This window comes from Solanum lycopersicum, chromosome 11 (assembly GCF_036512215.1).
Source record: "Solanum lycopersicum chromosome 11, SLM_r2.1".
NCBI classification, from domain to species: domain Eukaryota; kingdom Viridiplantae; phylum Streptophyta; class Magnoliopsida; order Solanales; family Solanaceae; genus Solanum; species Solanum lycopersicum.
In genome coordinates, this window is record NC_090810.1 from 57,762,133 (window position 1) to 57,906,311 (window position 144,179).

Here is a 144,179-nt window from a genome sequence, read left to right on the forward strand (position 1 = left end):
TAATTATCTATTTAACAATTTTAGAATTCATCTATCCCATTTGATACTTAAAAATAAATAAATCTTTGAGCGAAAATTTAAATTGTCATTATAAAAGTTAAATATCACCATATTAAAATTATTAAAATTAATCGGGTTAAATTAGACAAGTCAAGACCCAACTCGTCTTTAGCTCATTTAAACCCAATTACCCATTTGAGTCCAAAGTAAACTTGAGCGGGTCAAGACCCAACCCAATTTCTATTTCAACCCATTTTAAAATTTTCAATTTCAACCGCTCATGACACCCCTACTATCAATTATTAAACTCCCTTCTTCATCTATATTAAATCTCTAATTAATATCAATTATCATGATAGATTATATTTATATAGTCATGATTCAACTAAGGTCCATTTTGATTGATTTCTCATTTTACGAATCTGATTGTAGACCTAAGCACCACACTATACGTATAGATGTGAAACCCCTACTACGCTTACCATACGTGTGATTCTCGCTGTATACAGCTCGCATACAAATTAAATCCAATCTTTGAGACCCCATAACATAAGTAAGTCGTGGAGTGCATAAACCCTTTTAGAGATAGGGGCAACCTCTTGTGGTTCACTTTTAATAGTCATATTTTGCCTAATTTTTAAAATTGAATTAGATTGCATTAATGTGATATTTTAAATAAAAAAATTTAGATATTCAAAAACTATAAATAAAGTACAACAAATTGTAATTTTTTTGCAAATCAATATGATGAAAAATATAACATAAAATGTTAGTCAAAATTTCTATAATTTGAATCTAAAAAGAAATTATAACAATTAAAAATAAACAAAAAAAATTAAAAACTTATTCTAAAAATATTTTGTCATAGAGTATATATTTTGTATTTACTCAATGCAACATGATTTTTTAAAAAAATCAAATTAAAGACGTTATGGTCTCTTGTATGAGAGGTTTACCTTCAAGAAAACATACAAAAATAATATAGTATTAGATTGATTAATATTTATTAAATTTTGCTTATTTTCAATAAAGATAAATTTTATACATTTAAATCTTGAAAAAATATACATCCTAATGATATAGTAATAGTATCTAATAATGAAAATCTTTCATTTTAAAATGATAACCAGCAACTAAGCTAGCATTAATCCACTCATTATATTATCCCCCCCAAAAAAGCACACATTATCAAGAGATAATATATAGTTGACCTTTGCTCTTAGTCCTCCATAATATTTAATGGATACACAAACTTTAATTTTTAAGTGGGAGACACACATTCCCTAATCATGATGAAATTGGAAGTGGTTGATTATAATATTCTATGTTGAAAAAATGATTGTCTTATATAAATAATTGAATTAAATTAAAAAAATAAATTTATTTTTAAATTTATCTCAAAAAATCAGTTACATGTTTAAACTGTTATGACAATATATTATATATATCTTTATTATTTAAAAATAATTTTTTTACCCCTAAAATTGGCATGACAAAAAAAAAACATATTTAATAATAACTAAAGTGAAAAAATAAATTAAAATCCTCTTTTTACTAACACCCCAAACCCCACACCTTTTCTTCTTCTTCACAAGCAACATCTTTTTCTTCTTCTTTTACCTTTTTTTTAAATCATTTTTTTATATTTAGTTTTCATCCACCCCACTATACGTTCACCGAAATCCTCTTTCCGCACCTTCATTACGTCCTATTTTAATGCTTATTTGATTTCACCATTTTCATTATATTTTAGTTATTTAGTGTTCAGCTTTATTGGTGGTTGATGAAATTGATGATTAAATTTAAAAAATAAAAATTAAAATGATGAATTCGTTGGTGAGGAATGTCAAAGAAGCGGAAATTGATGGTGGAAAAGAAAAAATTAATGTTGATAATGGTGGTGGGTTTGTACTTTTTGATGGTGATGATGTAATTTTAGTGACGAATTTGTTTATGAATATCAATTTTTTTTGTGGATCTTTATAAATTTTGTGGGGGATAATAATGATAGTATGATTTCGATGATGGATTTGATTATAGGTGGTGAAATTTGTGGTGACTATTTTGATTTTCATGATAAAATATATATATATATATATATTTGGTACAAATATGACGATATTGATATTTGTTGAAGAAGAAACAATTGAATGACATGAAGAATTTTAATCAAAATTTGACATAACATCTGAACGCGGCATTAACATGACATTGATGTGGCGCAAGTGTGATGCCCATCTCGTTAAGAGAGTGATGTTACATGTCTTAGGGGTAAAAAATCACTAGTAGAGGTGAGTGATACGTCACTATATTAATTGAAGTGTGTAATCAACTTTTCGGGACAAATTATATGGTTCTTTTCTCTCAAATCTTTTGTTTCTCAAAACAGTAGTGACATACTAATTGTGTCTAATAAAGCCAAATTATTATAACAACCAGTCAGTTATATATAGTAATGATAAAGTTTCATAGCTTTACTCAGTGAAAGTGGAATAGTGGTCATAAAAGGGCACAATGTGATTCATGATTTAAAGTCATCTTTTTAAAAAAAAGAAAAAGAAGAAAAAAGAATAAAGAGAACCTTTAATTTTTCATTAGTATAACACCTTTGACCAAGTTTTTCAGAGACAAATAATATTTGATTTTTCCACATTACATTCCAATTATGTGATTTCAGAAATAAAATCCAAAGGAGGATAAAATATGTGTAGAATTTACATTTATTTTTGAAATAAAGAAAAATTTCATTATTTTGAAATAGGAAGACCGTTTATGAAAGACTTTTTTTTTATGTCACGATATTGAATATTTTTTAATCATAGGGGTTGAAGAATGGTTATTTATGAGTTTTACTCCATAATAATATGCCCTGAATTCAAACAAAGTCTAGAAAATGGCAAAATTTTGATAGATTGAAAGTTTTTTTTAACCTTTTAATGAAGCTTAGATATTGAGAATCTAGATTAATAGGTCTTAATGATAGAATCCTAATAGAGAAATATATTCTCTTTTAATGGATCTTATCTATAAGAATAAAGAATATAGATGAATCAAGCTTCATAACAAATATTGGATAATAAATAAGAGATAAAAATAAAATAAAATTTGTTAGATAAATTATTGAATCATGCATGCATCACACATGGCAGGTATAATACTATCTCTATCTATTTTTAATTGTCATAATTTTATTTTTGGAGTCAAATTATAAAAATTTTGACTAACAAATTTTATGTATTTTTCATCATATTGATATGCAAAAAGTTGTAACTAAAATTACTTTTCTAGTAGGTTTAGAATATCTAAATTTTTTGTTTAAAATGTCAAACTAATTTAATATAATCTAATTTAATTTTAAAAATTAATCAAATTAACTTTCGAAATATGACAAACAAAAATAGATGAAGAAAATATTAATAAGGCTAAAATAGTATGTAATAATATGTAATGAATTCTTTTAACCATCTTTAATAATACATATCAAATGATTTCAAATATTATTGTTATACTTTTTAAGATAATAAATATATTTTATCAACAATACTTATAAATACATCCACAATAAGATACATAGAATCACCAAGAAACATTCTTTTTCTTTACCAAAGTCTTTTCTATTTTTAAGATGAATAAACTTTTCTTATTCCAATGGCTTCTTTTATTGATCTTCACAAAAACATCATTAATTTCTTCAAAACCCCATAAAATCCCAAGACTAACACCACTTATTGAAAATATAATTCAAGATCATTCTAATACCTTTTCTTCTTCATCAAGAAATGATCTTCCAAAAGAATTTGAGACTTACTATTATAAACAAACACTCGATCATTTTAATTATGGACCAAAAAGTTATTCAACTTTTAAACAAAGGTATATAATTAATTCTAAGTATTGGGGTGGTTCCAATTCAAATTCTCCAATTTTTGCCTATCTTGGTGCTGAATCTTCTATTGATAGAGACCCTCTTGGTATTGGATTTCTCACTGATTTTGCACCTCAATTTAAGGCTCTTCTTGTTTACATGGAGGTAATTACATTCATTAATTATACTCCATCAAGTATATGTATCAATTAAAACTACCAACTCTCCTATTTTACTTTGTTTTGTCATTTTGTTTTTTTGGTAACTAAAATTTAGTTAGTGTTGACCTTAAATTTTTAGAGGTGATTTTGAAAATTTATTTTTGAATATCTGTTTTATCATTTTTTGAAAATTTGATTTTAATTTTTTTAAAGTAAAATATATGTCGAAACACTTTCAAAAATCACAAATTCAAAAATTCAAAATTTTAAGTTTCATATTTTAACTTTAAAATCTATGTCAAACAAGAGCGTCCAATGAAAAAACTCATGGAGTTGGAAACTTACACTAATTGTTTTAGCCGCGTTCATCATTAATTTGTGAAAGAGCACTCGATCAGTGAGCTATAATAGAATATGGTGAAATATTCATTGAGTCCAAATACTATCACTATAACAAAAATGATCATTAGCGGTATTTAATTCTTAATTGCTGCTAATTATATATTTTTAGCGGCAATTGTCACTCTTTATATATGTCCCTAAAGCCTTTAGCGACATTGGTTCTAATGACACTTATTTAATGTCGTTAAAGACTTTAACACTCTTTATTAGTGTCAATATTTAATGCCTCTAAAAGTTATTTTTGTTATAGTGTATGATGATATTTTCTTGCCCTCGAGATCAAATTTATTAAGATATATTGTAGATTTTGAATCTCTTTGACTTCTGTTATTATATATGCTTGCTATGTGTTATGTTAAATTTCTTGGTAAACTATTTTCCAGCATAGATATTATGGAGAATCAATACCATTTAAGACAATGGAAGAAGCTTTAAAAGATGAAGATAGTAGAGGATATTTCAATTCAGCACAAGCTATAGCTGATTATGCAGAACTTTTGTTACATATTAAACAAAAATATTCAGCAAAAAATTCTCCAATTATTGTCATTGGGGGATCCTATGGAGGAAGTAAGAAAAAAAGACACCCCCTTCTTAATTCTTTTTTTTTTAAATAAATCTTTAGGTAATTTAGAATATGTTCGGTATTGAAAAAATATTTTTCAAAAAATACTTTTAATGTTTTTCATGTTGTGTTGGTCATAACTTTTGAAGTAGGAGAAATAAATTTCTCAAATGATATACATCTAATCCTGCTAGCTCCTTAATATTTGTCTATATTATATACAAATACTTTTAGGATATTTTTATCGTTTCAATTTATTTGGTTTATTTTTATTTGACACGAAATTTATAAAAAAAATAATTCTTTTGATTTTAAACATGTCATCTGAACGTTGAATAAAGAATCGTTAAAAAAGATATGAATCATTTTTTTTAAATGTATTAAAAGTAAAAATAAATCAATCAAATTAAAATAAAAAAAATAATATATTTTATTTATATACTGAAATACAAGAAAACTAAGTAAGAAAATCTACTTATTTTATTAAAAAATATTTTTCACAAAAAAAAGAATAATTTTTCTTTCGTACCAAAACACATCCTTAAAGTTGAACTTTATCAAAATTTTTTCTCTAATTTTTTTAATTTTATTTTGCAGTGCTTGCATCTTGGTTTCGAATGAAGTATCCACATATAGCTCTTGGTGCTTTAGCTTCATCAGCTCCTATTCTTTATTTTGATAATATCACTCCACAAAATGGATATTATTCAATTGTGTCAAGGGATTTTAAAGTAAGAAATCTATTTAATTTAATTTTTTTAAACTTTCAATAAGTCCTTCAATATTTTTTTAACTAACATGTTAATTAATTTTATAATTATTTCAGGAAGCTAGTGCGAGTTGTTACCATACAATTAGAAAATCATGGGCAATAATTGATAAGATTGCTTCTGGAAAAAATGGACTCTCCTATCTCAGTCGAAAATTCAAGACTTGTTCGTAAGACTTTTAAGTTATATATATTATTAGAATATTTATGTTACTTTTTTTTAATTGTTGTAAATATTTATTTTTATTTACTTATAAATATCTTTTGGCTAATTTAATGATGCACCTACTCCATGTAAATATTTCTTACATCATTAAATAATTTTATCTATTGTATCAAGCTAAGTAATCATTATTAATATTATTATAGTATATTTTTTCTAGTTGAATTTTTTATACCATCAAAATGATCTTAATCTATTCTATTGTATCAAGCTAAGTAATCATTATTAATATTATTATAGTATATTTTTTCTAGTTGAATTTTTAATGATCTTAATCTATTCTATTGTATCAAGCTAAGTAATCATTATTAATATTATTATAGTATATTTTTTCTAGTTGAATTTTTTTATACCATCGAAATTATCTTTATCTATTGTAGCATGTAATCTGTTTTATTTTTTTGATAAAATTTTAGATTTTTAATCGATACCTATCCTTTAAGTGAACTAATAGTATAAGAACTTTCTTGCGAAAATTATATATACATGCATTGTCATTATAAGTAAGTTTTACATCATCAGGTCAATTGTATTTATTAGAGCATATACATATCTTATATTCAAAATTACAAATCTCGCTTAAGTAATTCATCTTAAATTTACTTTTAATTTGTTTTAGTGTAATTTTTTTTTGAAAATCTAATTTTTATTGCTATATTAATTTAGTCTTGATTTCTTGTTTTTTTTAAGGAAGTTAAATGATCCATTTGAGTTGAAGAATTATTTGGATACAATGTATTCAGTGGCTGCTCAGTATAACAGCCCACCAAGTTACCCAGTAACAATAGTTTGTGGTGGAATTGATGGTGCACCAAAAGGAAGTCATATTCTTGATAGAATTTTTGCTGGAATTGTTGAATTTAATGGAAATTCATCTTGTTACAACATGAACCCCATGCCTAGTGAAACAAGTTTGGGATGGAGATGGCAAGTAAGTTTTATACTAATAAACACTAATTTAATCCAGAATTTAAGTTATATATACTGATCATTGTATTTAAAAAATAGTTTACATATACTGTATCGGAATATAATTGGTAAAGTTACTACTTTATCAGATTATTAATTAATTATAAGTGATCTGACTACACAAACATTTAAGAATTTGACATAGTAATCAATTTAACGTGAATACTCACGATTTTTTCTCCATATGCTAAAGTCTTAATGGGTCAGAATTGCTTTACACCGACTGATGAGAGATAGTAGGTAGCTGATTATGAGTACCTAAGGCCTTATAAGAGTGTGGCTTAGAGTGGTCAATTAAGTCAATGGGGCAAACTTTGGATAACATGATCTAAATTTTAATAGATATAAAAATATTTGACGATTTTTTTTTATGTGTAATTTTTGATAAATAGTGTTATTTGATATTTGGTAAGAGGTAATAATAAGCACTTGATAGTATTGACGTAAAGGTTTGTAGCTTAGAGATTAATGAAATGAATGTAAACCTTAAAGATCTTATATCCCACCTGATACAATAATTATTTTTTTCTACCTATCTTAGTAATCAAAATTATTTAATATCATGCGTATTTTAATATATAAGAGATAACAAGTACTATATATTAATGTAATGAAATAATCAAAATACCAATAACTTACACATTTTATTATTTTGTAGACATGCAGTGAGATGGTGATGCCTATAGGGCGTGGGAAAAATGACACAATGTTCTTTTCAGCTCCTTTCAATTTGAATAATTTCATAAAAAATTGCAAGAAGATGTATGGTGTCTCACCTCGTCCACATTGGGTCACAACCTATTATGGAGGACAAGTACATACTTCTTTCTCATACTTAATTAATTTATTAGTAATTATCATAATGGTAATCTCTTATTTTTTTTTAATTTTCCATTCGATATATAATTATATACATGATGATGCACATGCAATCATATAATATACACATTGCGTGTGAGAGTGAGCGAGCGCATATACATATCGTGTTTGCACATGTGTTAGCTACAAAAATATATTATACACTACTATGATCAACAAATGACTTTCCTATGAAAAATTTTCGAGGTAGGTTCGTTAACAATTTACTTGTCAGAAATTATATTCCATAGACCCCCTTGAAAAATTTCACAGAAAATTCACTTATGTTTAAGGTGCGATATTTGTTTTGGGGAATGTTTTATTGATGCGGATTCATGTTGGAAAACTATGTTGCTTGGGCTACTACGTAACGACGACGAATGTGTAATGCATTATTTAAGGATATGAGATGTGAGTATAACAATATTTTTAAAAGGCATAATGCATAAATATACACTTTAACGTGGCTTCAAATCACATTTATGCCCTTCAATTTTGGGTGTGCATAAATAGCGCTTAAGTTCGTATAAAGTTGAACAAGTAGACACATGAACCTACGTGGAACAATACACGTAGAACACTATGTAGGACAAAAAATTACATGTATTGTGCCATGTATGACTCATGTGTCCACTTGTTCAACTTTATACAAGTTTAAGTGTCTATTTGTGCACACACAAAATTGAAAGACATAAATGTGATTTGAAGCCAAGTTAAAGGACACATTTATGTATTATGTCTTTTTAAAAAGTTCAAACAATATAATCGGATAACTTAATTTTAAGAATAAAATACTTTCTAAACACAACCCCTCATCCTCAACTTCAACCTCTTACAATAATCTTTCATTATGCTTATTTTGTCATATTACTTTTTCTTATACTATATTAGATTTGTGAACTTACTAAATGAGTGAATTTTGCAGGACATAAAATTAATTTTTCAAAGGTTTGCTAGCAATATTATTTTCTCTAATGGGCTAAGAGATCCTTATAGTAGTGCAGGGTATGTATATCACCCCCCCCCCACCCACACACAATTTTCTTTTTCTTTTTCTCTATTTGGTTTTATTTATTTATTCTTACATTAATTTTTTTTTTCTATTTTAGGGTTTTGCAAGACATATCTGATAGTCTACTAGCTGTCCACACACGTAACGGTATGCCAATATTTACAATTGCGAAAACGATATTTACTTCATCATCAAATTACTTATATAATATAGATAAAATATTTTCTAAGTATCTCGTGTAAATAATCAAAGTCATGATGAAATGGATAGAACCCTTCTGACCCTTAATAAAAGATTTTAGGTTCATAAAAATAATCCTAAAAGCAAGAGCTTTGTAGAAACAATATAATATAGATAAAATATTTTCTGAATATCTCGTGTAAATAATCAAAGTCATGATGAAATGTATAGGACCCTTCCGACCCTTAATGAAAGATTTTAGGTTCATAAAGATAATCCTAAGAGCAAGAGCTTTGTAGAAACAAAGCCTCACAGGTGAAACTCAATGTCAATGTTAAGTCATAATGTTGAATTAGGTCTTAGGTTTAACTCACACACCAAAAGTTAGCTCAAAGAGAGGAAGATTGTCCAAGCCTTATAAGGAGTCCACCCATCTCATTAACAACCGATGTGGGACGTTTGTCATTCTTTAATATCCCATCTCACGCCCAGTGCTTAGCATCTGGTGCGTGTGCAATTTTGATTTTGGGGCCCCCAACACAGGTGATGCAGGTCCTGTTCTGATACCATGTTAAATTAGGTCTTAGGCCTAACTCACAACCTAAAGCTAACTCAAAGGGAGTAGGATTATCCAAGCCTTATAATGAGTCCACCATCTCATTAACCACCTATGTGAGACTTTTGTTATTCTTTAACACATAAGAGCTGAAAAGTGGCTACTTTTGCAAGCTTTACCCTAGCGCTTTCCCCTTTAATATGCAAACAAGGCGTGAATCCAGATTAATCAAAATGAGTATCGAATGCCGGGTTTTCTTATAAATATACATGTCACTCTAATTTTGTTCTTTTATTTTTTTGTAGGTTCCCATTGTCTAGACATTCTTTCTAAAATGTCAAGTGATCCAGAGTGGCTAACCATGCAAAGGAACACAGAAGTTAAAATCATTGAAGGATGGATAACAAAGTATTATGCTGATCTCAAGGCCATTAAAAAAGGCAAAATGCACTGATTATATTTTCCATTAAACAATAATTAGTCCACGATTATCACTATTGTCGATCATTTGAATTACTTATTTTCAATAAAGACAAATTTTATAAATTTAAATTTTGAGAAATAAACTATCCTAATTATTTAGTAATGATTTAATCTATATTCACACTGACAAATTAACTAGCATACATTCCCTAATCACGGTGAAATTGCAAGTGGTCGAGTATATACTCGCTCTGTCTTATATTAATTGATCAAGTAAGAAGTTGAAGAAAAAGTAGAACTTATTTATTTTGGGCATTAAAATTAATAGTTTTAGTGGTCAGTTCGATTCTTTCGAAATTGTTTCTAAAAGAATATGTAATAAATATAAGATACAAGTTTATTTTATAGCAAAAATAATTAGTTATTATTTCAAGATTAATTTATTTTTCATATGGATGAAGAATTTTCTATTTTTTAAAAAAAAGATGTTTGTTATTCTTTTCTCTAAAATCTTTTGTTTCTCCTCAAAATTGCAATGGCATACTAATTGTGTCTAATAAAGCCAAATAATTATAACAACCAGTCAGTTATGTATAGTAATTATAAAGTTTCATAAAAGTCTCTTAGCTTTACTCAATGAAAATGGAATAGTGGTCATAAAAGGGCACAATGTGATTCATTATTTTGAAGACATCTTTCTTTTTTTTGTGAAAAAAAAAGAAATCTTTTTTATTTTTAGAATAAATACACTTAAACATAAGTATAACAACTTTAAACAAGTTTTTCAGAGATAAAAAATATTTTATTTTTTCCCATTAGACTCCAATCCTATGAAAATGAATACATATATATTTAGTGTGATTACATAAATCAGATTTGAAGAGGAGAAAATATATATACATAAAATCTTCGAAATAAAAGGGCTATTTTCAAAAGACTCTTTTCATCCTACGGCATTAATACCATATTTTTATAAAATAGGGGTTGAAGGATGGTTATTTATGAGTTTTACTCCATATGTCCTGAATTTAGACCAGCCTAGAAAATAGAAAAATTTGATATATATGATCTTAAAGTAGGTCTTAACGACAAAATCATAATAGAGAAAGGTATTCTCCTTTAACGGATCTTAGCTATAGAATCAACAAATTCGGATAAATCGAGCTTCAGAATAAATGTCGGATAATGAATAAGAGAATTTTTTTTTTTGTTAAAATAGGAATAAGGAACCTTAGAATTTATCTTATCCGTCGATGAAAAAATGAATACAAGAGGAGCTAAAAGCCACTTGACTATATTATTGAACCATGCAAGCATTACATGCAAGTATAATACTATATTCGTCCACTTTTAATTGTCATAGTTTCTTTTTAGGGTCAAATTATTAAAACTTTGACTAGCATTTATAATGTATTTTTCTATCATATTTATATGCAAAAAATTGCAACTAACAGTACTTCTTGTATAATTTTTGAATATCTAATTTTTTTATTTAAAAATATTAAATTAATTTAATTTGATTTATCTTTAAAAATTAATCAAATTAACTTTTGGAACATGACAAATACAAATAGATTTAGAAAATATTAATAAGGCTAAAATAGTATAATATAATAATATATAATAAATTCTTTTGACCATCTTTAATAATAGATATAAATAATGAAAATATTGTTCTTATAATTAATAATAAATATATTCTATCAACAATACTTATAAATACATCCACAATAAGATACATGAATCATCAAGAAACATTATTTTTCTTTACCAAAGTCCTTTTTATTTTTTGCAAGAACATGAATAAACTTTTCTTATTTCAATGGCTTCTTTTATTGATCTTCACAAAAACATCATTAATTTTTTCTCAACCTCATAAAATCCCAAGACTAACACCACTTATTGAAAATAAACATCAAGATCATTCTAATACCTTTTCTTCTTCAACAAATGATGATCTTCCAAAAGAATTTGAGACTTGCTACTATAAACAAACACTTGATCATTTTAATTATGGACCAAAAAGTTATTCAACTTTTAAACAAAGGTACATAATTAATTCTAAGTATTGGGGTGGTTCCAATTCAAGTTCTCCAATTTTTGCCTATCTTGGTGCTGAATCTTCTATTGATAGTGACCCTCTTGGTATTGGATTTCTCACTGATTTTGCACCTCAATTTAAGGCTCTTCTTGTTTACATGGAGGTAATTAAATTCATTAATTATATTACATCAAATATATCTATAAATTAAAACTACCAACTCTCCTATTTTACTTTGTTTTGATATGTTTACTTTTTTTTGGTAACCAAAACTTAGTCAATGTTTGACCTTAAATTTTAAGAATAGATTTTGAAAATTTATCTTTAAATATTTATTTTGATGATGAAATTTGATTAATTTTTAAAATTTTGATTTTAACTTTTTTTTAAAAGTAAAATACATATCGAAACATAATTTTAGATTTCAAAAATCACAACTTCCAAAACTCAAATTTTTGAGTTTCATGTTTCAACTTTAAAATCTACGTTAAATGAGAGCGTCGAATGGAAAAATTCATGGAGTTGGAAACTTACACTAATTGTTTTACCCACATTCATCATTAATTTGTGGAAGAGCACTCGATCAGTGAGATATAATAGAATATGATTAAAAATTCATAATTGAGTCCAAATACTGTGAATGGTATTTTCTTTGTCCTCAAGATCATTTATTAAGAATATATTGTAGATTTTGAATCTTTTTGATTTCTGACATTATATATGCTAGATATATTTTATGTTAAATTTTTTGGTAAACTATTTTCCAGCATAGGTATTATGGAGAATCAACACCATTTAAGACAATGGAAGAAGCTTTAAAAGATGAAGATAGTAGAGGATATTTCAATTCAGCACAAGCTATAGCTGATTATGCTGAACTTTTGTTACATATTAAACAAAAATATTCAGCAAAAAATTCTCCAATTATTGTCATTGGAGGATCCTATGGAGGAAGTAAGGAAAAAAAATCCCCTTCTTAATTTCCTTTTTTTTTTAATTAGGTAATTTAGAATGTGTTCGGGTGAAGGAAACATGTTTCAGAAAATATTTTTATGTTTTTCGTGTTGTGTTGGTCAGAACTTTTAAAGTAGGAGAAATATATATTTCACAAGTGATATTCCATATTGATTCTGTTATCTCCACCCTCCAACATATCTCATTTTTTCACCCCACATAACCTTACCCTCACCCCAGTCTATAATATTTATTTATATTATATACAAATATTTTTAGAATATCCTCTCTGTTTTAATTTATTTGATTTATTTTAAGTTGACACAAACTTTTAAAAAACTTTTAAATATTGTGAATAGGTCAGATAAATTAAAATAGAAGAATACATATTTTACTTATGTACTGAATACAAAAAAAAAAAAGTAAGAAAAATCACTTATTTTTTTTCAAAAGTATTTTTTCTTTCGTACCAAACACACCCTTAAATTTGAATCTTATCAAAACTTATTATTTTATTTTATTTTATTTTGCAGTGCTTGCATCTTGGTTTCGAATGAAGTATCCACATATAGCTCTTGGTGCTTTAGCTTCATCAGCTCCTATTCTTTATTTTGATAATATCACTCCACAAAATGGATATTATTCAATTGTGTCAAGGGATTTTAAAGTAAGAAATCTATTTAATTTAATTTTTTTAAACTTTCAATAAGTCCTTCAATATTTTTTTAACTAACATGTTAATTAATTTTATAATTATTTCAGGAAGCTAGTGCGAGTTGTTACCATACAATTAGAAAATCATGGGCAATAATTGATAAGATTGCTTCTGGAAAAAATGGACTCTCCTATCTCAGTCGAAAATTCAAGACTTGTTCGTAAGAGTTATATATATTATCAAATTTTCTATATTATTATCTTAAGTAAAATATTCAAACTTTGACTTTCAAAAATCATACTATCAAATTATTTTTTATCTATTTTAGCATGCCATCTATATTATTTTCATAATTATAAATTTTATATTTATAATCGATAGTTATCCTTAAAGTGAACTAATAGTATAAGAACATTCTTTGCAAAAATTATATACATGCATGCATCGTCATTTTAAGTAATTTTTGTATCTATTATATATAGCATATACATAACATGTCTTATATTCAAAGTTACAAATCTCACTTATGTAATTCATCATCAAATCATTTTTATTTGTTTAAATGTATTTCTTTTTTAAAAAATCTTATTTTTATTTCTATATTTATTTTGTCTTGATCTTTTAATTTTTTTTTTAGGAAGTTGAATGATCCATTTGAGTTGAAGGATTATTTGGATTCAATGTATTCAGAGGCTGCTCAGTATAACAGCCCACCAAGTTACCCAGTAACAATAGTTTGTGGTGGAATTGATGGTGCACCAAAAGGAAGTCATATTCTTGATAGAATTTTTGCTGGAATTGTTGCATATAAAGGAAATTCATCTTGTTACAACATGAACCCCATGCCTAGTGAAGAAGATTTGGGATGGAGATGGCAAGTAAGTTTTATACTAATAAACACTAATTTAATCAAGAAATTAAGTTATATATACTGATTGTATTTAAAATATAGTTTACATGCACTGTATCGGGATATAATATGTAAAGTTAATATTTTTATCAGATCTGACTGTGAACACCTGAAAATTTGACATAGTGGTCAATTTAACATGTGACTTTGGAGATATAGGGTATAAAATAAAAAAATATAGTAGGTGATTTTTTCTCCATATTTTAAAGTCTTGGTGGGGTCAGAATTGCGAGACACCGATGATGGGAGGTAGTATATACCTGATTATGAGTATGTAGGGCCTTTTAAAAGTGTGAATTAGAGTGATCAATTAAGTCGATAGGACAAACTTTGGATAACATGATCCAAATTTGAGTAGAAATAAAAATATTTGACATTTTTTTTATTTTGTGTAAATTTTGATGTATAGTGTTATCTAATATTTGGTGGGAGCTAATAATAGGCACCTGGTAGTATGGATCTAAGGGTCTTGTAGTCTAGAGATCAATGAAATGGATGTCAACCTTGAAAATTGAGAATTTATATTCCATAATTAGAATTATTCAATATCGTACGTAACAATATATAAGAGATAACAAGTATATATTATATAATGAAATAATCAAGATACGAATAAACTTACTCATTTTATTATTTTGTAGACATGCAGTGAGATGGTGATGCCTATAGGGCGTGGGGAAAATGACACAATGTTTTATTCAGATCCTTTCAATTTGAATAATTTCATTAAAGATTGCAAGAAGAAGTATGGTGTCTCACCTCGTTCACACTGGATAACAACTTATTATGGAGGACAAGTACATATATACTTCTTTCTCATACTTAATTTAATTTATTAATTATCATAATGATGATTTTACTTTTTCTTTAAAATTTATTTTCATTTGATATATAATTATACACATTTCTAGTTAGTAATGGAAGCAATCGTTACTATCATTGTAAAATAAAAGCATCTGGCTTTGTGGATTCACAAGGACTTGAGCCTTTTTCCATCATCCCTTTTGGTTTGAGGACGACAAGTACTTCGTCTCCATTAGAGAGCGAAGTTGTTCTTCTTCCACGAAGACAAAGTCGTCCCTTCTACTGATCGAACCCTTGATGCACATGCAATCATATAATATTCATAGTGCATGTGAGAATGAGCGAGGGCATATACATATCGTGCATGCACATGTGTTATATATATACACTTTTATACACTACTATGATCAACAAGTGACTTTTCCATGGAAATTTTTAAGGTAGGTTCGTCAGTCAGAAATGTGCTTGTCAAAAATTATATTTCACAGACCTCCCTCGAAATTTTTTTTATTGAAAATTCACTTATGTTTAAGTCGCGGTACTTATTTTGGGAAATGTTTAATTAATTTGAATTCATGTGGGAAAGCGATGCTGCTTGGGCTACTACACTAACGACGTACGTGTAGTGCATTATTTAAAAATATTATATGTGAAAATAACTATATTTTAAAAAAATTCGAACAACATAGTCTGATAAGTCTACTTGACACGAACCCGAAACATCAACTTCTTACAACAATCTTTCATTGTCCTTATTTTGTCATATTACTTTTTCTTATACTTTATTAGATTTGTGAGCTTACTAAATGAGTGAATTTGCAGGACATAAAATTAATTCTTCAAAGGTTTGCCAGCAATATTATTTTCTCTAATGGGCTAAGAGATCCTTATAGTAGTGCAGGGTACGTACACCCCACCCCCACACAATTTTTCTTTTTTATTTTATTATTTGGCTTTATTTATTTATTCTTACATTAATTTTTTTTTTTTTTTTATCTATTTTAGGGTTTTGCAAGACATATCTAATAGTCTACAAGCTGTCCACACACGTAACGGTATGCCAATGTTTACAATTATGTGAAAACAATATTTATTTCATCATCACATTAGTTATAAGATAATTAAAATAAATATTTCAATTACTCATGTAAATAGTCGAAGGTCATGATAAAACTGATAGAACCTTTTGACCTTTAATAAGAGATTTTGGATTTATAGAAATAATCCAAAGAGCAAGAGCTTCGTTGAAACAACACCTATTGGCTACTTTTGGGCATGTTTTTTTGAAAATAACTATTGTCATAGAATTTTAAAATTTTCACAGGTAAAAACTCAATAACGCTGAAAAATGGCTACTTTTGTAAGCTTTACCCAAGCGCTTTCCCCTTTAATATGCAAACAAGACGTAAATCTAGATTAATCGAAATAAGTACCACATGTCGCCGAGTGAATAACAAATAAAAAAAATATCTTGTAAATATACATGTCGAACTCTAATTTTGTTCTTTTATTTTTTTGTAGGTTCCCATTGTCTAGACATTCTTTCTAAAACGTCAAGTGATCCAGAGTGGCTAACAATGCAAAGGAACACAGAAGTTAAAATCATTGAAGGATGGATAACAAAGTATTATGCTGATCTCAAGGCCATCAAAAAAGGCAAAATGCACTAATTAAACAATAATTAGTCTATTAATTGTATTTACAACAATATAAATTACATGTTTGAAGCAAAAGTATCAAAGTTATTCTCTAAATTTACTGCATAATCATCAAGAAATATATACATGTTCCCTATCAATTAATTATTTCACGTTTGAAGCAAAACTAGCAAAGTTTTTATCCTCTAAATTTACTTTATAATCATCAAGAAATATATACATATATTATTACAGAGTTGAAGTTTTATATAATGATAATGAAGAAAACAAAAACGATCTCTAAATCTTATTTTGTGAGAGTAAACTATAATTGTCACGTATATATAAAGAGTTTTACCTACATAAATATTGACCAATTGTGTAAATGACTTGCGTTTTTTTTAGAATTCAATAATTTTGATTATGACTATGTATATATACATGCGGAAAAAGGCCTAAAATACTCTTAAAGTATTAGAAATGATACAGAACTATCTTCCATCCACCTATTGGCCCCAAAATACCCTTCTTATCCACCTATTGCTCCAACATACCTTTGTCATCCACCTTTGAGTTCAAAATTGACCACTTATTTAACAGTTTTAAATTTAAACTATTTAAATATTTTTTTTAAAATACATGATACTCAATTATTTGTTATAATTTAACTTAATATATAGTAAACCAATAACATCTTTTCATTTTAAGATTATCGATTTTGGTCAGATTTTGAACGATCCTAAAATCCCTAAATGGGCTAGTCTAACGTGGGCCTAGCCCGTATAGGTAGAAAGCCCACAATACTGACCCGTTTCCTCGTCTACTTCCTCAGTCTTCCCCATTTCTCGATTCCCTGAAACCTATTGAAGAACAAAAACACCATTGAAAATGTTGAAGCTTAAGAGATTTAGCTCAGCTGTATCACCTGCAATATTCAATTCAAGGAATAAATTTCAGCGGAAAGAGAAATTGATTTCTCTAATAGCTTTACAGAATCCATATCGATGGATTTCCAATCGCTTTCTCGATATTTACCAGGTTTGTTCAATGAATTTCTGTTACTTTTTTTTTGGAGTCTCTATATTACTCTGATAATATGAAAAAATCTGTAAATTTAGTTGCAGCTTGTTTTGCGGATTGTTATGTATGGTTTTGTAATGTATCATGTTGTATTGACATCTAAGGGCGTAGCTAATGAAATGTGTTGAGAACTATTAGTTTTTATATTTGACTGCGAAAGAAACTAGGTCATTTGTTAGATTCCCAGTGAAATTAGTTGAGGTGGTTCGGACATCACATTTATAAAAGCATATTGTACTGTATTATATTGATGAATACAATTTTAGCCAAGCGGTAGCATTCTGCAGAATGAGCTTACAATATTTGGAAATTGAAGTTGTATTTGTACATGAATTTCAGTGGAAGACTTCTGAGTGAAATTATTAGTTCACTCGAAGAAATACTACTTGAAGCATCATTTCAACTTGAACTTCTCTTTTCAAGTAGAAGTTAACATACCTAGCAAAATTATATCGAAATTATGAAATGAAAAACTATGCACCGTCTTTCAACTTTTTGGTAGATGGGAATTCATTTGCCTAATTGGTTGTGGATCATTCCTGCCTAATTGGAATTTAAAGTCTGTCTATTATTATCCCTTCTCGACTTCCCAAATATTAAAAACTATATGAGAAGTCATAAAATTTGCATTTCTTCTGATTGAATGATATATTCTTCTTTGGAGATTGCTTTCTTTCAAAGTTAAAAGAAAAACTATTATGAGACAGTAGGAGTCCAGTAGAAATTTGTATCGTATAGAGTATTGAAGATTCATTTGATTACAGCTAGGAAACAAGGAGGCAATTGAGAAAGAGCGTGCTCGGCTGTAAGTCTTCTTTTTTCCTTTCCAATTTATTGTCTTGTTAAGCTTACATCAAATGGACTCTGAAGTTTATTTTATGTATATTATGTGCTTTAGGGCAGTAAAGATGAGATGACCCGTGGTTACTTTGCTGATATAAATGAGTTGAAGGAACATGGTGGTAAGGTATAACAAAAGATCACTACCTTAACTGTTGATTTTTCAATTTTATTGACATGTTTTCTCTTTCCATTATGGAACTGGTGGAATATAGATTGCGACTGCAAATAAGATTATCATTCCAGCAATGGCGGCGGTGAAGTTTCCTGCACTGGAAGTGATTCACTCAGATGGTTCAAACGTTAAGCTTCCCATCACATCCACTGGAGATGGCGTTGAGGCAAATAAATTAGAAGCATCAAAGGCGTCGTTGATGTGTCTTTCATTCCGTGCAAGCTCACAGGTTAGAGCAACTCTAATTGATTGCTGGTTTCGGGTGAAGTAAAGGTGATCTTTGTATTTACGAGTAGCCTATCATCCAGCTTACTAATTATCTTTACTTTTTGAGCATGCCTGTCTATAAAAGAACCTCTATCAGGACAGGAAGAAACCATTTGGTCTCCCTAATTAGTTTTGTAACAATATGGTGTCTTAACAGAGGCATCATCTTGGACAGCTAGAAAGTTCAAAGGACTTTTACATTCCTCAGAGCTTAGGATATTTATCAGTGGTTTATCAAATGATGGGGCGTTATCATTGGCTGCCTTACGGCTTGTTGGTCGTTCGTTTGCATGAACTGTGAAAATTATTTAAATATCAACACTAGTGTGACTACAGTAATTTTCAGTTTCATACCTCAAGTTGATATATTACGAAATAAGCACCTATAAGTAGGTTGATAATTTCAAAGTTTTAACTTTTACCAAAGATGTGTCTATTGGCAGGATATTTTAATGTTTCCACCTAAGAAAAGGCAATGTGGGCTCATGAATGTTTTTGTAGGAATGAATGAATGGATTCGTTTAGTTCCTACGCATTTAACAAAATGGTTGAGAGTTGAGACTACGGGGGTTTTTTGATTTGCTTCTTTAAATAGCTTATAAGCTAAAAGTCATACGTTGGTCATACCCAACTTTTAGCTTTTAGCTTATTTTTGTACTTCTTTGGCTAGTAAATGCTTAAAAGCACTTTCATCTTTCCCAAACACCACAAAAATTAGAAAAGGAGCTTAAAAGACTAGCACTTAAAATAAGTCAATCCAAACACCCTCTACAACTCCATTAGCTTAACTACAATCTCATGTATGCTCAAAGGTGTATCTAGAGGGGGTTCTGTGGGTTCACGTGAAACCATGGTCTCCTCTGTAAGATCATATATAATAGTGTTATATTTTCCAAAAAATATTTAAATGTAGAAGTGTGAACCTATGTTAGAAATTTAAATCTCATATTTATCTTATTTTTTTAGTTACACTCCTCCAAGTGGTTTTTCGGAAACACTTATGGCGTTCCAATCATTTTTTTGTTTTGTTTTTTGCTTTAATCTTTCAAAAAAATTTAGTGTGTTACATTGAAAATTCCTATACAAAACAGCAGTGTAAATTTTTCTTACAATTAAATCAAATGTGTATATTAAAATTTAAAGCTAGTATTATATTTATTGGACCTATAAATTTTAAAATTTAACAGTTCAGTGTTAAGAACGTAAAGGTCAGATCGATTAAATTTATATTTTAGATGCATTTTTTCATAATAGTGCACCCATCCTTCCGAAATCCTAGATACGCCTCTGTGTATGCTTTACCTCAATATTTAATATATATGAAGTTAGTTCTTAGAATTTGAGGAATAGAAATTTCTGATTCAGCAGCTGTGGGCTTAAAATAGTTAAAAACCACCTCGTCATATGCTTATCTTAAGAATACTGCAAGTTGATTTAACACTTGGTGTATAAACAACAACTATTACAGTATATCTTCCTTTTTTCTCGTTATATTATTGAAAATTTGACCACTTTTGGCAGGCAATGATAGATTCTTGGAGCAAGCCATTTCTAGATACATTCAAAGATTCCAAAAGGGTTCAGCTCTATGAGGTATCACAGCACTATTTCTTAGATGAAAGAATGTCACTTCTTCATGCGTGTCTCTTACATATCGGACCTGTTTTAGGTCTTTATACAAATGTAGATAACCATAGCCCGAAGACTCAAGTCTCTTGTGCTTTTTGGACTTTCCTCTTATTTAAAATGTCTCTCATACTATACCCTTCCTCACTTGCGTTACTTTTTGATTGTTGGGGATTCGACGAGGATTTAATACTTCAGAGGATTTGAATTTCAAATAATTATTTTTCTCTTGGGTTTTGGATGTTCATAGAGTTGATAGTAATTGGATATATGACTCTTAATTTCACTCTCAAAGCTATGGTTCTTTTGTGTAACAGTGACATTCTCAAAATTACGACATTGTCATGAAGTGTAGTGACATTACATGAAGAAACGTGTTTCTAACTGCTATGCATTCTTCTGGCAATTCTTTAACTGTTGAAGTTGCAACAAATATAACAACTATATACCCAGTGTAATCCAACAAAGTGAGTGGGGTTTAGGGAGGGGGTAGGTGTACGCAGACCTTACCCCACCTTGGAGGTAGAGAGCCCGATAGACCTTCGGCTTGAGGAAAAACAGTTCAAAGCAACTCTGGAAAGGAAATGACTGAAATGAAGAAGCCACGGCTACCCACTATAGAAAACATGACAAAGCATTCGGAATAGTAAATACAACTAAATATATGGTAATTGAAGTACAAGAAGCGATAGATAGTAACAAATAGAGGAACAAGAAATTAAAGGAGTAATGCTATGGCTACTAGTGTGGAAGGATCAATGAGACCACGGTCTACTATCTAATTTGTGTCTTCCACAATCTCCTATCCATATGAACTGATAAAAGATAATTGGAATCTAGAGAAGCAAGTTTCAGTAGATATATAAGGCAGATGTCCTATGCTGAAGAAAGAGGTTTCTTTGATGATGCAGCTCTTCTACAGCATGCTTATAATTTCTCTATGACAAACCTTGGGGGGATATTTCACACTTCTTGAACAGAAAAAGAAGTGGTTTGGGATAAACTCTGTAAATGCCCTTTTTAAAAAGGAATATATGCATGTAAGATGTAGTGCTGTCTGTGTTTCTGGTTGTCATAATTGAGTAGTCCTTGAGTATATAAATCATTATATTGTATGCAGATCTCCTTGATAGATTCGTGGGTTTTGACACTCAGTCCTGTGAAGAAACTGCTACTTCGGATGATGAGGAAATCTAACCCTCATGAAAGCAAGGATGTCGTGCATAGACAGATTGTTTATTCGTTTGGAGACCATTACTATTTCCGGAAAGAGCTTAAAATACTGAACCTTCTGACTGGGTATGAAGTGCTAACATTAATTCTCGGTTTTCCTTATTGACTAATCAGAAGAATTGAGTTACAAGTGTTTTCCATTCTGTATGAAATTTACAGGTACATGTTCTTGGTTGACAAATTTGGTAGAATACGATGGCAAGCTTCTGGATTGGCAACAGAAGAAGAGCTGTCATCACTTCTCTCCTGTACTTCTTTTCTGCTGGATGAGGAATCGAAGTAACAAAACTCAAAACGGCTTTTGGAGCTCTTTGTTAAGTGGATTCAGGTTCCTTCAATCCTCATAAATGTTTCATGTTTCTGCTTCTTCTGTACCTTGTTCTGTTTCCGGAATTGCTGTATTTTTCCTTGAATTATATACATTTTAGGTGATTCTGGACAAGTTCCTTGAACTGAATTGGCTGTGAGCCATGAAACATAGATGTTGTAACTTGTAAGCACTTTCTTCAGGGTAGCATAGGACTAGCAATAATGGATTCCATGAAAAATCATATATTAATTTTTTGCATTTTCTTATAGAAGGATGTTAAATATTTCTCCTCCATTAGCTTTAGTTCATCGACCCTGGTTGGTTTTATTGGATGAGACTACTGTTGGTCTCTGATCATGATAAAACTGGGGAGCATAAATACTTGACCCATAGTAAGTGTTGGATCAACGATAAAGTTGGTTACAGGTACGAGCCGTGGAATTAGCCAGTAAATTGCCTTGCCAGAGGTATACACGACATACTGAGACTAAGATGAATTCACACTTACTCAACATGCTTAGTCCTAAATCCCTTAACTAAATGAGACACTTATAATTGCATCATGCTGTTTCAGTCACTATTACATGTTCGTGCCAGCAATAACAGAGAGTTTGATAAGACTCTCAGGTAAGAAAAATCTCCTGAATAAGCTCCAGTTGATTCTCTCTATAAAATCTTTTTGAGATAGGTTGTCTACGTTATACCCCTTGGATTGCGGTTGTAATTGTTCCAAGGAAAGTTCACCACTCATATTTCCCTGGCAAATACACTATGACTCTGTGTCTGTAGTCTTGATTGATAACTCTTCTGGTGTGGCTTGACAGAGTATATTAGTAAAAATAATGCATGCATTAGCTTTGGCCCGTGTATTAGTAGTGCTTTGTTTGGTACACTTTTTCATGCTTATGTATAAACACTCTATTGTGTAGTGAGGAGTGTATTACTAATACATTAAATATGTATGGGGATTTAATGCATGCATTAGCATGGTTAAAGACCCAGTTGTCCCTCAAAACCTTTTTTTTTTTTTAACTTCTTTTCCACCATATTTGTGGAGGGTATATTTATAAAATAAATATTTTTAAAAAAAAATTATGCAAATGCATGCTATTTTTAATACACCAAATCAAACCATGCATATAGAAATAATATTTGCATAATTAATACAAGCATTGTTAATATGTTGTCTTTAACATGATTATTTTTTTACGCCCTACCAAACCAACCAAGCAACCCTTAAAGCTTTTCCCAGCCCCGGACCACCGACAGTTTGAAATGAATCGTATCGTAGCAACAGTTGAAGACTTGAATTGCATATTTTGTGAAGATAGAGAGACTCATCTAAACAACATGATCAGTATAATCCCACAAAAAGTAGCTTTTGGGGAGGTGGTGTGTGTCCCCTTCCTCGGATCTCGGCACCCCTCCTCTGCACTTATTCCATCTATTTAGTCAATGACCTATCGTATAAGAATAGAGAAATTATTTTCGATAGACTATTGATTCAAGAATTTATTAAAGACTCACCTGTGTTACATGAAAACCACAACATACTAAAAATTAATTTCTAGTCCTATAGGTTCTAGAAAGATCAAACTTCAACTTCTTAATTTGTTGACCTAAATTATGTCAAAAAGAAAACGAAAAAAAATAATTATTTGAGAAAACTAAATAAGGATATAACTGATGTATCATTACATCTAACTTTCACCTAACTAAGTTTTTGAACAATCAAAGTAATCTACCAACCCTGTTGCTACACACCAACCAAATATATAGTTTATTATCTCTCACTAAAATATAATAATAGAGTAGTTTATTTATTAAGTTAAACATATAATTGAAAATAACTGTCAATTAAAATCTTATATTTTCTAAAATTACAATTATTTTTAGGATAAATTTTTGAGCTAAACTTACAGTTAATTTCTAAAATGACTGACTAATCAGGATTTTCCCTAATGAAAATCAAATATAAAAAGTTAAAATGATTAAACATATAATAGAAATTTATAACTTGTTTATTTTTACCTACTATATCTACAAACCTTAAATAACGTTTGGATTTTCAATTAAGTATTTTCTATATACATATATATACACTATTTCTGTAAACAATTTTATATATTATTAATAGGATTTCACCAGCTATAATATGGTTCTATTACGTAATATCTCATACTCGTACAGTTGTATTATTATTTATTATAAAAGGTTACCTTTGATTGATTTGAAATTATTTTTTTTTAGAATCTATGTGTACCGAGTCGAATTCAAGATTTGAATTTTATGAGTTTGAACTTTTTAAAAAAATTATATTGAATTTTGTTATATATTTATGTTATAGATTCATCACATTTATTTTTTATAATTTTATTAAATTTTTACTTATAAATTTATGCTTATGTTAAGAATCATAAATTCAATTGAACCCATAGCTATAATGTTATATCTATTTTAAATAAATACGTAGGGTTTTGGACTTTGTCAAAAACATTAAGTCAAGTTATAAATGTTACTCTATGTCTAGTTAAACAGACAAAATATTAGTGAAATCTCATACGTGGAGTTTAAGAGAATCGGGTGTACATAGATCTTACTTCTACTTCATGAAAGTAGAAAAGTTATTTTCGAAAGATCTAGCTCAGGTAAAGCATCATTGAACATATAGAAGAAAGAAAGAAAGAAAGACAATTTAAATACTAAAACATGAAAAAGGAATCGTGACAATAACAAATAATGTGATAACTAAAGCATGCCTAGTCAAACACGATTTTGTATAAATTGAAACGAAAAGACAACAAACACAATTGTTATTTTAGCCAAAAATCCAACTTGTTTTTGGAATTTTTGGTTTTCTATATGGCCTTATATCCAAAAAGACCTTTTTTTGGCAGCTATTTAATTGTAGTCAATTTCAATTGTAATTTTCATTGTCCAATTTATTTGATGTAAAGTTTTTGGACTGTCTTCTTGAAATTCAATAGGAAGCTTCCTATATACGATTAAAATCTTCAGATTCAGTACACCTATACAAAGGGAGTCGTTATAATTATAAGTTCAGTAAAATTCAATAATTTTATCTCAAATCGAATATTTTTGTTATGAAATTTGTATGAATAATTTATTCAGAATTTAGTACCTTTTTAAAAAATATAATTTAAAATTCATAAATTAAAAATTCTGATTCCGTCGCTACATCTCTTTCTTCATTCAAAGAGAGTGTCCTTGTTGAACAAACATGCAACGTTAATGGGACTTATCAAGTCATTCAGAGAAATTTTTTTCAACATTTGTCATTTTTCTCCAACTTGGAAAAGTCAAGACGGACAACACCATTCTTTTTTTAAAAAGAAAATCATTCCTTCTATTTTGAGGTTCGATTAATTTAAATTTATATCGAACGATTTCACTTTGAGAGGTAAAATCCTAACAATTTGAACCTTTTACCTTAACCGTGGAAGACAGAAAGCTCACCGAATAAACTAGCTTTTAGTCCAAAGGTTAAAGGGCATTTTTCGAAAGTCAACGAACAAAAGCAAATTCTGCCAAAAGATTTTTTTTTATCAAAAATACATATACATATCAAAAAGTGTTATTTGATAAATAAATCATGAACTCTTTAACTTTTTTACGGATTAAATTATAGTACATAACCTAATAAACGAACTATATAACATTAATTTATACTCTCTTTATTTCAGAATAAATAAATTTCTGATGAATAACACATTTTCGTATGAATTCAAAATAAAATATGTATCAATAAAGTTATTAACGGAGAACACAGAAAATTTTCAAAAATAAATTGGGACCTTCTTCATTTAAAAAATTTTATAGTATAGTTCCAATCAATATATTATTTGTTAGGTAGTATAGTTCTTTCTCAATTATTCTATGTCCCTTTTTTTTGTCATTTCTTATTGTATCTTCAATTGTCCTATGTCTCTCATTAACCCTTGTGCTATCTTCCAAATTTTCCTTTTGATTCTTTCACCCCTAAAAAGAGTACAAGACAATACAAGACTTGAGTGAAAATTCCTATTCCTTTTTGGTATTTAGTTTTTAGATTCGTATTAAAATTGAGTTAATTTGAATTTATGTAGAAATATTTTAATTTGGGAAGTAAAGTGTGCATTATCAAAGGTGATTTTGTATTAAATCAAGCCAAATTAATCTGATTTTTACTAGAAAATTTAATTTTGAAAGGTAAAGCGTACATCTTTAGAGGTGATGTTATACTCGGGTCTCAAACTTAAGATAATATGTAGACAAAAAGTGTATTCTCTTTGTCTCATATTAATTGTTCACACTACCATAAATAGTTGTTTCAAATTATTTGTTGATTACAAAATTAAAATAGAATTAATTTAATTTTCTCATTTTACCATTACAAGTAATTGTCTTTATTTTATTTTATTTGAATTTTTTGAATCTCGAAATAACCCGTAACTGTTGCAGTTTCTGTCACAGTCTCTACCCTTCATTTTGTGCGCATTGGATAACCCTCCATTGTGTAATAGCGTATAATCAATCACACTAGGCAAAGAGCCTGTTTGGCTCAGCTTAAAAGCTGGTCAAACTGACTTAAAAGCTGGTTTTTAACTTATTTAGCTGTTTGGTAATACTCAAAACAACTTATTTTAAGTTAAAAAAAAAACTTATTTTAAGCCAAAAGTTAAAAGTTGGGGTAGGGGTGCTTTTTTTTTCAGCTTATAAGCTGTTTTAAGTTGACCACATTTTTACCTTTTTGCCCTTAATATTTTTATACAATCTCCAAATTACCCACATAACCCTAACATCTCTTTCTTCTATTTTTCCCTTTTCACGTGTGGATGATAGACAATTACTATTACTAATGAATGAAAATAAAATAAATCTTAAATCTTTCAAGTGATCTATTCAAATTATATATTATTAAAATGTAAAATAAGTTGCACATATAACTTAAATAAAAATTTATATTCCTCTTATAAATAATTTGTGATAATAAAGAAATATGTAAATGATAGACAATTATTATTACCTATGGATGAAACTAAAATAAAATCTTAAATCGTTCTTTAATCTATTCAAATTATATATCTTTAAAATCTATAATAAGTTTATATTCCTCTTATAAATAATTTGTGATGAGAAAGAAATATGTGAATGATAGCAAAATATAATTATTTATGGCTATAAAATATAAATTAATTAACTTTTATTATGTTAACAACTTTTAAGGGTATTTCAGACATTTTAATTTAAAAAGCTGTTTATCAGCACTTATTTGCCAAACACATCAATAACTTTTTTTTTAACTTCAGCACTTTTATCCAAACGCATAACTGCTTATTTTAAAATTAAGTTTCAGCACTTTTAAAAGTACTTTTTTAAAGCTACTTTTATTAAGCCCGTCAAAACGGCCACAAAACCTATACAATATACACAACTTAAAAGGCATTAAAGCGAAATTGATCACGAGTTATTTATGTAGATGATTACCCTCCAAAAAAAATTAATTCCTGAAAGACTAATTATTTTTATTGAAAGTATAAACAAGTGTGTAAAATTTCAAAAAAAAAGAATATTCCTAGGGGTAAATTAGTATTATTTGTATGATTTTTAAATTTGCATGTACCAAAAAAAAGCAATTAATATGAATCAAAGGCAGTGTTGTATTATATAATAATTTATGATTGAGATTTATGGAAATTATATATTCATTATAATAATAAAAATAATAAAGTTGTCAATTATTTTTATTTTTTTAAAACTATCAAATAAAGTTATTAAGTGTACCCAAGCTAATATTTTCAAAAAAAAAATTAAGATTGACGGAAATACGTGGACTTCCAACTTTTTACCCACTAAACTTCTTCCGGATTAATTTTACACATGTTTTCTCCAAATTCTAAAGTACTATCCAAAAAAATATCAAACTTACAAAAACCATTGAGTTCTAAATAATAATTCAATTAAAGATGATAACAAAGTTTTTTTTAAAAAAAAAAACTTATTTGGAGGTTTTCAAATAATTATGAAATTATATTTACTCAGATTCTTCAAAAATGTCGAATTTCTTAAAATTAATATAATTTTAAAAATTTAATTCAAGTAAGAGGTTTGGCGGATAAAAAAGTCGGGAAGTTCACATATTCCCGTCAATCTTATTTTTTTCTTGAGAATATTATCAAGGGTACACTTAATTGCTTTATTTAATAGTTTTTTAAAAAAAATAGTTGACGACTTTATTGTTTTTATTATTAAAATGAATATATAATTTAAATGGATCTCAATCATAAATTATTATATAATACACATATAAATTTATAAGATCATTTAAACATTACTTGATCAAATTTTTTCTACTTTATAACATTTTGATTATGTCTTACGTAGGAAGAGTAGTCAAAGCTTAAGTTACCGTCGAATTCAGATCTAACTCTATATTTAAAGTTTATTTATTTTTAAAAAATTACTATTAATATATAGAAATATAAATTTTATTACAACTCATTTACTTTTTTGAAAAAATAAAATTTTAAATTCAACTCTACTATTTATAAGTCACTTCTATCATTGTACTTAGAATATATGTTGACCTATCTCAATTATGTCATCACATACGTGACTTAAATCTTTTCACCTATTAGATTTGTTTTTAAAGTAAGAAACAAACTATGCAGTTGCGTATTGAAAATGTAAAGTCGTCGTAAATTAGAATTTAGATTATAAGTTATATTGATCAATGATATAAAAATCATACAATATTAAGTCATTTAAGAGATAATTATTAATACTTTTATTCAATATTGATATTTTTTATTACTTATCTAACTTAAAATAAATATTAATTATTATAATAGATTAAGATATACTGATAATTTATCATATTGTTGATATATAGAATTTTGAATTCTAGAAAGCAACTTCTTCTATTTTCTTCTCTTTTTATTTGTTTTATTTTACTTTTCTTTGGAAGAGATGATTGATTAATCAACCTTCAGATTGGTCCATTGGTTTGAGCTTGGGACTTTCATGTTGGAGATTTTTGAAATCTCTTGCCAGCGAAAGCAAGGGGTTTGCCTTCTAGATCGAGCTCGTCGCATCAGACTTGCTTAGTGGGGGTTACCTCTCCTATGTAGTTTACGAGCTATTGCATAGAAGCGTAATTTTACCATGTGCGCACCCAAAAGGATAGTGACTGCAAGTTTCCCTCGTCGTAAAAAAAAAAAGTTTGACTAATTAATCTCTCATATAGCAATTAGCAAGGGTGAAGTAGTTTGGCCTAATAATATAATGTAAGTTGATTCGAGTATTATATATATATAGCTTCATTTAATTGTATTTTTTATTTTTGAAAAATACTTTTTGGCTGCTATAGATCTTCAATCATTTTTTAGATGGATAATAGCTCCTTTTATTTTATGTATCTCTCACAAATATGACTATTGTCACCATACATTAGCTTCTTTTTTCCCCCAAAAAGTAGATAATATAATATGAAACAAATTTTGTGTCATCAAAAGAGTTATTCTCATTGACACTTTGACTCCCAAACTTTTATTTGAGTAAAATTTCCCCTTCAAATTATCATAAACTTCACCACTTTCTTTTTGTTGGTAGATTGTTAAGTGACATCAAATATAACATAAATCTTAAGTAAAAGAATTTGTTGGAAAAAAGTATGTGGTGAACTTCTAGTTAATTTTTTTAATCTTGTATTTCTGTTTCGTATCGAAATTATTTATTTATTTTTTTTAGGTCAACACAAATAAAATCTACATAGTTTCAAATTCAATGGAACTTTTAAAGAAATTCAAAAATTAAGTTGAGTGGGTAGTCCTCTTACTCCACTAGTCCTCTTCAAAAAAGAGAGCCCTCATTTTGTAAAGCACAAAGCAAAAGTAAGTCAAGAAAAGAAAGAACATTTGGTTTTAATTAGAAATTACAAATCTTGCAAAGCTACTAAGGACATAGTAGTCACAAGAAGTAGAAAACTAGCTTATGAAGTCATAATATGTTCAAATCCGTTAAAATTTGGATTAATTATTGATTCGTCTATTTATTAATTCAATTCATTTAAATGATTAAAATTTAAACTGATATATAACTCAAATTCAATTCAACCTGTTCATTTGTCACCTTTATTGATCACCAAGAATCTTGATCCCAAAATTTTGCAAAGCTATCAAAGGGCACAATAGTCAATAGCATTTTAATCCTACTATTTCTTGAAGGACATAATCCCACAATTGCAAAAGTAATGTAAGATAATGTAGAAAAAGTATATAGAGATTTGTGGGTATTAATTTATTTTGTTTTTTCTTTGAGAAAAAGCCAAATAAAGTAGCTTGAAAAAAGTTAAAACATACAAATAATTGAGCACTTAGTTTTGTTAAAAAGCTAAGTAGTCATACAACAAGAACTCAAAATTTGAACTTTGGGTTGAAAACACTTTAAAGTACAATATGTAAAAGAGAAGTTCTTTATTATTTTTTTAATTTTTTAGTTTGAGCTACTAATATGGAATAATAATTATATTATAGTAAACTTTTTTAAGCTTTGAATTGACCATTATTTGGATCAAAGTTTAACTTCCTTAGCATGGAGGGTTGTCCCCACAATGGGACTAAATAAAAGTGAACCATATATACTAGTTAGCAACAAGAAGAAGAAACCATTTAGTCACATCTTTCATATGTTAATTAATTAATTAATATTTTTCTTTAAAAAAAACTCTAAAAAGGGGTTTAGTTCAAGCACAAGCCAAAAGATCCTTTCTTTTAATTTGTTTAAGCCAATAATAACAAATGACAGAGATTTAGTTATATTCATAAAATTACAAAGAAAGAAATAAACATGTTTTGAGTAAATAATTAAAAGAGTTTGAAGTACAATAATTTCATCAAAATATTCATAAATCCTGTATTCAAAGGGAATAACGTTATTAAACTCAAGATGAGTCATATGATTAATATTCTAGAATAGAATGACCAAAAATCAGAATAATTTAGACATAATACATATATTAAATTCTAAATTTAACTTTAAATTTTAACTTTGACCTCCAACTTTCATAATGTACAAACAGATATTTTAACTGTCCAACTTTTAAGTAAATAAACACATGAATCCTACATGCACAATACACGTAGGACACTACGTAGGATAAAAAATGACATGTAAGACACGTGTGTTTATTTGCTCAACTTTATACAAGTTTAAGTGTCTACTTGTGCACACTCAAAGTTAAAGAGTATAAATATAATTCGAAGCCAAATTAAAGGACATAATTTTATATTATGCCCACAAATTTATAACGGAGGGTATATTTCTTACTAGAAAAATTGATTACTAATATTTATCACATACATGAAGGGAAAAAAAAAAGAAAGATCTACAACTTAAAAGTGATATAAATATCATAATTAATATGTAGAAGAGTCCTCTCTAGCGTTACAAAAATATTCTTTTGAGAAATAAAAAGAAATTTTTCTTTAATTATATAACTTACAAGTTAAATAAAAATATTCAACCTTTTTCGTGAGATTTTCTTCAATATTATTAGTGGATTGGACTATTATTCGATCTATCTTTTTATTATTTGTTCTTCTCCTGTGTGTTAAAGTATTATTTTACTATCTAGTTGTGATTCTCTTTTTTCTTTTTCATTTTGTAAATTTTGGTTGGTATTATTTTTTTTTTAATGTAATATAAGAGGGTAACTTAAACAAACAATGCATTTTGATTGTCTTCTTCTTAATATAAATCTGTGAAAGATAATTATAGATTTCATGGTTGTCACTTGTCAAGCTCAATATTTCCACATTTGAGTTGTGTCATAAATAAAAAATTACTATAATTATATTTATATATTCCCTAATAAAGAAACAGCTCATGCAATATGACAATTTAGTGGAACAATAATACAATATTTCTCTCTGGAGCAACCGAAGAAAAATTAAACTTTAATTATTATTATGCTCGATGGATAGCATTTTTTTTTAATATAATGTCCTAATTAAATTGCATTGTTTTTCAACAATATCCTACAAATATATCCCGTAACATTCCATCTTTACCACCTTACTCATTTACAACAGGAAATAAATTCACTAACTTATTTTTTAAGAATATTTCGATTATCAAATATTTCGCGTTAATAATTACACCACAAAAGATGTAAGATACGTATTCATATGTTGATCATATAAACATTAGTAATTGTTTTTATCGAAGAACGAAATTTTAGAATAAATAAAAATAACTTAATTTCTTAATAAGCATTACAAAAAAAAAACATATAATAAATAACGTTACTAAAAATATATTAATACAACTCTCCAACTCTCTAGACACGAAAACAAAATTAAATACAAAAACATAATGTTACAATTTACAAATCTCTATTTTATCGAAGAGAGAAATGAAAAAAATATATATATATTTCTACTCGAGCAAACAAGAAGTCTAGTTGTTTTCAACTATATATTACTTTTATTAATTGTTTAAAAAAGTTACAAAATTATATTTATTATAATGTCTACTAATCCAAAGAATAAAGGAATAAATTTCCAGAGATAATAAGAATATCTACGATCCCAATGTAATTAAAAAATAATATAAAATTTTCCTCAGAGTATAATCTAATTAAATCCCATAAAATTAAACTTTTCCTCAACTAACGCAAGAGGAATAAAGAATTAGAATAACAAGATTAAAAAATAATAATAACTCACATGATGATTTAATTTTAATTTATTTTAAATTATATACCTTATCAGTTTAAGCCATTTATATTTTATTATATCATATTTATCTACAACACAACGTTTATTAAGAGATCACTTTATTCATAGAACTCATTTGATATAAATATTATATTTAAATACGTTGTTATTGAAGTAAGATAACGTATTAAAAATATAAAATAAAATAAAATAAAATAATAAAAAATATATATATTATATATATATATATATAGAATCATCTGGGAAACTTCTGTTATCGTTTCACTTTCTTTTTCATTTTTTCTCTCAAAAGCAGCAAAAACAGAGCACTTTTTTTTTCCCTCTATTATTCTTCTCTTTGTTCTTTATTCATACAAAAAATAAATTTAAAAAAAAAAATAAAAATCATTCTTTATAAATATAATAGATTAAAAAAAAAAAATTCCTGTTGATATGTTCTTGAACAATTTATAGATAAAATTTTAGCTGTCGGTGAGATTAATTAGGTAGAGTATGTTGTCACCGGTGGTGTTTTTGGTGTTTCTATTTGTAATTTCTCCGGCGGCGCCGGCGGCAGTGGTGGGTGACGGCGGAATGACGATGACGTTGCAGTTAGAAAGGGCTTTTCCGACGAGTCATGGAGTTGAATTGAGTCAACTGAAAGCGCGTGACCGAGTAAGACATGGACGAATCTTGCAGCAATTTCCTAATGGGGTTGTTGATTTTCCAGTTGAAGGCACTTATGATCCATTTCTTGTTGGGTATTCTTTTTAACTCTATTTTGTGTTTATTCATTTGTGTATTGCTAATAATAACGTATTCTTTTAGCTTCAATAACTGTTCTTGATGAGATTTTTATGAAATTTACAGTTTTATTTGGTGATTTGGTTGATAGTGAATACTATCTTTGTTAGAAGTTTGTGTTGGAAATTTGGTAGTTTCTCTTTTTTTGATAATTGTAGGAAAAAATACTGTATTTTTGCTATTTGTTTGGATATTATTGATGATATTATGATTTTAGCTTCAATAACTGTTCTCGACTATTTGTTTCATGAAATCTAGCTAATGAAGTATTCCCAAGTATGGAGTTTAAGAAAGCAATGAAATTTTTTATTCATGGTGAAATAAAGAAATTTAGAATGTACTAAAATGGTCTTTACTTCTGTGGTTTTCATATGGAAAGTTAGAATAGAAAGCAGCCGAAAAGAGAAAGAGATGTTGTTGTTTTTCAACGGACTAAAGAGGAAAGTAAGATAATTCATTTGAAATGGAGGGGATAATTGATTTGGCTGATAGTTAATAGTACTTTCTTTGTCAGAAGTTTATGTTGGAATTGAGTAGTTTTCTTTTTTGTTTTTTTATTAAAGAATTTTAAGGAAAAAAGAAGTGTCTTGGACTTTTTGTTTGCATATTATTGATGATAAAATGATTTTAGCTTCAAGAACTATTCTTAACGATCTGTTTCATGAAATTAGCTGATAAACTAGTTTTCTTTTGTTGATGATTTCACTAGTATTGGGTACTTCCTTTGGCAGAAGTGTATATTGGAAATTTGGTAGTTCTCTTTTTATTTATTTTTTAAGAATTGAAGGAAAACAAGAAGACTCTTGAACTGGTGGCAATGGTAATCGGTAAAGGTTGTTTCGTTGATTATTTCTTGGGTTTGTTAGTTGTATATGTATTAATACTTGCACTTCAATCCCTTTCCCTCAGTGGCTTTGGGATGGTGGCAATGGTAATTGAGTATGCACTAAGATGGATTTGTGGCTTTGGAATTCTTGTTTACGTTATCTTTCTTGGTTTTTTGTTAATTTACTGATGTAGTGGCATTCATCATTTTTTGTAGCAGTTTGATGATTAATTTACAAGTTATGTATCCATCATAGTGAATGTTAGTTGAGGATATGATTTTGTTTCAGGCTTTACTTTACAAGAGTTCAGTTGGGTTCCCCTCCAAAGGAATTCTATGTACAGATTGATACTGGAAGTGATGTGTTGTGGGTTAGTTGTGCATCTTGTAATGGTTGCCCAACATCTAGTGGACTTCAGGTTTGGATATTAAATTTTTTTTTTTTTTTTTTTGTGTGTGTGTTGGGGGGGGGGGGGGGGGGATTTTGGTTTTGAGCATACAGTTGTAATAATAGAGCGCATGATTAAATTTTGATTTTCATAGCAGATTCAGTTAGAATTCTTTGATCCATCAAGCTCATCAACAGCTCGACCGATCTCATGTTCAGACCAAAGATGTGCTCTTGGAGAACAATCTTCCGACTCTGGGTGTTCTACCCGAAATCAGTGCGGTTATACGTTCCAATATGGTGATGGCAGTGGGACATCAGGTTATTATGTAGCAGATTTAATGCATTTTGATACAATCGTGGGGAATTCTTTGACGACAAACTCGTCTGCTCCTGTTGTTTTTGGGTGAGCTATAATTCATCTTAATTGTTTGAGATATCATATGTTACTTCCGTTACGTGTAAGTATTTAACCTTATTGTCTTTTGGATTTTATGACACAGATGTAGCACATCACAGACAGGTGACCTAACTAAACCCGACAGAGCAATTGATGGGATCTTTGGATTCGGGCAGCAGGGCTTGTCGGTTATTGCACAACTTTCCTCCCAAGGAGTGACCCCGAATGTGTTTTCCCATTGCTTGAAAGGAAGTAATGGCGGGGGTGGTATCTTGGTGCTAGGTCAGATTGTGGAGCCAAATTTAGTTTACACTCCACTTGTCCCATCACAGTATGTTATCTTTTTCATGGCGAGCTTGCGTAACTTCATTTCTTTTCTTGGTGTTCGTGACTGCTTCCAGTTTTTCTTTCCGAAAATTTCTTGCAAAGCTATCTGAACTGCGCCAAATATTGGCATAGTAAAGGTATTCTTGGTAGTCCTTTAATTAAATCTCATCTAAGATGATAAAAAGAGAAGCAGCGGAAGTTACACATTTGGCTAATAAGTTCTCTTACCCGTATATCTTTATGTGAAGTTTCTTTTCTTTGATTTATATGTACAGTTATTGAATTTGAGATCTGATAGTTATTTTTAAGAAAAAATTTACTTCGGCCCAATTTGTTTGGCGGAACTACAAAAAGGTCCCTTAGTATAAAAGTACTTTTTTGTGTCTAGTGGAGTCTACGATAAGCCATGTCGGTTCTTGTTAGAGCATATCATTAAAGGCAAAATGGGGATGTAAAAATTTAAATAATTGATGCTGGGTAGTAGAAGATTTGCTTAACAATTTAGGTGGGGATATATTTGATATTTTTACGTTGTTAGTAATTTGAGCTTTGTTTTCCCTGTAATCATGCATATATCTTTTCCCAGGGAGCTGAATTATGCACTCCTCGCTCCTGATTAATTTATAATCGTTGTTACTATATGGACTTTTGAAACTGATCGAGCTTCCAATGAAATGTGATCAGACGGTATATTTAATGTATAACCTCTGCTAATAGAGCTTTGATTTTCCCATTCTTTGGCCCAAAGTAAATATGCACAACCTGAATTGTGTACTTATTCCTTGTGGTTGGTTATAAACATGAATTGGACCGACCATTTGTCAGCTGCCTCTGTTTTTTCACAAATATCCTGACTTACGTGTCCACTTTTTTTCTCTTTCACCAGGCCACATTACAACTTGAATCTTGAGACTATTGCTCTCAATGGGCAGACATTGGCCATTAGTCCACAAGTATTTGAAACATCAAGCAACAGGGGAACCATAGTTGATTCCGGAACAACTCTGGCTTATCTTGCTGAAGAAGCTTATGAAGTTTTTGTTAATGCTGTAAGTTATATTACTCAACGTATCTTATGATTTGTTTGCATTTGAGATTTAGATTATTCACGGTGTACTTGAATCCATTTCAGCAGTATCAACTATATCATTGTGAATGCTTCTTATAAACTCGTAATCTTTTGTTCGTGCAGGTCAGTCAGGCTGTTTCACAGAATGTGCGCCCTCTTGTTGCCAGGGGAAACCAGTGTTATCTAACCACCTCCAGGTTTACTATAAAAATTGAACTTTGGGGCTTCCAGTCTCATTTTCTCCTGATGGTTTAGTTTGGTTTGTACTGAAATTTTGACTAGTACTTTTTTCTTTTGTGCAGCGTTGGTGATATATTTCCCATGGTGAGTTTGAACTTTGCCGGTGGTGCAACAATGGTATTAAGGGGTGACGACTACCTTATACAGCAAAACTCCATTGTAAGTCAAATTTTCTTCAAAGTCGTTAATAAGAGTATTTTTTAAGCATGTTGACCTGCTCAAAGCTTTACTTCCAATTATTGTTTGGCTATTCATTATGAAGCATGAGATATTCGTCATATGTCGCTACCTATTACTTTGTCACGTATTCTATTCCAATATGTTCACCAATCACATGTAATTCTTTTAGTGCCCCCAATCTAGTTGTAAAAAGTAATCTATCACATCAAAATAGTTTTCACTCAGTACAGTTTATGCTTTTGTAGGGTGGTGCTGCTGTCTGGTGCATGGGCTTTCAGAAAATTCCGGGTCAAGGATTGACAATTTTAGGAGGTAATCCCGTGCATCTGATCTCATTTATAAGTCCCTCGTTTCGTGTTTCTCATGATACCGTCTCTTTCATTGATTTCCACTTGCTGAGATAAATTGGTTAAGTCAGATTCGTTTACGTCCTGTAATTCTAAAGGACTATCACAGAAAAAATTTAAGCACCAGAAGAATCTATGCATAAATGTTAACGAGTTTACCTGATTCATGCCCATTATTGGTTTCACCTCCAGGATCTCTTTTTTACCGTCTACTGGTTTTGCCAGTACATTATTTGATCATTTCATGATTCATAATTCATAATTCCTATTCGATATTTCACGTTTTACAAACAAAGCATTTGCTTTTAAGGATTGTGCCATTTTAGATGGACACATTCTCCTTCTCTTCGTTTTTGTTGATTCATATGTTTATATTTGTGCAGACCTTGTTCTAAAAGACAAGATTATAGTTTACGATCTGGCTGGACAACGGATTGGATGGGCCAACTACGATTGTAAGTAATTTAACTCCATTCAATCTTTGACCAAACTTTATAGATCACATCAATACTACATACAATATAACTTTAGTCAGTTGTCGAGTAAAGCTAAGACACGTTCCATTGTCCAATGTATTTAAATATCAGGTTCGCAAGCTGTTAATGTTTCTGCTACCACGAGCAGAGGGAAAACTGAGTATGTCAATGCAGGACAGATTGGTAACAGTTCACCACGTAACGACCCTTACACGCTGCTATTAAGCGTCATTCTAACTTTCGTGTTGCAAGCATTAGCCTTCGGCACTTACTCATTCTTGTAACAGTTTGGTATTGTGGAAGTCAACTGTTAAATTCTTTCTCATTTTTGTATAGCCCGCTGTCCTACTATAGTTATTTATTTTACCGCGGTCGATAAAGATTTAGATTTCTTTTATAGTAGTAGCCCTAGTTCTGTTGTTTGTTCAGACAGTGTCCTAGTTCCACAAATAGTATACTCATGTAGTGGTTAAATTTCTTGTAAAGTAGATTTCAACACATGTATTACAATACCATTTGATTTTGAATGAAAATTTTGTTAAATATTTCTTCAGCCAACTGTTTTTGGCCAATGTCAAAGTATTTGTCTTTTATCACCAAGGGATATATTTTGAAGTTCTTTGAAATTAACCTGGACACACACTTACAATTTAAATATAGAAGAAAATAAACGCTCTGGAGTCTGGTGTAGTGATGCATGAGCTGATTATATAACATCGTTTTTCAACTCAAAAATCAAATGACAAAATGCTTTACAATAAATAGATGATAGATGGATTCACGGTATACAATCAATAGATTAAATTGTCAAGGTCTTCCTTTGTCTTTTCTAAGTTATACAACCACTTTTTTCTCTTCTAATTTTCAAAATAAAAGAAATCCATAGTTATCGATAGCTAAACGAGCCTTTGACAATATCATTAGTTTACTCTGCAGCAAAATAATGTGGCCGTTCATCTGTCAGTTCAGCTGATCTTCAGTTACACCGTGCATACACATAGTAATCTACTTGTCGCCATAGATACTATTTCGTTCACGAGCTATACTTATAAAGATCTAATCAGTGAACCTGATCTTCTTTGGTGCAGCCTGAATTGCACCCACCTGCAAATCACATTGTAAATGTTAAAAATCACTTTTATGCTTCTCTTTAAGAGTAATTTCAGAAGTGTTGCAACTGTCTTGCTCTTTTTCATCTGCTAGACGAATAACAGAGGCCTCGTTTCTACATTTTTGACCGGAAGAGTCCTCATGCAAAGTTTTATTGTAAAACATAGAGAGTTGTTCATGTACTAAGTAACATGTCTGGAAACCTATTCTTTTAAATAATGGCCGTGTCCAACTTGTCCGCAAGCCGATTATTCATCAGGTACTGCTATCTCTCACATGTCTAAAATGCTCTTTTTGGTTCTGACAAATGTGGCTATCTAAGAACAGATTTGTCAACCATAATGCCTTTTTTGCAGTGTTGTATGTTTCTCATGGAACTTGTTTTTTTTCCTCGAGTTTATACAAGAAAATCCCTCAATTTGATGGATTCTGTCATCTAAATCTAGTACTAAATTCGGATGTTCTGTAATTTTCTGATAGCCTAGGAAATTATCTGCATATGCATGTAACAACCTTGTGTTGATCTTCCTTCTAATTGACATGTTAGGTACTTATTTCCTTCCTTAATACCATGCTCAAAAACAGTAGTCATTTCTTATGTTATGGAAATCCTATCCAAGTAATTGTCAAATTAGCAAACAGGTAGTTCCTAGACCAGTTTAGTAAACATGCATAAATAAGTAGAATTTGCAGCACAAGATAATAATGTGAAATGTAATAAAGAACATTTGCTATTACCATTTCTGGGCACTCGTAATCAATCCCAGCTGCCTCGATCCTCTTTCGCCTCTTTTTGTCACGTTTTAGAATTTCTCCAACCAACTTATTATGCTCTTCCAATGTTCTTTCCTGGATAATTATCATCACTCCATAAGTTTCACATTTAAACCAGTTCAAAAAACATGTATGTCAAACTTTGCACCATTATGGAAAAGCGATAGAGAGTTCATATATAACTAAAAGCAATGTCTCTCAGTTTTTTGCATATCATGTAAATATCTGAATCACACACATACAAGATCAAACACTACCTTGTCCTGACGCTTCCTTTCAATTTTAACCCAGTCCAACGGTTTGTACCAGCGGTTCACACCTTTCCACCTAGAACCAAATATACAAATTAGAGCTGTACCTAAAAAGAGGAGGAAAAAAGACGATAACTTAAAGACACCACTTACATATGCATCAGACTATTCGATACCAAACTCACTCATAATCATAATGCACAAAAATTTTGCAAGAAAAATGACATAAATTTAGTATAGAACATTATATGTAACATAATGGTAAATTCCATAGAGCAGAACTGGCATTGTGGAACCACACGTCAGTGGGATTATTCAGAAAGGAGAACTCTCTAGACCCTAGTTTAGAAATACATCCCTGTTTACACTTGAACCAGCCACAATATTGCTGATTGTCATCAGGTTGCTTCTGAAGGTGGAATATCTCAGGTTAGTCTTTTCCATTGATAATTTTCAAGCATTTCAACCCCGTAGTACTCGTATCCATCTCTTGGTAAAAGTTATATATCACTTGGAATCTTAGACCAAGAGCATTTGGTTAAGTCGTTAAGAAAAGATTATTTTCCATCAATTCAACCCACCACTTCAGCAAGCTGATAGTCTTTTGCAAGGCATTACCGTCTCTAAGCAAGGAGTAGGAAGGGGAGCAGATTCAATTTAATACGAAGTGACAGTATTCCAGACTAGTAGTACCTTACTATTGTATCAGCCCCCTACCCACCCAACCCCAAAAAAAAGGGAGGGGGGAACGAGAAGAAAAGAGCTTTAAAGTACTTTTAAAAGCAACCCAAGAAATATGAAATTTTAAAATGAATATCATTTGGCTTAAAAAATGGAACCCTTACAATCTGGGATGAACATGCTCAGGAGGAATAAGACGAACTTGCAACAAGTGCTCAAATAATAGATAGTTATGCATGGTATCCGCAACCACTTTAGCAACCTGCAATTGTCCAAAAACCCAAGATAAAGATCAATGGGAAGAAAATGACCAAATGGATTCTCTAAATATGGGTGCGTAAACTAAATTACTCAGGAATAGGAACAACCTCAGGGGACTCAAATTCTATGAAGCCAAAATGCTTTGATTTTCCCGTCTGTCATGAGGAAAAGACACAAGAAAAAAAAGGAAATAAGAGAAGAATCAAAAGATTACCACATAGAGAGACAATTAAGTAAAGTAAAAGTGTATTATGGACTTAGAAAATTGAAGAATATATCCAACACGAATCCCTTTACTGCAGAGGCCATATTGTTGAAAATTATGGATAGTGTTCTTGTCACGCCTAAACTATAAGAATTTCTGTGTAATTTCCAACAATTGGACCACAATTTAAATACTTTGAAGAGATATATATCACAATCTTAACGTGGAACTTAACAAGTCCAGAGCATCTGTTAACTTCACCAATGATAGACTAAAACATCCCATAAGGAATGGAAGAGATATATCTATTCTATTTTTTAAAGAAGAATAAATCTGGTGAAGGCGTGCTTTTTATTGGAAAATGTGACAGGAAATAGGGAACATCAATATTCACATGCAGAATCATAATGTAGTTAAGCTCCACCACATGTCACATTCTAAATTCTAAAGTCACTGCAGCTATCCGTTTTTAAATACTATGACTAATCATAGATGATAAAAAAATTGTCATCACTTTTAGGTACTTGAGCGAGCCCATTCCAACCAGCTTGGGTCTTTCTAAGTCTTAAGTTGTCAGATTATAAGTTGTGCGGATTCTTCACTTTCAATGACACACCCTTGTCGGGTTCTCCAAAAATACACTACTTTTGGAGAATATGGCACGCACCCATTGACATTTGAAGAGTCCGAGCAACATAGGTCAGATTGCGACAACAAGCATATGATGAAAGTAGGTCAAGAAGACAAAACTAGACAAAGATGTCAAAGTAAACTGATTAATTAAAGATAAGGAATCAGTAGGAGTATTCACCTTTTTATTCCTTGCAAGTCTAAGCCTCTTAATTGTACCAAATTGCTTAAAGAAACCTAAAGACAACATCAGCAGAAAATGGCACAACGAAAGTTATTTAACTTTGTAGTGTTACAAAGTGATGCAAAAGCTAAAAAGTTGTAGAAAGGGGATGTAAAAACTCAATGTGAGAAATGCAAACCTTCCATTTCATTCTCATAAAATCCATGTGGAATCCTTCCAATATACAATATTGTCGCTTTACTTTCCCGTACTTCAGTATCCGGGAGTTTTCTTGCCGGCCCACCTTCCAATGGCTATTACATAAAAGGAAAACAAGTCAGAAAAAGCAGGCCATCAGAGAAAAAAAAGTCATCTTCTTTCTTCTTTTCTTATACAACAGAGCTGCTGATTGACTACAGTAAAGATACCATAGTTTACTAAAGAAGATAAAGGAACCACACGCAATGTAGTTTTTATATGATCCAAACAACTCATACTCTTCTATGTGGAGAACAATTGAGCATGACTTGATACCCATTGCCTGAACTTCACATACCAACATTGCCACATCTATTAAAGCATGACCCATGCTCAGTGACACTTAAAACCAGCTACTCCCTTTGTTCCAATTAATGTGACATAGCTTGACTCGAAATGGAGTCTAAGAAAGAACGAAAGATTTTTTAATTTTATAGTTTTTAACTTTTAAACATGCTATGACATTTGTGGGGCTATATGTCTTTTGATACTTGTGGTCTTAAAAACATGCCGTAGCATTTGTTGCTTTCCTTCTAAAAAAATGGCATAACATTTGTGAGGCTATAGAAGCTTCTCATTAGGGAAGTTCATATTTAATTTATTTTGATATATAGAATATGTCATCTTTTTGTATGAACTAATAAAGAAATAGTGTCAACATAACTTGGAACTGAGGGAATACTAATTTTGAATTAATGTATGCTGAAATGTTTTAATTATCTATTTCTTTTCAAAAGTAAGATATACATTATTCTAAAGATGTTTCAGTTATCTATTTAGTTTTCCATTATTATATCCAAATGTTTTTTAATCAGGAATCTCTCGTGAGAGTTTCAAACTAAAATTTACATGATATCACTCTCGTAAAGAACTAAAATATTTCAAGTACTACATAATATCTTCTTTTTGAAAAAATAATGGTGTCCATGCCAGCTCGTGCCAAGTACTCCGCCTTATATGCAACTACATCTTTTTGTTTTAGATCATGAAGCACTATTAGAGAACCAGGAAACTATTTTTCTTTTACAAATGTTCTAAAGTCAACAATTCTATCTCAATTGTAAGATGAAGATTTTACATGCTTTACCAGGATATTATATGCATATAGGCTACTTCTATTAGAACTGACCTATAAGTAATTAAGAATGGTGGCTAGTTCCATCAAATGTCTGGGAAACTATTAGCCAACAAAACAGTTACTCCATTTTTTCCTTTAAGTTCCCTTTCCAGTCCTACATAGCAAACATCTTCTAACGATCTCCCAACAACCAAATAGATAGAGTTTCCAACCATCACAACACACATTGAGTCATTTCAAACATATATACCAAAAAGACAAACTAACATGTAATATGAAAGAAACTAAAAACAACAACAACAAATCCAGTATAATCCCACAGGTGAGGTCGTGAGAAGGTAGAGTGCATGCAGACCATACCCCTACCTTGAGAAGGTAGAGAGGCGGTTTCCTAGACCCTTTGGCTCAAAGAGGGAAAGATATAAACTAAAAACATGAAGGGAAAAATTGTTCTAAACGGTTCTCTCATTCTAAGAACTTCTTGAGCATTGAGGAGCTTTACTAACTTTAATATACCAGAAACATACCAGAAAGTCAGCAGCTTTATCTTTAGAAACCGAAGAAGCTGAGAATTCGTTAGCACCCTTCTTCAACTTCTTAGTTATGCTTTTCTTCCTCCCTTTGGCACCCATCTCTGTCAAAACAATCTTGGTAGACACAAAAGAAAACTCATTACTTACACAGGAAGTATGACATGTTGACCATTTTAGACTCATTTTATCACATGGGTAGCAAGTAAAAATGCAAATCACAGAATGACAAAAGAGCCACTATTATTTGGATAGGTAGCCAGGAAAATGCAAATTCTGCCTATATAGAAAAATCCTAGTCTGCCTAAAATTTTCATTAGAAATACAACCAATCACAAATATGGACCTATTTATCGAATGGATAGCGATTAGAAATGTGAATTCACATGTAAAATCTTAAACTTAGAAAAAAGAGCCACTATTTCCTGGAGTCGAGGGTGTATCAGAAACCAACTCTATATCTCCCAAGGTATGGGTAAGGTTTGTGTACGTCTCTACCTGCCTAACCCCAACTTTTGTTGGTTGAAAAAAGAGCCACTATTAGGTAGCCAGAAAATTGCAAATCATACCTAGATAAAAATCCTTGATCAACCTAAAGAGATTCATGAGTTAAATTAGAAATCCTACGATCACAAATTTAGAACTATTGATCAAATGGACAGCCAGTACAACTTCAAATTAATATGTAGAACTCTCAAACTTTAACTTCGATATAACAAAGTCTGGACACCACTCAAACTCTTCCCCACTCTGTCTCCTGGACACCCCACACTGACGTTACACTAAATTTTGGAAGTATCAAGATGATCATTTTGTAACAAAACTACAGTGTTCAACTGCCACAGTAAAGTCAGATTGAGATGTATAGACGTGCATACTAAAGATGTAGTGTTTGCATGACAATTGAAACCGACTTTGAGTGTCTTTTTATGTATTCTGACTTCAAATAAACATGTAAAAATCATAAACAACCATGAAAAACAGCCAAAATTATTCACATTGGTAACGAAAAGAATAGCATCAATTTAACTAATTTTAAAAACACAGCTAAATTTGCTCTGTTCATTGCAATTATAGATAAGTATAGATGAAACTAATTACCAGAATTCACGAAGCTGAAGAAGGAGCTGCCGGCCGCCGGAAAAAGATATAGAGGAGGAGTAAAGCGGAGAGTGGCGGTCACAGGAATATAGGCTAACCTATGTTTGTCGAGTTTTGTGTGAACTAGAAAAAGTGTATATGGGCTTTTTGAATTTAAATTCTATTGGGCTTATGAATGTGATATTGGATCCAGATTCGTAAAACGGGTTTAAACGACGAGCAAACACAAACGTGAGAGCAAGAAATTACGCAAGTAATGAACGACCACAAAGGAGGAGGGAGGCAAAGGGTTAAGTTTGGGCGGGACATAGTGGGTTAAGACAATAATTGGGTCAAGACTCAATCCAATCCAAATTTGCTTTAGGTTAAAAAGAGATGGGCCAAAATGGGTTAGGTAATACTAAGTTATATAGCGGGTCAAGATTGAACTCAACCTAATTTTTACTAGACTTAATTGTGTTATTTGTTCTTTTAAACTATTTTTCATACCTTATAAAAATATTTTTTTTCTTTACTATGGCTATATATAACATATCAAATTGAAAAATAAGTCTCTTATAAAAATTCTGACAAGATCTCTTATGAGTCAATTCAGGTCAGATTCGAACCAAGTTTTCAATGAGTTGAAATATGTTGGGTTGAGCTAATGAATGAGTCGGTCAACAACTCACCCAAACTTAAAAAGGTTGACGGATTTGTTGAATCCATCCCATTGTTTTAGTCAACTTTAGTTATTCAATTGGTACAAGCAATTGTTAAAAATGAATAGTCATTGGAGTTGAAAAGAAAAGATTTGGTAGTTGGCAAATTGGTAAGATTTGCAACCATTTTTGACTTTGCTATGTTTACATATGTCATTAGTGACATAGGTATGGTTTTATCCTTCTATAAATAGAGCATTCTTGCTCATTTGTAGAACACACCAAGTTAGAGAGAAAACTATTTTGAGATCAAAGTGAAATATTTCATAGACTATACAAGAAAATAGTCTGTGAAGAAAAATAGAGTGTGAGCGATATTTTAGTAAGACGGAAACCAAAAGAGTGTTGTTCCTTTTGAGTGTGTAGTACTCACTTTGAGTATTGTATTCGTGACTACACAGTGTAAAATTCCTTACTATAGTAATATCAATTGCTCCTCTTAGTCCGTGGTTTTTTCCCTTACTCAGAAGGATTTCCACGTAAAATTCTTGGTGTCGTTATTTTCCCATTTTATTTCCATTACTTTTACCATATATATTTTTGTGTTTGTCCGCGTTTTCCCAACAGGATTGGGCGGGTTAAGTTTAGTTTACCCCCCTAGCAAAAACCATGCTTTCAAACACATAACCCAATTCTGCTTGTATTTTATACAAAGAGAGTAAAAATGTTAAAGAAACGATGTAATTACATTAAGTCAAATAGTTTAATGAAATAAGACCTTTTGTTATTATCTAACTATGAATAAGATATAATAATATTTAAATATAAATCAAGTCAAACATTATATTTAAACTAATAGGTAACAATCATCCACAAGTTCAGACATATGGTTAAAGTCTGATTGTTTTAATATGCTTGAATTTGCTAGCTGCAATTGTATGTACAGAAGAATTTGCTGCAAGTATAACTGTATAACCCAAGTATATCAAGCCAACTAAAATTAAAATGAATGATTATGAATTTCAATTTTCGTGATCTAACATGTAAAAAATAATTTAATATAAGTATCCAAGAAAAATCAAACCCTCATTGAGGAGATCGACGTTTACGCAAATTTCAATTTTATGGCTAGATCAAGAGCCTATTTTGTTATTAAATTCTTAATAAATATTTCTTATATTTTTAAATAACTCTTTAATATAAATACAAGATCTTCACAAAAATTATTAGCTTTTTAAAAAATCACGCTTTATATCCTAAATCCGCCCAAACACTCATTTGTTATCTTAAAATATATGTACTCCAACAGTCCAACTAATATGAGTGCTATATTTGACTTTCACCTAAATTAATTAGAAACACCCTACACCAATAGAAGGATTATATCAATTGTCAACTTTATCTGTTCTTATTACTCATAGTCAACCCTATTAAAAATATCAAAGTCAACACAAGAATCTGCCAAATGTCAAATTAATTGTTTTTGCAAAGTATCAAATATAAAAAACGAAATACAATGAATCGTTAGTTAGATCAGAATATGTAATGGATGAGATAAATAAAAAAAAATTATCACATAGACGAAATAGTTATGTTTACTTCTTTATTAATATTTTCTGCCACGAAATATGAATTTTTATATATATATATATATATAAAAAAAAAAAAATAGTGTGTTACATAAATGAGTCAGCCTTGTGGTTAGTCTTGTAGCCCCAATTTAATTGCAAAATATCTTATAACTGAATTGTAATAAAACTATATATGTCAGCTCATCACCAACTAAACATTAACCAGACAATTAGTTAACGAATTATTTTTTCTGTCCCTATTTAGTTGTTCATTTTAAAAGTGACATACATATTAAGGCAACAATTATTATCACAGGTTAGTTACAGTTTTATCCTCAACTTAAAAGATTATGCAACTCCCTAATTATAATAAATGTATTTTCTGGTTTCAAAAAGCATGCATTACAATTTAGTAGTACTACAATTTTTGTAGAATTAAATAAGGGCATATTATGGAAAAAAAAATTATTGTTCTTTCTTGATTTGTTAAAATGGACAAGTAAGTAGATACAAATATAAAAAAAAATATAAACAAATAAATAGGAACAGAAAGAATAATAACTAACTAATGAAACCAACGACAAGTAATTAATGTACTAGATTCATTGTGTGATATAGTCAACTAATGGACCAAGTTCATTATGTGATGTACTTGAACATAAAATTTAATAGAATATTAGTTTCTTCTATTTAAATTGTAATTTACCTATCATATTTAGGGGAGACCTATATATAAAGATATACTTTTGGCATATAAACAAATTAAGAGATGAGATGGAATTTGTTGAACCAGTGGTGATTATAGAAAGTCAAAATTAAATTGAGCACTCGTGTACCAACATCAGGCAAATTTTTATGAAATTATTATTGAAAATATAGTCTCACCTAAGAAAAAATCCTACCTACTTTGGAGAAAAATATGGCAATATAATACAAGCAAAAGGGTCTGAAAAATATTTAAATTTTAGTCAAAACTATTGTTATCATACTAAATTTTATGGAAGACTTTTTTACCCTTTTACTATTTAATTATGTATTTTAAAGGTATATATGTGTAGACGTGGACATATTATTATGTATAATAATGCAATATCATAATGTCCACGTGAACACATATATACCTTTAAAATACACTATTAAATAAGTGTAGTACTATGGAAAATTAAAAATTGAAAAGCTTTCCTATGTTTAAAGCACTAAAGTTGTCCTCAACTAATTTGGTTATTCGTTTGACAATCAAAAAGTGAAATTTGTTACGAATAAAGAAATAAAATTGTGAATTTGTTCAATCGAAATTGTTCGTATCATATAAAAGATCATTTATTTGGTAAAAGTTTAATGTGGAAGTGACGCTCTTCAACACCGATTTTTATTCCATGCCTAAGACTAAGAGTGTGTTTGGTATGAAGGAAAACATTTTCTGGAAAATGTTTTCCAATTTTCTCATGTTTGGTTAGGACAAAAGTTTTGGAAAATATTTTCCAAATCAACTCATTTTCCTCAAAATTTAGAAAAATGACTTCCCTTCAAAAACTAAGGAAAACATTTTCCATGGCTCTCCTCCAATTTCAAATTACTTTTTTTTTGGGAAAAACATCAATTTAAATAAATATTTTTAATTTCAAAATTTTATTTTTTCATCTGATCCTTGATCCTTGACCCTAGCCCCACCGACCAGCCCCCCCCCCCAAACCCCAACCCTCCCCAAAAAATTAATTTTGTTTTTTAAAAATATTTTCAACTTCAATTTTTTATTTTTAAACTCCTACCCCTCCCCCCCCCCCCTCCCGGCCAGCCCCTACCAGCCCCCACCCACCCCAATCCCCCAAAAAAATTAATTTTGTTTTTTAAAAATACTATCAACTTCAAATTTTTATTTTTTCACTCCACCCACCCCCACCCAAAAAAATAATAATTTTGATTTTGAAAAATATATTCAATGTCATAAATTATTTTTTACTCTAGTAAAAATAAAAGATGTCTCTCAAAAATATTTTTCATTCATAATCAAACACTAAAAATCATTTCCAGAAAATATTTTCTACTCACCAACCAAACATAAGAAAATAAGTCTAAAATCTACTTGTATTCCAGGAAAACATTTTCCATGAAAAACATTTTCCTCCATACCAAACACACCCTAAATGTTGAAGTTAGTATGGATAATATGATTTGGGGGATCCAACATCAGAAAATTAAGAAAATAGATGTACTATGTTTCGATATACTTTAACAAAGATATATACTAATTGAATCCTAAAAACTAATTAAAAAAATACGATTGTCCAAACATTACAATGAGACAATGTTATCACAGTCCAATATGAGACTCTTTAACAATTACTAAAAATTAATATTGTGAACTGTGGAGTAGTAAATGTCCATCTTTAATAACATATCTTATTTTGAATCCTAATTTGTATAATCATTTTTATATAGAGTATTTTATTGTCAAATCCCCAAAAATTTAAATAATCAAGGCCTTAAAATAAATACTAGACATCCAACGAATGAAAAAGAGAGCGTTCGGGAAAATAATTCGTAATAGTGAAAGTTATGCAACAGAAGAGTACTATACCAGGCACTTTTATTTTTTCTTCAACTTCATATAGAAATTCAATTTGACAAAAGAAGATTTTATATATATATATATATCAAAAGACCATAAATTCACATAGTTTTTGTTTTTTATTATAAATTTATTTTCTACTGTATCGATTTAACCATTTTTATAGGTTTTTTGTGTCCAAGTTTTATTCAAATAATTCAAAACATAAAATGAAAATGACAACAAAATATTTAAAGTAAGTTGAACGTAAAAATGTTGGAATATGTGGCGACTATATGATACAATAATTTATTTTTTGTCAATCGTATTTAGAACTCTCATATTTTGTGATTATTTTTAATTTTTAATTTTAAAAGAAGGTTCAAAAGAAAATCCAAATAAAAATTATCCTCCATACATGTGCATGGTGATTTTTCAATAAAACTTTGTCAATCAATACGATAATAAATTAATAATAGATAAAATTATCTAGTATTATTTATGTTGGTATATTTATATTATACGAGTAAAATTTTATTTAAAAAAATTGAGTCAATATGAATATGTTTTAATTTGTATATCATTTTGTTTTTAGCCAATCATTAATGATTGCATCGAAAAGGCTATCTACATTGCACAATCTCGTGAAACAGTCCTTTTTAATGTAACACGATTTGCTGTGCATTAATTACTTTTCCTTTTTTTTTGTGATTCGTCATGTAAACAACTTATTGATAATAACTTAATTAACATATGCTTATAGGCACTATATAAAATGGTGATTGTATATCACAAAAAATTTTAAGTTGGCAAAAGACAAATAATTGCAATATAATTCAATTAAAAATACTATTTTATGATGAAAGTCGAACATATTGTTGTCACCTTAAATTAAAAATTTATGACCAGTTAATCACTTGGACTCAAGCTAATTAGTAGTTGATGAGTTTGAACATGCCATTAACCAACACATCCAATCTTTCATTATTCTTTTGTTCCTAATTAGTTAACAATTATATGCCAATTTTTTTTAATCTAAAGGAAAAACACGTATTGATTAAACAATCAATAGGAGAATAGGAATTCATAATATATTTCTATAAATACCTAAGTATGCCCTCACCACTAATTCAAACGAAATAGAAAATTTTTTGTTCTCTACTTCCCAATTTCTTTTCCACTTAACAAAAAAAAAAGGAAAAACATCATGAAGATTAAAATAGAAAGTTCAAGAATTATTAAGCCTTTCTATGAACACACCCCTCCTTCTACAACAAGCCACATTCCTCTTAGTGTTTTTGATAAGGTCACATATGAGGCTCAAATTGCTATCATATATGCCTACCACCCACCCACCCCACCAAATATCGCGATTGAATTAGGTCTTCGAAAAGCCTTAGTTGTTTATCGAGAGTGGGGTGGAAGATTAGGTGAAGATGAACATGGAAATCGAGTGATTCTCCTCAATGATGAGGGTGTTAGATTTGTCGAGGCATCGGCTAGTAGCACTCTAGATCAAGCAATGCCTTTCAAGCCTTCGCCTTCTTTGCTTAGCCTACATCCTAGCTTGAAGGATGTCAAAGAATTGGTGCAAGTCCAATTAACTAGGTTCACTTGTGGCTCCTTAGTGGTTGGTTTTACCGCGCACCACACGGTAGCAGACGGTCATTCAACTAGCAACTTCTTGGTTGCATGGGGCCAAGCTTGTCGAGGCCTCAAAGTCAATCCTCTTCCTTTGCATGATCGTAGTATTTTCACCCCACGAAATTCTCCTCTTTTCGAGTATCAACATAAAGGGGTTGAATATATGTCTAAGTCTAAAAAAGAACATTCACTCAATGAAGTTCATCATATATCTGAAGATGTGGTTGTACACAAAGTTCATTTCACAGTTCAATTTCTCGCAAATCTTAAAGCAAAGGCTTCTTCAATGAATGGAAATAACAAGCCTTATAGCACCTTTGAAAGTCTCCTTGCCCATTTATGGAGAGTCATAACCAAAGCCCGCGGGCTAAGTGGATTTGAGTCAACCCAAATAAGAATCTCAGTCAATGGTAGAACCAGGTTGAACCCAAAAGTACCCAACGAGTACTTTGGCAACTTAGTCCTATGGGCATTCCCAACAACAAAAGTGAAAGAACTATTACGAGAACCTCTGCCACACGCAACAAAACTTATTCATGACGCTATTGCAAAAGTAAACAACAACTATTTCAGATCATTTATTGACTTTGCTAACACCAAAGCTAAAGAAGAAGATCTTGTCCCCACCGCGGACATGAACAAGTACATACTTTGCCCAAATATCGAGGTGGATAGTTGGTTAAGGTTCCCATTCTACGACCTAGATTTTGGTACGGGTTGCCCGTACATGTTCATGCCTTCGTATTTTCCTACCGAAGGCATGATGTTTCTTATACCTTCTTTCGTGGGAGACGGAAGTATCGATGTCTTCGTTCCTTTATTCGAAGACAAGTTGCCACTCTTCAAGAAAATTTGTTATTCCTTGGACTTGCTTGAAGATTAAAAGCTTCAAATTATTAAAATTTTTCTCACTTTATAAGAAAAAAAATCTTTAGTTTTATTTATTCATCAATAAATGTCAATTTTGTCACACAAATTAAATGAGTCTTTTTAGCGGAAAAATTCCATACTTGTAACAATTTTTGTATGAAGATGAGATGTCAATTAAAATAAGATGTATTATTTACGTATATAATAGTTCATACACTATTGATCTTAAAAGAAAATTGAAATTATTTATGAACTTTGTCACTAATTTATCGACTCGTACATAACAAACTCCTTTAGTGATTTAACGTTAGTTCATCACTAAATAAGATTAACGATAAATTTTATCGTACAACTACATAATTTATCTAAAAAAATTTCCTAGTAACGTTTTTCTTTATTGCTTCTCTCTTCTTTTTTTTTATAGATGATAATAATATTATTTCTTTCCTTTTTTATTTCCAAAATGTTACTGTCTATCGTTGGGATCTCAATAATTTGTTTTGTCAATATTTAGAAGTAGAGGGTTAGCACGTATTCATATAAATAGAATTTAATAATGCATGTGTGTGTATCTAATAATTTGTTTAGTTAATATGTAGAGATTATTACTTGACTTTTTAATATTTGCCAATTGCCAGCACGTCAATGTTATGTGGCAAACTCTATAAGCAAAAATAAAAATCAATATGTATTCAAGTATGTATTAGCCAGACTAATACAAGTATTAGCCAGACTAATGAGTATTTCGAAAATTAGATGTTTATATTAAAAAGGAAGAATTAGTTCATGAATAATTACTTCTCACTCTTTCAAATTCTACCGATAAAATTCAAAATAATATTGGGAGTTTCATTATTTAAATATTTTTTTTAGCAAGGCGAAAGTCTTTATGATAAAAATGTTATATTACTATTTAAAATTATGTACAATTTAATTATCCCAAAAAATATATTCACATATTTTTTCTCATTAATCTAAACACCTTCCAACTCAATTAATAACAATTTTATTAGACCTAACTTGTTTGACTGAATTATATATAATTCTTGCACATGCTTAAGTTCAGACTATGCAAATGAAATGTTTAACAACACAAAGAAGTCATTTGAATATTTAATATATACTTCCATACAATGAATTTCAGACAACCTTAATTAGTTGTGATTAAGCACTAATATCCAACTCATCAGCTACCAACTAATTTTGGTCCACTATTTTAACTTCTTTTTTTTTTTTTATAATTATTATTATTATTATAACAATTATTATTATTATTAGATAAGGTAAGTAACATGATTTTTTTTTCTCCAAAGGTTCCCTCGAGGAGCTTCATTAGATAAGTCAAAGAAGCATGGAGGGTGTGAAACCTGACCACCGCATTACAACACTAGGAGTGAGGGACATCATTGATTTCCACCTGGTGTTTGGAGTCCACATTGGAGCTCCGACTAAACTTAAATCGCGCACGCCCATTTAGGGATGGCGCTCCCACAATAAAATTTTCTCCATACTCGAGACTCGTACCTGAGACCTCTGGTTAAGGATTAAACACTCCCATCAGTGCACCACAATCCATGTTGATATATTTGAAGTATTGAGCAAACAAGTGCTTCTCGATAAAAGCATATATCTTCTTGAAATTGAAAAGAAAAAAATTATTTTAAACACTTCAGAATTTTGATCAAACACAAATTGTTGTCTACTGATGCGAAAAATATTTTTTAAATTGAACAGTCAAACAAAACGGGCTACCATCCAAAAGTTTTTATTATTATTATTATTATTATTAACAACCCCTTCTGATAAAACCTATTTTTCAAAAAAAATAAAAAATTAAGAAGTTCGGCCAAGTTATTACTAGTTCCAAACGTTTTTCCTGTAATGATAATTATTTTTCCTCGATACTAATCCAATATATCATCATAAATATGAGATGCATAGATAGAATAATTATGGTTATAAATTTATCTATTTTGAATTGGGCTATCAAGAATGTTACTAATACAAACTATGAAAAACCTAAGTGGCAAATAGTGTGGACTCATTTCTAATTTTATTGTCTTAATTGGCCAAAAACTAATTTCATTTTAGAGTCTAGTAAAAACATGTATGGATTTTGATGGACAAATAAATTTCTTTCATTTTTAATTAAATATTTTGAATTTGTATCCCAAATATAATAAATAATGTGTCACAATCCATATTCATAATACATATATATGATATAATTTTATCTTTCGAACTACACCACAATAAATGAATAACAAATTAAGCATATGTACCTTGCGAACTTGAGTTACATATGTCTAGTAAAACTACTCTTCATCCCCTCCCCCCTCCCCCCCTTCCTCCATTTCATTATGTGCACCTCATATTCAACTTGCTAGCCTATAAGTCTGTCAGTCTTACTTGATCTGTCTTCATCAACTTTATTTTTATTACGAGTGTTATACGATATAAATGTAAATTAATCAAAACATCAAATTAAATATTTAATACTAACGGAAGAAAAGTCTAATTGTGTAAATAAAAGTTGGCCACAAAATTTGGATAGGTATTCTCTATTTGATTTGATGCAAGATCTTTGAAAGTAATAATTTCATTAGTTTGCTTTTGAAAAACTTGTTGGTTTGCAAATTAGTTCGTTTTGTTTCATTATATATTAAACTTCTTTGACGATAGCAAAGGACAAATTCAATGCGTTGTATGTGGATTTATGGAAATTCAATAGCTATTCTAATTCTACAATTATGTTAAATATCTATAAATATTTTGATGTGAACTATTTTGTTATTATAAATTAACTTGAGATTGTTAAAAAAATTAATAAACTTTTAATTCTGAATCCCAGTCGACGAGTATTAATGGCACTATTCTAACATTTTCTAACAAGTCAACAAATTTGATTCCATTTTTCCCATCACAATTGAACAATTATTATTGTTAATTGTTATATATACGACTTATAAGTCAACATAACTCTAAAAGCTATTATCTGCCTATATATATATACATACACACATATATATATATAGATTTAAAAATGAACACCTATTACTTATTAGATTGAAAATTAGTCAAATCTCCTCACCTAATAATTGGTTAAACCTCCACGTGCATGAGTCAAATGGCATCTCAAAAAAAATAATTAGCATAATAATTCATTATCATTATTATATGTCTTGAAAGTTTATAATACGATCACTCATTAAACATAAAGTCGATGAGTAGGTAAAATTTCAAATTATTTATTAGTTGTATGGAAAAAAAAATTGTCTAATAATACAAGTTAGAAAAATATTGATGTCTTTGACAAAATGTCGGTGCCTTGCAATGACAAAAAAATGTGGCAGCCACTAATAGACACATTTGGATTTTTTTGGGTCTATTGTCCACCAAGAAATGAAATTATTCACTGTAATAATTTATTTTATTTTTATACTAAAATTTAAACTTTGACTATAATGATTTCTAAAAATTATATTAAATTAAGATAATATCGTTATTTTTGTTGAAATTTGAATTCTGGTCAAATGGTCCATTTTAATTTATTGAATATTGGAACGTTGTATCCTTAAGCGCATAAAACATGACTAAAATTTGATTAGTTTTTCAAAATATAAATTAATTTCAAATAAAAGCCGTAAAAGTGGCTATTTGGGATTTTCTCCCATAAATTTATCATTGAAAACATGAAACTAAACCTAATAACTCTAAAAATTAATGACCTTAAACTTTTGAATCTCGTTTACCTCATAATAAAACTTTCAAAATCAAAAATCAAAACTTGTTAAACTTAAAGTATTTACATAAAACAAATATGGTCAAAAGCTTAAGATAATTGTAATTCCAAGGCCCATTTTTGTAAATAACAAGATGTGTTGGTTCAATATAGAAAAAAGCCCAACCACACATATTTGGAGCTCCATGGGTATATTTAGTCTTAACACATTTATGAGGTGTTATGTTATCATTATGAGCCCTAATTCATCTCTATTCGTGAAATGACATTTTACTTACGGTAAAACACTTTCTATTAAAGACTTATAAATTTTTAAAATTTGAATTCAAAACTTTTGAGTAAAAATGAAGTACTATTCAACACAATTTTTTGTGAAATTTATATTATACACTTTTATCTCGTGCTAATATAACAATTTCAAGTTTAAAACTTTAAGATATTATTTGGATAACATGACTATTTTAAGATAGTTGTCCTATGTATTATATTCTCTAACATCTATAACACAACCTTGTTTCTAATTCTTTTTATGAATGTACTTATTTGATAAAATAAGTCATTTTTTAGCATTTTTAAAAAATTAACGTTTAATTAGTAAATGAAAAATATTTTTCGAATTAGATCACTTTCATCTTCTTAACTCCTTCAAGCTATGCAATGAGCAATCAACACACTTTTAGCAAGATCCCTTGAGGAAGACCTCCCATTGTTCAATTTCTTAATTGTTAAAAAAAGTAATGTCCACCAAGAAAGATGTTTACATAACAGCTGAAAATTTTGTTTTTCATACTCCACCAAGTAATAAAAGCTCCACAATACCATGAAAATTAAAGGAAAGAAAAAAATATATTGAGAAATAGCATATGGCCCATGACATGATTTTTTATAAAACTATGTAACAACCTTTTCTCATTTTGGTTCCGATTTGGTGTTAGATATCCGTATTGAAATTTGGCTGTTCTGGAATTGTATTGCGTAAGATTCCGTTCGGGAGAGAATATACAATTATCGTGTCCTCATTTTTTGTCCAAGAAACGGATTAGTATTTACATATATTTTTTTCTTCATTATTGTCTATTTATAGTGGATATCCAAATCAACTTGCGCATAACTTATCTATTTTGTTAGATATTTATAAACAAATATCAAATACATCTTGAATGGATGGAGAAATTATCTAACAATTTTTTTTTAATCTTTATCATAATTTAAACTTTGTTTTTTAATATTTTACATCTATTATTACCATCTAGATCGTACCCTTATTTTGTACTTTTACTTTAGACATTCTAAAAATAAACACGATAAACTACCATAGAGGTTATTATAGTCCATCTAAGAAGCAATATTCTCTCATATGAGCCTAGCTTGCACAATTAAACAAGTCATTAGGTCGAAGACTTATTCTTATCGACATGAAATTTACTTAAATAAACAATTATGTCTTTTTTAAATAGTCAACATTTGTATTATCGTTTGTCTATCAATATTTTAAAAATATGAGAGTTTTGTAAAGTTTATTTAACACCGAGGAAATTGTTCTAGAATTTGCACAAGGTTATATGTGAAACGAATTTAATATTATTTAGAAAATCTAATGACATTATTCGCTTTGGATTTAGGCTTATACATCTTACTCAAAGTTAAGACCTATTTTCTTATGTTCCTAACGTTTTCTCTAATATCCATAAATACAATATTTACCTCACTGTTTAAACGTGTTTTAAATATTAATTCAAAAAGTCCACACAAAAAATAAAGTTATACAATATTAATATTCTTTTTATGTCCATGTAAATAGAATATTTAATAGATATAGATATTTTTAAATTATAATATATCAAATATCATAATATCTCATAATTATAATTTCCAAAACTTAGATTTTAATATGATATTCAAGGGCCACAGCGGAGGACTGATGTCGTTTTCGTCAGTATTCATTTGCCTTTATTTTCCCGGTAACACAAACCAAAATTTTTTTTTAAAAATAATTATTTTCATCCAAAAGCGAGGGAAAAATAAATAAAAATTACTAAAATATTAATTTTTAATTTTAATTTTAATTTTCTCCAATAATAAACAACAACAAACGTTCCTCTCCAGTTTCTTCCCTCGAATTAAATTATATAAAAAATTCATCCTAATTTTTTCCCTCTCTTCTCCAGAATCTTCTTCTTCTGCTACTTCTACGGCTAGGGTTTTGATTTTTTCGTTGTAGCTCGCCGGTATCGATTAGTCGGAGTACGGTGGTTGTTGGATCTGCCGATGGCGGAAGAGGAGGAGAGGAACGGCGGTGAGCGGAGTGAGACGAGTGACTACACATCGGAGGATGAAGGTACTGAAGATTACAGGCGTGGAGGTTATCACGCTGTTCGAATCGGAGATACATTCAAACAAGGACGATATGTAGTGCAGAGTAAGCTTGGTTGGGGACATTTCTCTACTGTTTGGCTCGCTTGGGATACGCAAAAATCTGTGAGCATTTCTACACTATCTGCTTACATTTTTCGTGGTATTAATTGCTCTGCAATAGCTGTCGTGTTTGCTTGTTTTGTTTAGCAACTTACTGTTTACTGTTAACAGATTTAGTTTTTGGACTTGTGATTTTGGTGTTTGAGTTTTTCTATGTTTGCGCGTGTGTTGTGTGTGTGAGAGAAGATACTTTGATATAGTAATTCGATATAGTAATTGTTGTCTGTTTGTAATTTCTATATACTTCTATGCTGCAATTGTTGTATTATTTGTTCGTTTTGTTTACTAGTATAACAATTTTTGCATCTTTGGACTTGTGATGTGTGAGAGAGAGGAGATACTTTGATGCAGTACTTGTTATCTGTTCACAGTTACAATATATTTATAAATGCTGCTATTGTTGTATTATTTGTTCATTCATTTAGCAACTTATTGTTTACTAGTGTAACAATTTTTGCATTTTTGGACTTGTGAGTTTGGTGTTTTAGTTTGACTTTGTTTGCCTGCATGTGTATGAAGACGAGATACTTCGATATATTACTCGTTATCTGTTCTCATTTTTGATACAACTGTGATGCTAAACTTGTTGTACTAGTATTTATTGTTCAGTTTAGCTATTTATGGTTTATTTTAGCAGCTTCCACATTTGTGAGTATTTCTTTTTTTTGAAATTGGTAACTGTTTCTATTGCTTTAAATCAGTACATGGGTTGTACTGCAAATCATATCTATATAATGAACTCTAAAGGCACTGTCCTATCCCTATAATGAGTAGATCTGATGACACCAACAACACAAAGTTAGAATATAATTCAGTTTTACTTGCTGCATATTACTCTCCCGATTCTCGGAAACTCTAAATTTCTCTCCTTCTAGATAGCACACCAAATTGTAGCAGGAAGGAAAGAATGTTTCTCCAGTTGCTTCTGTTCTTTGCTTGTAATTCTGCTTCTTTTCAACTGTATAAGGCCTTTGCCATTCTACCTGGCATGACCCATGAGATGTTTTTGAGCCTTAGGAATAGACTCCACAATTGGCCAATGACCTTGCACTGGATGAACAAGTAATTGACTGTTTCTGCAGTTTCCCCGCCGGAAAAACATCTAGAGCAAAGTGTAATCCCCCTCTTCATCAAATTCTCCTGTATCAACACAACTTCCTTAGCCAGTAACCACACAAACCAACCACTTTGTGTGGGATCTTGGCCTTCCAAATGTGTTTCCAGACCATTTGCGTACCTGCATAATTGGTTGGTTCAACTTCCTATCTTTTGCACTTACTTTAAAAGTTCTTTCACAGTTCCGTAACCACTGCAATCTGTCCTGCCTGTCTCCAAGACACTAAATTGTTCAATGACGCTAAAGAATTATGTTACTCTTGGAATTTCCCAATCATTGAGGTGCCTTCTAAAATATAATATTCCACCCATGAGGTGTCCTTAGTTCAGCTAATGTACTTTGTTGTTGAAGTACCAGAGTGTAGAGTGTGTATATCTGGGAGAAGTGTCTCTAGATTTCTTGCATCATGCCAATCCTACTTCCAAAATCTAGTTTTGGCGCCATCTACCACTTTAGTCTTGGTGTTTGGTTTTGAATTCATCCCATAGTGATTGTACGGATTTGCATAAACTAACACCATCGGGTGTGGTAACTTTCTTCGTCATCTAATTGTCACTTTCTTCATATTTTGCTTTTATGTTTGAGCCCTATAAATTCTGATTATCGTCGGAATACCTCTAAAGCCACGTCATTGTCAAAGCGTTATTTTGATTCTTTAGGTTCTTCATTCCTAAGCCACATTGTTTTGGATGGCAAAAGGCGACAAGGGCTTGCCTTGCCACGAGGCGAGGCACTCACCTTTTTGAATTAAGGCGCAAATTAATACGAAAAATTTATAATTTTAATTGCATGTATAAATATCCAAAATCTTAATAGCAATAACATATATTAGCAAATATTTCATTTCAAAAACTAATCGTAGATACTAAAAGTCTAGAACTTGAATGTCTCAAGAATTCCCAAGACAATTGACAAGCAATACTAGAACTCTAAACGTTTATTCTTCTTTAAGATTATCCAAATCTTGAAGATCAACATCCTCTTGATCATGATTATATTGCTCCTCGTCTTCTTCATTAATTAGTGTCTTCATCAATTAGTGTTTGGGTCCTACTTGAACTTCTAGATGCAATTTGTACTCCTTTGCCCTTGTCAAGTTCTCTTAATCTTAAGAAATTTCCCTAAGATGATAGATACTCTCGTTAGCTCCAATTGCATAGCAACACTACCCCAAGTAAGATCAGCTTCCTCATATATTGGTTCATCTTCTTTGTCTTCGGAGCATCCAACTAAACATTCATCTGACTCATCAATATTATCCAGGAGAATTGGATCAATGGTGTCACAAGCATTATAACGACTTTTCAATGTTCTATTGTACTTAATGTACACTAGATCATTGAGACGCGATGGTGCAAGCCTAGGAATGAATCTGCGCATAAGTTACAAATATTAACTAATAGATACTAATAATAATATAATATGAAAATAGGATATAAAATATTTTTCTTACGTGTTTAAACGCACTCCATGTTCGCTTACATACGGATGAGCTACAAGTTAAACTTAATACTTTCATGGCAAACTTTTGCAAATTTGGTGTTTGACTACCAAATAGTGACCACCATTCAACTTTTAAAAAATAAATTTTAAGGTTAATGAGTATAAATAAGTCAAATAATTTAGGTAAATCTATAGTATAAGGTATAAACTGTAAAGAGCTAAGTAAACTCACTTACCCGGTGACCTTGTGTCTCCGGCTCTTCGAGCCTGACCACAACCAAATAGTCCATTGCCATTTTGTACTTGAGAATCTTAGCTACTAGTAAATCTTGTATTGCTATATCGGGATTCATCTTCTCAAGACATGCATGATAATCTTGTATTGTTGGACAATCATTTATTAACATTGAGAAGCTGACCGAAGATATGCAGAACTGATGCATCGTCTCCATTTGAGACCAAATCCCATCTTCTCTAGCATACCCATATCCCAGTTGACATGGTCATATGTTTCTCAATATCTAATTTGCATAAAATGCCTGTTTATTTCAAACTTGACCGGGAATCTATAGCTTCAGTAGGTATTAGAACAACATCCATGATCTGCCTCCCCTTAATAAAAGCTAACTGTTGTGAGTTATAACAAGTTTGGACATCACTCTTTTTAGCATTTCGATGAGCACTTCTGTGAGAATTTTAAAGATGCTGCCCATCAAACTGAAAGGTCTAAAGTCTCTTAGTTCTTTAGCACCTTTTTGGAATCAGGGCTGTGAAGATAGCATTGAAACGTTTTTTGAACCTCCCTTGGTCATAGAAATGCTGAAAAGTCTTCATACTCTTGACCACTTCCCGACATTTGATGTAGAACCCCAATTTAAAGCCATCTGGTCTTGGTGCTTTATCCACTGCACATTGCTTTAAACTTCTCGTAAACTCCTCATCAAAATTTCTTTCTAGGTAATCCATTATCCCTTCTTTTGCTCCACTGGCCTCCAAACATGCCATTTTGACCCATCTATCCCCCACAAAGCTGCCTTACAAGTTACAACTCAGTGATATCCCCCTGTAATCTGGTTTCTTGTAGACAAATGATGTCAGCTTTCCAGTCCCCCATAATGTTCTTGATAACCTTCCTCTTTCCAGACCCATGTGAGTATTTCTAAACTTACATGTTCACATTTTTTATATACTTATTATGCTGCAATTACTGTAGTATTTGCTTGTTTTATTTAGCAACTCATAGTTTCTTGCAACAATTTTTGCATCTTGAACTTGTGATTTTGTTTTCTTCTGTTTTTTTTTTTGTGTGTGTGTGTGAGAGAGAGAGAGAGAGAGAGGAAATACTTCGATAACTTGCTATCTGTTTGACATAGATGTGATGCTGCAGTTGTTGTACTAGTATTTATTGTTCAGCTGAACAATTAATGGTTTATGGTAACAACTTGCACATCTGTGAGTATTTCTAAACTATCTGTTCGCGTCTTGTATATACTTAATATGCTGCAGATGTTCTAGTGCTTCTTTGTGTTATTTTTCAAAGTATACTAGTATAACATTTTTTTTGTATATGGACTTGCGTATGTATTGTTTGAGTTTTTCTCTGCTTGTGTGTGAGAGAGAGAGGAGATACTTCGATATAGTACTTGTTATCTATTAGCATTTTATACGTATCTATTACGCTGCATTTGTTCTTTTTATTTTGTAATATATTGTTTGCTAGTATAATAATATTTTTGTATATGGACTTTCGTATATAGTGTTTTTGACTTTTTCTCTGTCCACTTGTGTGAGAGAGGTGATACTTCGATATAGTACTTGTTATCTGTTTGCATTTTCTATATACTTATTATGCTGCATTTGTTCATTTTACTTAGTAACCTAATGGTTACTAGTATAACAATCTTTTTTGTATATGGACTTGTGTATATAGAGTTTGAGTTTTTCTCTGTATGCGAGTGTGTGTGAGAGAGGGAGAGATACTTTGATATAGTACCTATTATCCGTTCACATATTCTATTTACTTATTATGCTGCATTTGTTCTAGTATTGTTATTTTATTTAGCAATGAATTGTTTAATAGTATAACAAATGTTTGAGTTTCCTCTGTCTGCTTGTGTGTGAAAGAGGAGATACATTGATTTAGTACTTGTTATCTGTTCTCATTTTTGACGGAGATGTGATGCTACAGTTATTCTAGTTATTATTGTTTGGTGTAGCAACTTATGGTTTATTGTAGTGTTTACTGTTTGGTGTAGCAATTATTGTAGTGTTTATTGTGCACTAGTGTTTACGGTTCTTATGAATTTTCTGTGGTTTTTGCATAAAATTCTCTGACATGTGGATTGCCTTAGCTAATTGTTGGTTATGTCTTGTGAGGGATAGAGGTTTGTTGCTCTAAAAGTTCAAAAGAGTGCTCAACATTATACAGAAGCGGCTATGGATGAGATTACCATATTAAAGCAGATTGCAGAGGGAGATCCAGATGATAAGAAGTGTGTGGTGAAGTTATTGGATCACTTTAAGCATTCCGGGCCCAATGGCCAGCATGTTTGTATGGTATTCGAATACTTGGGAGATAATCTTTTGACTCTAATTAAGTACTCAGACTATCGAGGGCTATCAATTCACAAGGTTAAAGAAATTTGCTTCCATATCTTAGTGGGTTTGGATTATTTACATCGTGAGCTTTCTATTATTCACACAGACTTGAAGCCAGAAAATATTTTGCTCTTATCAATGATTGATCAAAGTAAAGATCCAACAAAGTCAGACGCTCCCCTTATTCTTCCTTCGAGTAAAAGTAAATTTCTCTCTGAATCTGGGGCTTCCAAGGAAGTAAAGGTTTATAATGGTGACCTGACTAAGAACCAGAAAAAGAAAATTCGGAAAAAGGCTAAGCGAGCAGCTCAAAGATGTATGGACAAGGAAGCTTCTGAGGAAACTGAACAAGATAATGAGGCCAGTAGTCCTGAAAAGTCCAATTCTGATGAGAAACCTAATAAAGACTCATCTGAGGGAAAGACTAATGCTAAAGCAAGTGAAAATGGCTCAACAACAGATGGAACAAGGGATGGACAGCAGAGAACTCAAAGATCTAAAAGAGGCAGTCGATCCATGAGGCAGAAACTATTGACTGATGTGGACCTTAGGTGCAAATTAGTTGACTTTGGCAATGCATGCTGGACGTATAAACAATTCACAAGTGATATCCAGACAAGACAGTATAGATGTCCTGAGGTTATCCTAGGATCTAAATATTCTACTTCAGCTGATCTTTGGTCCTTTGCTTGCATTTGCTTTGAGCTTGCCACTGGTGATGTTCTTTTTGATCCACACAGTGGTGACAATTATGACAGGGATGAGGTATAGCAACTCTACTTTCAATATTTTAACCACTTAGATGCAAGCATGTGTAGATCGTTATTTTAGGAGTTAAATTATTATTTGATTTCATTATTTTCTAAATTAATGAATTAAGTTCAAGGAAAGGAAAGGAAAGGAATCGTTTGACAAGATATATGTTCCATTCTGTGTTTGGGTTTTGTACACTTGATGTGTACATGTGATACCTATTTCTGGGTGCTCAACTGCTCATTCTTCTAAAACATTGATTTTAAAAACAATACCTCTTCAATGGGATATAACTTCAGCTGTGGTGAAGGGGATGGCATTTATCCCTGATGATACCACTGGAACAGAAGTAAAGAGACAATGACTTGATTTGATCTGCCAACTTGTGTGGTGTCAAAATCAATCATCCGATCAATCCAGTCTTGCCAGGGCAAACTGGAAGCGCATGTAAGCCTTAAAGTGAGGCTCAACATAGACTTGGTGTTTCAGTGGCTTAGGCGAAATGCTTTTGCGAAACTGCTAAGAGGATGAGGTGTTTATCTTACCTAAAACATTGCAACCAGCTATTTTCAAATTAGATTGTTTTACAAGGTTATCTTGAGAAAAAGCAATAGTGAAAGACAGAATAGTTAGCAAAATGATATATTAATTGTTAATTATACTTTTTGGATATATATATTGCTTATTAGGTACTATAGAATATTAGAAATTTACAAAAGAAAGCTAGACATTTGATTTGAATTAGAAACTTAGTTGCAAATTTGCAGATGATACATAAATTTAATATGGTATTTGAACATTACTGATGTATTCATTGCAGTTAGTCAATTCATCCAGCCATATAATTCTTGTTTTTGTGTAAGCATATTTCTTTCTATTTAAACCTCATGTTTTAATTATGCTTGTACTTAAAAAGCATTTGTGTCTTTGCGCTTTACACCTTTGACAATACTGAATCAGACAATTATTGAGTCCCAATCCCAAACTAGTTGGATCAGCAATATAACCTTTTTTTGGTTTGTGCAATTTGTCAATAGCTTGGGATTGAGGTGTGGTTGTTGCTCTATTTGTAAGTAGGTGTCTTTCAAAGCCTTCACCCCCAAAAAGAGAGTGTTTGTCTTTTGAGTCTAAGAGGGGGTTTCTATGTTATCCCTAACTCAGACCTAAAGTAAGAGTAACGACAACAAAAACTTATTCAACAAGTTGGGCACTGCCTATATGGATCATTTGTTTATAACCTGTTTGATTCTTAGCCTATCTCATCCGTTTGTAGCTCCTTCAATTGCCATAGTGTTGCACCTATGAGTTGGTGCATTTGGAGGTATAGGTAGGATATGATGAAACTATCTTATGTGATTTCCCTAGTTTTATACGTTGTGTGTGCTACTTATAGCTTGTATTCAATATTGTAGATGTCATATCAGTTTTAATATCAACATTTCTATGACACTCATCTTGGGAACTTCATGCTCCTGCATATTTACTTGTATTTCTCTTTAACCAAAATGTTGTAAATGTCCTCAACTTTAAATAAACATAGAAGAGTTAAAGTTGGGAAAATGAAACCTAAAATGGAGAATATGGAATGCATTTGTGGTTTCAAATTATTACTTCAGTACTCCTATGAATATGCAAATTGTGTCTTATCTCTCTGAAATATGTTCTTCCTATGCTTCCTAGATGTCATTACTGTATATTATTGACCCTATCATAGTTCTGAGGCTTGCCTGAATAGATTGTTGGGAGTACCAGCTAAGCTATTAGTCTTCGGGGATCTTTTAATTGATCAGTTCGTTGAGTTTGTGGATGGTGAAGCAGTCACTTTCTTAGTGAATCACAGTATACTTTCATCTGTTTTAGATTAATGCCAACATTTACATGTCACTCTCATGGCATTGAGTCTTGTTACTGACATTCACATGATTGCATATAAGTTAGTACAAGACCAGTTCTTTTTTAGTTTTTGGCAGGTTTTGTTCATTAAGATATTTTAAATAATTTTGTAGTTTAATGCCTTCAATAGCGGGTTCAGTTCAATGATATTTTCTTTGTTGCCCTTTCTGCGCAGGATCACTTGGCCCTTATGATGGAGCTTCTTGGAATGATGCCACGCAAGGTGATTTTTGGTTTCTGGTTAATGTCTTTCTTGTTGAATTAAAAAAAAGGAAAAGAGAAGTAGGAGAGTGAATCTTGTCATTCAAAGAGGAGAAGTGATCTTAAGTTTGTGTGCAGATTGCCTTAGGTGGGCGTTATTCACGAGAGCTCTTCAACCGAAGTGGAGACTTGAGACATATCAGACGATTGCGGTTCTGGCCTATGAATAAAGTGCTTAGGGAAAAGTATGAGTTCAGTGAACAAGATGCTCATGAACTGGCTGATTTCTTAGTTCCAATACTTGATTTTGTGCCTGAGAAAAGACCTACTGCAGCTCAATGTCTCAATCATCCATGGATTGCTGAACGCCTTCGGGATCTTTCTCCTTCTAAAACTAATTCTACATTCCAAGCAACTGAAAATGGTGTCTCAGAGAAGAAGAGGGAGAAAGATGAGAGGGAGGCAATGGAAGCTGGAGTAGGCAACATTGTGATTGATGGAACCGCAAAGCTAGTCAAAGTTTCTCAATCCGTAAACCTAGCAAAAGAGAGTTGATTGAATCAGGTTGTGGTCTTTTTCCCATTTTGATCTAACCATTATTTGAGCTTATGAAAGTTTGCAAGTTAGACCATGGGGTACTTCTGGTTCCCTGTATTTCGTTTGCCTCTTCATTCTTGATCACTATTGTATCTTTGTCGAAGCATTAGAAGATTTTGAGTACAACCTGTATCAGTGAGTACCACAATTTTCTTTGCGGAAGTTGGATATCCTGTCCTTTATTTTTGCCTTGTTGACGAAGTTTTGTATCTTTCATTGCTTGTATTAATAGAAAGTTGGCCGTGTGTTTTTGTTGATTTATGTTCATACTATGTTAGTGGGCAGATTTCTCTGGTTGATCCAGCTGATGGTCTTTTTTCAGGTGAAAGCAGCGCTGTTACAATTCAAAAACAACTGCGGTAACTGGCAGCACAAGTATCTCATTACCTATGAGACGTTCGACTTACTGGTTGTGCAGTAGCAAGAATTCTTCTTGCTGATTGAATTTTCCAGTTACATTCCATTGCCGCATATTTCTGTTATATAAATTGTTACTGCCCTGCATGATCATATTTCGGGAGAACTAGACGAGTGTTATAGGCCACGTATATAACGTAAAGATAAATTTATATCAAAAGGGGTAATTATATCAAATATCATTATTGTCAACACTTGGCTAGGAAAGAGGAAATGATATGAGAAGTCTTCTCAAATGGCACACTTGTTCAACTTACTCGCCACTAGCATATACTGTGTTCAAAGCCAGCAACATGCACAATGACATTTCACACGTAAGGCATGAAGAGGGTGGTTTACATAGCCTCAAACAAAGCTAGAGATTCTCTTTTTGATATATTCTCAGCTCATATATAAGCTTTTACGGACGCAATATCTTCGCTGTCTGAATGTCTTGGCAACGTGTGGTGGGAGATTATGCTAGACTACATAACAAGCTGGTAAAAGAGAGTGATGGCTACTCCTAATTGGCACCCATGGTATATAACTTGAGGAAGATTAGATTGTCGCCTTCTCTCTCATTCTACGGATCTTGACTGGGGACATATTGCATACCTAATTTTGTTGTTTTCGCCATTATATTGGCAGTGTCTGCGAAGCATCATATTGATGCACAATGATCCTACTATCCAGACATGCTGCAGAATATGCTAGTATATGCGGCATCTTTTTGGGCACCCACTGCAGTTGAAAGCTCAATCTTGGTTAAAGATTTACATCACCTGCAGATAAAACAAACAATTCCAAGCTCAGGTCGGTTAAGTTGCCAGCTGAGGTGAATCTAGGGTACGACATATGGGTCCACCGAATCCAACAACTTTTGGTCAGATATATATAAGTCAACTACATAAAATTTTTTATCGTGAATTCAGTTATTAGTGTATATTAAAGTCAAGGTCACCTTTTAGTTCATCACCTTTTATCCATATTTCCACTTACAAGTACTTACGAGTCCAAGAGAATCATTATTTCATGTGCACTGCAAGGAGGAGAGTGTGTACCGACTTCTTTGTCACAATTTATATAACATACTTTCATTCTTAGTTGGTTCTAGAATAATTTCACATTTTTATATTTTTATATTAAGGTCTTTTTTCTTAAACTTGTGCGAAGTCAAACAACGTCACATAAATTAGGACAGTGGGATTACTAATTATTAGAGAGGAGGCGCTATACCTGATTGTGGAATCAGGCGTTGTTTACAGTATTTTCCTCGTTCTGAGATACCAGTACATGAGATAAAAGGCCAGAACAGCCCCAACAATTATTCCTGCTGTTGTAAGCCAGAATGCAAACTGCATTTAATTAGACAAGTATATGATGAGAAGACAAAATTCTGGAAATATTTTCCCAAAGATGAGGAGATATTGATAACGAGCTCTCGAGATCTAAGAAACATACCACATGTTCCTCTAGATAGGATCTTAAGTTCATGCCAAATATACCTGTACAGAAGCCAAAGTAGGTGTGTTATAACATGTATTAGTATACATGCGTACCAATTTGAATATTTGAACATTATCCCCTTTTATACAGATGAACTATTTGCAGCACTGTAATAGAAAAAGAAAACCATCTTTTGTATTTTATAATTCAATTGCAACACATTCTCTACTTTCTGGCTCTCCAAAGATTTGTACTAAATAAGGTTCTAGATTGTCAAGATGAAATGCTAAGAAATAAGATGGATGTTGAATGTGTGGTCATACAAAATCAGATTAAAAATGAACATATTCGCCGAAAGATGCATGCATCAAGTGGTGCCAAAATTTTTATGGGAGTTTAGAATTTCTACATCATTAATTAGTCTTTACTTGGAAGCATTTAATACAAATCGACATAGGAGAATATGCATGAAATTTTTTAAAAACTATACATGACCAGGTAATGATAACGTTATAACACAAAGTAATAAAATATTATACGAGCACACATTTAGGATGAAATGAGAGAAGGTCTGATCATGTCCTACATCAACCTACAGATGCACCGATTTGTAGGTGTGAAACTAAAGGTTAAAGATTTTGCCTCAGAAAAGGTACAAACCCCTCATTACGAATGACATTTTCGTTCAAACCATGAGTGGTTTTTAACCCAAGGAAAATTCTAACGACACTTAGAAGCAGGAATGGAACCTGAAAGGGATGAAACCTGATTACTCAGATAGCAATAACTGACAACCTCGTATGTTTATAATTTTTTTTCTCAGGTCAATACAAGGACTGATCAGGGAGACTTGAATTACGAAGTTGGACACATGCATCACAAAAAATGTCTGAGCAGACAAAACTAAGTGGCAACAACTGATTCTCATGAAGAGATATCAAAGAAGAAAATACTGGATATGTTTAGCTTGTTTTCTGTTTATATTAGTTGTACAAATACCTGCTACCAGAGCACCAACAGCAACACAAAATGTTCCAACCTGTAGAATCAACTCAAATCTGCTCACCTCAAGCCTTCGAGAACTGAAAAGGACAAGCAAAAAATTTACATTAAAATCAAGTCTGCCCACTTATGATATTTCATAATTATGCATCAGTAGACCACAAAGGAGTCAAAACACGACCAAATCAAGTACACATTCACCAATTGAAAAATCTGATAATCTTGTTTGAGTTGCAAGCTTTTAACTGATCTGTCAATCATCATCGACAACCTTAGTAGATATTTCATTGATTTCTTGTATGCATTCATATCCAGAAATCTTAGAAGTTTTAGCTAAAGAATCTTGCTTTTCTACAGTAAAAGCGTGTCTAAATATTGTTTAGTCAAGGTACAGCACAACTTATCACACCAAAACTTGAAAGAAAAAGGTTATCAAATGTACAGTATGGAATTTATGGTTACATGCTTTCATCTACTTATCTCTTACTCTGTTCTTTAAATACTTTTTTCATCTTTTGTGGGATTATCAGTTTCTTACACAGTTATTCTTCTTATCAAGACAAAGTACACATTCACTCATTGAAATTTCAGTACAAGTTCTCGTTTGTGAAGTCATATATAGAAGTTTTTAATGCCCTAGTTTTTTCTTTGGTTGATGTCTCATCCTCACAACTAAAACAAACGGCTCACTGATCAAGAACGCTAGCAGAATCTGTTAGCAGGCCATCGATACTTCTGCCTGACACTAAATTTATCTGCAGAAAGAAACCAGCTTATAACGTGTCTTTCCAGTGTGTTTCTAAAAGCATGAGAACTGTTTCAGAAAGTTCAGGGGATGAAATTAAATAGAAGAGTTCTCCAAATAAACGAGAGCAACTTAGACCAATTTTCCCTACATATGCACTGTTATCGCTTTTCAACTTTACATCACCCAGTTCACCAACACAAGGATAAAGAGCTAAGAGAAAAGTAATAAGACATGTACAAACCTCAAGTTTACAGCAATTGAGTCTTCCATTTCTTTTGCAGAATCAAGGAGCCTTTCAGCTTGACCATGGCAAGATTCACATCTGCAGTTGGATGAACAAATGGAAACCTGTTTCAGTAACTTACCAAACTAATATTTAGTACAGACAAATCAGGAAAGGATGGCTCAAGATTTTCTATATGATCATAAAAAAATGCTTTATTGTGGACCAAAAATTTGATTATTTGCTTTTAAATTTTTTATTGTTTGGACCACTATGCTCTAACTGTCATATAATTTGCCATGAATATAAAATTCAAAATATAGGAAGTGTGAGTGGTATGTATAAGAAAAAAGTGGATTACTTAAAGATTACCTTCAATGCACTTCAAGGATAGCGTATGCAGTTTCTCTCCAGGTTCTTATCTATCACTATTCACTGTCTCTTGTACTGCGGTTATCACACTATTTTGTTGTAATTACTGTTCTTTCTTCAGAATGCTTTCCTATGATTTCTTCACTTCGTTATTTATGTTTCCGATCTTCTTTGATACGCTTTTCTTTGAGGCGAGGATCTATAGGAAACAATATCTCTACCTCTCAAGATAAGGGGTAAGGTTTACGTACACTCTACCCTCCTCAAACACTGTTTGTGAGACTACACTAGATATGTTGGTGGTGTATTCTATTATAAGAATATAATCATAACTCCTACTCAGTTATACACTTGCATAATCAATCGAGTCACAGAGTTGATACTTCGTGTCTAATAAGGACCAATTTATCTTATTTTTCCAATTTCTTTTCTTCTTCACATTTGTAGATATTATCTATTGGTCTGACCTAGTTTATGGAGTTTAAGTTAATTTTGACATATTTATATTATAATGATAGTGAAGAAAATATTAGTGCAGTGGTTAAAAAGTTAGTTATGCACTCTAGAGAGCAAGGGTTTTAGAATAATTAGAAGTGAAGGCAAAAGATATGTACTTTAGGTTTAGCTCCCATAAGAAAAATGAGTTGAAGTGGAACTAAAGGGATTGTAGTGCCTAAATGCAAAAAATCAAGATATCTAGGTTCAGTGTGCAGGAGAAAAGCATAATAGGAAAGCTGTAACACATGATTAAACTAGAATGATCATACTGAAGGTGCCACAATATTGGCATATGCAACTATAAGATGCCTACCAAAGTAAAAGCGAGTTCTGTAAAACAATATGAGATTAACAAAGTTATGTGGAGTTGAGTGGAAGGTCAGTAAAGCCCAACATATCAACAAGATGAGGTTATGTAGAAGAGAATGTCAGGATGGAGAAAAATATAAGTGATCACATTCGAGGAGAAGTGAAGGGGATTCCTGGTGTAACTGGTACAGTTGTTGCCATATGTTTGAGCTGTGGAAACAGTCTCTAGTAGAAATGTAGTGTAAGACTGCGTACAATAACCTTTAAGGTCTGCACGTAGTGGGGGCGTAAGTGCACCGGGTTGCCCTTTACATTAGATGAAAAGTACAAGTAGTAAACCCAGAGGATAAATTGGGAGGTTGCCAAGGATGATTTGGCCATGTCCTACATAGACCTTCAAATAGATCAATTTGTAGAGTGTAAAAATGTGAAATGTAGACCTAAAATCACAGGGAGAAACGTTGACCTAAAAGACCTACGCCCTCACGACTGATGGAAACTATAGCAAAGAATAGGACACATCAGAAACAAAGAGCCATTCAAATCATATCAACTAGATGAGGTTAAGACATAGTCATGTTGGTATACTTTAACATTTTTTGGGGTGTTTGGTAAGAGCCTTTTTTAATGTGTTAGGTTCAAAATTTGAAGTTAATGAATGTGAATTCAAGAAAGTTGTAAAAATGCATATTAAAGAAATGTGACAAACAGTTTGGGATGTTTCAAAACAGAAAGAATGTCATATGAATTGGGATGGAGGAAGAATCATTCAAAAGTTTGTGCCAATATTTCATTATAAGAGCCAGGTAGTATATAGCAAATGAGAAAACCTTACCTCGAATGTGAAATAGGCCCTTCCATACACCAAAAAAGTTATCAAGACATGTTCAGAGATAGAAAACTGCAGTTCACTTTTCAAGATTTAATGTGTACTATTGCTCAATAAAATTACGGTGTCCTTTAAATTTTGTTATTGGCTCCTTGTTCTGCAGAGCTTCATTTGAATCTGACAGCCCAACCAGTGCATGTTGCTTGATTATGTGATTGCAGAGTAAACACAGAAACTAAGTATGCAACAAGTAATGAGGTATACTATCTACACTAAGGGATTTGAAATAGCACCAATACACAACCTCTGAAGATAATTCTCCAAAAGCATTTCAATTTCTTCCTCTTCTTCTGCAAAATAGAAAGACATATAAGCAAGTGTAAGAAGCATCATTGATCTGGTATAGTATGCAAGAATCAGTATGGGAATATTATAAGCACACCTTCTGCAATGTCCTTATCTAGGGGCACCGAGCACTCTATCTCATCGTTTTCTTTCTTAAGTACACAATTTCTCCCAATTATACAGATTTGACGTATTTCATGAGTATCCTCTAGAATATCAAGTAGCATTTGCTTAAGAGCCCCTGCCCTGGAACCCAATTCCACCTGTCACAAGCAAGAGAAGGGAAGTCATAATAGAATGTACCAAGACTAATTTTATAAGGTACAGCTGAATGGTAATCGTACTAGTTTCTGTTTACTGATGCGAAGTTCCTCCAATATGTCTGCAGTTAATCGGTTGGGCAAAACCTCAAGTAGTGCTTGGACCTGCACCAAGCGAGGCGGAGTATTTCTAAATTGAAAGTAACCATACCATGTAAGGCGGAAAGAGAGATACTTAATTCTAAGGGACCACTCTAGAAAGTAGGCCAGCATGTTACATTAAGAGAGAATAAGATCTGTTTAACATATTACAAGCTCGGGACAATCCTCTAAAATGTTTTTTTTAAATACTATATTAGAACAGAAGTAATGGACAGAAAATTTGAAGGGAAGTGATAAAATTCCTTGCATTTTCATCCCCTTTCACCAAGTTAACATTGTTTACTGGGAGAAGTCACTTGCTTCCAACATATAGTCAATTGGTGGAAGAAGGAATGGGCGGGAAAGGGAACAATTCATATAAAGAAGAAGAAAAACAAACATTACTTATGTACTCACTATGTTCCATACTCACACGTGGTTCTAAATCCCACAGCCTATGTTCCAATCTTTGTATCCGTGAATGCAATGCTGCTTCAACCACCTGAAATTTTCAGAAAAGAAGTCCTTTTACAAACTCCAACCATATACTACAGTTGACCCTTCAGCTCCATTCAGGATTTCCTTCTATGTGTTGTGATTCTTGTTTCTAATCAGTTACATAACATGAATAGGCGTCCACTTTAGAACCTATATTACTAAGCCTACACTATCACTACGTCTAAAATGGTTAAAGCTATCATGCTTTAAGTCATTCAAATTTGATATCAAGAATCACATCAAGTTCCTTCTACATCAGCAAGTGAAGAACATAAACCTACTTTTCAATTTGATTTAATATATCAAGCCTAACCTGGATAACATTACAGAATTGATGCATATAAACAATTATTGTCTGCAATTCCTTAGGGATCATTGTGTTGCCATTTTAATTGAAGTAGTGGCCTTCAAGCAAAGTAATGAAACTATTATAAAGACAGAGACTACAGATCAAATTGCGGGGATAATTTCCAATTCTTTTCAATACGTAAAGCTGCATATTGGACTGACTAACCTCCAAAACAAATGGCATAGATGGTCCTCCATTTGTGCTTGTAGGATTTAGCCGTGGTAACAATGAATCGATGAAAGCCTTTCCTCCTAGACTATAAGCAGACCAGTTATATTGTTAAGTTCACTGCTAGATCTGACCAAAAATGATTAGAATATCTAATATGAAATATTACCGATTATAATTAAATATAAGGACTCGCTCTTGCATTACTATGGCTCGTAAAGAACCTAGATTCAATAGAATTGCATGCTCACGGACCTGGAAGAAGATTTGTAAATGAAGTCCATCAAAAACAGCTAGTAGAGGAGTTAAATGATTAATTTGAGCAAGCAGTTAATCTAAAACTCTTTAGCACAAATTATGATAGAGAATATCTTAAATTAAAAGCTAAGGTGGAACTGCACAACTTGGCTAATCTTCAACAGTATCTCTATGAAATCTGAGTAACAAACAGTTACTTATACCTCAACAGTCATGGTAATAAGCAATAAAAACTTCCAACTATGTTGTTTTTAGATTCGTAAAGAGTAATAAAAGAGAAAAAACGCCAAGGATAAGGAAAAGATGTTCTTCAGTAGCAAAACAAACAAGGATGAATCAGCAAAATAGAAAAAGAATTTCTTTTCTATCAGTGCCTTCCAAAGATGAGCCTTGTGTGCATGAGCCAACGGCCATCACTTTGCCTAAACATGAGTTCATTAAGAGACATCTTGCCATGAAGTGTATGCCAAATTTTACCAAGAGAAATTACAAAAAAAGCATTGGGGTACTCAATGAGCTTGTTCTATGAATTAGGAAATACCAAAATTTAATCTGAAATAACATTCATAAGTTGCATGTAGCAGAGTTCTTATACTGAAAATAGATTGTTCATTTAAAATTGTTGCTTCAACCATGTTTAGAAGGTTATCTCAATATAAGTCAGAACAAGTAAATAAAAGTGTTCTTTTTATGGAAAAAATACATAGTTGATAGCAATTGAAATACCAATAAAGCAGGCATTGAATTTGTCAACCATAATGACGGATCAACACTCCTGATATCTCGAGGACGTAATCCTGTTTTCAGCATATTAGTGAAACCAGTAAGTGACATGAGAAAAAGGCTTTAATATAGGGATTTCAGATCAGTTAACTGGGTTATAGTATCTTCAAAAATAAAATTTAGAAAGACTCCTAGTATGATCGAGGTTAAAACATAGAAGCAAATGCTTTTGAGTATTAATGATTTGAGATAATAATAGAATGAAAAGTAACTAGAGATTTTTATCTGATTAATTTTTTAGAGAACACAAAATGCACCAGGTAATTGGTATAAGTAAACATTAGAGCTGAATGTTTGTACACAATTATTGATAGATGGAGTTACTCTCAAGTACAGAACTTTTTTGTGAGTTCATAGTCAGTTACATCATATAATCTCCACTTTATAGGTAACAGAGGTAACACATTTTGAGATAAAAGAAGTGAAAAGACTCACCACTGGACTTCAGCAAGTGCCTTCTGTTTATTTTCCTTTTTGCTACCGTCCCACACGTCTTTACCTCCACTACCTTAAGAAAAGAACCGACGTATTGTCAATAACTTTTCCATCTTAATTCACTTTGAGGGAGGATGGGAATTTTCCAAATGTTGATACAAATTAACCATTGAAGTAATTAACCAGCTCAACATTTATGATTGTCTATTATGAAGAGACGCATCACATATTAATTGTGAGATAACCATCAAGAAGTTCTCCCAGCATGTTTTCTTCTTGTTATGAAGGGAATGTAAAATATTTGTACTTACAAGCAGAACACAATGTCGGGATCTTTCTGGTGCGCTATCTAACATAATCAGGAAGTTGAAATTAAGAGGGAGGAGTCGCTCTGTGAGTAACAGATGCAGCTTCATCAATATCTTTAAATTCAATACTTCAATCGACTGTTGACAGTCTGGAAACTTTTTTTTTTGTTCATTAAGAATATTAAACCGCAATCCGATAAGTTGCATTCTACCCTCCTTTCATCTTTCACTGACATAGTTTTGACTACTGTAAAGACACCCAAAGTTGACCAGAAGTCTCTTCTGCCTCTTGATTTTCTATGTTAGTCCTATAGGATTCATTTTGTATTGCAGATTAAATATAATACATCACAACCATAAGCAAATATGAATGCCTATATAAGAAGCTGAAAGATTTCAAAACATCTTCTTTTAAGGAATTCGTCATTCCCAATTTCCCTTGTTTTACCTACATAATCATATTGCAAACTCCTCCAAGAACAAGTTACAATTCCATACGTTTATGTTTCAGCATTTCTCACAGTGCAGATTAAACATTATTGTGGCCACCAGAATAACTTATCTAAACTAAAAATGATGCATCAAGTAGATTTGACGAGTGTAAGTTTTCCGGTAGCTTTTGCTCAAATCATGTATATATGCTAAAATATTCACTAAGTATCTATAAATATTTGAACGCGAACTAGTTATTCTTGTATATTAACTTGAAGTTATTGTTGGAATTCATGAACTTCAAACTCCGTATCTGGCTCTGCAGTACAACTAATCAGTCAATCTACTCAATTTCTGTATATTAAACCAAGTTTCACGCTATAAGCAAAATTTAGACTAGAAAATAACGCGCAACGAAAATTGTGAAGCTGAATAAAGGATCAATAAAGTTAAGCACCTCATAAACAGGTTCACGGATTCCAAGGGACAACGAATCGCCACCGGAGGCAGAAGCACTCCTCTGCGAACTAACAGAGTCTCCATGAGTTACAACCTTATCATCATCTCCCCGAACCTCATCACCTTCATCATTATCATCATCTCCACCGTCCTTCATCAACGCTTCCATCTCAGTCGATTTCGCAACACACTCAACTACTCTCACCTTCCGAGCTCTCAGAGAAATCGCGTGATTCTTACGCGAGAACGGAAACTCCATCTTCGACCGGAAAATCGCGTATCCTCCTGTAATCAAAAATCGAAACTCCGGCGATCGAACCGGTAACTGAAGTAAATACAGAGCATTTGCCGCCATTGCAGAGAAAGCTGCCGGAGATCACGATAAGAGTTGAGAGATCTCGAGAATCTTCTAGATATTTCCCCAATTCATATGGATAATGTGAGGGTTATAATGGTGTTTATATAGGTGTATGTGATTGTGTATGTAAAAAAGAGGATGAAGCTGGTGGTTGTTATTTGAAGAAGAAAACATGTGAATGGTTTGGTTGTGGGAGGGAAAGTGAAAGAAGAAAATAATTTTTTTATGGTGAAGATTGATGCCACCTCAACCTATAATATCCAACGACCTTAGCATGACTCTTTTTTTTTTAAAAAAAATAATTACAGATATATTGCTTTTTAGTTTATTTATTATCATCGTCTCCTATAAGTTTATAATTCTCTAAAAATTTCTCATTTTGCTCTTTAGTTAAAGTCATTAATGTATTCGACTCTCCATTAATGTATCCGATCTTCTTTTCAATGTATCAGCGCATGTATCCGATCCTCTTTTTCATGTATCAACACTTTGATTTTTCGGCCATTAATATATTATGACCCTCCATTAATGTACCCGACCTCTTTTTAATGTATCAATATCCGGCCCTCGTTTTACAGCGCTTTGATTTTTTGGTCATTAATGTATCCGACCCTCTTTTTAATGTATCAATGCTTATATTATTGTATTCATTTGGAGATTTCTGTAATTATTAACTTTTAAGGGATAAATTATAATTTTTTTCTTAAAAATATGTGATTTCTGTAATTTATCTTTTTTTAAAAAAAAATAGTCTTACCCTCTATTTTATAATGATAAAATTTATTTCGATTCATATCCCGCTTAAGTAAGAGAACATCAATAAATAAGTGTTTAAGCAAATACAATAAAAAATAAGGCATATTGAAAAACGATGGAGAAGATCATATTAATAATAAATAATATGATAATAAAAGCAAAAGAAAATAACAAATAATGCCTTAAGTCGAAGAAAAGAGATAGTAAAAGGAACTACACGAAAGCTCAACTATTTACTCACTTTGAATCCTTATTCTCAACATTCATAATTTACATTTGATTTAATTAATCAACTACTTAAAAACACATTAATTAATCATAGTAGAAGAAAGTATATATGAAAACAAAAGAGTTTGTGTAAAACATATCTGATGATATGACCTCTTTGAAACTTCCAATTATATATATCGTGAAATTACGCTATATAAAAATTATACGAATTATGTTATATAAATTTCAAATTATATAGATTTGAAATTTCGCTAAAGTAATTACAATTGAATATTAATCGCGAGAGATTATAGTTATAATAATTGATTAACTAAAATATATTTGCATAATCACATAATTATTTTCCCGAAAACTAACTCATTTGTGTAGATTTTACTTTTAGAAGGTCAGTTTGGGCCAAAGTAATGGATTTACTTTAGGTTATGTACATACTTAGCCCATCATGATCTTATGTCATGTCCAATCCCATTAAAAACTGGATGAATTGAGTGGATCTAGATAAAGAATCCAGTTAAGAGAATCTTAGGGAAACTAAACAAATATCCAATAATAGTAAAATAATTACAAATGTATATTCTTTTATATTCATACCTCACGGAATAATTACATTATATATCTCTCAATTAGGGGTATGCAAAAATCGAACTGATCAATAAATCGAATCGATAAAATGTTATTGGGTTATTGTTATTGGGTTATTGGGTTTTTAATGGGTTTAGAAAAAATAATTACTGAGTTATTGGGTCGGTTTCGGTTTTTCCTATTGGGTTATTGGGTAAACCAATAACCAAATAAGACTATAATTATTTACTACTTTACCTTTCCTCAATATTAAATATACATAATTTAATACATAAATAGATTCAATATTAGCTTTTCAGGCTATGTGATTTTTTGGTTAGGAAATTGGTGAAAACTTTGTTGATTATCTGGTGGATCAAACAACTGTTCAAGATTGTCTCATTGAAATATTTTATTTTAGTTTTAGTTCTAGTTCGTAATTGTAGGCGATAGCTTTAACAAGTTTGTGAATGTTAGTAATTTGATCAACATTCAATGTTTTCTATTATGTTTTGGCGGTAAGTTGGTAACATGTAATTATAACATACGTACTATTATATAGTATTTGATCGACATTTTCTTATTGGGTTAACCGAAACCGAAATCGAACCGATAACATCAAAAACCGATAAACCAATAAATCGATAAAAAAATTTCTTATTGATTTGTCATTGGGTTAGCATATTTTAAAACCGAAAATCGATAAACTGAACCGATTATATGTAAAACCGAACTGAACCAACCGATGCACATCCCTACTCTAAACTAGTTTCGCTTAATTGATACTAAATCAATATCATCTATTCTATTGATATCATTAAGGCTGACATACTTAATTGATATTAAATCAGTATATATACTATATTGGTATTGTTTTAAGATTTCTTGTTCATAAATTACTCATTAGTCAATGATACTATAAGAGTATACATATACTTATACATTATCATTGGCTAATGAATAATTTCTAAACAAGAAAACCTTCACGATACCATAAAAATATATAGATACTTTTATGAATCAGTATCATATATGTATTGATATCATTAAAACTGATAATTTCACTTAATCGATATTAAATCAATATCATATACTGTATTAGAACCATTAAGGCTGATAAACTTATTTGATACTAAACAATGTATACTGTGTTGGTATCATTAAGGCTGATATACTGTATTGGTATGTTTTAAGGTTTCTTGTTCCGAAATTACTCATTAGTCAATGATACTATAAGAGTATGTAACTGTGTTGGTATCATTAAGGCTGATATACTGTATTGGTATGTTTTAAGGTTTCTTGTTCCGAAATTACTCATTAGTCAATGATACTATAAGAGTATATATATACTCAAAAGTATCATTAACTAACGAATAATTTATGAACAAAAATACCTTAACGATACCATAAAAATATATAGATACTTTTATAGTATTATTGACTAATGAGTAATTTCTGAAAAAGAAATCTCAATGATATTATTACAGTGTATATATATATACTTTAGTATTAGTTAAGCGAAAATTATCAATTTTAATGATATCAATAAAATTTATAATACTAATTTAGTATCAATTAAGAGTAAATTATCGACCTTTTGAGAGGATGAATTGTAATTTTTTTACGGATTAAAATAAATTAATTCTAACTTAATTTATTTGGATCAAAATAAATCAAATAATGAAGCTAGATAAAGCAATCCAATCAGCATGCATGATGCAAATTGAAGCACTGTGCGATACATGTGAAAACAAGATGATATTTCTCATATCCAAAAATATATTGATATTTTAGGACGCATGAAAATAAAAATTCACTGACTTCTAAAAAATAAAGTATCTTCCATTTTTCGAGAATAATTGAATGAATAGCATTAAAATGCGCACTTCATCCAAGAGTTGAAATTTTAAAATTCAGGATGATATTTTTCTATTATTTTATTTTTTTAATTATTTTTATTCTTTTAAATTGAATATATTTTAATTTAAAAAATATCAATTTATTTAAATAAAATACTATAGAATTTTTAGATATCTAGCAAAACTTTGATCATTTAGCATTATTCAAAATTATAAGATCAACATGAGGCACGTAATAAGGGGCATGCATGTGAGCCATCCGAAGTTTTCGTGGTAGTAATTTTAAAAGAGTAATGTTAAATGACAAGAAATTTGATAAAAAATTTAAAAATTATACTTTTATGTGTTTTAAAAAAGTGACCTGATTTGATTTGGTACAAAATTTAAAAAAATAAAGAAATTTTTTTAATTTTGTGGTTTCAAGTTAAAATTATGTGAAATATGTAAAAAAAAATAATTTAATTTTGTGGATTTAAATATATCACGTGATAATCTAAAATTAAAATATCATTACAAAAATGTGTCGTTCTTTTTTAAACAGACTAAAAATAAAATAAAATAATTTATTTTTGAAATGAAGAGAGTTACTACAAAAAGAAGTAACCTTTATTAGAAAGTGTTTTACTTTTAATGTAAAATTTCTTACTAAATATAACTATAATCGGATTTTAATTTAGATATGAGATATCGAACAAAACAAAAAAAAAAATACATGGGGTGCTACAATACACGTGGTGTGCTAAGGACACGTTTTGAAAGTAAACAAATAAAAGATGAATTGTCAAAAATATCAGTCCTTCCATTCAATTTTGTTCGTTGACACACATTTCGAAAAACATTAAATAAAAGAATAAATTTTTATTGATCAAATTCATAAACAGATTCGTAAATTTGTTGAATTTTTCTCTTTAGTTATTTTAACAATGCTGTTTTTCTATTAAATTATTAAATCACTCATAATTTTTACTTTTTAACACAATTTGCTAATTTTGATCGGATACTCTATTGTAATTGCGTTCAATTGTGTTCGTATTGTAATGATTTTGATTGAAGTGATGAAGATAAACTATCTATTAGTTTCATTTAGTTTGTAATGTGTTCAAATGATTTGAATTAAAACACCATTATTTTCAAATATTTTTATTTTATCAATTAGACTAATAAACTCTGAAACAATATATATATCATCTATCAATACCCCTCACAAAATCTTGTTTCATATTAGCCAACGATATTTTTTTAAAAAACAAATTATGAGTAATTTAGTGATTCAATAGACAAATAACATGATTAATATACATAAAAAAGAAATCCAACAAATCTAAAAATCTGTTTATATATTTAACAATTTTTATTATATAAAACTCTTCTAACCATCAACTAAAGTTGCTCCAAATCACGAATACAGATCCAATAATTTCATATAATAAAAGCTCATCAACTTCCATAAAATTACAATGTTCTTCAAATCATAGCAATGACAGTCAGATCAACGTAATTAAGATTGTGACATTTTACCTGTAATAATACCAAATTTAAACGATTCAAGAAAATGATATTATCTTCGCAAAATAACTTTTTAATGGTAATAAATAACATCAAATTTAAACAGTTCAAGAAAATAATATGATCTTCACGAAATAACTTTTTAAATATGTAATAATATCAAATTTAAACTTAATTTAAGATATTGATATTGATCTCCGTGAAATTGAAGTATTTTGAAATTTGAATAGAAATTAAAGAGTTATGTGACCATTTTCTATAAATATATATTTAAATAAAATAATACAAATAGTGACCATGGCACTTAACAATTAATAATAACTTAAAATACATCAGAAAATATTTGATAAAATTAAAAATAACGTAAATATATCAAAAAAACAAAAACAGGTTTGCCACATACTTTTTTTTTTTTTTTAAAAAAAAAGTATTTCTCTATATCTCCACCTACCAAATTCATTAGAGCAAAACACTTTGCACACTACAAATAAGAGTACCTTAGAGCCAACCAAAAATTCAAAAAACATCTAAAAATTTGCCCAACATATTAAATACTAACTTGTCTTCCAAAAATGGCAGCAGCAACAACAAACCATGTTGAACAACAACACGACGTCGTTGTAGTTGTAGTTCCTCTTCCTGCACAAGGCCATCTCCACGCAGCCATCGAACTCTCCCACCGCATCTCCTCCGCCAACATCCCTGTTTACTACGTCAGCACCGCCGCTCACGTCCGTCAAGCTCAGTCGCGTGCTGTCGGCTGGGATCCACTGAACACCACAAATCTCAATTTCATTGATTTTCCGGTAACATTCGAGGTACCTCCTCCTAATCCAGATGCATCCATCAAATTCCCTTCTCAACTTGTTCCTGCTTTCAATTCTTCATTGCAACTCCGTGAACCAGTTACAGATCTGGTAAATAAATTGGCTTCAACATCGAGAAGAGTTGTTGTGATTCATGATTTTCTCACTTCATGGGTTGTTCAAGATGTACCAAAAATACCCAATGCAGAGTGTTACTGTTTACACACTGTTTCTGCTTTTCTTGTGTTTTCTTATATCTGGGATGCTGCTAGACCACCTGTACCTCCTGAAGCTGAAGCTGTACTTAAACAACTTCCGTCTCTCGATGGTTGTAATTCTCCTGAACTCGAAGAATTTGCTAAGAAGCAAATAGCTGCAAGAGTTCCTGGCGTTGGAAATATTTTCAGTACATCTCGAGTTATCGAAGGATTGTATATTGATCTAATGGATAGAATGATGGGAGCTTCAGGTTTTAAGCATTGGGCTCTTGGTCCATTCAATCCTGTAAATCTGGAATTTGAGAAAAAGGAAAACCGCCATTATTCACTTGAGTGGCTTGATAAACAACCAGCTAGCTCGGTGATTTTCGTTTCCTTTGGATCAACGACTTCGTTATCCGAAGATGAAATCAGAGAGCTAGCTATTGGGCTGGAAGCAAGTCAACAGAGATTTATCTGGGTTCTGAGGGACGCAGATAAAGGAGATATATTCTCCGGTGAAGTTCGAAAATGTCAATTGCCTGAAGGATATGAGAAGAGGGTATCGGAAAGAGGACTTGTAATGAGAGATTGGGCACCACAATTGGAAATTTTAGGTCACCCGTCTACGGGTGGATTCATGAGTCATTGCGGGTGGAATTCTTGTATGGAGAGTATTACAATGGGAGTTCCAATCGCGGCATGGCCAATGCATTCTGATCAGCCTAGAAATGCGTTGTTCATAACTGAAGGACTGAAAACGGGGATATGGGTGAGAAAATGGGAGCAACGAAACGAAGTGATCCCAGCAGAGACTGTTGAGAAAGTTGTACGAACGTTAATCGCCTCTCCGGAGGGAGCGGAGATGAAACGAAATGCTACAGCGATCAAGGAAGCAGTGAAATTATCGGTAATGGAGGGTGGGGTAACGCAGCAGGAAATGAAATCTTTTGTTGCCCACATTACTAGATAGATTTTTTTTCCCGTTTAATATTGGTGATGTTCGTGCTAGTTTATGCGCACTTTAACCTTTGATCCTGTGTCGAAATAAATATTTTGAATAACTCTATCAATCTATCGAGTATGCTTGCCCTTTTTAAACTCGAGTGATTGCTTAATGTCGTGGATGCAATCTTTTTTTTTATTATATCGATTTCAAATTAATGATAAAATTGTCTCTATCTAGCTTATAAGCGAAAGGTAGTCATTAATGTTGATTATCAATATAGGCTACTTACACTACACCCTCTTGAAATGTGGTACTTTCTTGAATTTGCATGAACATGAAATGCATCATACACTAATAAGGCTTTTGAGAAATGATATAATAGTAAGAATAGAGATTAGAAATATATCAATCAAAACATATGGGAAGAAGTGAGCAAGGAGGATATTTTACGACTTCTTTTTTGCCATTACCTTCACAAAGGGTTCATCCGAATCTCTTTCGGCGAAAAATTATATTATTTCAGCATGATTAAAATAAGTTTATATGAATATACAATAGATACTGAATCCATTTCGGCTATTTATTTTTACAGATTTTGAACCCCCTTATTAAAATTCTAATTCAACCTCTGCATTGATTCATTAATCAATTTTGCTAAAAATTCACGAGTTAATAAACATATATATATATATATATATTTATTTAATATTCTAATACAAATATAATCTATAAAAAACTACTAATGTTTGACACGAATTCTCACTTAGCTCCGCTTTGGGTGGGGCATGGGGTGTGGGGAGATGGAGGGGCTGGGATTTGGTGGGGGGCTATATACGTGAGAGTAAAAATATCTAATTTTGAAGGCATGAAACACATTTCTAAATTAAAAAATAAAACAAAAAAGGTTTGTCCGCCTCCCAACCCCCCACTTTAAAACATTAGTTAAAATATTTTAGATAAAATTGTCTCATTTTCAGAAAAATAAATAAATCATGTTTTGATTATTTTACTTTTCTTTGTAAACGATCTATAAAAATATGAATTTGTGTGTGTATGTATATACAAATCTATTAACTATTTTTGTTTTGCCGAAGTGTTAGAGGAATAACAATAATAAGTGAGTACGTGTATTAAATGGAGTAAGGTACTGTTTGGAAAAAATTATTCTGGTTTTGTAAAATATTTAGCAATGCCATAAAGAAATAGACTAACTATGTAAGTAACAAATATCTTTTACTAAAATCATTATAAATATTAAGCATCATTAGTCATAGTTACAAATTTATTGTCCACAAAAAAATACTCACCTTTTTCTTAATAATTCTACAGAAATTAAATTGATGTGGACATTAGGAATATGTAATACAGTACTGAATGTCAGTTTTTATCATATATGTGAATTTTGAGGACTTCCTTTTTCAAGAAAGCAGTTGTTTCGCGGTCTTCAAAATATATAATTATTTCTTCTTTCTCAATTTGAATGTATAACATAAAATTATTTTTGTTATATAAGTAAGTTTTGTGTCTATCACTCAATTTCTCACATTGACTTCAATATTTTTATCTGAAAAGACTTTAATAATTATGTCATCCATTTCAGCTAAACTTCTATTTAGCTTAACAAACTGTCATTTCTTTCAAATTTTTCTTTACGAAGACTTTGTTATTAGTTTTGAGCTTGTTAATCATATCCATTAACAATGCTTGTATTTTTCTTTACTATAAAGGTCGGACAGAATAACTGGAACAAGTAGTGACCAAGATAGCACCAATATCAATATTCAACAACATATCTTATTTGTCATAATTTCATAGATTTTTGGAAAATACGAATGTAGTTATAATAATAATAATAATAATAATAATAATAATAAAATTAATTTATATATTGATATTAACAATACATGATCATACTAGACACTGTCCTAGAAAATTATTTTAGCTATGTGAAATATTTCTCCTGATTTAAATAAGATATCATGAGGTGAAGTTGTTTGATTCTTACATGTGAAGTCTATGTGCTGAGTATCATCCTTTATTAAAATATGTGAAGGTCTATAACCAACTTGTCAACTGAAATACTTTGGGATCAAGTAACCAATTAGGACCGAAAATAAGCAGATGTAAATGCGGAATCTAGCAAAGCAAACCTCGAAAGATCACGAGTAAGAAGACAACGAGAAATATACCAAAAGACACAAAGATTTAACGTGGTTCGGTCAATCGACCTACATCCACAAAGGAGATGAGCAATTCACTATAAATATGAGAGTACAAAATACAGAAAGAAACAACCTCAACCAATTCACTAAGAATACATGGGAGGTTCACACAAGTGATAACGTATCAAGCTTGTGACCCATAAATTCTCCCTCTAACAAAAACTCTCAAAGCCCTTAAGACTACATTGTGAATGCTGATTAAGTTAGAAGGAACATGCCTCTATTTTATAGAGTCCTAAACCTTTTCCTACCAAAAAAAGGATTAGTCAATTCAAAACCTTTTCCTAAAAGGAAAACCTATTTATGGTAAGAAATCGGGGCAAATAAAACCCAACAACCAATTCATTTAAAACAAATATATATAATTTTTATGACAAAAAAAATTCATATTCACTATTATTTTGGATGTGCATAAGATAAAATCTCAATTTATGCTAGCTTGCAAATAAAATAGGAGAGATCACTCGCATCAGGCAAATTTGATATGACGAGCTCGATCTAAACAACTTCCTTACTTTTAAAGGTAAGAATTCAAACTTAAAACCTCTAACACGAAAATTCCAAGTCCAAACCATCGATTATTTCAACGGAGAGTAGGCAAATTGCTTTTCTTTTAACTTTTTTGTTTGGCTATTTATATGCCAATTACTTGGTTATTACCATTACTACAACATGAGGATAACTTGAACATAAAAAATTAGCAACTTGAGCACCAAGAATACTAATTTGGACAAGAAAAATTGAATCACATGGGCATCCATTTGACTTCAATTATTTTCAGTAAGTTAATGAATTTAATATTATAATATAACTATAATAATAATAAAATTATTTCATAAATTAGATATGTATTTCCAAATTGAGCTAACCAAGAAGCAACTAAAAATTTTGCCCAAACATTTCTTACTCATCCCTCCCAAAAAATGGCATCAACAACAAACCATGTAAATCAACAACACGACGTTGTTGTAGTTATAGTTCCTCTTCCTGCACAAGGCCATCTCCACGCAGCCCTCGAACTCTCCCGCCGCCTCTCCTCCGCCAACATCCCCGTTTACTACGTCAGCACCACCGCTCACGTCCGGCAAGCTCACTCCCGTGCTGCCGGATGGGACCCATTAAACACCCCAAATCTCAATTTCATTGATTTTCCTGTTACATTCAATGCCCCTCCTACGAACCCAGATGCATCCATCAAGTTCCCTTCACAACTAGTCCCTGCTTTCAACTCTTCAATGCAACTACGTACCCCAATTACAGATCTAGTAAATAAATTGGGTTCAATATCGAGGAGAGTGATAGTTATTCATGATTTTCTCACGTCTTGGGTGGTTCAAGATGTACCCAAAATATCCAATACAGAGTGTTACTGTTTACACACTGTTTCTGCTTATCTTATGTTTACATATACTTGGGAGGCTGCTAGACCACCTGTACCTCCTGAAGCTGAAGTTGTACTCAAACAACTTCCGTCTCAAGATGGGTGTACTTCTCCTGAAGTCATTGAATTTGCTATGAAGCAAATAAATGTACTTCAGGATGCTGGAAATATTTACAGTACGTCTCGAGCAATCGATGGAATGTACCTTGATTTGACAGAGAAAATGAGTGTTCCTAAGGATTTTAAGAACTGGGCTCTTGGTCCATTCAATCCTGTAGATCTGAATATTGATAAGAAGGATCGTCATTATTCAGTTGAGTGGTTAGATAAACAACCAGCTAGCTCGGTGATTTTCGTGTCCTTTGGATCAACGACTTCGTTAACCGAGGATGAAATCAGAGAGCTAGCTATTGGGCTGGAAGCAAGTCAACAGAGATTTATCTGGGTCCTGAGGGACGCAGATAAAGGAGATATATTCTCCGGTGAAGTTCGAAAATATCAATTGCCTGAAGGATATGAGAAGAGGGTATCGGAAAGAGGACTTGTAATGAGAGATTGGGCACCACAATTGGAAATTCTAGGACACCCGTCTACGGGTGGGTTCATGAGTCATTGTGGGTGGAATTCTTGTATAGAGAGTATTTCAATGGGAGTGCCAATAGCGGCCTGGCCAATGCATTCTGATCAACCTAGAAATGCTTTGTTCATAACTGAAGGACTGAAAATTGGTATATCAGTGAGAGAATGGGAGCGAAGAAAGGAAGTGGTGCCTGCAGAAACTGTTGAAAAAGTTGTGAGAACGTTAATGGCGTCTCCGGAGGGAGAGGAGATGAAACGGAAAGCTATGGAGCTCAAGGAAGCAGTGAAGTTGGCAGTGATGGAGGGTGGAGTAACTCACAAGGAAATGGAATCTTTTGTTGCCCACATCACTAGATAGAGATTTTTTCCGTCAAATAGTGGTGGTGTCCGTGCATACTTAAAATCTTTTGTCATGTATGAAATAAGTATCGAATAACTATATTCGAATAAATGTTGAATTTGTGTTTGGATAATTCATTTCTACCAAATAAATTCGTCATTAATATTGGTGTCATGCCTCTTGGAATGCGGCACTTTTTTTGAAACCCATGTAATGCGGGATGCTTCATTATGAAGGTAGGTTTTGGACAACTGAATGTAACAGTTGTTTCTGTTTGACTTATACATCATGTTGAAGCTCAAAGTTGAGATAAACCACCATTAATGGTGGCTGCAACTGAATGTAGAGATGAGGATGGAGAGAACCATTTCTCAGATTGAAAGAGAGGAAAAAAGTGTGATGAACTACATGTAGTAGTCATACTTATACAATTGAAAATTGAAGGAAAAAATAACTAACACCAACAGAAAGCTAACTAACTAAACAAAGCTGTTAACTATAACGGAAAGCTAACTAACTACAACTAACTTCTTCATAATCTTATCTCTTATCAACTTCAACACCCCCCCTCAAGTTGGAGGTGTAGTAAACACAGCCAACTTGTTCATCATAGCAGAATGTTTGATCCCTGTGAGAGCCTTTGTGAGTATATCTGCCAATTGATCGACTGTGCTAATGTGATGTAATGAAATTAGACCTTCATGAAGTTTGGACCTCACAAAATGACAGTCAACTTCTATGTGTTTGGTTCGCTCGTGAAAAACTGGATTCTTGGCTATATACAGTGCAGCCTGACTATCACAATATATTGGAAAAGGACCAGTAGGAGGAACAGTCAATTCAGTGAACAATCTATGCAACCAAACTAATTCTCCAACCACTTTTCGCAATGATCTGTACTCAGCTTCTGCAGAGGATAATGAAATGGTTTCCTGCTTCTTAGATTTCCAACTAATTGGACTATTCCCCAGCAGAACAATGTAACCACTAACAGACTTTCTAGAGTCAGGGCATGATGCCCAATCTGAGTCACAAAAGGCCTGAACCTCAAAATCAGCAGAAGATGACATAAAGATGCCAAGAGTTGGATCATTTTTGAGGTATCTCAACATGTGAAATGCAGCTTGAAGATGAGGTTCTCTGGGATCTTGCATATTCTGACTTAAATGTTGAACTCCATAGGCAATATCAAGTCTGGTGTGAGTGAGAAAATTCAGTTTCCCTACCAGCTTCCTATACAAAGTAGGATCACTTAATAACTTGCCCTCATGAGCTTTAAGTTTGGCATTAGGATCCAATGGTGAAGCCATGGAAGTCAGATTATCACAATGGAATTCCTTGAGAAGATCATGAACAAATTTCCTCTGGGATATGACAACTCCATCATCTTTATATAAAATTTCCAGTCCCAAGAAATAATGCAGTCTACCAAGATCCTTGATTTTGAACTGATCATGAAGGAAATTTTTGAGACTAACAATTTCTTCAGAATCTGTTCCTGTGAGGATTATATCATCTACATAAACACCCAAAAACACAGTAGAAGAACCCCTTTTTCTACAGAACAATGAATAATCATATAAGGAATGAGTATAGTCCCTTGAACTCAAAGCTGCAGTTAGCTTCTCATACCACTGTCTGGCTTGTTTTAGACCATATAAGGACTTGTTTAGCTTACACACTAGCCCCTGTTTGTGATACAGCAAGACCAGGAGGTACATCCATATAGACCTCTTCATTCAAATCTCCATGGAGGAAAGCATTGTTGACATCAAGTTGGTAGATATTCCATTGTTTCTTTGTGGCTATGGCAATCAAGGATCTGACAGTTGTCATCTTAACAACTGGGGAAAAAGTTTCTGTATAGTCTATGCCAAGATGTTGAGTGTACCCTTTAACCACTAGTCTTGCCTTGTATCTTTCCACACTTCCATCAGCCTTGTGTTTGATTTTATACACCCATCGACAACCAATAGCTTTCTTGCCATCAGGTAAAGGAGTAAGGGACCAAGTATTATTATCATGTAAGGCAGCAAATTCCTGAGTCATGGCTGTTTGCCATGCAGGATCAAGAGCAGCTTCTGCATAGCTAGATGACTCACAGTCATGAGTGATATTTAAAGCAAAAACTTGACTTTTTGGATCCAATTCTGTAGAAGATATATGGTGTTTAGAAGAAAAACATGTAGTCAATGAGGTAGGAGTTAATGTGTGGTTTTCTGGAGATTGTGAAATGGGTATAGAATGAACATAGTCTGACAGGTATGTGGGCAATTTGTGAGTTCTGTGAGACTTTCTGGTTGCTATATCAGGTTGACAAGGTGTTGTTGAAGTTGAGGGAACAGATTGTGGACTAGAAAAATCAGGAGATGAAGGAGGATTTGTGTCATTTGACATCTCAGAATCACATTGTACATTAGAGTCAAAGGATGAGTTTGAAGTATTATAATCATATTGATCAATAGAAGAATGAGTAGGAGAAGAAAAGGGAAAGAAAGTAGGATCTTTATTCATTGCAAAAGGGAAAATGTTCTCATGAAAAATGACATCCCTGGAGACATACAATCTTTTAGTGGCTAGACTCATGACCTTGTATCCTTTTATATCAGATGGATATCCCACAAATACATGTGGAGAAGTTCTAGGATCAAACTTTGATCTTTGTACTTTAGGGAAGGTTGGATAACACAAGCAACCAAAACTTCTTAAATGTGAGTAAAAAGGTTTTAAACCATGCAGGACTTCATATGGACATTTGTTGTTTAAAGGTGCAGATGGAAGTCTATTGATGATATAGGTAGCTGTTAAAATGCATTCTCCCCAATACTTTGTAGGAAGTTTGGACTGGAAAAGAAGTGCCCTGGCTGTTTCAAGAATATACTTATGTTTTTTTTCTACCACACCATTTTGTTCAGGTGTGTATGGACAGGATTTTTGGTGAACAATGCCTTTAGATTGAAAGAATTGGATAGACTCAGCATTGGTAAACTCAAGTCCATTATCGTATCTAATCACCTTAATGGTAGTTTTGAACTGATTTTCAACTATATTAGTGAATGTTTTAATAACATGTAAGGCATTACTTTTATGACTCAACAAATGTGTCCAAGTAGACCTACTGAAATCATCTACCAAAGTAAGAAAAAATCTAAAATTGTCATGTGTGGGTGTTTGATATGGCCCCCATAAATCAACATGGACTAAGTCAAAAATGGCAGTGCTTCTACTAGTGTTCTGTGGAAAAGGTAGTCTTGTTTGCCTTGCCATTGGGCAGATTGGACAAATGAAAGGTTGTTTGTGTGAAAAATTCATAGGTATGGAGGATATATTCTTCATTTTAACAAAAGGAACATGACCAAGTCTATAATGCTACAACAAGTCTGCACTATCACCAGGGATGACAACATTGCTATCAACAGAAATAGCTTTCTTAGTATTAGATGAACTGTTCAATACAGAAACACTTTGATTAGGCAAACATGAATGAGAAATACACTGACTATGTAACCTATTAGTTCTATGAAGTGATAGACATGTGGTAGATGAAATGGAATTCTTGCTCTTCTGTAAACAATCTGAACAAAGAAGATATAAGCCATCATGAGCTTTACCAATTTCCAGAGGCCTCTTCAGTGAAGGGGCTTGCAACAGACAAGATGTGTTAGAGAAAGAAACAACACATTTAAGATGTAGAGTTAGAGAATTAATTGATATTAAGTTGTACTTGAAAGAAGGAATGAACAAGACATTGTACAATGTGATCTGTGAAGTTATTCTCACATTTCCAACTTCTGTGACCTTGACTTTATAGCCATTTGGTAATCTGACTAAAACAGGTTCAGGTAAGGGTAGAATGTTGGTGAGGTGTTGTTTGTTAAAGGTCATATGGTGTGATGCACCTGAGTCTAAGATCCACAAGTCAGTTCTAGCCTTATAACATTCGCATGACAGTTTGTCAAAAGCTATAGATGAAGTGCATGTAATGATACCTGCAAAATTCACAGCAGGATTTGTTGCTTGCATGTTACTTGAATTTTCTGCCTGAAATTGTTGAAGCAGGTAGGCAATTTGTCCATACTGTTCCTTTGAGATGCCAATATCTTGGCTGGTGACTTGACCCGCAGAGTTGCAGCCTTGTTCCACATTAGAATCACATGACATTGCAGAATTAGCTTCTACACCTTTCCCTTTGTTATTGTTTCTGTATTGCTGATTAGAACCAGGATTTTCACATTGTTGTTGTCTCTGAAATTGATTATAGCCTTGCTGTCCATTAGATTGAGATCTTTGAGGTCTATTATTATTCTGTGGATATCCATGCAACTGATAACATTTTGCTTTAAAATGTCCTGGTCTCCTGCAGTATTCACAATATGGCCTCCCTCTATGATTTGAAGAAGTAGATGAGTAATTCGTCTGGAAATTCTGGCCTTTTTGATTACCAGAAGTGCTTGAAGTACTTGAAGAAGTAGCCACAAGAGAACTAGTTTCAGCAAAGGATTGATTATTTGTCTTAAACTCTCTTTGTTTCTCCTCTTGTATCAACAGGGCAAAAGCTTGTGCCACAGATGGCATTGGATTCATCATCAAAATGTTCCCTCTAATCGTTGTATAAACCTCATTAAGACCCATAAGAAACTGAATTAATCGTCTATCCTGTTCAACCTTGTGCATCATATCCTTTGCTCCACAGCTACATGTACAGTTGCAGTGAGTTTTGATGCATAAACCACTCAGTTCTTCCCAAAGTTTCTTCATCTTGGTGTAGTAAGCTGTGACATCCATAACTCCTTGAATGAGATCATTGATTTCTTTTTGAATCTGATATAACTTGGCACCATTGGTTTGATCATAACGATCCTCCAAATCAGTCCATAATTCCAGAGCATTATCAACATATGCTACACTATCAGCGATATCTCGACTTAATGAGTTTAAAATCCAAGACGTAACCATATTATCACACCTCTCCCATTGTTTGTAGTTTGGATCTGTAGGAAGTGGTTTCTTAGAATCTCCATTAATGAATCCCAATTTATTTTTAACTGATAAAGACCTGATCATGCCTCTCTTCCAGGTTCGATAACCAATTCCATCGAAGACAACTGGTACAAGAGGTGCACCTGGATTGTCTGATGGATGTAGATACAACACATTTCCTATCTCAATTCCCTTAGTTGCTTCCAGATTAGTTACTTCTACCATTGTAGTGTAACAAAATCAAACAAAAGAAAGGATGAAAATGTGCAAAAATGCAACAGAAAAACAGCAGAAAAACAGAATGAACACAGGCAAACTCGATAGATTCAATCTTCACAAGAAGAACAGAGATGGAAGACAAACAGAGATATTCAAGATCATCACAGCTTGAACAGAGACGAAAACAAGCGGAAGTGATCGAACGAGTGCTCTGATACCATGTTGAAGCTCAAAGTTGAGATAAACCACCATTAATGGTGGCTGCAACTGAATGTAGAGATGAGGATGGAGAGAACCATTTCTCAGATTGAAAGAGAGGAAAAAAGTGTGATGAACTACATGTAGTAGTCATACTTATACAATTGAAAATTGAAGGAAAAAATAACTAACACTAACAGAAAGCTAACTAACTAAACAAAGCTGTTAACTATAACGGAAAGCTAACTAACTACAACTAACTTCTTCATAATCTTATCTCTTATCAACTTCAACACATCACACATTTTAATCAATCATTTAATGCTTGCATGATACTTGAGACTTTTTGAAAATTTTGTGCATGATCTGTACTTTTCTTTTGGCTAATGTTTTTGCATTGGATTCGAGCCACATGTGTGTCAAAAAGAAGATAATTTTATTAATTTACCTTCTAAAAAATTTCTTTGAGAATTTTATAATTAAATGTGAACATTTTAAAAAAAAAATTAATTGTAAGAGGAATATAGAAAAAAATTAATTAATTCTTTTTTGATTTAATAAGGTGATCAACTAATATGAAACAACTGTTTTTTGTATAAATGATTCACTAATATGAACAGAGAAAGTAATATGTTAAATATGTCTTTAGCCAAAACTAGAGATAGACAAATCTATATTAAACAAAATTATGAGAATGGGGTAGGAAGGGAGCCGAGGGGGTAGGGCGGTGTTGCAAGGGTGTCAGGTAGATAGATGAAACTAAGAGCGCCAACAAAGAAAAAGAAACGAACTAAAAAGGAAAGTATGATAAAGAAATTAAAACAGAGAGAATTTTAATATAACTGTCACTAAAAACGTTAGTAGTAATATATGAACTAGAAGTCCATTTGGTACAATCACACAAGATCTTGTATGATGTCCTTTTTCCTGCTGCCTTAACTCTTTAATTACTCTTCAAATAGAGGTTGGTAGAAGAGTTTAAATACCTCAATAACTTCAAGGTACCACATCGATTCTCGGTCAGGAAATGGCGAAAGGTCAACAATTTTGTGTATCTGAAAAGGGAGAAGATGCGTAAGAATATCCTATAAGAAGTTAACAACCGAAACAAGAGACATCATAAACATAATACAGCAATGTATATTCACAGAAGGCTATGTTAATTTAATACAGCAATGTAGTATATTCATAGAAGGCTATGTTGATACAGCATATTCACAGAAGGCTATGTTAATACACGCTGACTTAAAATATACTTGCTCTGCAGATTTTCGAGTAATAATACAAATTGTTTTCAATTTTTTCGCGAGGTTTAAAATCAGCAAGAAAGCACCGAGCTCAGCTATTGGTCATTGTCTGCTCTTGCTTGGTGCAGAACGGTGTGGAAGTACCTACATTCTGATAAGATTAAGGAGACACAAGGAGTACAATCTTCCACGAAAACTCTCTCGTCCCCCATCTAAAACATATTTTCCTGTTGTACACTTCTTTATGCTGAGTAAGCAATTTTACTTCTTGTCTGATAGGTTAATTTGGTGATCTAGTTCGTAGACTGCACACATTCTACCTCAGTGAAGGAATGGGTACAGAAAATATGGCCTGCTATCAGATTACAGCATGAATGCTTCTTCAATACACTGCCACACTGGACTGTTTGGTATGAATATTGATAGTTCAAAACAGCTGAATTGAAATGGTCTGGAAATGCTTTAGCTTCTGTTCTATCAATAATAACAAAGATGACTACTGTTTCACCCAAGTGCAAGCTCATGTTTAATGCAAAACAATGATTCTAAAATTGATCTATACTGCTAGACCAACAATCACATAAACTCAAACTACCTTTACTCTCTTCCAAAATCACTCTAGTTATTACTTCAGCGCAGTGGATGTGTGCGTATACTAGGAGATATAGAACAGAAATGAGTATATCCGGGACAAGGTGGACGACAAGATGCAAGAAACAAGGCTAGGATGGTTCAGACATGTCAAGCGGACATGCACAGATGCCCCAGTACGGAGGTTGGCTAGGAATGGTTTCAGGAGTGGTAGACGTAGACGGAAGAAGTATTGGGCAGAAGTGATTAGACAAGACATGCTGCAATTCCAGCTTATTAAAGACATGACCTTGGATCGGAGGTGTGGAGCACGGATTAGTGTTAAAGGTTAGTAGAAGCAAGAGTAGGGTGGAAGAGATGGTTTAATTACAAAGACGAATTTCCTACCACTATTTTCTCCAGTCACCCATTCATTCCTTTGCATATTTATACTACTCCATGAGTAACAGAGACAATTTCTTCTATCCTCTGAAGCCCCTCCTCCATTTCCGGAGACAAATTTCTACCACTATTTTCTCCGGTCACCATTCATTTCTCTTGCGATATTAATATTATTCCATGAGTAACAACCAGACAATTCCGTCCACACTCTCAAGTCCCACCACTAAATTGGATAGAGAATCAGTAACCTCGAAGCATGAGTACTAGGTTTTTCATTAATTTGGCATTTGGAGTTCCAACAGCATTAGCATAAATGTACACAGTATTATGGGCATCAATAGCATGGGCACTCTACAGCATTGCTTGATGGTATTGGAGCCAGGTAGCTTGTGGATCTCTGAGATGGAAGTCTATTCATAGTACGTCTGTCTTATACAGGTGAACAAATCCACAGGTCCTCCACTACAACAACATAGAATATCCCAATGATGAATATGCTGAAAAGGAATATATATCATAATCTGCTAAATGACACTAGGAAGAAACACGATGCAAGTCATTCTGTTTTAACCCTGAATGGCTTGAACAGCTCAGAGAAAAGCCTAGGAAGATAGGGATGCTACCGAGTGCGCTACATTGGCACAATAAAGTGGGAACTTGACAGGTCTTGCAGCTACTAAGCTTTCAAAAGGGCTAGCCCACCAGCCGATACTATGAGCTTAATGCAACAAACATAGTAAGCCGTTTCAGCTTTCTGCTATAGAGCTTGGACTAATGCATAAAAGTTGCAACATGATTCAAAAACTAAGCTACTCTTTGCAGTTAATGGAAGGTAAAGATTTGATTGACCAATTCCAAAGTGCAGTTCATACGATTTTGATATGATGAATGATTCCCACAATGCCGATATGGTTGACTTCAACTTTTCACTATGTGACATTGGTTCAAACAGCATAAAATAGTTACAAAAGCTAGGTCTTAACTAGTTGCAACTCTTCTCATCAGAACCTCTTCCAGATTTTCTAATCATTAATGAGTCTCTTATTCAATTGAAGAAGAACACTGACAGATGGAGTGGAGTAATAGTTACATATTTCTTGTTCCCCCTCCCTCAAAAGCAACCCCTCCATTTGCCTTTTTGTCTTTAGAGACTAGATTTACTTGTGCAGTTGTGCTTCACAACCATTGCTTTTATAGGTTCCTATCCATGCTATGCAAGACACCTTGATTGCTAAGGTTGAGAGTAAAAGTAAACCTTGATATTGTACTAAACTAATAAGAATTCAGTCTTAGAGATCAGGATTAAGAACTCGCGGACTCAGTAGCATTTCACCAAATGCGGAACATTGTTCGTCGTAGATTGGAGATGAATTTAGAACGCATGAAATTATTTTACTGTTAGCTGGGCAATCACCCTCAAAAACAACATTGTCATTAACAGATTTACGAATTTAATCATTGACGCAACACTCCGAATAAGCTCAAACCAAAATGTTTAACCACACTAAAGCAAGTTAACACAAGAACAATCCTAATTTAACATGAATGAAGTGGGAAGTCATTAGAGGGAAAGGTTATCCTTTTTTACCTTAACTAAAGGGAGGCTGCCTTTTTGGACAAAATACAGTCCAACAACCATAACATACATCCCTGTTCAAAATTAAGGCAAGCACAAGTACAGATTTATTAGTAGAGAACAACTGTAAAAATACTAGGAACATAATAATAAAGGAGTGATTAGACATAATCCCTTGAGATCTCAACCTGTATCATAAAGTTACCATGATTCCAAATATTACACAGACCTTTGACAGTTTATAAGTAGTCTGATTAGCCGTTTATAAATTAACTTAATTATATTAGATCAAGAATCTAACCCTTTCATCGACACATTCAACTTTTCTTAATAACTCCAAATTTATGAAAGCAAAAGTCAAAGGTAGAGAATAACTAATGTATCTACAAAAATAATGAGGGACAGAGAAGCTTAAAATCAAACAGGATATCATTTTAAGGAGTAAAAAGCAACATGAAAAGATTAAATAGAGTTACCAATAGTTTTGATACTTGAAAAAAATAAATCAAACTATTCCCAGTAAATCTTTGCACTAGCAGATCAAATGATTTAAACAATATATATCTAACACACAAAAATTGAAGGAAGGGGTTTGTTTGTGTAATATTTGAAATCTCATGGGAGGCACGTGTAATTTTCCTTAACAATTACTAACCTTTCACCCAAGAAAGTGTGAGGAAGTCGCCGAGAAGTTGGAGTTCAATGACCCCTGTGCCATCGTCGAGGAGGAATCGGCCGGAGGAGTCAGTAGTAGGTGTTGAAACCAGAATACCCTGCAGTTAAAATGGGATCTTTTCACAAATAGATGAGCTTCCCAAATACTACTATCAAGAAAAAGACTAAGAACACTTTTTCAAGCTTGCGCGCATATCGACTGATTCCCCAGGATACCTGTCACCTCCTACTAGCAACAGATACCAGGTAACTTTGTTCACCAAAATTAACATAGATAGGAAGAAATCACCTAGTGTTTTTGACTCTGTAGCTGGAATTTGAACCTAAGATCTCATGATTTTTAACTCACTCCCTACTAGGCCACACCCTTGGTGCAATTATAGTTGGCACAACGACATATTCAGTGTAATCTCACAGGATACTCGCCACCTCCCACAGCAGCAACAAGTACCATGTAACTCTGTTAACTAAGGGTAAGATAGATGCGACAAAAACACCTAGTATGTTTGCCTCCGCTGATATTTAAACATGAGATCTCATAGTTCTCAACCCACTTCATTGACCACTAAGCCGCACCTAGGTGCAACTCTACAATTAGTACAACAAAAATAACAACAACATAGCTTATTTTTTATTCCTAAATGCTATAGATAGATCATACACTTGATACAACAACAAAAACAAACAACACACCTAGTAATCCCACAAGTGAGCTCTGCTGAGCGATAAGATGTACCCAGACGTTTTCAATAGACACTCGGCACAAAATGTGGGACCTAGGATGGTTTTCCAGCTCTTTTACAAACTTCTTTTTTAATTTTATGTCCTTTTTACAAATGATCTTCATTTTACCATCTGAAAAAGTTCATTTTCTTCTATTCAAATCGTAGGCAAGCTAGAGATCTCATTTCCTCAGTTGTTGAAGCACTAAATTAGGTTAATTCTTCAATCAAAATTGGAATGAAGCAAACTATACGGGGAATATGAAAAGGGGATAGGAAGAATGAGACCTGTAGCCAGACACGTTGAAAGAGAATGCCGGAGAGAGTGAATGCTGCCTGTGATTGTTGTGTTGTGGTTGCTTTGGCGTTGTTTAGCTGTGAGCAAAACACTTTCAGTGCTGCCAGATTGTAGTCCATCTTCTTCCTCCCAAAAAATCAAATGAGAAAATTCGCCGGGTTTTCTGTCTTTTATACTGTTCCACTTTGTGTGTACATAGGGTTAATTTTGGATGTGAATTTGAATATATATTTTTTTTAAAAAAAAAAAGGGAAAAAGGACGTATATATTTTGAACTATCGTAAATGATATGCACATATATTTTATCATACTTTAGGGACGTTGATATCTCTGTCGTCTATACACTAGAGCATATATACTCTTGCAATATATGCTCTAGTTTTTGGAAGGGAGGACAACAATGTAAAGTATGACGAAGGGTATCTGCTTACCATTTGCGATAGTTCGAAAATATATTTGTTCTTTTTCCAAAAAAAAAAATGGAATGCTTATTGTTCTAATTTTGATTCATGAGTACAATTATTTTAATTTTTTTTTTTAAAGATATAATACATGAATATATACACTTAAATTTGGCATCTATCAACTCTAAATTTAAGAGTGTACATCTAGACACCTCAATTTAGGCTCAATTAGTAACTATACTCTCCAACTCATCTCGTATTGTGTCTCGTGTATACATGATACTGATGTGACATATAAATATTAGAGGTGTCTAGATGATTATTTTGTATATTGAAGTTTTTGATTAATTCGATAAAAGATGAGTTAAGTATTTAGATGTACATACTCAATATTGAAGTGTTTCCAAATTTAATTATCTATTTATATATTATATCATTTTTTAAAATTCACTCATACGCTATTTAAATATATTTTTCTATATATATAATATTTTTTGTAAATATTGTATGCTCATATATCCATCTTGATCAAAACATTAATTGAGACTTTTAAGGAAAACAACTGTGAGATTATGCCAATAACAATTGAATTCATGTGAACAATTGCATCAATTTAAAAACTTTTACAAGTTAAAAGTTATACAAAAATATGTTTATATATTCCATTGGCAACATCATAACCAAAATAAATACAAAAAAAAAAAGGAATGAAAAACTAAACAAGAATTTATTATAACATAATGTGAGTCCAATTAACAATAAATTTTTCAAGACTTTGTTATTTGTCACTTAAAGAAAGAAGGATAATATATAAACAAACATCTTAAACTTCCTCCACAATTAAACACTTTACCTTTAAAAATGTTCATTTAAATACTTAAACTTGATTTAATACACCTCGTAAACACCTCAAATTTGACAATACACGTCTAATATGCATCCCCTTAAAAGGTGTCTAGACGTGTATTTTCAAAATTAAAGATATTTGCGAGACACATTTGAGTCAAGTTGAAATATCGAGGTGATCATAATAAAAGTTAGGTCCATCAGCGAATGAACAAAAATCAAGAGATGAGGGATATGCCACTGGCTAGCAAATCATCAGATAAGACTTTATTTGCAGCTTCTGTTGGGTGAAATCCATCCCAAAACACATATTCAGATGCATTTGCACATGTTCCTGGAGAATAGGCATTGCACAATATGGATGTTTCTAGTAATCCTGTACCACAACATGCCTTTCTTGCTTCAAAAAAACCTGTATAAAAATTAAATATTTGAACAACAATAATATATTCAGTATAATTTTATAAATAGAGTGGGACTTTTTGTGGCCGCTTTAATTTAGATATTCAAGAAATACTGAGAGTAATGTTGTTGGTTTTTTAGACAATTATTAATGCCAGTAAAGTGTTAACATTCTTTGTTAATGTATATATTTATAACCGCTAAAAACTGTTTTTATTAAAGCTAAAAAAAAAAGGTTCTACTTGGGATTGAACCCTAGTAATTTGGGTGGATCTATTAGCTTGTGCTATTGGTACAATTTACAAAGTACCATTTCATTTTGTTTTTGGAAACTATTAATTATATTTAGTTTCTGTCAGTTTCTCAAGATAGATATACATATATATATGATTTTTTCTGAAGTTAACGGTTGTACGTGCATCCCCACAATACTATGTGGGTCCGCCTCTGCTTATAGTGGCGACATTTGATCTCCAATTCGTTACAAAATTTCAACATTTATCAAGAACAGAGATAGCGTTCCTTATTTAGATCCTGTGTGAATGCAAAATGCTTTGTGTATCAGACTATTTTTTCGAAGAAAAGGTTATATAAATTGAAGTATAATTACCATTATCGGCTGGATGTGTGACAAGGTCAAGGAGGGGTTGGTATATATCCAAGATAACAAGATTGAGACCAAAAAGCTTTTTTTGCAATTTGATAGAAGTGTCATTGAGCTTATTGTTGAATGAAATTGCCACTTTGTTCATCTTCTTGACACAACTATTGTTGTCTTTGCCAAATATTGTAATTGATGCTGGTAAACATCCAATTGGTGGTACTGTTGTCACTCCAATCTTTCTTGCTCCTAATCCATACAATTCCTATCAGCCACAACACAACAATTTTTTTAAAAAAACTTATTATATTGTCAGTATATATAATTTAAATTTATTAAAAATAATTTTTAAGTTATATACATTATTAACTTAAGAAACTTTTATACCATCAGATCACTTGTTGTCTTGTAATTGTTATAACAAGTTACTTCTTGTATAATATATTCTGTGTAATTCTATTGGTAGAGTCTGAAGAAGATAATGTGTATATAAAATACAGACCTTATTCCTGTCTTATGAATATAAATCGTAGAGAGGTTGTTTTTCGAAAAATAAAGAGGAAAAAGAATATACCAATATAAATTTAGTGTATGACTTGATGAGGATATCTGAGAATTGATCTGGAGTATAAACTTTGTAGAGCAAAGGATTAATATAATAATTCTGAACAAAATCACTACTTCCAGCACTGATTAAGTGAATTGAAGCATTGGTTATTGATGAAGCATTTAATTTCCCTGCAATTACCACCAATTTCTTTTGATATTCTTTGTAATATTCAAGTTGTTTGCTCAAAGGAATTGCATCCTGATAAAAAAAAAATAGATTAGTGTTAAATTAGATTATATTAATTTGATATTTTAAATTAAAAATTTAGATATTTTAAAAATATATAAAAGTACTTTAAATTGCATTTTTTACATATCAATGAAAAAATACATCGTAAAATATTAGTTAAAACTCTTTATTATTTGACTCTAAAAAAAGAAAATTATGACAAGTAAAAATGAATGGAGATAATATTTTCTCGATTTTAATTTATGTGATAGATTTGACTAGACACATAATTTATTTATTTATTTATTTTAAAAGGAACTTTTGAGAAAAAATAAAATTTAAATCATGTTATTATTTTTGTATGGTTCTAAAGCATTTTGTATGAAAACAAAAGCTTCCTATTAAGGATAAAATGAAAATTTTAAGCTCAATTTTTTCTAAATTTAGATTATTCTTTTTTAAAATTGATTAAAAATAAAATATTATCACATAAATTAGAAAAGAGAAGTGTGAGTTTTTTTTCCTTTTAATTTGTTTTATCACTCAGTTTCAGATGCCCATTTCGAGAATAAAGTGCTTTCTACCAAAGTCAATTTTATTTTTAAAGTTTGAACTAAAAGGGAAAAGGGTTTAAAAACTACTTTAATTTTGACCGAAAATGCTATTACGATATCGAACCTTATGAAAGACTTTTTATCACCTGCACTTTTTAAAAATGTATTTTAAAGGTATACATATATGTGTCCACATGGACATATTACTATTTAAAATGACGCAATATTTATGATGTCCACATGAACACATATATACCTTTAAAATACAATATTAAATAGGATATAGATAAAAGATACTCTATAAAATTTGATATCATAACATTAATATCGATTAAAGTTTAAATATATTTCAAACCCTTTTCCCAAACTACAGTTACTTACATATAGCCTAGCAGTAGTGTCATAGTAACCAGATGATCCAGAGGCAAAATTGGCTCCAATCAAAAGATTTTTCCCTTTGGCTTTCTTGCTGAGATAAGCTGGTGGATATGAAGTAAACCCAAGATTCTCAGCTGTATTATGCAACACAAAGGACAAACATTAGTTTTTTTAATAATATATATTTCTCACTCAAATTTAATTAATGAATTCTCACAATATATAAGGTCAGTATTTTCAACAAGATTCTTTTTATTCTCAGAGATTCAAACTCGACTTGTTACATTACATTTGCTTTTTAAAGATATTTATCAGCATTTCTAATTAGGTCTTTTTTATTCTCAAAAATTCAAACTCGAAACCTATACTTCATGATTGTTGGCTTGTTGCATTATATTTGCTTTTAAGTGATTTAAGTTTTAATTTAGTATAATATAAGATCAATTATACAAAAATTCTTAGTAAATATTTCGTTAAAAATCTCGTAGCTTACATAATTTTCAAATAAATTGTCCTTAATTCGTCAATCTGTGAAATTACCTTATAAAAGTTATTGTAAAGCTACAAAATTGATCCGTCGCTAAATTTTGTGTTTTACTAATAGCAATGGCTTCTTTGCCAAATGGATAAAAGGGTTGAATATTCTTTGATAGTTCCACCACTTTTTGTCATTTTAAGCGTACAAAACAAACAAAAAAAAAGAAGAGAGATTTTCAAAAAAAAATGTTTACAAAATTTAATAAAAGAAAAGAGTATATTAGTAAGAGGAGATGAGTTAATTAATATTTTACATATGTATTCCATCTGTTCACTTTTATTTGTCGTGTTACATTTTTCGAAAGTTAATTTGACTATGTGTAAAGTTAAATTAAATTACATCAATTATATTTTAAAGAAAAAAAATTAAGTATTCAAAAACTATATGAAAAGTACTATAAATTACAATTTTTCGCATATCAATATAATGAAAAATACATTTTTAAAATGTTACTCCATAGTAGAGTAAATAAATATGACAACTAATATGTACCGTACAACATATAAAACTACTTCTAGTATACGTTTTATAAAATTAAACTGTCGATATATATATCTTAAATCGAAGAAAAATAAGTACCCGTGAAGTCTGACGCAAGTTTTCCATTGCAAAATCTTCCAGTTGGTATCTTTTTAGGAAAATCTCTTCCATAAGGAGGAAAATTTGCCTTGATAATTGTTTTAAGATAATTATTATTTCCTGCATCAACAACTGAATCTCCAAAAATAAATAATGCTGGAACTAAAGGCTGTCCATTTACAATATTAATCAAAATATCCAAAGTTAATACAAATAACCAAATCCTCAAAAAACTTGAAATTCCCATAATCATAAAAAAAAATAGATATAAGAAGAATTGTATGTGTTTTTTCTTTTTCTTTTGGTTCAATAATTTGAAGTGCTTGTGGAGGTGAAAATTGAAAAGAGTTTGAGGACTATTTAAAGAGGTTAATTGGTCGAAATGGTTAAATCGATGATATCTATATCCTATTTAATTAAATTTTTGGTATTTTATTTTTCGCCCGATATCTAATATTATTTTAAAATTTTGATTACTTCAGATTTCGTCTTATACTATTTTAAAATTTGACTAATTCGAATTTATAGTTGTATATGTATAACCAATTTAAGAGAGAACTTGTTTATAATGTTTTTTTATTTCTAAATTTTAAATTCGAGATATCTGATTAATTGCTCTAACAAATATTTTTGACAAACTATTGCTAATCTATCGACAAATCGAATTAGCAATGAAATTTTATTATTTAACAATATAATTTATCTGTGAATAATTTTATATATTTTTTTAGTGGCTAAAGAAAATGTGGCAGGATTTGAACCATTCTATTCTTCTTATTATTCTTTCTTTGAATAATTATTATTGTTTCCCGTAAGCTATATGGTTGAATAATAACAGCTAATCAATAACTATTGGATTAACAAAAAAAACTTATTATCTATTTATTTTTCTGTGACAAAAATTAGGAAGCTTAGTATAAAAATTATAATATATATATTATATATAGTCAGTAGTTACAACTAAAATTCACTGGCATAACTTGTTCATGTAAAAATATTATCTGTATTAGGGAGCTTGTTTGACACATTTTTTTATTTTCTGATTATTTTATTTTATAAAGAATTAACTTAAATACTAGCAACCTACCTACATTAAATTAAAAATAATTATCATATATACAATATATTAGGTATAAATATATATAACTAATATTGAATTAGCTAGTATATATTTCATATATACCGATTATAAAAATATACAATAAATTCGACTAGTTATTTATATAAAGATTTTTTAAAATTTTTTTTATAGTTCTCTTCTAGAATTCCACAAGTGAGATATCTTACGCTTCTCTAAATTGTTTGACTTCATATGAAGTAGCTCTTCAATCAACATCATATAAGTTTGTAATATTGATAGCTAATAAGTATTAAATGTATCACTTTTTCGTTTTAATTTATGTGTCTTATTTTAATTCGAAATCTAAATTAATCAATTTTTCGTGTGAATTTAGAGATAGCTTTTTCAGTTTATTTAAAAAAATTGATTTTCACATTTTAAAACTACATAAAAATAACTGTAAATCACAAGTTGTGAAGGCTTATTTCTAATTAGGAAGAATAATAAAAGAAAGATTATAAAGTCCTTTAATAATATGTTTGGCACCAAAATTAAAAGAATATATTTTGACACGTTTATACGAAAAAGTTTTTATTATTAATATAATAGAATAAATAATCAACATTTTCAACTAGTATTTTCATAATAATAATAATTTAAAATAACTGAAATAATAGAGATTGAAGAAAGTAATTTTGGACTCTCAAAATAAAAATTATGACACATAAATTTAAATTTATTTTAAACGTAGCAGCTATATGTATGTATGGGATGGATATACTTTGCTTCAACCAAGTGTCAATGTAAATTGTTTTTCTGAATCCCAAAATAATTTGCAATCGTTATAACCCTATAACTTCTATCTCTGCCTTTTATAGGGGTGTGCAAAAATCAAACCGACCAATAAACCGAATCGATAAAATGTTATTGGGTTATTGAGTTTTTAATGGGTTTAGAAAAAATAATTACTGGGTTATTGAATCGGTTTCGGGTTTTCCTATTGGGTTATTGGGTAAACCGATAACCCAATAAGACGATAGTTATTTGCTACTTTACCCTTCCCCAATGTTAAATGTACATAAGTTAATACATAAATAGATTCAATATTAGCTTTTCAGGCTATGTGATTTTTGGTTAGGAAATTGGTGAGAACTTTGTTGATTATCTGGTGGATCAAGAAACTGTTCAAGATTGTCTCATTGAAATATTTTATTTTAATTTTAATTCTAGTTCGTAATTGTAGGCGATAGCTTTTGCAAGTTTGTGAATGTTAGTAATTTGATCAACATTCAAAATTTTCTATTATGTTTTGGCTACAGTTGGTAACATGTAATTATAACATACGTACTATTATATATTATTTGATCGACATTTTCTTATTGGGTTAATCGAAATCGAACTGATAACATCAAAAACCGATAAACCGATAAAAAATTTCTTATTGATTTGTTATTGGGTTGACATATTTTAAAATTGAAAATCGATTAACCGAACCGATTATATGTAAAACCGAATCGAACCGACCGATGCACACCCCTAACACTTTAGATAAAAATTATGATAAGTATTTTATGCGCACCGAATAAATCGAGTGTCATGTAAGTTAGTAACACGACTTATAAAAAATATGAGTATAAATATAAAATATGATATTGCAATAGCAATAGCAATTTATTCGTTTCTTTACTTCTTTATATATTAACACCTTATAAAAAAGATTTTGTGTACCAATGCGCAGAACAACATTACCCAATAATATAATTACACACGTGGAATTAGAAAAGAAATAGAACCTGAATAAATTTTATGTCTTTCACTACGTTGAGGTGGATGATTCGAAAAGGGTACGAAAAATATTTTAAGATCGAAATTATTTTTATGATATCAAACTTTATGAAGAATCTTTTGTTCCTGTATTATTTAATAATATATTTTAAAGATATATATGTGTCTACATTAAAACATTACTATTTAGAATGATACAATATTTATGATATTCACGTAAACATATATATACCTTTAAAATACACTATTAAATAGTACAGAAATAAAAGATTCTTTTCAAAATCTGATTATCATAACAACTTCAATTTCGACCAAAATTAAAATATTTTGCGTAACTCTTTTCTCGTAAAGTTTCAGACTCTATCACGACTTAAATAATAACTTTAGTAGAATAGTCAGAATTTATTGAACCTGATCACATAAGGTGAACATTTATTCAGTAGATTACAAAAGTGACAAAATGCTACAATCACTTTACTCATCCCATACTTCCATCAATTGATTGTCCTCTTAAGTCATTTTCTTGTAGTTGTTTTCAGTGTTCTACTCTCATTATCACTGTCCTATTATTGTGCTCTTGACTTCTCTGAGGCTGTCCTTCATCCCTCAGTTCAAAATCGCGCGTATTATCACACGTTAAAGACGAATATTTATCCTCTCTGACATTTTCATAATATCCGAGTAGATTCTATCGCCACCCAACTCTGCACCGGTGGCACCACCAGCGAGTCGAAGGACATCCTCGATGAAGGCGACATTTCCCATGATGTCAACATGAGCACCACTCTCCGTGCCTCTCCCTTCTAGCAGACTCGACGGAGCCTTGTGCTGGTGTTCCCTTATGTATGTTGAGATGCCCGAGGGGTTGAAACGCGTTTTGCCTCGCCAACCTTTCGCGCACATGAAGCCGGCGCTCACGACCGGTACACTCTCGTCGCCATCAACAAAGTGTACTCCACCCTTCAAACACCCGTTGTCACTTCCATACGCGGAGCTGTCGATTTGAAGAGGAATGCTCTTGCATCTATCCGAAGATGACAACTTGTAGACGTATGATCTCTCGGTAGGAATTCCCACACCATATGAACAGAATATCTCCATATCCGGAGCATCCGGCAATCTGAAAAGAGATGCCGACTATTAACTAACTAACTCAGCGGAGGAGCCAAAATTTTTACGAAGGAGAGTCAACATATAGTATAATATACACATAAAACTAAAATATTGACCTAGCTAAATTGGCGAAGGGTGTGGCGTAAGGTGGCTCTGCCATTGCTACCAACAAATAGGATCATTGGCTATGGCCGAGTTCATTATACAACTAAGGAATAGCTATAAAGGCACAACACATATGATTAATCTTATAAAATTTAACTTAAGAGACAATGACAAGTAGATCAACTGACGATCAATGTTCAAATAAAGAAAGAATGGGTGGAAGATCGTAGTTAGTTAAGAGGACCATGGCTTATTCTTACTTGGTTTCAAGTGGATTTGACCAGTACTTGTAATGAGTGTACTTCGGATCGTCAAGGTCTTCAGCTATTCCATGAGAGAAGTGTGCCTCAGCGCGCTTCATCATTTTCGGTGCCACAAACCGAAGAAGATCTAACAGAGTACTTGCTGTGTATGCATCACTTTCAGCAACTTTCTTGATGTTGTTGCGACTCATTTCGTCATACTCTGATGATACTTCTCCACATGACATGTTGGAATTTCTGGATGCACTTCCACGCATGAGTTCCTGTTGATTTTAAAACAAATGAGAACAGCCGGTCAAAAGAAATATATCATTTCTATGCATTAAGATCAACACAATTAGAACGGAAGTGTGAAGACCAAATGTGGTCCGGACCTAACTCTTGGACCCCGTACATAGTAAGAGCTTAGTGCACTGAGCTGCCTTTTTTCTTTCTACTAACGGGAATAGATGTAAATTTACATCCATCAAGAGTAGATACACTCCAACTGACCATTCTAGTCGGTTCCGACAGTCGGTTGTCCAGCCTAGTTAACAACACATCGATTGTCGTAAAGCAAATATCTGAAAAAGAGGGGTGGAATAGAGAGTCATATTTACCTTTGAATCAATTATTGAGAGCTGTGAAGAAGGTAATTCTAATTTTTCCTTGCCAAATGAGATTATTCTACCATATCTCGGCAGCTCCTTCACGTGGAAACTCCTCTTAGCATCCGTGTCATTGCCATTGTATTCCTTCGAAGAGGATTGCAAGTATCGTGCCTTTGATGTATAACATATATTTTCTACTTCTGGAGACCTATTCAAGTCACCCCATATGGTCTCTCCTCCTCTTGGTACCAAAGAAATGACGGAGTCCCATGTTCGAGAAACCCGCATAATGTGTTGAAGTGTTTGAAAACCAAAGGTCTCGGAATCCAGCAAACCAGGAGCCATGGATCTGCAAAATATAAAATAGAAGAGTTCACTTCCTCATCCATAAAGTGCACTCGATTCCACTTTTATAGCATCTTTAATTTTAATTCCACAAATCTGCCAAAAACTTTTCTGTTATGTTGTCCAAGACTCTCCAAAAATGTTGGCGTACTCATGTCGGATCCTCAAAAAAAAATGTACTACTTTTAAAGTATCCGACATACACGTAATGACATATTTTGAGAGTCCAAGCAACAGTTCTCTTCCTATAAGTTAGATTTTCGATCAAACCAAAAACTGTTATATCGAACGCTACTAAAGAGGATTAAAATGAAGTGCATATAAGAAGGGATACTGATGGATGAATTAAAACACTGACCTGATAAAGGCAACATCTCTTCCCTCAGCAGACAATATATTAGCAACAGCCTTCGGAACACCAAGAAATGCTGGACCGATATTCATGATAGCTTTGATGTGTTTGGCACACCAACCCTGTCCGCCACCACCTCCAACCGGAGGAGGTGCTTCAACCCATTTAAGGAAGTGAAGGAAATAGATAACTCCCATTGAATGAGGCACTACTACCACTTTCTTGTAACCATTTGATACGTACATAAGCTCGATTTTGCTCTTCAGCCTACTCAACGATTGGTCTCTAATCTGCTAGTTCCCAATTACAAATGCATCAGAATAACAAAAATCTAATTCAGGACATATCTAATCTAAACAGTCAATGCCAGTTACACTAGAATTCTTCTAACGACTAGAAAGAAGGAATCCGTTTAACTTTCAATTGATACAGATGCATTGCTGATACATTAGCATATGCTAATGCAGGGTAAATTATTTAGTGATCCCACATAGTGTGAAATTTTAAGAATATTCACACGCTTGGGAATCGAGAATTGACATAATGGCATAAACCAATCCGATATGACAATGCTACTAAACACAATGAAATGAAATGACATCACACACTTCACCACGGGCATTGGGCAGCCCCGTGCACAAAGCGTCCACGTGTTCACGCAGGTTTTATGGAAAGGCCACACCCGATGAGGTGTAATGTACGCAACCTACCCTTACGCAATCAAGGGTGACTAATTATACTGCTCAGAGGTCACACAGGATAACTTTACAGTTGCCAATCTTATCATCATTAAGTTTATTTTTCTTCCATTACATAGTTCACCGCTAAAGGGAAAAAACGAACTTAGTTAATGATGATAAGATTGGCATTTATTCATATATATAAATCAAATGGAATACTTAAATGTAACGGATTAATGCTATCTTATGTGAGGAAAATTTAGTAAGTTGGATCATACAATGTACCTCTGTATTTTGAAAGGACAGTCTCCAGTCATAAGCAGCCATGTACATGTTCTTCTGTTCATAGCCAATTTTTGCCAAATTCTCAATAAGAACAGCCCAAACAAAGTAACCTGGAGCAAAATAATCAGCTGCTACAAGTCCCGGAACTGCTCGGACTCGAATCCCTGGTGGATCGAGCCCCGTCTCATTATCCAACGATAGGTGCTCCAACCAACATAAAGGCCTAAAAAATGCAGGACAATTCATCAAATTTCATGTCAACATGCATCAACAAAATCTAGTCTTTCTGATTGAAAGAGAACAAAACTATTGTTATTCGGACTCTCCAAAAATGCAGATACACCGTGTTAGATTATCCAAAAACACTCTAATTTAGGAGGATCCAACACGCACCCGCAGTGACATTTTTGAGAAGTCCAAGCAACATATGTCTCTAAAAGCACAGTAAAAAAGCAGTCAGGTGCACTATGCTCCCGCTATGCACAGGAAGGTGGAGGGCCGTACCACAAGGGTCTACTCTACACACAGTCTTACCTTGCATTGCTGCAAGAGACTATTTCCACAGGTCGAACTTATGACCTCCTGATCACATGACAACTACTTTATTACCAAGTATGTCTTCATCTAAAGCACAATACCTTTTGAATATTTCAGTAAAACTACCACCCCATAGCCTCTTTCGAAATAATCCTTCAGAACAAGGCCTTCCTTCCCAAAGCTCAAGGCCACCTGTGACAATGCCGGGGACTAAAACAACAGGATGAAGAGCTGTTAATCCATCACGTTTGAGTCTAACTCCAGGAGCTTCAGGGACTCTAAGTCCAGGCAAATTTGCAGGCAAAAAATTGCACAAAAACAGAAGAAGCCACCAACTAGTGCACAAGTAGCCAATTAGCCAACAACAGCTATCTACACACCTCCATTCCTTGGGCTGCTTCTTTATTTTCTTGGATTTTGGTTTCTCTAGAACTCTTTCAATAGCAGAAACAAGACTTTCTGGTTTTTGGTGTTGTTCAAAAGATTGTTTTTCATCATTTTTTGGTTTCTCAAATGACTGAACACTGACAGTAGAACACTTCACTGGTTCAAGAAAGCACAACTTACGAAACCTCAGAATTGCAGCCATTGGAAAAATCAAGACTTTGATGTTGCTATATCTCAGAAACAACAAGAATCAACTCAAATTAACATGCTAAGATGAGATTTTCAAGAAATGGGAAACAACCCATCAAAGAAAAACTCAAGATTTCTGATGTTTTATGTCTCAAAAACAACAAAAATACCTCAAATTAACATAAAGATGAGATTTTTCAAGAAATGGGAACAACCCCATCAAAGGAAAACTCAAGATTTTGATGTCATGTATCAAAAACAACAAAAGTTACTCAAATCAACATAAAGATGAGATTTTTTTCAAGAAATGGCAACAACCCATCAAAGGAAAACTCAAGATTTTGATGTGATTTGTCTCAAAACAAACAAAATTTAACTCAAATCAACATAAAGATTAGATTTTTTCAAGAAATGGGAACAACCCATCAAAGGAAAACTTAGAATAGAACATGAACTCAAGACAAAAAAAGTTAAAGAAAGGAAAAAGATATAAGAAAGAAGAGTACAAGAAAGTGATGATCATGGCTAGCTAGCTTCTTCTTCTTGTTGTTTTAGAAATAGGCGTTACAGAAGGTGCGGCTCTACAACACGTGGTGAATGGTGATGAAGAAGAGTTGTGTTCTGTGGGTGCACAGAGCAAAAGCAAAAACAAAAACAAAAAAAAAATTCATAGAAAGAGAAGGAAGGTGAAAAACAACATTAATTTTAGTTTCACTTTCACAACAACAATTGAGAGTTTTTTTTTTTGGGAGTTTAGTTTTAGCTTTTTCTTTGCTGTTGTTGATGAAACCAAGGGGCTTTCGGCTTACACTTGTCTTGTTTCCTTTGCACTCTGCATGCAAATTGTTTACCTCTCTTGCAAGAGTTGTCAATACTTTATACACTTATTTTGACCTCCCCCTTCGATATTTCACGTTAACACTGAAGCTCCAACTAAATTTTAAAAATGCATAATATAACTTAGTTAGAAATATCATTTACTTCTCAAAATTTAAAGAGTGCAGATTTTTTTCATATTCATGACTCAAATTTAAAATCTCTAATTAAAGATAAAGCAGTTCTATCACTACATCGGTATATAACATACTTTTTAAATAAAATTTTAACTAGAGATATATTTGTTAGATAATTTTATTAATGAGATTTTAAAATATGAATTTTGATTATTTTTATTTTAATTAGTTAGGATAGCATAGAAAAAAATTATTTAAATGGACAATTAAAATAAAGAATATATTTTTAATATAAAGGTCAAATTAAAATGAGAAAAAAGAGAGTGTTTTTAAAATGAGTTTCTAGGTATCAGAAATGATTGTTTTAGAAAATTGAGGTGTTTTTGTTAAAGATTTAGCTTAAAGTTATCTTTTAGGGAAAGAAAAAAGTAGTACATTTTTTAAATTATTTTTTGAAATTTTGATCGAACACAATATAATGTTTTAATATTAAGAAAAGTGCTTAGTTAAATATAAACTATTCAAAATTGTTGGTTTTTTTTACACTTTTTATCAAAGATATCTTTAGAAGTAAATAAATTTTACAAACTTGACCAAATAAGATGCAACTATAATCGGTATAAGAAAATCTCAAATCATCATGTCACTATAATATATTATTGAGCAACTTTTGGATATAGCAAATATAAAATTTATACAAGTCATCAGGTTATTATAATATATTATTGAACAACTTTCAGTTACATCAAACATAAAATTTATATTTGTATACTATAATAAAGTTTATATAATTGTGTTTTATATCAACCATAAATATGTATATATCGTTATATATATACAAAGAAACCAACTGAATGATTCGCTATACATATATAAAAGAAAGCAGTTATATACAAATCAATTGTATAATTTGTGTATATATAAAACGAGAAAGAGAGAAAGACAAAAAAAAAATTGGACAAAAAAATATTTGTATTATATAATTATAAGTGTATAGGACGAAAATATATGTATATGCATGTTTATATACAATTTTCTTTCGCTTTATACAAACACAATTTAATATTTCATTTCCGTTTGTATAAGAGATAGAGGCGAGGTTGGTGAGCCAAATCTGGGAGGGGAGAGAGGGGAACGAAAATATATGTATATATATAATTTTTTTTCTCGCTTTATATAAATAGAAACACATTTTATACACTTGTGTTTGTATAAACGTGAGAGGGAGCAAGCGGGAGTTGGAGAGTGGCGAACGAGATTGTGAGGAAGAGAGGTGACTGACAAATAATTTGCTACAGGGCACAATTAAATCAAAATAGGTTAATAGCATTTAATTTGATTTATTAGTTTGTCATTATATACAATTTTTCAGATAACTTATTTTATATTATTGATATTATAAATATCATATTCTAAGAAGATTTATTTGTAAATATCATTTTACCAATTTGATGATAAAAATAAAATAAAACCTATATCAACTCAAACTTTCTTAGCATTGCGACTTACAAATTTAAATAAATATATTATTTATGGAACTTTTATACAAAGCGATTGGATTCATTATTTATTTTATCTAAATAATACATATATAGATTATGTACTGATTATATGCATATTATAAGAGTCTGAAGCTAAAAGAATAAAAAAAAATTGTTAAAAATTCTTAAAGGGTATATTAATATTTTTTTAATAAAAAAAGCAAAATCGCTCCGTCAAATTGACGTGTCAATATTTTTAAAAAAATACAAAAATCATTGTTATGTCAGCAATTTCGTCAAAACAAAATTCTTTTTCTTTAAAATCACTGTTATAACAACGATTTTGTCAATTTTTTTTAAAAAGATCAAATTTTTTTAAGGTAAAGGAAATCGTTGTTGTAGCAACGATTTCAATTTAACTTTTTAAATTTTTTGAAAAATACTGCACGCGCAACGATATTAAAAAATAAAATCATCGTATCAATTTTGTCAAAACAAAATCGCTCCGTCAAGAGCGATTTTACCCTTTTGATTAAAAAAAATTCACATATGCCATTTTAAAATTTTTAACAATTTTTTTTGCCCTTTTGACTTCAAACTCTATATTATACCCACTAATGAAATAATATATGGGTAGGGTCCAGAATAATTTACTATTTGCTTTTTTTATAATTAAGATCAAATATTATTTTGATATATATATATATATATATTGTATGGATTTTTAATAATATTATTTTATATTATATAAATTTATATTATATGTCAAAATAATATATGTGTTTCACCTCTATGCACTTATTATATACCCATTTTATTGCCTCTCATTATCACGTGGAAATCTCACCAAGCCAATATGGCAATATCTTGTGTATGAAATTTTTGGACCAAAAGTGGGGATAAAAATAGAGAAACATTATGGGCTCTTTTTCTTCATTTTTTTTCTTTCCCAAAAAGGTAAGTTTCGAGGTATGGCATCGAAAGGGACGAGATTAAAATTAGCTATATTAATTTAATAAAGGTATCGATATGAAATGGAATAAAATTGAAATTAGTTATATAAATTTAACGAAGTTATTATTATGAATTCAAATAGAACCAAAATTCCGAGGTATGGCATTAAGAGGGACGAGATTTGAAATTAGTAGTATTGATTTAATAGAGGTGTCGATATGGAATGGAATAAAATTGAAATTAGTTATATAGATTTAATGAAGTTATTATTATGAATTGAAATAAAACTGAAATTAGCTATATAGATTTAATGAAGTTGTTAATATGAATTGAGATAAAACTGAAATTAGCTATATAGATTTAATGGAGCTATCAGTATGGATTGAAATAAAATTGAGATTAGCTATATAAATTTAATGGAGCTGTCAATATGGATCGGAATAAAATTGAAATTGGTTATATAGATTTAAAAAGATGTTAATATGAATTGAGATAACACTGAAATTAATTATATAAATTTAATAAAATTGTCAATATATATCGGTCAAAATAAAATTAAAATTATCTATACAAATCTAATAGAATTATCAATATGAGTCAAATAAAAATTGAAATATAGATTTAATAGTTGTCAATATATATCAAAAAAATAGAAATTAGCTAATATAAATTTAATGTAATTATCAACACGAATCGAATAAAACTAAAATTAGCCATATAAATTTAATGAAGCAGTCAATTGAACTTGATTTAGCTTATTTTAATTGATTCACATAAAATTTAGATCTGTTAAATCAAATGCTAATTCTTTTAAAGAAAGATTTTAATTTTAAAATGCTAACAAAAATATTTATAAGGTATTACTATTTGCTAATTAAGTCTCGATTTTAGCTACAAACAAAATTATCTAAGTTGTAATATTTATTAAGTTTGACTTTTAAGTAATTTGATTAAATCACTTTAATTTAAAATTATTTCCATTTTATGTAAATATTTTAGGTAGAATCATACTGTCACGATCCAAATTTTTGCAAGTCGTGATAGCACCTATGTTCCCAACCAATAGGTAAGCCAACCCAACATATTAACCCAACTAAACCAACAAATGAGTAAAAAAGACCAACGCTTAGCAAGAATCTCCAACATTGGGTTCCTTATAAGTACGAAATGCGGAAGATAAAATATATCACCCCAAGAATTGGTGTCTTAAGTACAAGAGTTTCTAAAATTCGAAGCAAGTCTGAAACTAAATAACAAATCTAACATAAGGGATATCCTGTTTGAATACTAATAACAGAATAAATAAAAGATAGAGGGAGGTGTGGGCCACGGAACAGCCAAGCAGCTCACCACAACTCCAAGAACTTCAAGCTGGACTCAATTTGCTCCACGAGATGTGCTCCTACTCGGAATCGAATCTGCACCACAAAGAGTGCAACAAGCGTAGTATGAGTACGAAACCACGTGTACCCAGTATGTCTCATTGACCGACAACGAAGAAGTAGTGACGGGAGTTATATAAGAAAATAAATTCTTAGATTGTACAAGTATATATATATATATATTACACTTATTATTTAAGTTTCATCAATAAAGGAAATCAACATTTAATATTTTCCAAACACCAAACGAAACATATAGTCATCAAGAATGAATGATGGGATGAAATGCAATGCAATATGATGCCATGAAATGATATGTTTCAGAATACCCAGTACTCACTCAACCGTATATACATAATACTCCTCGGAAATACATCGAGAGTTCATGACCCATGGGGGACTCGCGAGGTCCATATACCGACACGGACGATCTCCACGTGTCTGTGCGGACAATCTCAACGCACTATCATAATATCAAATAATTTTCGCACGGACGGTCTCCACGTGCCCAAATTACAATCTTAACATCTCACCATCCCCAGCACGGACGATCTCCACGTGCCCAACTTATACTCAGTCTCATCTCTATGCATGTGCATAATATTGTATCAATAGAGGGGATGATGATGCATCTCAATCAATCAATATGAACATAATACATAACCACCTCAATTATCACAACTATACAGGTGAAATAAATAAAACACAATCACACGAGGAATTCAAGTCAATAATATATCAGCTAATGCCCATACACTTTGGCATTCTCAGATTTCAATCCACATTCTAAAATAGAAATTTTCCTTTTTATAACACCGGTACTCGTACCAATGTCCGTCACACCATTGATACGAGACCACCATTTTTTCCCCTTACTCCATTGTCTATTTTCATTTTTAATCTTTAATTAGGAAAACGTCCTTCAACAAGTCTAAAAAGTCTTAACATACCTTAGATGCCGAGCTTGTGCCACGAATCTTTTAAGATTTTTCCTTTCCTTTTCGCAAGGTTTCGGAACGTTCACGATCTAACAATGATGCAATTATTCGTAAGTAAGTGAGTTTGTATCAAATCATTATATGTCTATCGTAGACCCTAAAACTCACTCATATTTCTAATCTAGCTCCAAGCCTTGATAAAATTCGTGTGCCAAATTTATCATATTTGCTAATTTCAAGTCAAGAGTTTAACTTTAACCTCTCCAAATATCCTAGAATTCAATGTTAAATCATGTAATATACATCTAATAATTAATTGCCTATCTCAATATATCAAAAACTATTATCTTAATTTGATAAAATAAGTACAAATAATAATCAATTAAGAAGACCAAAGAATACCGTAGTGTCGTAATCACATTCTTTCTTTTCTTCAAGTGCATACGGTCAATTGCCTAACTTTTTAATAATTTATACATATAAATGCATAATGTGTCCAATGTTTAAGAATTCATTGGCATCATTACCTCAATTCACCCTATGCCTTTTTGATATTTAATACAATATGCACTCCAACAATTACCATAAGCTTAATTACCTCTAACACTTATTTTATTAAATTACTTCAAGTGCACCATATCATTATATATAAACATTATTGAATCTGGATTGTTTACCTGGAAATCAATGCCGCCGTAGCAGTTTGGTTCGGCTCGTCTCCAAGAGGTTGTTTTTAACTTTTATTTCAATATTCTAAAATAACCTACTAATATATTTAATTATATGAGTCAAATTTTAAGGAGTATTTATACATATGCCCTTTTTAACTATTTCTACGTAAATTATTTAATAAATTCTCATCAACTAGATACTCGTAGTTATCGAATATTTTAAAAATACCCCTTTAAGTATTCAAAAGGAGTCAAAATAGTCCTAGTTTTCAAAACGACCAGCGGATCGTTACATCACCTACCACTTAAACAAACGTTCGTCCTCGAACGGAAAAAGAAAAGAGCTAACCTGAACGCTAAAAAAGATGAGGATATTTACTCCTCATGTTTGACTCTGTCTCCCATGTAGCCTCCTCTAGTGGACGATGCTTCCATTGAACCTTTACTGAAGCAATCTCCTTGGACCTTAGCTTCCGAATTTGCCTATCCAAAATAGTTATCGGCTCTTCCTCAAAAGTCAAATTCTGATCAAGTAACACTGAATCCCATTGAATCACATGATCACCACCCTGATGATACTTCTTAAGCATTGAAATATGAAATACAGGATGGACACCTAACAACCCAGGTGGCAAAGCCAACTGATATGCCACCTCACCAATACGCTCCACAATCTCGAAAGGACCAATGTACCTTGGACTCAACTTGCCCTTCTTTCCAAATCTCATCACACCCTTCATGGGTGAAACCTTAAGTAGAACCCTCTCTCCAACCATAAACTCTAAATCACGAACCTTCCTATCTGCGTAACTTTTTTGCCTGCTTTGAGCCATGAGAAGTCTATCTTGGATCAACTTGACCTTGTCCAAAGACTCCCTTAACAAATCTGTACTCCATGGTCTAACCTCAAATGCATCAAACCAACCAATTGGAAATCGACATCTCCTACCATACAGAGCCTCAAATGGTGCCATCCCAATGCTCGAATGATAATTATTATTGTAAGCAAACTCCGCTAAAGGCAAGAACTGATCCCACTGACCACCAAAGTCAATCACACACGCCCGCAATATGTTTTCAAGAACCTGAATAGTCCGCTCAGACTGACCATCAGTCTGAGGGTGAAAGGCTGTACTAAGATCCACCCGAGTGCCCAACTCTTTCTGCATAGATCGCCAGAAATGAGATGTAAATTGGGTGCCACGATCTGAAATAATAGATATAGGAACCCCATGCAACCAAACTATCTCCCGAATATAAATCTTGGCTAACCTTTCTGAGTTATAGGTAGTCTGAACTGGTACAAAGTGTGCAGACTTAGTCAGTCGATCCACGATGACCCATGTAGCATCAAACTTACCCAAGGTACGTGGCAACCCTACCACAAAGTCCATAGCAATGCGCTCCCACTTCCACTCAGGTATGGGCATCCTCTGAGTCATACCTCCAGGCTTTTGGTGTTCATACTTCACTTGCTGACAATTCAAACATCGAGATACAAAATCTACTATGTCCCTCTTCATACGACACCACCAATAGTGTTGCTTCAAGTCACGATACATCTTAGTAGCCCCCGGATGAATAGAGTACCTCGAACTATGAGCCTCCTCCATGATCAATCTAGTCAAATCACCTGTACGAGGAACACATATACGACCTTTAATCCTCAAAACTCTCTCACTATCAAGAATTGCAGCCTTGGCTTCTCCTTTTAAAACCTTGTCCCTAATCTTACATAAATCACCATCATCAAACTGTTGAGCCCGAATCTGCTCCAACATGGATGACCTAGCCTCCATATAAGCCAACACCTTACCAGATTTTGAAATATCAAGTCTCACAAAGCTATTGGCCAGGAATTGGACATCCCTAGCTAGGGGACGCTCGCCAACCTGTAACATGGCTAGGCTACCCATACTTACCGCCTTCCGACTCAAGGCATCTGCTACAACATTTGTTTTGCCTGGGTGATAAAGAATAGTCATATCGTAGTCTTTGAGCAACTCCAACCATCTCCTCTGCCTCAAATTTAGATCCCTCTGATTGAATATATATTGGAGACTACGATGATCCGTGAACACCTCACAATGCACACCATAAAGATAATGCCTCCAAATCTTTAATGCAAACACCACAGCCGCCAACTCTAAATCATGAATAGGGTAGTTCTTCTCATGAAACTTTAACTGCCTTGAAGCATAAGCTATCACCCTTTCCTTCTGCATCAACACACAACCAAGACCAACCAAGAAGCATCACAATATACGACAAAACCCTCTCCCTCCACGGGTAGGGTCAAAATTGGAGCAATAGTCAATAAAGTCTTGAGCTTTTGGAAACTAACCTCACATTCGTTGGACCACTGAAAAGTCACCTCATTCTGTGTCAATATAGTTAATGGAGATGCAATGGATGAGAAACCCTCAACAAACCGTCGATAATAACCTGCAAGGCCCAAGAAACTCCGAATCTCAGTAACTGAAGTAGGTCTGACCCAATCTCTAACCGCCTCAATCTTCTTAGGATCCACCATGATACCCTCCTTGGACACTACATGTCCCAAGAATGCTACCGAACTAAGCCAAAACTCACACTTTGAAAACTTTGCATACAACTTCTTCTCCTTTAGAATCCCAAGAACAATCCTTAAATGATGCTCATGTTCCTCCTTAGTGCGTGAGTATATCAATATATCATCTATGAAGATAATAACAAAGGAATCTAAATACGGTCTGAACACGCCATTCATCAAGTCCATAAAAGCTGCTGGGGCATTAGTCAATCCGAAAGACATCACCAAAAACTCGTAATGACCATAACGTGTTCTAAAAGCCGTCTTAGGGATATCCTCCGCCCTAACCTTCAGCTGATGATAGCCAGATCTCAAGTCAATTTTGGAGAAAACTGAAGCACCTTGTAACTGATCAAATAAATCATCAATACGAGGTATCGGATACTTATTTCTGATGGTTACCTTGTTCAACTGCCGATAGTCAATACACATACGCATAGATCCATCTTTCTTCTTCACAAATAACACTGGAGCACCCCAAGGAGATACACTTTGTCTAATAAAACCTTTGCTCAACAAATCCTGCAACTGCTCCTTCAACTCTTTCAATTCAGCCGGTGCCATACGATAAGGAGGAATGGAGATAGGTCGAGTGCCTGGCTCCAAATCAATACAAAAATCAATATCACGATCTGGTGGAAGATCTGGCAAATCGGTCGGAAATACTTCTAAAAATTCACTCACTACTGGAATAGACTCAAGCATAAGAGTCTCAATACTAGTATCTCGAATGTGGGCCAAGTATGCCAAACATCCTCTCTGTACCAACTGACAAGCCTTAAGGAATGATATCACACCCTTAGAAGGATGACTAAGAGTACCTCTCCATTCTACTATAGGAATTCCAGGCATAGCTAAAGTGATGGTCTTGGCATGACAATTTAAAATTGCGTGGTAAGAAGATAACCAATCCATACCAAGAATCACATCAAAATCTATCATATCTAAGACCTTTAAATCTGCATGAGTGTCACACCCCATCAAAGTAACAGTACATAAACGATACACCCAATCTACAACTACAGAATCCCCGACAGGAGTAGAAACACGTATTGACAAATCAAGAGACTCACACAATATATCCAGACTAGGAGCAAAATATGTGAACACATAAGAATAAGTAGAGCCTGGATCAAATAATACAGTAGCTGGTCGATGACAAACCGAAATAATACCTGTGATAACAGCATCTGAGGCTTCAGCCTCTGGCCTACCTGGAAAAGCATAACAATGAGAACGACCTCCCTCAGATTGTGAACCTCCACGACCACCACCTCGACCAGAAGGAGAACCACCTCTACCTGAATGAGAACCACCTCCACCATTCTGTGCACCACCCCTAGCTGTTGGTTGTGTAGCCCTGGAGGTCGAAGCCTGAGAACCCTGATGTAAGCCACCACGTCTGGTCCTAGGGCAGTCTCTCACAAAGTGTCCCATATCACCACACTCAAAACAGCCCCTACGAGACGCAGGCTGATGAGAGGAACCTGAATGACCAGAATGCCCTCCACGAACTACAGGTCTAGAAGATGAACCCTGCGAAGTATGCACCGAGCTCGAAGAGTTATGCCCAGCGTAACCAGCCTCAGACGCTGGTATAGCAGCATGAATGGGTCTGCTGGACTGAGGCTGATAACCTCTGCCAAAGTAACCCCGGCTCCTAGGCGGAGCACCACCATAATCACCTGAATAACGAGTCCTCTTGCCCTCTCGCTGCTCAAATCCCTCACGCCGAATCATCTCCAACTCCTTAGCAGCATCTACCACTTTCTGGAATGGAACACCAGAAGAAGCAACCTGAGAAACTCCTAGACGGATCGGAATAATCAGCCCCTTAACAAACCTCCTCACTCTCTCAGCCTCTGTGGGAAGTATCATCGAAGCATGCCTAGCCAAGGCATGAAATTTACCCTCATACTCTGCAACTGACATACCATTTTGCTGCAAACCCTCAAACTCGGCCCTCTTGCGCTCCCTCTCACTACGTGGAACAAATTTGGATAGAAATACCTGAATAAACTCAGTCCAGGATAGTGGATGAGATCCAGTTGGCCTACTACTAATATAATCCCTCCACCACTGTTTAGCAGAGCCAGTCATCTGAAACGCTGTGTAGTCAACTCCATGAGACTCCACTAATACAAGATTATGCAACCTCTCATGACAACTAACTATAAACTCATATGCATCCTCAGCTAAGTCACCAGTATAAGTAGGAGGATTCATTAGTCTGAACCTGCCAAACATCTTTTGCTCATCAATAGTCATAGAAGGCCTGTTCACCAAATGTGATGTCATATCTGGAAACTCCATACTATCCAAAAGAGGAGCTACAGCGGCAGCTGGCTGAGTCCTGGGAGTCTGAGAATCTGGAGCAACTATCGGATCTGGAGTTTGACCTCCAACACGGGTCTGTGAGCCATCAGAAGTGACAGGCAAAGCTCCTGCCTGGGCCATCCCCTCTAGGATTCCTAACATACGAGCCAGGGTATCTTGAAGCACTGGGGGAACAATAGTACTGGTTGGAGCCTGAGCTGGCCCATCCCCCTCGACATGATCTTGCACATCCCCATGAAGAACATCTGCATTAGGAGGTACGGTCCTATCATGACCCTGGGTAGCTATTGGTACTTGACCACCCACAGGTGCTGCAATACGGCCCCTACCTCGACCTCGAGCTCGTCCCCTACCTCTACCTCGGATAGTGTTCCTAGAAGCAGGCGCAGGAATAGGATCCTGACCACCACTTGCCGATGTACGATTCCTCGCCATCTGAGAGAGAATGAGATATCAAGATTAGAATTTCTACAAGGTCAAGTGTGCACGATAACGAATAAAAGAATAGAATATTTCCTAAATGTCCTATAGCCTCTCGAAGATAGGTATGGACGTCTTCATACCAATCCGCAAGACTCTACTAGACATTGCTCTTGTACTCTTGAGACCGATGAACCTAGGGCTCTGATACCAAATTTGTCACGACCCAAATTTTTGCAAGTCGTGATGGCACCTATGTTTCCAACTAATAGGTAAGCCAACCCAACATATTAACCCAACTAAACCAACAAATGAGTAAAAAAGACCAACGCTTAGCAAGAATCTCCAACATTGGGTTCCTTATAAGTACGAAATGCGGAAGATAAAATATATCACCCCAAGAATTGGTGTCTTAAGTACAAGAGTTTCTAAAATTCGAAGCAAGTCTGAAACTAAATAACAAATCTAACATAAGGGATATCCTGTTTGAATACTAATAACAGAATAAATAAAAGATAGAGGGAGGTGTGGGCCACGGAACAGCCAAGCAGCTCACCACAACTCCAAGAACTTCAAGCTGGACTCAATTTGCTCCACGAGATGTGCTCCTACTCGGAATCGAATCTGCACCACAAAGAGTGCAACAAGCGTAGTATGAGTACGAAACCACGTGTACCCAGTATGTCTCATTGACCGACAACGAAGAAGTAGTGACGGGAGTTATATAAGAAAATAAATTCTTAGATTGTACAAGTATATATATATATATATTACACTTATTATTTAAGTTTCATCAATAAAGGAAATCAACATTTAATATTTTCCAAACACCAAACGAAACATATAGTCATCAAGAATGAATGATGGGATGAAATGCAATGCAATATGATGCCATGAAATGATATGTTTCAGAATACCCAGTACTCACTCAACCGTATATACATAATACTCCTCGGAAATACATCGAGAGTTCATGACCCATGGGGGACTCGCGAGGTCCATATACCGACACGGACGATCTCCACGTGTCTGTGCGGACAATCTCAACGCACTATCATAATATCAAATAATTTTCGCACGGACGGTCTCCACGTGCCCAAATTACAATCTTAACATCTCACCATCCCCAGCACGGACGATCTCCACGTGCCCAACTTATACTCAGTCTCATCTCTATGCATGTGCACAATATTGTATCAATAGAGGGGATGATGATGCATCTCAATCAATCAATATGAACATAATACATAACCACCTCAATTATCACAACTACACGGGTGAAATAAATAAAACACAATCACACGAGGAATTCAAGTCAATAATATATCAGCTAATGCCCATATACTTTGGCATTCTCAGATTTCAATCCACATTCTAAAATAGAAATTTTCCTTTTTATAACACCGGTACTCGTACCAATACCCGTCACACCATTGATACGAGACCACCATTTTTCCCCTTACTCCATTGTCTATTTTCATTTTTAATCTTTAATTAGGAAAACGTCCTTCAACAAGTCTAAAAAGTCTTAACATACCTTAGATGCCGAGCTTGTGCCACGAATCTTTTAAGATTTTTCCTTTCCTTTTCGCAAGGTTTCGGAACGTTCACGATCTAACAATGATGCAATTATTCGTAAGTAAGCGAGTTTGTATCAAATCATTATATGTCTATCGTATACCCTAAAACTCACTCATATTTCTAATCTAGCTCCAAGCCTTGATAAAATTTGTGTGCCAAATTTATCATATTTGCTAATTTCAAGTCAAGAATTTAACTTTAACCTCTCCAAATATCCTAGAATTCAATGTTAAATCATGTAATATACATCTAATAATTAATTGCCTATCTCAATATATCAAAAACTATTATCTTAATTTGATAAAATAAGTACAAATAATAATCAATTAAGAAGACCAAAGAATACCGTAGTGTCGTAATCACATTCTTTCTTTTCTTCAAGTGCATACGGTCAATTGCCTAACTTTTTAATAATTTATACATATAAATGCATAATGTGTCCAATGTTTAAGAATTCATTGGCATCATTACCTCAATTTACCCTATGCCTTTTTGATATTTAATACAATATGCACTCCAACAATTACCATAAGCTTAATTACCTCTAACACTTATTTTATTAAATTACTCCAAGTGCACCATATCATTATATATAAACATTATTGAATCTGGATTGTTTACCTGGAAATCAAAGCCGCCGTAGCAGTTTGGTTCCGCTCGTCTTCAAGAGGTTGTTTTTAACTTTTATTTCAATATTCTAAAATAACCTACTAATATATTTAATTATATGAGTCAAATTTTAAGGAGTATTTATACATATGCTCTTTTTAACTATTTCTATGTAAATTATTTAATAAATTCTCATCAACTAGATACTCGTAGTTATCGAATAGTTTAAAAATACCCCTTTAAGTATTCAAAAGGAGTCAAAATAGTCCTAGTTTTCAAAACGACCAGCGGGTCGTTACACATACAAGAAAATGATCTTGTTAGTTACTCCATGTAAAAGTTCTTGAAAAATTAAATTATTTTTTATATGATAGCACTCTAACCAAATAGTAACTTTAATAAGCAAACTAAAACAGTTACCGAGTAATAATACAATTAGCTAAATATCAGTATTGACTTAGGGTGTGTTTGGTATAAAGAAAAATATTTTTCAGTTACCAAGTAATAATACATTAGCTAAATATCAGTATGGTCTTAGGGTGTGTTTGGTACGAAGGAAATGTTTTCCATGGAAAATATTTTTCTAGAAAACATGTAAATTTTGGATTTATTTTCTCATATTTGGTTGGTGAGTAGAAAATATTTTCCGGAAATAATTTTTTAGTGTTTGATTTATGAATGAAAAATATTTTTGAGAGACATCTTTTATTTTTACTAGAGTAGAAAATAATTAATGAAATTGAAAATATTTTTTAAAAACAATTTTTATTTGGGGTGGGGGTGGGGGTGGGGTGGGAGACGGGGAGGGGGTAGGGATAGAAGTGAAAAGTTAAAAATTTGAACTTTACAGTATTCTTAAAAAAACAAAATTAATTTTTTGGGGGTTGGGGGTGGGTAGGGGGCTGGCCGGGGGCGGAGAGGAGAGGAGGGGGGTAGGAGTTTAAAAATAAAAAGTTTGAAGTTGAAAATATTTTTATAAAAGCAAAATTATTTTTTTGGGGAGGAGGTGGGGTTGGGGAGGGGGGCTGGCCGGTGGTGGGTAGGCGGGGGTCAAGGATAAAGTAAGAAAATTAAATTTTAAAATATTTTTTAAAAAAAAAAATTATTGTTTTTCCCAAAAATAAATGTAATTTAAAATTGGAGGAGAGTTTTGGAAAATATTTTTCTTAATTTTTGAAGGGAAATCATTTTACTTAATTTTGAGGAAAATGAGTTGATTTGCAAAACATTTTCCAAAATATTTGTCCCAACCAAACATGAGAAAATTAAAAAATATTTTCTTAGTACTAAACTTGTTGTTAGTTTGTGGCTAAATAGGATTGGACATGCAATACATAAATAGACATTTAAATTTAACATTATCTAATCGACAAGCATTCAAATTTGAGACTTGAGTGTACACACCTCAATTTTTACTTTTAATTGACAATTAATAAACACTCCAGCTTGTTTTCACTATATCTCACGATACTCAATACTTATTCTATGACAAATAAATTTAGAGGTGTCTAAATCTTCATTTCATAAGTTTTCAGATATGCACTAGCAAAATTAAAGTATTTTTTACTATTTAAGCATCTATTTAATATATTTTTTGTCCATTTATTGACTTGACAAGAGATTAAGAAGTAATAAATGATAGCAATGATGGTGGAGCCACCTTATTCGACAGTAAATAATATTATTTATATATGATTAAAATAATTTGAACCTTTACTGAAATTCATGACTCTGCTACTGTCATGGGATAAAATTTTGTCAAATTATTTTTATTTAATAACAATAATAGAATAAACGTTAAAATAACTAAACAAATATTATTAAATATTTCAAAACAGTATAATGAATAAATAAAACATGATAGAGGAAGTAAAAAAATATTTTATTTAGCTATAAAATTTGTTTATAGCTAAATTTTATTTAGATAGTGCACATTCACAAAGAAATAGGAATATATATACAGAGAAAAAAACAAGAAAATTAGGCAGAAAATGGAAGTGAAGAGAATCCTATATAGCACAGCCTCAATCATGGGAAAGATATGCACACATTACAAAAAAACACATATACCCAAATGGTGACCACCGGACTTGTATGCCAATTGGGATTTTCATATGGTTATAACAAACATAACAAACTATAGGTTAAAAAAATAAATCATTATATGTGAGTTTCTTATTTAAATTATTGAATGTTCTTGTTACTTATGCTTCATAATTTTCTTTAGATAATTTATTGAGACGCACAAAAAGTTAAAAATATAAAAAAATATTCAATATATTGAGTTTATGATCTTTAACAAGTTTTTTTTAAATATCTGACAATTTAGATATGAAACTTATATAGCTATAAATCAATTACACTCAGTAATTTAGTTATTGATATTAAGTACTGATATAGTAACTTAATATATCAACATATGGAATATTATTTGGTCTCATTTTAATTATTATGGTATTATATTCTCACATTAATCTTGTTTCATCTCAAACAACCTCTATAAATTGTTGAGGTACTTTTAGTGATCTCTTGTAATTCAGAAAATCCAAGAAAGGACATCAGTTGATGTCTTGTATGATAAGAGTGTATTATTAAAAATAAAAATGTTTTATAAATTGTTTGTCACGTTATGTTAAATAAAACGTGAGATAATTAAAAACTCGCACATAAAAAAGATGAAAATAGTAGAAATGAGAATGTTGAAAAAGATATAGATATATATAAGAAATATGACTAGAAACGAAGATATTTAAGACAAAATGAGAGTTATTTTTGCGGTGAACAAAATATTGAGTGGAGCTAATTAATTAGACATGATCATGATACTAAATAAAATAATATGAAGGTTGAGGATAATTAGAAGGATATACTACTTCACTACAATAAAAATAACTTTTAGCGGCATTAAATATTGATACTATTAAAGAGTGCTAAAGTCTTTATCGGCATTAGTTAAGTGTCATTAGAACCAATGTCGCTAAAGCCTTTAGGGACATATACAAAGAGTGACAATTGCCGCTAAAAATACATATTTAGCGACAATTAAGAATTAAATGTCACTAATGATCATTTTTGTTATAGTGCTTATATCTAGTTAAAAGTTCATGTATATGATAAAGTATATATGTATATGAGTTAAGATTGTAAGATCTACGAGAAAAGATTTTGATGCTCGAAAAAAAATAAAAAGAAAGTTAAATTTTATTTACAAGAAATTCAAAAATTCAGGAGGAACGCGTGATTTGATCCTGAATTGATGTGTTCATATACATTCCATATTTAGATAAACATAATTAGATGTATTTACATGTATCGGGACAGTCCAGATACATATAAATGTGGACCAATAAGTTGCATGAATTGTAATATAGAAAACTCATTGAAAAATAAGTAATTAGTCCCGGTAAATTTTCTTAATTAGAATAGATTAATTACTTTTCTACTATCTTATTATTTAATATTATTATTATTTGTTCTTAATTATTGTATTCAAAAATAATTTTTCTATCTTTAATTTCATGAGTTATAAGACTATATACACTAAGGTATAGTTTGGTGTGAGGAATAAAAATATATAGTCCTGAATTAAAAAAAAATAGTTCTGAGATACAATTTGATGTCTTGTTGATTGACACGTTTTGAATAACTTATTCCATCATTTATACTATAATAATAAAATAAGTTATCTCATACATAAGGTGGAATAAGTTATCTTAGGATAATAAATCTTGAGTTATTAATTTCCAATCGAACAAATCCTTAACTTTTATATACTCAATTTGTAAAATTACGCTGAATATGTCTACGTAAGGGGCACGGTTTTTAAGGAGAAGGAGATAGTATGATGACAATTCTTGTTTTTATTCTCTTTGCAAACAAAATAGCAGAGATATTTTTTATTTTATCTTTTTTATTTTCTGAATTCAACAGAGGCCCCTAATGGTGCTCATCAGAGACTGAGATAAGGTATATGAACAGTATATTTTTATGAAGACCAAAAGTTCTTTTGGATACTAACGGTCGGAATTTATTTATTTTCTTCTGTGTATAATTTAATAAGACACTGAAAAATGGCATAGATTAAAGCACCATGTGCTAAACTTTAAGAAGTTGTTGGAACTAGAAATTGGGACGGTAAAATGTTGAAATTTTGTGAGATTCTACGAGATACGTTTGATTCGAGTTGAAACTTTACAAGGTGTGTTCAAATTCAATTGAAATTCTTTTAGGTTAGTTAACCCTAAACTCCGGTTCATGTATATATAAAGGGTATTAAATTTTAAGACATCTCAAAAATTCTATAAAGAAATTGAAATCTCAAATATTCTGTAAATTTATTAAATATTTATGAATAGATCAAAGATAAGTCTAAATCATCCTAGTTCCGAGAAAGACACCTGACAAAAGACACCTAACGAAGATCAAGTCTAAATCATCCTAATTTGAGAAATACGTCTCTGACGATCCTCGAATTATGAAAATCAAGTCCAAATCATTCAAGTTCGAAAAATACGCTACTAACGATTCTCAAATCATGGATAAATCTTATAAGAGAATAATCAAGGGAGGAGCAGAAGTGTACTCACAATCTTGATCAATAAAATATTCTTGTTTCTTCAGATTTTATTTATAATTGATTTACTTTCAACATGTTTAAAATTTATTGCAAGCAGCGACTTTTAAAAAATAGTAATTGATAAGATTATTTGATCATAAAATACATATTTCCTCTATCCAACAATACTTATTCACAATTAATTTTCCATACTTCTTAAAGAGAATATAAATAAAAGAATAGTTATACTATATTATTATTTTTTAAATGTAAGGATGGTGTTGTAATTTGAACTACTTTTAGAACTATGTATATCTAAATATGAAGAAACAGTATAAAAATAACATTAAACACGAGTAATCAGATGTCGGAGTGATTAATAAATTATTAATTTTTATAAACTTGTGAACATTCACTACCAAAAGATTTGGATATTTTAATTAATCGAAGTTCAAAATTAAAATTTATCAATAATTAAGAGAGAGAAAATGTAAACATGTTATTTAATACTTAATAAAATATTTTTTATCAATTATATTTATGTATAATAAATATATCACACAAATATTGAATCACTTGTTTCTTCGAAAAAAGAAAAAGTTTTGTGTATAACTTTATATGGTGATCCCTTTAATAGCGTATTTCGTTGTACTACAATTTTCTTCTTTTTCACATTAGAAATTAAATTATTGATAAAATATTTGTAACTGTTTTAAAAAGTTTTTTTTTCCATCCAAATTAAAGAAGTAGATGTTAAATTCGACGATTAAATAGTAAATCTATTGTTCAATTGCGAAAAATAGAATAATTTTGTAGATTTATCATTGGTGTTATTAAAATCTATAAATGTTATCTTTATTTTTAAACGATAAAAGTTTAACATCAAATGATATTACGTATCAAATAGTTTAGAATAGTTAGGGTCAAATATATTTTTTGTTATCAAAATAAGCTAAATTTGCCCTTTGAGAAATGAAAGTTTAGCACCTAATCAAGCTATATGTTCTACCATGAGTGATTAAGTTTTTAAACGAAGATCGAATTAAAACCTTATTCCTCATATATAGGTTAAAAAACGAATAAATTTGCTCAATAATTAATGGACATATACATTCTTTTAGACACAATAAAATATTTTTTTAATATTTTATATAGTACTAAAAGTTAAAACTCTTCAAGGAGAAATGTAACGACCTGTTTAGTCGTTTTGAGCAGCAGATTTTATTTCTGGAAAAACAGGCTGAGACGACGGAACCCACGACGGATCGTCATGGGCACGACGGACCGTCGAGGGGTCTCGTTTCAAAACACTTAGAAATTCTGAAATTTGGGTACTGAAATCGACTCTCTGAACTTCGTGACGAAAGTGTAGGACGGACCGTCACAGGCGTGACGGACCATCACAGACTCTTCAGAGAATTTCAGTCTCTGAACTCTGTAACGGAGCAGCAGGACGGACCGTCACAGGCACGACGGCCCGTCACAGGTTGCGTAATCCCAGTCGGAGTCGAATTTCTGGTAAAGTTTTAAAGGGGCGTTTTGGGCTATTCCTGCTATAATTACATATTTCGTGGGTTTATATGAATAACTCAATTTCTTGGGGGATAAAAGAGGTAATCTTGAGTTAAATTGTGGGTTATTATTCTCATCTTTTACACTTAATTACATTTTAATTAGGGTAAAAGAAAGGGGGTTTGAATAAGAAAAATAGAAAAAAAAAAAAAAAAAAGAGAGAAGGGAATCGATAGAGAGAGACGCTCAAGAAGGGGAAAAACACAAAGCTTTGGGAAAGTTGCTTGCTTGATCACTAATCTTCGGTGTAAGTAGGTTATGGTTTCTCTTACGATATTTGTAGTAAACTCTTAATAGCGAATGATATGTATTGATAATATTGTAAACCCTGCTATGTGCTCGATTGTATGCTTGCATGAATGTGGATCGGGTTGATGAATTGATAGAAGGAGATTAGGGGATCGGGTGTCACGACCCGACACGTAGTAGTCACGAACCGACACGTAGAATTAGGGGATCGGGTGTCACGAACCGACACGTAGAATTAGGGAATCGGGTGTCACGAACCGACACGTAGTATTAGGGGATCGGGTGTCACGAACCGACACGTAGTATTAAGGGATCGGGTGTCAAAAACCGATACGTAGAATTAGGGGATCGGGTGTCACGAACTGACACGTAGATTTAGGGGATCGAGTGTCACGAACCGACACGTAGATTAAGGGGATCGGAGTGTCACGTACCGACACAAGAGAATTAATGAATATGAGGGAGCGGAGTGTCACGTACCGACACAAGAGAAATAAAGACAATAAATCTTGAAAGATGTTAATATACTCAATCTAATGAACATGATTCCCAAATGAGTATGGTATTGAGGCTTGAGTCCTCATGTGTGAACTTGACGGTAATTGTTAATGACATAGTACTTGTTGTTGCTACATGTTGAGTATCATAGTTGATTTTATGATATTACTTGGTACATATTGATTTCTATTTTGAGTTGGCCGATGATATCTACTCAGTACTTGTGTTTGTACTGACCCCCTACTTTTATGTTTTCTTCTTTGTTATTTGTGGAGTGCAGCAAACGTGCCATCGTCTTCAACTCAACCGCAAGTCTAGCCAGTCTTCATTATTCCGGATATCAGGGTGAGCTAATGCTTCTAGCTTGGACTGGATCTTCTTCCTCATGTCTTGATGCCTTGAAGTTCCGGCATGGGCTAGCTTTTACTTGTTTTAGCTTTCAGAATACTCTTAGTTTAGTAATTTGATCATAGATGTTCTTGTGATGATGACTTCCAGATTTTGGGGATAATAATAGTTATTGATTTTATTAATGAGTTTAAGTCTTCCGCATTACTTTCTGTTGATATTATATTGAAACGTTAAGGTTTAGATTGGTTGGTTCGCTCACATAGGAGGGTAAGTGTGGGTGCCAGTCACGACCCGGATTTGGGTCGTGACAAGAAAGGAGAATAAATTTGCTCATTAATGTGTCCCTATGATATATATCTAGCCCTCATTATAATTTTCAATTATTCTAGTTTGTCATATAGTTTTTATTAATTTCTCCCTATTTATTGCATTACTTCAGTTTCTAAAATATCACTTTGACCCCCTTAAGTTTTGTCCTTGTTCACTTGGGGGTCTGTACACGTCACTATGCCACATAAGAATTAAGCTTTATATATCATCTCATGATTTCATATAATGAAGCGGATTTCTAAAGTGAAACAATAAAAAATATGTGTTAACAATGAGATTCGAACTTTGGTACAACAACACTAAAAGAGTCTTAAGTACTCATCCTAGAATCATTGGGCCAACTATATGATTTATTCATTGGATGTTCTATGTTAATTTTATACAAATACCTATCGATTTCTACATAGATATATATATTTCGTAACGAAGTTAATGGGTGCTCGAGCACCCGGCGGACACCATGTGGGTCCGCCCCTGGTGATATGATATCGCATGGAAAAATGTTTTCTTATGCGTTAACTAGAATATTATATATATATATATATATATATATATATAGTTTGGTAAATGTTTTTTTATGTCAAATTATAGTAATCCCATTTTTAGAAAAAATACAAATTGACCTCTTGAGATCGACTTTTTTATAATATACATGCAAAAATTGACCTTTGGAGAATCTTTTTTTTAACCAAAATCATAATCTTAAACCAAGCAACAAAAAGATTTACGTTTTCAAAAAATAATAATAATAAAGCATCCAAAAAATGATCCTTTTTTTTTTATTAATTAAGACTTATATATTGACCTCCAATTTGAGGTGAATTGAAAAAATCGATCTCTCAGTTGTACAAGTTTTACAAACTATTCAGTTAATTATCTTAAAATTTTGAATTGATGCACAATTTCTTTTTTAAAAATCTCAATGATTCCAAAAAAAAAAATCCATGTGATTATGATTGATCCAAAAATATGTACATATAAATAACAAAAGTATTTATAAAGAGAAAGTTACTTCGAAAAAACAAATTTAAGAATGGAAACAAAAAAAAAATGTATTTTGTCGTGCATCACCATTTTTGACCTACTTCTTTTTTTATATATAAAGTTAAAAATAAAATAAATAGTTTCCAATTGACAAGAAAAGTAGTCACTTTTAGAACGTCACCATTTTCCAAAATTTTCTTATATTCCGATATAATATATAGTTATCCTCTTAAAAAAAAGAGAGAGACATAATCATATTGTTTCAAGATAAATTAATAAGGAAAATTAAAAATATGTATCATTAGATTAACTAGTTTAACAACATAATTAAAGTTTCTATATATTTATTGTGTAATAAAATACACATATTATATGAATAGTAAAGTATATATAAAGACGGATTCATTTAGAAACGTAAAAGCACCGTCAAGGTCATACAGTACATTAGTCAGAAGCAAAATCACGCAATTTAAGACAGCAATATGAATTACCAAACCAAAAACGATGAGTAGTGGGGGAGATTCATCTTGAATTCAAGTTTAACCGGCAGTTAAAACTGACTAAAATTTAAATAATTATTAAAAACTGATTATGTTATAAATAATAACGCTACAAGCGGCAAAGTGGTGTTATTTCTGAAATAAATCCAAAGGCCCATTTTGCAGATCCATCCTACCGCAAGGTCCAAGACTATACAATTGGGCCTAAGCTCATATCTCCGCCTAAGGCCCATTTTGTAGTTTTTTGTTTTAAGGGAAAATTACGTAATAAAACATTTATATTATTTAATTATTCACCATAGCTATAGTTTGCTATAATTATCAATAGCGACTAACATTATACATTATTCACGTGGACTGACTTCGAGTTTGTATAATTAGTCACGTTTGTATATGTATAATTCGCTAGAATATACAAATATATATGTGTAATATACAGCTATTTAATATATATATATATACATATACAATTCATCTCACTACCACTATTTATCCTCTCTCGCTTGCCTCTCTCCTTCCTCTATCAAACTCGCTCGCCTCTATCCTCTCTCTCCCAATCTCGCTTGTCATTTATACAAATGCATATGTATAATATAATATTATATACATATACAACTTACTTCTCTCCCACTCTCTGCCCTCTCTCGCTCGCCTCTCTCCTCCATTTCTCAATCTCTCTTTCCATATATACATATGTAAAATATACAATTATCTAACCAATATACATATACAATTCACCTTTCTCCCACTCTTTCCCCCTCTCTCTCGCCTCTCTCGTCTCTCTCCTCTCTCTCCCATTCTTGCTCGCCTCTCTCCTCCATATATCATGTAGCTACAAATTGTAATTATCAAACTATAGCTATGAAGAATAATTAATTATTTTAAAGTGGTTATATGTGAAAGTTTCCCGTTTATTTATTTATTTATTTATTTACGCACACCCCTCCGCAAAGGAAAATGTTCAAATACACCCCCGGATTCTTTGGATTTCGTCAAGCCATGTAAAAGTGTATTTAGATTTTACTTTAACATTACGAGTTGTTCAAACTTCAAAAATATGCTTCAAATTATTACAAACGATATACATAAATCAAAATGTGAGTTTAGAGATAACTTTGGATCTTTTGTTTGTCTACAAAGGCTCTGTCGTTTTAAATGTCAAGAGTCAAGCTAGATGATCAATAGACAGGGGCAAATATTCGACTAAAAATAGTATGAAGCTTTCGTGGACCAAAAGGTAAAAATAGGCAAATATAAGAATAATCGAATAGTTTTAGCTAAATTTGAACATTTTTCAAGATTATGCGAGTACTTGAGGAAATTGTCAATGCACTACTTCAAGATATCTAATGGGTATTAGATGACATAATACATACACGTTAAATATAACGTTTCAACTGGCATATTTTTTTTACTCCTGCTTAGGTATGCGTAATTAAATATTTAAATTTATATAAAGTTAAAGAAGCAATAGATATATGTGCCATACATGGTAATTCGTGAGAGATACATCAAAACTGATTTGTATAATGTTACGTAAGAGGCGTGTGTAATTATTCAAATTTATACAAATTTTAAGTGTTTAATTATTCGTGCATGTTCAAAATAAAAAGACATATCAATTGAAGTCAACTTAAAGAACCTGTTCATATATTATTCCATATGTTCAACAATAATTGTTCACTATACTATTTTGAGATGTTCCGCAATACTTATCCACTTAATAAAATTAATAAATAATTTTACATTTAGTTCTTAATTCATCTTTATTAATTATAGGTATTTTTCTATTATATTTTTCAAGATATTATATTTATTATATTCAAAGAGTAATTAAATTACCATTCTATTTTATAATTTCTTAAGAAGTCTATTACTTAAATAATCACTTAATTATTCAAAATTATCTAATAAGTCATGTTTTCATTTGTAACAAACTGTCGGTACTTTGATACCTTAAGGAGTAAAAGGTGTATACCACGCGCCTGAGAGTGAGAGTGGGTAAGAACAGCTTACTTGTTGAGCAGTACAATTATTTTTGTGCATATTTTGGCATAATGCGTGTCGGTGCTTCTCTAGCAAAAAGTGTTATTCCTCTATACGATTTTATTTGTTATGTTGCGTTTTTTAAAATTAATATTATTAATTTTTTAAAATTAAATTAAATTATATTAATTCGATAATTAAATATAAGATATAAGTATTTTAAAATTATAAAAAATATTATAAATTATAATTTTTTCATATCAATATGATTAAAAAATATACTATAAAATGTTTGTCAGAATTTTCATAGTTTAACTCTAAAAAAGAAACTATAACAACTAAAAATAAATGAAAATATAATTTTATCAATAAAGACCACTTTATTAGTACTATTATTTCTATTTAATTTAAATATTTGTTTTAAGATTTGATTAAATTTGATTTGCATGGAAAAATTTATGTCAAATTAAAATGTCCTCTTAAATAAGTCGAAAAAAACCCCATCCGTTTTCATACATTATATTTTGAGACAATTAGTCTTCAACTCTTTTGATTCATTTTTTATATATATGATAACTTTCTGAATATTAATTTATGCTGATACAGAATTAGAGTATCTTTAAAAGTTTTATTAGATATTATATAGTGATAGATCATTTAATTTATAATAAAAATAAAATAATAATTGAATGATTATAAAATATTTTTTAAAAAATGACTTTAATAACCTCTTATTTATATTGAATTTGAAATATTTAAAAATGACAATGAGTGAGCTTCAAAAATTTAAAGATCAAACAATGATCGGAGAACTTAGAACACAAAGACTTTAAATATATTTAGAGAGAAGTATTGAAAATGTTTGTAAATTATAGTTTTGTTTTTAAATTGTGAGTTATGACAGTCTTAAAAATATCCTTTTGCTTAAATAAATAAATCTAGATACACTCTGGATATATGATATAATAAACAGTTTCAAACTCTTGTAAAAGTATATGACTCCTTAATAAAAACTCGGAAAAAGCTTTAAAAATACCCTATGTGTGTTTCCCATATGTAATAAGATTAGAAAAGTATTTAAATTTAGTTAGTCAAATAAAAAAATATTTTAAATATTATTAATTCAAAAATAAAACTAACCCAAAAATATTTAATAGATTATAAAATATGTATTATGATAAAGGCAATCGTTTCTCAAATATAGACTTAAAAATATCTACACGTACATAATTTTTTAAAAAGATGAAAATGAAAGAGGGACAACTCATTTATTTCCTGCGGATCGTTTGGTAGGCGGAATAAATATAGTATTTCATAATTAAATTTGAAATAAAATTTATAATGTAACTGATTGTTAGATATTTTATTTTAGTCTATTTAATTTATAATTATTTTATCTGTTTCTTAAATTAAATAAATTAATTTAGAAATTATAATTTCAATATAACTTAAATTTGTGTATTTGATCATTCCCTTATTGATGAAGCCAACAACCTCTTTTCTCTCTTTCTTTTTTTTTTAATAATTTTAAGTTTTAATTTTACACATAATATGTTTAATATTATAAAAAATTATAAAAATTATATATTTTATGTATTTTTAATTTAAAATTATAAAATATAATTTATTTATTTATTTTTACTCTGTTAAAATTCGTATTAAGTCAAAATAAAAAACCATATTAAAATAAAAAAAAAGTATTAACCTTATATAATGTGTGTAACATGAATTGCCAGCGCTTAAGAAAGTGATAGATAAATACTGCTCAACAAAAAATATTTATTGTTGCAAGTAGCAAAGACTATAATAATGTTGCCAAGGATAATTTGGTTGTTAGTTAGAAAATAATAATGCTAACAAACAATATGATTTTATTTATTTATCGCTTTTTAGTGAGTAAGATATAAAGATAAAAATTTAGTTAAATGAAGTTGATGAGTTAAATGGATGTCGATTAAGAGAAAAGAAGATGTTTGAGGAAAATAACAATTTTGTTATAATTTTTAATATTCACTTCAACGAATTCACGACCTTATTCTTAATTATATGAAAAACTGGGAGACTTCGCCGTGCTTCGCGCGATTAAGAAAAAAATCTTTAGATTTACAAACTGATTTTTTACTATTTCAAAAAATTGAGTTAATACCTCAGATGGTCACTTAACTATGCACTCTTCTCTCAGAAAGTCACTCAACTTTCAATTTTCACTTAAAAGTCACTCAACTATACACTATTTTCTCAAAAAGTCACTCAACTTTGAATTTTAACTCAAAAGTCACTCAATTATCCACTCTTTCCTCAAAAAGTCACTCAATCTATTAAATTATTTTTTAATTAAAATTTTTTGATATTAATTATTTTATAACAAACCAAAAATTTTAAAAAATAAATTTAACCATTTAGTGATCCACCCACCTAACCCAACCCATTAAAAAATATGATGACCTATTTTATTTTGTCTTTCCTCTCTTTGAACCTTGAAATAATTATATAGTCTTCAAATCCAAATAAATTAGATTTTAATTTAATTGTTTACCTTTCATTTCCTAAAACTTAGTCATTAGAAAATAAAGTTCATTAAAAAAAGAGAGAGAATTCCTTAAATTTGTGTGTGGTATAATGATTTTCTTTTGCTTAATTTAAAAGAAAATATATCCTAAAATATAAACTAAAAAAAAAGTGACAATACTGACATTAAAAATATAAACGGTAAAATTATACTGTTTAACAGAAACTATGCATATTCTTTTATTGTAAGTAAATTAAAGTACAAATATTTGTTAGCCTCCTATGAAAGCTTAACAATAAATTTGAGGAGAAATGAAAAGGAATTATTCAAAACTAATTGATGACAACAAATTTATTTTAAAATTACAGTTTATATATTACTTTGTTAGTTAATTAAAATTTAAAACACTTAACGTTCAATAATTTGCATATAATATATGTTAAATTTTTTGAAGATACAACAATAATATGTTGATGTTAAATTTTGTGGATATATAACAATGATTACCACATGCTCATTTTTTTAGCACACCATCCAGAAACTAATTTATCATTGCATATTCTTCTACTTTAGTATATTCATGATATACATAAATTTGTATGTAAGAATTCATTAAAATTACAATAAATTGTGAAATATATAACAAATTAGTTCTAAATTATTAAACGTTAAATATATAAAAATTTATACATCACTTGCTTTTACACTAGACGCATAAACAAATTCGATCTTCAAAAACATAATCTTAAAAAAATCAAAAGTTAATACTAAAAACTTTAAGTATTAAATATATAAAATTTAAATTCTGAATTCGCCTTTATCTCTTCATATCACATAACACTTTATCACTACACAAAACTCCAAAAGAAAAATATTACCCCCGCTATTATTTTTAACATATAGAAAAGTACTGAAATTTTCTTTAACTATTTTAAATCATAAAAAATCATTCTAATTCTATAATTATAATTATTAATTAAAAAAAGTCATAAGATAAAAATCATTTAGTATTAGCAAATAATGGAAAAATAAAAAAATCATACAATTAAGTCTAACAAAAAAAACCTACATAAAAAGTCGACATCGATAGATTAAGAGTGATTATATAAATCTCACAAAAACCCCAAATAAAAGCAACCCAAATCCTTACATTTAAATATTTTCATCCACAATCCACAAAATTCTGTATACTTTTAGTAATGAACTCACTTCCTTTTTTCTGTGTGAGTTTTGAAAATATCCTCATTCATAAATTCGAGATCTACATCTATGAAGAATTGAAAGATCCGAATCTATAAAGTGCAAGTAACAAAAAAATATGTTCAAAGTACAGTCATTGACTATTAATTTAGAAGTTATAATTGTCAATATTTATATAAGGTAATGAAATAAAAATAATTAAACTCTTATTTTAAAGAAAATAAACAAATGAAAAGTAATAATTGAGACATTCATTCATTTTTGTATAACAATAAAATGAATAAAAAGATAACTTTTTAGTTACAAATAAAATTATGATGCAAAAATCATTCTTAAGAATCAAGACCTTACAATATATTAATATATAATTTTTTAAAAAAAAAAAGTTAAAAAGGTATCGAATAAATGTCAGTAATTCACATAAAACATGAGATAATTGGTAAACAAAAAAATATTTACAATATATTAATATATAAATTTTAAAAAATATAATTAAAAAAGGTACCTGATAAATGTTCGTGATCACATCAAACATAAGACAATTGGCAAACAAAAAATATTTACAATATATTAATATATAATTTTAAAAAAAATTAATTAAAAAAAAGTTACCTGATAAATGTCACTAAATCACATCAAACATGAGATAATTGATAAATATAAAATATTTTTTCATGATATATATAACTCAAGATTTATTGGAGAAGATAAAAAATTGAGGAGTTATATATATATATATATATATATATATATATATTGAAGTTTGAATACATATTTTAAACATTAGAATACAAATATCTGAAATTTAAACTATGATATTCAAATCAAAGACAAAATTTGCACTGCAAAACCAAATTTTAGAATAATATAGCATGAAATAGCAAAAGATATCTACGTATTGTTCTAAGTAATGTAAACTTACACCTAAATATTATATAATTTTTAGGCATTGGCTATGTCACGACCCAAATCCAGGGCGCGATTGGCACCCACACTTACCCTCCTATGTGAGCGAACCAACCAATCTAAACCTTAACATTTCAATGTAATAACAACAGAAAATAATGCGGAAGACTTAAACTCATTAATAAAAACCAATTCAATAACTATCAATATTCAACATCTATTATTCCCAAAACCTGGAAGTCATCATCACAAGAACATCTACTTTAAACTACTAATTCTAAGAGTTTCTAAAAGCTAAAAATACATAAGAAGCTAGTCCATGCCGGAGGTTCAAGGCATCAAGACATGAAGGAGAAGATCCAGTCCAAGCTAGAAGCGTTAGCTCACCCTGAAGATCCGGTGTGACGAAGACTGGCTTGAGTTACTGTTGAGTCGAAGGTGACGGCACGTTTGCTGCACTCCACAAATAACAAGAAGAAAACATAAAAGTAGGGGTCAGTACAAAACACGGGTACTGAGTAGATATCATCGGCCAACTCAAAATAGAAAACAGTATGTATTAGGCAATATCATAAAATCAACTAATATCCTTAGCATGCAGCATTTATAGCTACCATAACCCTTGGTTACAACACCAAGCACATCAATGAGGACTCACACCTCCTCATCATACTCATTTGAGAATTTAGTTCATTAGATTGGATATATTATCATATTTCAAGATTCATTATCTTTATTTCCCTCGTGTCGGTACGTGACACTCCGCTCCTCAATATACTATCCTGGTGTCGGAACGTGACACTCCGATCCATATTCTATCCTGGTACCGGAACGTGGCACCCGATCCATATTCTATCCTGGTGTCGGAACGTGACACTCCGATCCTCATATACTATCCTGGTACCGGAACGTGGCACCCGATCCATATTCTATCCTGGTGTCAGAACGTGACACCCGATCCATATATTCTATCCTGGTACCGGAACGTGGCACCCGATCCATATTCTATCCTGGTGTCGGAACATGACACCCGATCCATATTCTATCCTGGTGTCGGAACGTGACACCCAATCCATATTCTATCCTGGTACCGGAACGTGGCACCCGATCCCCTAATCTCACCACTTTCGTTCATCAAGCCTTCTTTTATACCAAGGCATCATCATTAACAAGTAGATTAGGGTTTCTTTTCAAGATTTGAGATTCAATAGCTTCATCATGCTTATTTATTCACAATTACATAATCACATCATTCATGCAAGCATACAATTAAGCATATAGAAGGTTTACAATACTACTAACACATATCATTCGCTATTAAGAGTTTACTACGAATAGCATGAAATAACCATAACCTACCTCCACCGAAGAATTGCGATCAACAAGCTATCTTCTCAAAATCCTTGCTATCCTCTTCGTTTCTCTCTCTCTCTACTCGTTCTCTTTCTTTTTCTGTCTCTCTTCGTTCTTTCTATTTTTCTTATTCAAACCCTCTTTCTTTTACCCTAATTAGTATATAATTAAGAATAAAAGATGACAATAATACCCCACTAA

The 144,179-nt window shown here is 31.5% G+C and overlaps 14 protein-coding genes across 22 annotated transcripts; 8 read left to right on the forward strand and 6 right to left on the reverse strand.

The window, feature by feature from the left end:
• Window positions 1–3,492: 3,492 nt before the first annotated feature.
• LOC101266188 (uncharacterized) lies at window positions 3,493–10,146 on the forward strand. The gene is made up of 9 exons (XM_004250946.4): window positions 3,493–4,030; window positions 4,812–4,998; window positions 5,591–5,724; window positions 5,820–5,932; window positions 6,676–6,916; window positions 7,613–7,768; window positions 8,738–8,817; window positions 8,922–8,971; window positions 9,866–10,146. Exons 1-9 carry the CDS (start codon window positions 3,626–3,628, stop codon window positions 10,012–10,014), a joined length of 1,515 nt encoding a protein of 504 aa, XP_004250994.1. The 5' UTR covers window positions 3,493–3,625; the 3' UTR covers window positions 10,015–10,146.
• A 1,579-nt stretch (window positions 10,147–11,725) lies between these two features.
• On the forward strand, window positions 11,726–17,171 carry LOC101265613 (uncharacterized). Its single transcript, XM_004251322.5, has 9 exons — window positions 11,726–12,187; window positions 12,792–12,978; window positions 13,512–13,645; window positions 13,741–13,853; window positions 14,271–14,511; window positions 15,185–15,340; window positions 16,170–16,249; window positions 16,353–16,402; window positions 16,869–17,171. The coding sequence occupies exons 1-9, from the start codon at window positions 11,783–11,785 to the stop codon at window positions 17,015–17,017; spliced, it is 1,515 nt and encodes a 504-aa protein (XP_004251370.1). The 5' UTR covers window positions 11,726–11,782; the 3' UTR covers window positions 17,018–17,171.
• A 602-nt stretch (window positions 17,172–17,773) lies between these two features.
• LOC101266482 (uncharacterized) lies at window positions 17,774–22,798 on the forward strand. Of its 2 annotated transcripts, none has more exons than XM_004250947.5 (7): window positions 17,774–18,022; window positions 18,829–18,869; window positions 18,968–19,031; window positions 19,120–19,308; window positions 20,868–20,939; window positions 22,093–22,271; window positions 22,365–22,798. In XM_004250947.5, the coding sequence occupies exons 1-7, from the start codon at window positions 17,873–17,875 to the stop codon at window positions 22,486–22,488; spliced, it is 819 nt and encodes a 272-aa protein (XP_004250995.1). In that variant the 5' UTR covers window positions 17,774–17,872; the 3' UTR covers window positions 22,489–22,798. The 2 variants fall into 2 exon arrangements, with proteins under 2 accessions (XP_004250995.1, XP_010313315.1); XM_010315013.4 differs by having other exon boundaries at window positions 17,803–18,022; window positions 18,963–19,031.
• Window positions 22,799–33,371: 10,573 nt separating this feature from the next.
• On the forward strand, window positions 33,372–38,848 carry LOC101266792 (aspartic proteinase 36). Of its 2 annotated transcripts, none has more exons than XM_004250948.4 (10): window positions 33,372–33,994; window positions 35,153–35,282; window positions 35,410–35,657; window positions 35,755–35,982; window positions 36,865–37,027; window positions 37,171–37,244; window positions 37,350–37,446; window positions 37,713–37,779; window positions 38,198–38,269; window positions 38,402–38,848. In XM_004250948.4, the coding sequence occupies exons 1-10, from the start codon at window positions 33,747–33,749 to the stop codon at window positions 38,572–38,574; spliced, it is 1,500 nt and encodes a 499-aa protein (XP_004250996.1). In that variant the 5' UTR covers window positions 33,372–33,746; the 3' UTR covers window positions 38,575–38,848. The 2 variants fall into 2 exon arrangements, with proteins under 2 accessions (XP_004250996.1, XP_010313317.1); XM_010315015.4 differs by having other exon boundaries at window positions 33,410–33,994; window positions 35,407–35,657.
• A 177-nt stretch (window positions 38,849–39,025) lies between these two features.
• Window positions 39,026–45,473, reverse strand: LOC101267087 (uncharacterized RNA-binding protein C1827.05c). Its single transcript, XM_004250949.5, has 9 exons — window positions 45,333–45,473; window positions 44,229–44,348; window positions 42,565–42,679; window positions 42,384–42,439; window positions 41,475–41,522; window positions 41,271–41,368; window positions 40,432–40,501; window positions 40,139–40,249; window positions 39,026–39,394 (listed from the first exon to the last, which is right to left on the reverse strand). Exons 2-9 carry the CDS (start codon window positions 44,331–44,333, stop codon window positions 39,347–39,349), a joined length of 651 nt encoding a protein of 216 aa, XP_004250997.1. The 5' UTR covers window positions 44,334–44,348; window positions 45,333–45,473; the 3' UTR covers window positions 39,026–39,346.
• Window positions 45,474–51,121: 5,648 nt separating this feature from the next.
• On the forward strand, window positions 51,122–52,811 carry LOC101267379 (agmatine coumaroyltransferase-2). The gene has a single exon (XM_004250950.5). It carries the CDS (start codon window positions 51,300–51,302, stop codon window positions 52,617–52,619), a length of 1,320 nt encoding a protein of 439 aa, XP_004250998.1. The 5' UTR covers window positions 51,122–51,299; the 3' UTR covers window positions 52,620–52,811.
• A 5,549-nt stretch (window positions 52,812–58,360) lies between these two features.
• On the forward strand, window positions 58,361–68,019 carry LOC101267678 (uncharacterized). Of its 2 annotated transcripts, XM_010315016.4 has the most exons (5): window positions 58,361–58,826; window positions 63,766–64,746; window positions 66,803–66,850; window positions 66,967–67,392; window positions 67,748–68,019. In XM_010315016.4, exons 1-4 carry the CDS (start codon window positions 58,617–58,619, stop codon window positions 67,381–67,383), a joined length of 1,656 nt encoding a protein of 551 aa, XP_010313318.1. In that variant the 5' UTR covers window positions 58,361–58,616; the 3' UTR covers window positions 67,384–67,392; window positions 67,748–68,019. The 2 variants fall into 2 exon arrangements, with proteins under 2 accessions (XP_010313318.1, XP_004250999.1); XM_004250951.5 differs by lacking the exon at window positions 67,748–68,019 and having other exon boundaries at window positions 66,967–67,682.
• LOC101267965 (magnesium transporter MRS2-11, chloroplastic) lies at window positions 67,991–78,269 on the reverse strand. Of its 5 annotated transcripts, none has more exons than XR_738623.4 (14): window positions 77,683–78,269; window positions 76,486–76,558; window positions 75,994–76,064; window positions 75,179–75,264; window positions 75,007–75,097; window positions 74,428–74,496; window positions 73,938–74,018; window positions 73,691–73,856; window positions 73,553–73,598; window positions 71,259–71,339; window positions 70,267–70,349; window positions 69,283–69,326; window positions 69,058–69,154; window positions 67,991–68,603 (listed from the first exon to the last, which is right to left on the reverse strand). XR_738623.4 is itself a non-coding variant. In XM_004250952.4 (14 exons), the coding sequence occupies exons 1-13, from the start codon at window positions 78,037–78,039 to the stop codon at window positions 69,081–69,083; spliced, it is 1,344 nt and encodes a 447-aa protein (XP_004251000.1). In that variant the 5' UTR covers window positions 78,040–78,269; the 3' UTR covers window positions 67,991–68,603; window positions 69,058–69,080. The 5 variants fall into 5 exon arrangements, 1 of the variants encoding a protein (XP_004251000.1); XR_003244237.2 differs by having other exon boundaries at window positions 69,058–69,176; window positions 73,542–73,598; XR_011212353.1 differs by having other exon boundaries at window positions 71,613–73,598.
• Window positions 78,270–83,197: 4,928 nt separating this feature from the next.
• On the forward strand, window positions 83,198–85,059 carry LOC101268254 (zeatin O-glucosyltransferase). The gene has a single exon (XM_004250953.5). It carries the CDS (start codon window positions 83,528–83,530, stop codon window positions 84,929–84,931), a length of 1,404 nt encoding a protein of 467 aa, XP_004251001.1. The 5' UTR covers window positions 83,198–83,527; the 3' UTR covers window positions 84,932–85,059.
• Window positions 85,060–88,052: 2,993 nt separating this feature from the next.
• LOC101268547 (zeatin O-glucosyltransferase) lies at window positions 88,053–89,603 on the forward strand. Its single transcript, XM_004250954.5, has one exon. It carries the CDS (start codon window positions 88,053–88,055, stop codon window positions 89,445–89,447), a length of 1,395 nt encoding a protein of 464 aa, XP_004251002.1. The 3' UTR covers window positions 89,448–89,603.
• A 6,014-nt stretch (window positions 89,604–95,617) lies between these two features.
• On the reverse strand, window positions 95,618–100,508 carry LOC101268839 (uncharacterized). Its single transcript, XM_004250955.5, has 4 exons — window positions 100,307–100,508; window positions 99,277–99,394; window positions 98,634–98,695; window positions 95,618–95,881 (listed from the first exon to the last, which is right to left on the reverse strand). The coding sequence occupies exons 1-4, from the start codon at window positions 100,433–100,435 to the stop codon at window positions 95,774–95,776; spliced, it is 417 nt and encodes a 138-aa protein (XP_004251003.1). The 5' UTR covers window positions 100,436–100,508; the 3' UTR covers window positions 95,618–95,773.
• Window positions 100,509–101,475: 967 nt separating this feature from the next.
• LOC101243861 (GDSL esterase/lipase family protein) lies at window positions 101,476–105,721 on the reverse strand. The gene is made up of 5 exons (NM_001329469.1): window positions 105,397–105,721; window positions 104,283–104,413; window positions 103,144–103,377; window positions 102,579–102,834; window positions 101,476–101,978 (listed from the first exon to the last, which is right to left on the reverse strand). The coding sequence occupies exons 1-5, from the start codon at window positions 105,647–105,649 to the stop codon at window positions 101,785–101,787; spliced, it is 1,068 nt and encodes a 355-aa protein (NP_001316398.1). The 5' UTR covers window positions 105,650–105,721; the 3' UTR covers window positions 101,476–101,784.
• A 2,371-nt stretch (window positions 105,722–108,092) lies between these two features.
• On the reverse strand, window positions 108,093–113,536 carry LOC101266485 (putative phospholipid:diacylglycerol acyltransferase 2). Its single transcript, XM_010315017.4, has 6 exons — window positions 112,613–113,536; window positions 111,975–112,197; window positions 111,016–111,299; window positions 110,322–110,661; window positions 109,720–109,985; window positions 108,093–109,361 (listed from the first exon to the last, which is right to left on the reverse strand). Exons 1-6 carry the CDS (start codon window positions 113,098–113,100, stop codon window positions 108,878–108,880), a joined length of 2,085 nt encoding a protein of 694 aa, XP_010313319.1. The 5' UTR covers window positions 113,101–113,536; the 3' UTR covers window positions 108,093–108,877.
• Window positions 113,537–117,585: 4,049 nt separating this feature from the next.
• LOC138339550 (uncharacterized) lies at window positions 117,586–125,422 on the reverse strand. Of its 2 annotated transcripts, XM_069291351.1 has the most exons (4): window positions 125,352–125,393; window positions 123,214–124,810; window positions 118,808–118,884; window positions 117,586–117,893 (listed from the first exon to the last, which is right to left on the reverse strand). In XM_069291351.1, exons 2-3 carry the CDS (start codon window positions 124,808–124,810, stop codon window positions 118,838–118,840), a joined length of 1,644 nt encoding a protein of 547 aa, XP_069147452.1. In that variant the 5' UTR covers window positions 125,352–125,393; the 3' UTR covers window positions 117,586–117,893; window positions 118,808–118,837. The 2 variants fall into 2 exon arrangements, with proteins under 2 accessions (XP_069147452.1, XP_069147453.1); XM_069291352.1 differs by lacking the exon at window positions 118,808–118,884 and having other exon boundaries at window positions 125,352–125,422.
• Between the last annotated feature and the right edge of the window lie 18,757 nt (window positions 125,423–144,179).

Coding starts and splice junctions, on each gene's coding strand:
- LOC101266482 (XM_004250947.5), top strand. CDS start 17,873: ATGTTGAAGCTTAAGAGATTTAGCTCAGCTGTATCACCTGCAATATTC. Junction 19,309..20,867: donor CATTCCGTGCAAGCTCACAG/GTTAGAGCAACT, acceptor CACTTTTGGCAG/GCAATGATAGATTCTTGGAG. Junction 22,272..22,364: donor ATACTGAACCTTCTGACTGG/GTATGAAGTGCT, acceptor TGAAATTTACAG/GTACATGTTCTTGGTTGACA.
- LOC101266188 (XM_004250946.4), top strand. CDS start 3,626: ATGAATAAACTTTTCTTATTCCAATGGCTTCTTTTATTGATCTTCACA. Junction 4,031..4,811: donor CTCTTCTTGTTTACATGGAG/GTAATTACATTC, acceptor ACTATTTTCCAG/CATAGATATTATGGAGAATC. Junction 7,769..8,737: donor CAACCTATTATGGAGGACAA/GTACATACTTCT, acceptor TGAATTTTGCAG/GACATAAAATTAATTTTTCA.
- LOC101265613 (XM_004251322.5), top strand. CDS start 11,783: ATGAATAAACTTTTCTTATTTCAATGGCTTCTTTTATTGATCTTCACA. Junction 12,188..12,791: donor CTCTTCTTGTTTACATGGAG/GTAATTAAATTC, acceptor ACTATTTTCCAG/CATAGGTATTATGGAGAATC. Junction 16,403..16,868: donor AGCTGTCCACACACGTAACG/GTATGCCAATGT, acceptor ATTTTTTTGTAG/GTTCCCATTGTCTAGACATT.
- LOC101268839 (XM_004250955.5), bottom strand. CDS start 100,435: ATGGACTACAATCTGGCAGCACTGAAAGTGTTTTGCTCACAGCTAAAC. Junction 98,696..99,276: donor CACACTTTCTTGGGTGAAAG/GTTAGTAATTGT, acceptor AATTTTGAACAG/GGATGTATGTTATGGTTGTT. Junction 95,882..98,633: donor GCAGCCTCCCTTTAGTTAAG/GTAAAAAAGGAT, acceptor CTCCCTTTTCAG/ATACACAAAATTGTTGACCT.
- LOC101243861 (NM_001329469.1), bottom strand. CDS start 105,649: ATGATTATGGGAATTTCAAGTTTTTTGAGGATTTGGTTATTTGTATTA. Junction 104,414..105,396: donor ACTTGCGTCAGACTTCACGG/GTACTTATTTTT, acceptor TGCATAATACAG/CTGAGAATCTTGGGTTTACT. Junction 101,979..102,578: donor CACACATCCAGCCGATAATG/GTAATTATACTT, acceptor ATTTTTATACAG/GTTTTTTTGAAGCAAGAAAG.
- LOC101267379 (XM_004250950.5), top strand. CDS start 51,300: ATGAAGATTAAAATAGAAAGTTCAAGAATTATTAAGCCTTTCTATGAA.
- LOC101266485 (XM_010315017.4), bottom strand. CDS start 113,100: ATGGCTGCAATTCTGAGGTTTCGTAAGTTGTGCTTTCTTGAACCAGTG. Junction 111,300..111,974: donor TGTCCTTTCAAAATACAGAG/GTACATTGTATG, acceptor GGGAACTAGCAG/ATTAGAGACCAATCGTTGAG. Junction 109,986..110,321: donor TCTCAATAATTGATTCAAAG/GTAAATATGACT, acceptor TAAAATCAACAG/GAACTCATGCGTGGAAGTGC.
- LOC101267965 (XM_004250952.4), bottom strand. CDS start 78,039: ATGGCGGCAAATGCTCTGTATTTACTTCAGTTACCGGTTCGATCGCCG. Junction 75,098..75,178: donor CTTATATTTAATTATAATCG/GTAATATTTCAT, acceptor GTCTGCTTATAG/TCTAGGAGGAAAGGCTTTCA. Junction 73,857..73,937: donor GCATCAGTAAACAGAAACTA/GTACGATTACCA, acceptor TGCTTGTGACAG/GTGGAATTGGGTTCCAGGGC.
- LOC101266792 (XM_010315015.4), top strand. CDS start 33,747: ATGTTGTCACCGGTGGTGTTTTTGGTGTTTCTATTTGTAATTTCTCCG. Junction 37,245..37,349: donor TGTTATCTAACCACCTCCAG/GTTTACTATAAA, acceptor TCTTTTGTGCAG/CGTTGGTGATATATTTCCCA. Junction 38,270..38,401: donor TGGATGGGCCAACTACGATT/GTAAGTAATTTA, acceptor TTTAAATATCAG/GTTCGCAAGCTGTTAATGTT.
- LOC101267678 (XM_010315016.4), top strand. CDS start 58,617: ATGGCGGAAGAGGAGGAGAGGAACGGCGGTGAGCGGAGTGAGACGAGT. Junction 58,827..63,765: donor CTTGGGATACGCAAAAATCT/GTGAGCATTTCT, acceptor TGTGAGGGATAG/AGGTTTGTTGCTCTAAAAGT. Junction 64,747..66,802: donor ACAATTATGACAGGGATGAG/GTATAGCAACTC, acceptor CTTTCTGCGCAG/GATCACTTGGCCCTTATGAT.
- LOC101268254 (XM_004250953.5), top strand. CDS start 83,528: ATGGCAGCAGCAACAACAAACCATGTTGAACAACAACACGACGTCGTT.
- LOC101267087 (XM_004250949.5), bottom strand. CDS start 44,333: ATGGGTGCCAAAGGGAGGAAGAAAAGCATAACTAAGAAGTTGAAGAAG. Junction 42,440..42,564: donor TTATGAGAATGAAATGGAAG/GTTTGCATTTCT, acceptor TGTTGTCTTTAG/GTTTCTTTAAGCAATTTGGT. Junction 40,502..41,270: donor GAGCATGTTCATCCCAGATT/GTAAGGGTTCCA, acceptor ATTTGGTTCTAG/GTGGAAAGGTGTGAACCGCT.
- LOC101268547 (XM_004250954.5), top strand. CDS start 88,053: ATGGCATCAACAACAAACCATGTAAATCAACAACACGACGTTGTTGTA.
- LOC138339550 (XM_069291351.1), bottom strand. CDS start 124,810: ATGGCGAGGAATCGTACATCGGCAAGTGGTGGTCAGGATCCTATTCCT. Junction 118,885..123,213: donor CTCAGATGCTGTTATCACAG/GTATTATTTCGG, acceptor CATCATTGTTAG/ATCGTGAACGTTCCGAAACC.